The following is a 144,179-nucleotide window of genomic DNA, read 5'->3' on the forward strand; positions in this document are numbered from 1 at the left end:
CTGAAAACTCAATTCTTCCATGATGCCACAAGAAATTAGTCAACGTTCACTGTCATATTTTTTTCCTCACTTTTTTTCTGTGTTAAAGTGCAAAAAAGAAGAAACAGAACCACCACACTATGCTTATGACTTATATCGAGTTAATACGTGATTTTTACAAGGGTTGCCCTGGTCCTTCCTTGCCCTGTTACCATCAATAAGGACCCAATCCAGTGCCTCTTAAAATCAGTGGAAAACTTCACTTGTGCACTCATTGTGCATTTATTTTATTCGTTTTTATTTAAGGCACAAAGCCAGAGCTTTGGGCACCTCCCAAAACTTAAAAATCACAGCTGGAAAGCCCATACCTTTTTAGTACAATACTTATTCAATTTTCCAAATTCTCCAGTTAATAGACTCCCCAATAGAGGAAACTAAGGGCACTCTACCATATTGTTGTAGCAGAAGGAAGGGAACAGTCACGCAGTAGCTCCGGACAGCGGTAACTGGAGGAACATGTTTATTCAGGTTCTACTTACTGAGGCGGTGACTCACTGCTGGCTCATGATGTCCCATAATGGACACCTTGTACTTTCATAAGCCTGGAGAAAGGCACACAGTAAGGTCACAGACGGATCAGGTTCTAAAAGAGGCAAACACTACAGACAATACACATAACAGACTAATTCGTACTACATCTACAGTAGCACAAGATGTTTAGAATATAAGGCTCTGGTCCTGCTTCCATTTAAGTCTAGGGCAAAACTCTTGCATTGACTTCAAAGGTGCAGAATCAAGAACTAGGGAGTTTGTGGCAGAGACTGTGGGCATGATCCTGCCTTGCCCTGCACCTTGTGTAATCCTTTACACTGCTTCAATGCGGGTGTCGAATGCTACCAAATTAGGATGATCACATTTTACATCCACTTCCCACCCATTTTGCGTTGGTGTGAAATGGGTACAGGGCAAAGAAAAACCTGGAACAGCATCTTCCCATGTCTTTTGTGAAAGCATCTAAGGCTGTGTCTGTATGGGAGAGTTTTACTGTTTATACCAATAGAGCTATTCAGATGTAATCATACATATACGATCCATCCCCATCCATGTGAACAGACTTACACGGGAACAAGCGTGTCTACATGGGTTGTGTTTGATATACTGGTATGACTATATTGGTTTAAATTTGCCTTCAGTTATACCAAACAAACTTCTTGGGTAGACAAGGCCTGACATACTTTGGGAACTATACATTAATAAATAATTATGATCTAAAATGGCATAGTGTCCTTTAATTCTCCAAAACCTAGTTATTCCTGTATGAAGCCACACCAGATAGCTACCTTTTGAAAAGCCTACTGGGAAAATCCTTTTGAGATCGGATTAGTTGAATAATGCAGTTAGCTATAGCCTGCAAATTGTTAGCAGGATTCCAAAAAAATAAAAAAAGAGACGGGATGTTTATAGGGCTGACAAGAACACCTAGGATTATAGTAGCAGGGATTAAAAATGAAAACATATAAACTAAAACAGAGGGCTGATTTACACACACTGAGGATCTGACCCCAGTTGTTTTGGAAGTGATATGAACTCTTATGCCTCAGGGCATAAATTAACCTCTAACTGATGGGTGCTAAATGGATGCTTTTCCTATAGGCAGAATGTTTCAGAACCGTCAACTGTAGGTTTTCTTGCTCCTTCCTCTGAAGCATCTGTACTGGGCAGGCAGTATTGGAAACAGGACACAGGAGTAGATGGACCACTGGTCTGTTCCAGTACGGCAATTCCTGCGTTCCTATCCTGGAACCCATCACTGCAGGCATAATTGTGTTTAGAAGTCGTAGACACCTTGCATTCTAAATATAGTTTGGCTGTTTTCCAAACAATTGTAGGGCTGCAGCTCATTCTGATTCACCACTGTACGCTCAATCATTTGACATTCTAGTAAACAAGACACTCTAGGATTCAATCAGTGGCGTCTTAAAACAAATCACTGCAGGATTCCATACTTACACTGTTAATTATTCAAGTCTTGACAAAAAAAAAATGTTTAGAAGGAGGAGGCAGTTGGTGAGAATTTCATTAAATATTCCACTTCTGTTTTGAAACTCTCCAGCTTGAAACTGTTTAAATGTTCCCTTCAGTCTGAGGCAACTATACATCTCAATCTTACTATGATTTATGGACGGTGCTGTGGCTCAAATATTAGTTGATGGTTAATGCATAGGTTTCAATTGAGTGGAATTTATAGTCCAAGCTGCTTTGAACACATTACCAAAAGATGCATCATTATGTTTATGAAAGGAAATGGGCAAGGCAGGAATTTCACAATTTTCACAAATTGCTCTGGCTACTAAGTGTGTAGAAAATGAAAGGGAAAGAATGAGATATAATGTTACATTGTTTGTGTGGTACATGTCTTTATCTGGATGACAAATGCTGGCAGGATTCCATGGTTAGAGAGGTTTTCGGAGCCACAGCTCTAGCCTGCTGCTTTATCTCGGTGCCCATGGTAACGCCCAGATGGAAAGCAGTGCATACCAAAGAGAGAGGGTAGAGGAGGAGGGAAAGAGGGAAGAATCTTGATAACAAAGTCTAGGGGCTGTAAATGTTAAAATCTTATGGTGCTGTATTTTTAAAGCCCCCAAGAAATTCAATCCTTTTGGAGAATGATTTTTATATAAAAGAAGCATGTCTGTGTGCCTCTCTGAGAGTCCGATCCTGCAAAACCTACTCATAAGGGCAGCTTTACTCATGACTCATTGCATTGGCTGAGGAGCAAACAGGCCAGCTGGGGGAAAGGGTGCAAAGGTGGCATTAAGCCACTTCCATGTGTTGCCACAGAGCTCTGATGGAAGCTGGCCATAGCCAGGCTGTAGGGGTGCGCTGGTCACGGTGCTTGTGCCAGCAGTCTAGGACCTGTACGACTGGCTGTATGTCATCAAGGATTCCCTCGCACTGGGTTGGTGCTCCCATAGCCAGCTATGTTGGGAGACTCTAGGCCACTGAGTGAAGTTGCTAAGATGTGACAATATTGATTTTCAGGACTTGGCACTTAGCCCATAGCATGGGGACTGTGAAGACCAGTCAAGAGCCTGGGATTTAAATGTGAAACTAGTTCTTTTATTTAAATGTCTACTACTAAGAAAGGGTGAATTACTCACCAATCTAACTTCAGGTATCAGGGTACAGCAACTATTTCTCCTACAGATGCCTTTACAGGAAAATTGTTTCTCATGCGCACTGGCCCTTTAAGGCCTGGCCTGAACTGGAATAAGTACTGAATGTGCTACAGACCACTTTTAGAGCAAGAGAGAGGGGGAAGTGGATCCTTTATTTTGAATCCCTATGCAGACCCAAATTGCACAGCTGGATTCTATGGGCCAGCCTGGCTCTGAGAGGCAGGATCATATCCCTTCCTCAGAATGTCCACAGAAGCAGTGCAGTGCCAATGAGGGGATGGGGATTCACATCAGAGGAAGGAAGCTTTAACTTTTGTCTGATGCTTCATAGGACATCAGCCTTGGAAGTTGCACAGTCGAGGCATCAATCAGCCCATTGCAAGGCTGGCCAGGCTCACCTCATTTTAGAGTTGTGCTGGGTTGCTCTCCACCTCCACTTAGTTTCAGCCAATCAGCCCCTTTCTCTTTACCATGATCTTTCTTTCTTTCTTTCCTTTCTAAAACCCCATTTAAAAACAACATGCCTACATAACCCCCCTCCTGACAACAAAAAGGAAGGGGACACCAGAAACCTGGCCCAATGAAGATGGAAGAGAAGAATAACCTACAACAAACAAAAGCCAATCAAAACCAAAACAAAAATATCTCAAGGGAAATGATATTTTTTAAAACATAGAGAAAACACCAGTGGGTAAAGTGTGGTTTCCCCTTCCTTTTAATGGGAGACTGCATATCTGTCCCTAAGTGCTGCTGTATGAGGCTACAAACAGCATGCATGCTTTGCTTCACTCACATGATTAATATGGCACCACCCATGCAGTAAGCAGACTCTGGGGTGCCCTCAGATCCTAAAGGGATTTAGAAGATTGGTTCATGCATCCTTTTTAGGAGATAGTTTACCTGACATAAGAGAGTGGCCTGACATATTTCTCTAGTGCAGTAGTCAGTAGCCTCTTTAATCTATTCCAACCCTGCCCCCAGGATTTTCATATTCGATTTCAAGGAAGAGGTCTGATACCAGTGGGTCCTCTTCTGGATTAATCCATTCCATGTTTCCTCTGCCCCGTTAATCCGTCCCTTCCTCAGGAGTGGATTGCTGTGTCACCATGTGCTTAGAATGGAACAGGAAGTTATTTTGTTACTGTTTTCCCATTTGGGCATCTTGTCTACTTGCTGTCAGTTCATTGGGGTGAGAGAATATGGGTCATTTTTCAGTTAGGTTGACTGCATTTCAAAGGTGGAAAACTGAGGTATCTGTGGTGGTAAGGGGAGGAGTATGTGGGCAAAGATTTTGGTGGCAATCAGGAAGGTGTATGTGGAAAAGGGGGATATGGGGAAAGACAGATGCCCCTCCTTCTCAGTCCACCATGCATCCTCATTCCCCTTTGTAACTACTTTCCCTTTTTTTCAGAATGAAAAATCAGGGCACATTACAGTAATAGGTAGATTTGTATATTTAGCATACTGTATATTTAGCATATTTATCTTGCATGGTTGATCTGAACTTCGAAATAAAGTCCAATTACGGAGAGCCCCTTGAGCTTTTATTGAGCCACAATGGACATACCTGTGACTGTTTAGTTTAAGCATCCTGAAAAAAGGATCAAATGTTTCTGAGCTTCTTAAGGCTACAAATCTTGCAAGATCAAGCTTTCTTGTGATATTCACAGTTCTTCCAGTTTCTCTGGTTTTGTCAAAAATAAACTAATCTAATGGTCTATCAGTACTTTTGGTTCCCTATGAAAGGAAAAGTTGAGGCCTGCGAACATTTAAAATAACAACAAGAAAGCTAATCAAACATTTATGAACCTCAAAAAAGGTTTGGGTTAAGTTTGGGGAAAAGATTTGTCTCTTCTTAAAATCCTGATTGGTTCAATTGTCTCTATTCTTAAACTCAACCTTTTTAAAAAAAATAAAATAAAATAAAGTCAACCAAAAACCACAGCCTTCTTTAGCCCATGGTAAGGGCTTTCCAAATCAGATTAAGGCATCTCTCTTGATAGAGTGGGCCTGATTCTCCACTACCTTGGACCTTATGCAGTCATTCATAACAGCACAAAGTAAGTGCAACAATCACTCAACATGCAGTGGTGTAAATGTCTCCACTAAAGCCAGGTAGATTAAACAATTACACAACATGTTTTGTTTTACGGAATATTGTTTTATCTTAAAAGTGTTAAAGCAAGTGCCTCAATATCTTTTGTTCTCTCTTCGTTTTTGTCTTCTAAATCCTGAAGAGGAGTATTTGTGACACTAATAAAAAGAGAGATGGTGTAACAGGGACTAGCCAATCTGTCCTGATGAGTACAATCTTTTCCTGCTGCAATCAATCATATTGTCTCATTTCTCTTCTCTCCTTTCTATGGCTCATTCTCTAATTTATTTCAAGGAAAGTCAATAGGAACAGAGGATTCCGTTATGCAGTGAACATCAAGAGGAGAAATCTCTAAACAGACCAAAGAAGGGGATTGCCTGGGTTGTAATCAGTTTCTTTCTTTCTGGGTTTCAAGAAAAATCAAAATTTTGTATGGATTTTCTGAGACTTTTTTCCTCTGCGAAATCAAAACAAATCTGCTTGGGGGCTAGGGTGAGAGAAGCCTGTCTTGCTACAAAATGGCGACATTCCATCCTGAGGCAAATAAGGAAAAGTCACAACTTTTTCCTGTGGCGGTGTGAAAAGTTGTCGCAGTTGCACCAACAGCTGTATTTGCTGCTGTATAATGCTACAGTGATGGCTTCGTGACAATCTCAGACTTCTCACATGAAAACTGGTAACTTCACATAGCTGTGCTCTCACTCCCAGCCTTTCACTTGCTTATTGCTTCCATTTTTCCTTTCATCTTTGGGATACGCTCATAGTCCAACATATAAAAATGATCTCTGAGATCAAGTTGCAGTTTCCCATAACCATATACAAACGTGTGGAAACTAAAGAGAGTCATAGATCATAGGTCTGTGGAGTAAGAAAAAGACCTTAAGACAGTCCCTGTTCAGACAATAACACACTTTAAATACCTGGACCTTTGGAGATACTCTTTGTACACTAGATTTTCCTCCTCCCTACATCTGGTGACTAGCGGTAGGACATGGAAGCCGAGCACTCAAACTGGGCAAATATATCGGGGAGGGTCACATCCACATTCCTGCCACACACACTCTGATGTCTTTGATGGCTCTTGCTGTGACTGAAGGGAGTGGAGAGAACACGTGGTAGGGTGTAAAAAAACCAAAACACACACAGCCGGAGAGCAGGTTAACCCAAGCTAAGGGACACCAAGGGGTTAATAGAGGCCAGGAGGAAACAGGGGGTGGCATGCCTCTGTTATGATACACTATGGCTTTCAGAGAGCACTCACTCAAAGTGGAGAGATGAAAGAGCCTTCTGAGAGTGCTGGGGAAGAAGGTTTAAGGCTACCAAGCTGAAGGACTTTGCAAGGGCTGAGGTAGGAGTGGCTGGCTTACTTTGTTTCTTTGGAGGATGACTGGCTGGAGTAAGCCACCATTTCTGTTCCTTTTTTAAATCTTTTTCGGGACTGTGCTGCTGGAGACACCAAGATACTCTCCTTTCACCCTCGGGCACACCTCAGGATCGGAGAACTCTTTTCAGTTTTGTCAGAGGGTCAAACAAACCTATTTGTGAAATGGAACCGCAGCACAGTCAGAGGGAAAATGGGGCAGCAACCTCTCCTAACCTAAAGAGGCGAGGCACTTGTCTTCAGGGGACCATTGATATCTCCTGGCATGTTTGCCAGTTGATGCAGAACAATGGGGAAAGGCAGGTGCTTGAGTCCTGCCCAGGTGGGAATGACTATGGAAAAACAAGCATGATTGATGACATCTTTGGAGCTGTGACACTCCTGTGGCTTGCTTGCCATTATAAATATCTTGAGGCCTTCCCTGCTAGCCCTGGGTTAGTATGAGAACTGCAATGGCCTTGGGGATTGCAGAGGGGGGGGGGGTCAAAAACAAACAAAACCCAAAAAATTCTCACATTTAACTACCTCTCAGTTTAAATGGAAATCAGGCCTATACTTTTTAAAACCTCACATCGACACATGTTTCAGTGCAAGGTCAGTACCTTCTTTTTTCTTTTTGAGCTTGAATTTATTGGTTAGATTGTGTTTTCTGTGTTACTAGAGGCACGATGGGCTTTTTCCCCTCTTGGATTTATTTGATCAAATTGCTGTAGTAATTGAATCCCTTTTATTTCAGTGCTGATGTAGTAAGTAGTCTTTAAAATTCTGTTAATTTAAGTGCAGGTGTAATAAAATTATGGAAAAGAAATTGCAGTGCATGCAGAGTGGTAAAATTACTCTTCTCTCCTGCTCATTTTGGGATTTATATCAGTAAGTTGCCCTAGATATGTTAATTTTTGAGCACCTAAAAGCATAATTATCACACGATTACCACAAGCAAGTAAAATCTCTAATTCACAGGTGGACTATTTCCCATCTGCTGTAGTTCTGGGTGATTCTAGTCAAACTTGCACATTTAAAGTTTTGTACAATGCTTAGATTTCAAATAGGGGTCATGCCTGGGATTTAAACAAAAAGCGTATTAGGCAGCATATTGAAGAGGGAGGAGTAAAGGGTATAAAGCAGGGTGATACAGCAGCACAAACAGAGGTGGCTAAGAGATTCTTAGAAGATTTCATAGTTCTCACAACCACGTTGAAAGGAATACAGTAGCTAATAACCCTATATTAAGTTTCACGAGGCGATAGTTATTGAATTCCCTTCATTTTATTGCTGATGTGAGCCCCTTTATTTCAATGCAAGTTAAACAACAACAACTTGATCTTACAATGAGCTCCTCATGGACACAGGGATCTGTGTGCATGGTGCTTGTCACAGGATCAGGGCATTAACTGGTGGGGACAAATGTACACTAGCTGGTTTTCTAATACTAATGTAATTTATATTGGGAAAGATTGGATTAAAAGAACAGGTTATGCATGTGATTTTTTTTTTTTTTTTAAAAACCTCCTGTACGTAACAATCTTCTAAAACAGTATTTTACCAATTTACTTCCTACTATTTATTCTGTTTTACTTTTTACAGTTCATCCTGGACAAAGAAAATAAGTTAGTAATTTTCATGTTTGTGGATACAGGTAGTCAGTAATCTTCTAGCATTTTACTTTTATGCTCTAACGTACCATCACAATGCTTAGTTTTTAGACAAGAGAAGGTCTTTATTTTAAAATGTTTCCATTGGGATTCACACACACTAATCATGGAAATATTTCTATTGGCCTTAAGATTTAAAAATGTATTTTGCAAAACCTAAAGTTGATTTATGGTGACCCTCCTGTCAGTTACGTAGGTTTCAAATTGATGTAAATCCATTAGGAGGAGTTACCTCTCTCATATAGTGGTGTGAGATCAAAACTATGCCCTGTGTGTTTGATCCTGCATTTCTTACTATTGACTGTGGGAAGTGCAAACCTGGTACTGGTAAGTACCTTGTGCATATACTTAGAGCATTAAAACTACATTTGCTAGTTTTTAATCCAGAACCAAGTATGTTCTGGAATAGTTACTGAAAATTAAATTATAAATTGTTTTTTCCTAAGAGTTAACAGCATTCCAAAACTTTTGCCATTAATAACATTTAATATTTGCATTGTACTTAATGAGTGGGAAAAACTGCTCAAATTATAATCACTGCACTAATTAAAACAAATGTTTTGCATCTCCTTTTCCTCCTGTCAGTAAAACAACCACCACAGTTACATTAAATAGCCCTAAAAGACATAACTGTCTTGCTTCAGGCTGTAAACCAAAATTAACTACCTGAGGCTAGGAAGAAATCTCCTGTCTTTTTCCATAATTGTCTGTCTATCTTTCATGTTCTTCTGAAGTATCTGATACTGGGGAGTGCTGGTGACAGCAGAATATTGAAGTAGATTAACCATTGATCTAATATAGTATGCCAGTTATGTTTCTATGTTGTGTGTGGCTCTTCTCTTCTATACCCATTGTTAAAGTGCACAGATATTTGTGGCAACCATTCCTTCCAGATAGTCAACTAGAACTCTTCTAGTGATTCCTGACAATGGTTGACACCGCTGCCATTTATCTAAGAAGCTTTGTCACTTGTAACATCTTTGCAGAGCGCAAATGGCATCTATGAGATCTGGCTCCAGAAGGAAATGATGGACATTCTGAGACATCTAATACTTATGGACTTTGGTTGTTAGACAGTAGTGGAAACATAAGCAAATATGTTTTTTTTTAACTGAATGGTTCTGTAAGAGGGAAGACATATGTCGTCTATTTTTGCTGCCTCTTCTGAGCCAATTAAAGCGTGATATTGTTTCCCAGTTAATGAGGCAGACACTCTCTCACTTTGCTCAGCTGCGGAAGTGTTCTTGTTGCTATACAGGTTTCTTTACAGTGAGAACAGTAGCTGCTGCAGCATTATTGATAGAAGAAACTGTGTTAACAGCAACGATGACACAGTCTGACTGATATGCCATGCCAAACAAAGAAGGCTTTCTAAACTCAGCACCGTCTTGCTGAAGAAGAGATCTATTGTCACTTGATTGGCATTTCAGTCGTGACTGTCTGATTCTCTGCATTTAGATGACCCCAGAAAAGAGGGCTATAGGGCCCCCATTCAGCAAACCCCTTCAGCCTTATTGAAGTCAATGGTGCTTAGCATGCTCTTGAAGCTTTACTGAGCAGGGATGGATTTAATCATATGTTTAAATGCTTTCCTGAATGGGGGCCATAGCGAGAAGCATTGATAAGCAGCAGTGCATTGGGCTCCACAGCAAAGATATTGATGGCGTCAGGATGGAAGGAGAGACACAACAAATGAAATTGCTACAGAGAGAGGAGAGCCCCTGCCTCCAGCTTAAAAACCTCTTGCACACTCCAGTGTCACAGAGCTGAGGGAGAAGAGGAGCATGGTAAAGATGAGGGTGTCACTCAACTGTCCACTTAGGCAGATGCTAGCGGGCATATATGCTCGCTTTAAGGATTGCAGTTTAGACACCCAAGGTTTGAGAGAGAGAAGGGTTCACTTCATTACAATGACCTTCTGTAATAATCCAAACACTTTATGTAAGGGGACTTCTCTTTCCCAGTTCTTAATCTTAGGCCATCTGAACGGTCCCAAAACTATAATAGTCATAGAATTTCAATGCATCACAGAAAACTGCTTCGCCGTGCCTTTATTCAAGAGAGGTAGTGAAGTCAAGTTGATAAGGCACTACACAGAGTCTTTTGGGGGGAGAGGAACCTGGGTTTTATTCCTAGTTCTTCCACTGACCAACTATGTAACCTTGGGCAAGTTCACTTCTGTGTCCCAATTTTCCTGTCTGTGACAGAGGTGTAATACTTAAATCCTTTGTAAAGCACTTTGAGATTCAAACATGAAGAATACTATATAAAAGGTAGATGGTTAGTCTGAGTTCAGTATTTCCCCAGTTCCATTCACCAAATACTCTGTGTTTCTATTTTTACACCCACCCAGTAGGGAGTTAACACCCTGATAGCGAGGTTGTAGAGTCAATGGCTGCTGGCCATCACACTGCTGCTTTTAACCCTCTAATTTGCCTACATTATTATGTACTCCATATAAAAGGTCCCAGTCCTGTCCCACAATGGCAGCTTTGCGCAATTCCCTATCTTATTGTTTTACTTGGGTTTAATTCATTCCCTTTATTTTATCCTAGTTTATTTTTCAATTTTAAACAATACATTGGTTTAATTGGCTATTGCATCAGTTGTGCAGTGCAGTGCTGTTCCACTCGCTTGCTGTTTCTAATGCTTTTTTTTTATCATTTTCATTCATTAAAAATACTGTTTGAAATGGAGTCTATCTCATCCATTTTTATCCTTCTGTCCACTAGATTAGAGAATGGTTTGGCTGCTGTGAGTAACCGGGAAGAGCAGGTTATCATACTTGTACAGAAATAGCATCTTTGAGCCAAATTTCGAAGCACTGTATCAAATGTTAATTAATTAACCTTCTCAGTAATGCTGAAGTAGAGAATATTGATCTGTAAAATGGGCATAATAAGAAAAGTGAGGCATGGTGAGGTTAAGAAACTCTGTCCAAGGTCACATTGTGAATTTGAGGCAGGGCCCTGAGGACTGTAAATCCTTGGCTGCTGCTCTAACTACTAGACACATGGCCTCCCATTAGATAATTGAGAAGAAGAGCTCGTAGCCAGTCTTTGCAAAGAACCTGGCTGGCACCTTTGCCAATGTTCTACTACTGTAAGTAGCAAGGGCCATCCTACGCTATTGTCTGAATTTTCTTTAGGGATTGTGAGATTCATCTTTCTTTACTAGTCTATATTCAGATAATGCATTCTATTTTTGTGCTTAATGAGATAATGTTAGTCATGGTTTCTAATAAGGACAAGTATGGGAGAGGAAAAAAAGATGATGAATGTTTCTAACTTTAGGTTATCTCTGTGTTCATTGAGAGATCTCTCGATTTCTTGCAGAGCCAACAGCTGCATTGCCGCTGCTCCTGATCTGCAGACATGCTTGTTGTTGTATTATAGGGCTTCTATTGTTTTTACAGTAGAGAATCTTGACGCGGACTGGCTGATGTCCTCCAAAAACGCACCATAGAAGTATAGGATTGCTTCCTCCTGGCAAGAACCTGTTCATTTGACTGTAGCATCAGATTCAAGTGTTCCCTTTAGCTGAATTAAATTATCTAGACTTGTGTGTGCCACTCAGGATGGGTGCGGGGGGGAAGAGGAGGGTGGCAATAACAGATCCATACTCGGCATATGGCATCAAAGGTGCTGGAACAATTGGTATAGTGGGGGGTGCTGAGAGCCATTGAACCAAACTGTAAACCCTGAATATCATGAGAACCATTTCAAGCCAGGGGGTGTGACAGCACCGCCATCAGCCCTAATTCCAGCAACTGTGTATGGCATGGCAATTTATGGGAGGCAGACACTTGATCTGTATAATCTCTTCTCTTCCTGAGCAATTCCACTGCCCTCTAGTACAACAACATATTTTATGGGGTTTGGTTTTGTTGCACTGGGTGAATATTCCTTAAGAATGTGAAAAGGCCACCGATCATTTTTTTGGCTGGGTCAGGTCTTCCACCAATTTCTCTCTCTCTCTTTCTGTGTGTGTTTAAATGAACATTTCTGGCGGACTCATGTCAGATATCTCTTTTTGTATTCCATTTCAGCTCAACTCCTATTGTGCCCCATACCACTACAGACAAATCCTGTTACTGTGCCTTTTAATGTAGGGGATACTCTTATGGTTCTAAGAGGGGTTTGACTGCTTCATTTGAAGAACAGTGGCTTTTTGCCATGTTTCTTTCTTCACTATCCAAGGGGCTTAAGTCTCAGTCTTGGATCCTTAACCTCCAAAACTGCTCCCTGTGCCCCTTCCAAAAGTCCTTCTTTCCCAAACACTCCATCTCTATAACGACCATCTCCTGAAACTTCATAATATTCTTTCCCAGCTATTCCAGGAGCATTTTTTCTTTCTATCTTCCTCCATCTTCCCTAGGCAGCTGAAAATCAGGCACTTGGTCTTTCATTATTTTGTCATTCCCCTTCAGGTTATTAGTTTTGGACACAGAGGATTAGAGGATCCTTTCTTAGCCTGTCTCTTCTTTAAGGGGGTGTCTACATCAGTCTTTTCTCTGAACCTTTTCCTGGTGGTGCCAACACTGATGCAACTTTATAGGTGGAGGGAACAGTCAGAGTGCAACATAGTTAGGGCTCCAGGCAGTTGCAAGGATGCTAATCACTGTGTCATCTAAACCTTTTCAGAGCAGCTCGACAGAACATATGGCTGCCCACTCCTTGTCTATCCTTATGCTTTCCACCACGGTTCTCACTGGTGAAACAGCACAAAGCCTAGAATAGACAAGATCTTGCTCTACTTGGCCTCACTCTGCTTGTCAATCACTTTTTAGCTCTGCAGATCTGACATCTCCCAGGATCCAGTACTTTTTCCCTTGAATAAAACTTGCATAGTAAGGGTATGAGGCAATGAGCTGTTAGGCTTTTCATGAATTGGGCCCTGTGCCAGAGTAAGAGCATTAGAGCAATCCCAATGGAGGAAGATGTAGGAACTCTTTCGCTAATCTTTTACAAATGCTAGCTTTGATTACAAGCTTTAGTTACACCATCCTGCAAAATGTTCCACAAAACCATACTGGTTCCCTGTTCCATATTCTCAGCAGGCAGAAATTGCTACTACTTTTAATTTTATGGGTCTGGTGGCTCTGCGTTTTAGGGTTTGTCTACACTTGAAAGTTAATCTGTAATAGCTAGGGTCTGAATTTAAAATGGATTAACTATTTACTAGTTTGAGTCCACTTTCCAAGTGGTTTAAGCTAATTTGGGTCTTGTCTCCATGAACATTTAGTTTGTGGCAAGATGGGTCATGAATCTACCTGGCACTAACCTGTGGTGGTTTAACTGTCTGTGTGGACCAGAGTGATGCACATTAACAGTTTGTTAATTAACTTTCATCTAGTCCTGTTTCAAAGAGGACTAGATCAAAGTACATTAATGAACTGTTAGTGTGTGTCAACAGGGTCCACATGGACAGCTGATCTGCAGCAGGCTATGGCAGGGAAGGTACACAACTTGGTTTGATGCAAACTAAGGGTTTGTGTAGACAAATCTTTGACATAAGGTACTACCAATAAAGATATTAGATTAAAAACATACAATACTCCTGCTTGAAGGTTGCAGCATAACACTACTTTTATTCTTAGAAACCAGAACGATAACACACAGTAACCAGAAACAGAGGGAGACAAAGCAAGTTAGCCCCTTAGGCAATGAGGCATAACTCACCCCGACTTGCTCTAAGCTGACTTTTTCCAGGCTGACTCTGATCTCAGGCTTTCCTACAGAACCACCTAACTAGTAAGCAGGGCCAGGACTTTCCTTTTCCCCTACCTTCTCTTAAAATGAAAGCTTGCAATTCCAGTACAGTGCTCAATACAACACCGTGTCTATACATGGAGTTAATGAGGAATAGCTATTCCAGAATAAATTCCCATTTAGATGAGCCCTTATTCATGTGAGTAGTTCACAGACTCAGTGGGACTGCTCACATGAGTAAAGGCTGCAGAATCAAGACACTTATCTAGTTTTAAGAGGTCTCTTTCACTCCAACTGATGTGCAGTTTAGCCTGCTTACATCAAATAAATGGCTTATAATTGATGGAATCAGTTATCTCTCTTGCTGCAAGAAAAAGAAAGATTCCTCCAAAGATGTCCTCCCATCCACCCCTGGAGAATAGGATTGTCAAATTGAATACAGACTCATAAATTAGTGAAAAACACAGTTAATTGGGAAGATTTATAGGCTTCTTAGTAGGAATGTTTTTTAATTTGAAATGTCAATGTATTCCCTGAAGGGCAACATTACTTCTGTTGAAGCCATAATTGGAGTGGGCTAACGTTTAGTGATAGGAGGAATAAAAACAATCTTCACTCTTGACCAAGAAGAAAGCCAGAAGAGAGTTAAACTTCATGGACCATAAAAATGTCAGGTCCATCACATATTTTTAAGACTCTCTGTAGAGACTACAAAAGAGCCCGAAAGATGATTGGGAGCTATGGGCAGAGGTCAGAAAAGAGGTTTTCTATGTCTAATTCTGGTGCTAAGTAAGATACTTCATCTGGACCATTTCACAAACTTAATTTTCCTTTAGGTTTAGAAAGTGATGCTAGCAAACTAATATGGTTTAGTCTGAGTTTGCTTGAAACATTGTGTGGTTGAGTGTTACTTCAACATGGAAGGTGAGCAACATATATTACCTGTGGACTAGGTATGACAGAAATATCATATCAGACATGGAATTAAATTTGTGTGTCAAAGATGATTAACTAGTATGTGTTAAGTTGGCTTGGTCTCTAGATTTTGAAACAACACAAGAGAAGGAATGTCTGTAAATAGGTTGGAAATAGAACATGGAATGAGGGTAGTTTGTGGTTTTTTATTTTTCTCTTGTTTTCTCCCTTAATTTCTAAACATCATCCTGAGCCCTCATTTCTAGCTGGCTTCTGAGGAAGGTGTAATATTTTCCCTACACACAGGACCACTATATAATTTCAGAATAAATAGCTCGTAATGTAGATTAAGGAATGCAACATAAAGAGGAGGGTAAAACAAATGCCCATTATGGAAACAGTTATGCATGTGCATAACTTTATGTATTCGGGTAGTCCCAATGAAGTGTGAGGGGCTTCAACAGCCAGCTGAGGATTTCCCTGACATGGAATCAACCCTGAATGTCGGAGCCAGCTCTGCACCACCTGTTGTTGGCCTCCCCGTGGATGGGGTGCTCTACACTCGGATCATCCTGGTCAGACAGAATGGTTCTTAGAAAGCTATTACTGCCTCTGTAAATTGGAGCAGCCCTTTAGAATTCCTACTCTTTGGAAGGGTTGGTGGGTGGAGGAGAAAATGGGAGGATGGCAGAAAACCACCAATGTCACCACCTCCCTCCCTCAGGTGTGCTGAATGCTGATGGAGCACCCGAATATCTGCCCCTCTATTTGTCTGAGGTTTTTACCTGGAACTGAAAAATCTGAAGTCCTCTAGAGCAGCGGTTCCCAACTTTTTTGAGTGTGTGGACCCCTTTTCAACCACCAAACATTTCGTGGACCACCACATGCTACCAGTTTTATTTGAAATTGTACATTTCCTTGGTGAGGATGTTAGTAATATTTTTCTTTTCCGCGGGCCCCCTGTAGTAGCCTCGTGGACCACAGCTCTAGAGCAGCGGTTCCCAACCTATCTGAACATGCCTTGTTATGATGTATGCCAGACGGTGGTGTGTTATGATGAACAAACTTTAAGTAGTAAGACCCAGATCCACAAAGGTACTTGGGTGTGTAAGTCCCACTTCTAGGCATCATTCCAATCCACAAAATACCTGCTCAGCTATCCTCTAATCTCATAAGTGCCTGAATTCACTTTAGCATCTGCATTTTGGCTGTAAAAGTTGGCTGTAAAAAACTGTAAAAGTTCTCTACGTGCCTAAGTTTCTGTCTCTGGACATGCACACTGCTGCTTCATTTTAGGCATCTGGATGTCTGTCTCCTGCTGATGCTCCAGAATGATCCACAAACCAGGGGAAGACAGACACTCCCCTGCCTTGGACCCCTATTCAAATCCGATGTCTCAAAACCTATGGGATATTATAACCACTGATCTATGGCATAGTCTGATATGGGGCTCCTTCAGTCTCTCCCATTGAAGCTGTTCCACTTTGGATAAAAACTTAAATAGTCACTGGAGCAGGAGGACTAGATACTGGATCTCCCACTTCCCAAGCAGGTTCTCTGGACTTCAGACTACGAAGTTATTTCTCTCTCTCTCGCCCAATGACATTATACACAATGGAACAGATCCAACACTAGAGATTGAGGGAGTGCCTAGGTCAGGCTTTGTGGATCGTATTGTTCCTGTGATTTTTCTTGGGCACCTAAAAGTTACATGTTGTAATGCTCAGTGTCACAACACCCAAGTCCTTTTGTGGACCTGGGCCTAAGTTCAGATAAACACTCAGTAGTTCAGCTCCTCTTCAAAATGTATCCAACATCCTCTGGTTTTCAAATTGGTTGGCAATTTGAAGAGTTCTGGGACTTCCTGCTTTGACTTGGTATATTTCCAGTCATTCCCATGATTCTTCAGTATTTACATTTCCTTCCATCTTGTTCCATAACAAACAGTGTTAGTTACTGGCTTATGTTTGGTGCCTCTATTTAATACTAATTAAGCAATAAGACATGACCACCAGCAGAATATTTCTAAGGCCAGTGCACCCTGTATGTGTCGGGGAGCAGTGAGGTCTTCAGCCAAGTGCAACAAGTCTTAAAAACTCACTGCTTAGAGTGTCCTGCAGTTACCATTGCATGACATAGGATTATGTGGGAATATGGTCTGGTAACTGTATGGCATCAACAACTCAAGTGTGGAAATATCTACTCCGGCCTCAGTTTGTAAACTTATTCCTTAAACTTGCTCCTTTACTCTGCTGTATTTTCCGAGTAACTTCAGATTATTGTTGTTCTTTTTGATTGACACCATTGTAACTGAAAATAGAATTTGGTTCCAGATATGTACCAAGAGTAAGAACAGAAATTCTTTGGCGTAACATGGACGTTGTCTTTGGACAAAGAGGCGGAGGGAAATTGCTGTTTGGATACAACCAAGGACAAAATGATTTTACATTTCATGGAGACTTTCTTCATGTACAAAGTTGCTTTGTTCTGAGTACATAAAAGGGCTATTATAAAAGAGTGGCATTTTGTAAAGGCACATGAACCCTGTCTAGAATATTTTGTACCTCATTTTACTGAACAGCTTTAATGTGCCCTTTAAAAATTGCCGGGAGAGTTTAATTTCACCTGCATAACACTTCTGACAAACTCTTGTTCCTGAAAGCATAATAATACGTAACATCTAGGGTTTAATATACAAATACTGCCATATCTGGTAAAAATACTTTCTGAAGCAATAAATCAAATCCTCCATATCAAATTGCCTCTCATCCCCTGATCCCACCTCCATAAATTATAGTTTGAGAGCAAAATGGTGGTAGCATTTTAAATCAAATGTATTTTTTAATTAAAATCGCTCAAAAATTCGCAGACTTACACATGACTTGGAGCAAGATTTATTGCTTAAAAATCCTAGATGTCAGTTTGGTGATCCAAGATGATTCTTGATGGTTGATATAGCCTCACTATGTTTCTAACTCAGGCTAGAAAAATCGCTGCAAAGTGATCCTGACAGTGAAAGCTGTCAAAGTGTGTATTTCAATAAACACCTTACATAAAAAATGTTAGGGGGAAGAAGGAAAAAATCCCAGCCAGCACTAAGATTCAGCACTAAGACTTCTGCACTAAGTTGCATTGCCTCTGACAGAGTTTTTTCATGTCAAACAATTTTGTTAAGCTTCTTGCAGTGTGTCCTAAGTAGTGTCTATTAGCATCATCCTGTCAGTTTCCCTGGCAACCGAGCCAGTCAATTCAGTCACAGTTTAAAAGCTGTGGAAAAGCACCTGCATCTAGAGTGATGGACAAAATTACAAAGAGCAGGCAGGCTATATCCACTTCTCTTTGGAACAACTGTGGTTTTTTTTCTATGGCCCATTCTGTTTTAATTAAATTCTAAGCTCTTTAAAACCAGGAGTATTATTAAGCATGAACCTGTCCTATGCTCATTTCTTGACTTTGTCCCTAGAGATGGGGCCCAAGCCCAAAGTCCCAGATTCAGCCTCTCCTAAACTGTGGGGAGTAAAACTTTACAGTCTGGGTCCATTTCTAGTTTCCTCTCTCAATTTTGGTGGATTACTTGCACTCTTTCAAATTAATAATTAGAAACCAGAAGGCAGCAGCAAGGTGACTTCTTGGCTGTTGTTGCTAGAGAAATGTGGTGGACAGATATGTTCATACGTGCTTGCTGTGTTTCCTGGAGATAATCGGTTTTATCCATTGGGGTTTGCCAATGCAAGGGGACAGAATCCAGTCTGTGGGTCCCTTGTAGCAAAACCTCTGCCTGGAGAGGAGGCTGCAGAGACATTATTTGTGACCACCAGCCAATTAGTGGCCTACAGTTAGTCTGAGTAGCTCCAAAAGTGGGAGATGTTGAGTTGGCTTGGAGATGCATTGGTGTGTGTCTCCTATGGAGCCCCAGTCAAAACTTAAAGCTGATTTCTCAGGTGGAATATCTTCAGGAGAAGTTGAAGTAATTGGTGTCTCCTTCACCCTGGGAATAAATGCTGCCTTCCATGCTGCTGGTTTCCTTTACCCCAGATGTGAAGAGGTGTGACTTGCAGCATTTTTGTATCTCTTGGGGTTAATCTAGATCACTGCATTTTAGTAAGTAATGTCTTGAACACTCATAGACACCTTTCATTTTTATGTGTTTTTATGTCATTCTCTCTGATCAGTTTGATCTGTTGTTTTGACCTAATAGCTAAAGACCATCACATTCCTTCTACAAAGTAATAGGAAGGAATCAATACCTCTTGGTCTGTAAACACTTGCTTTTTTTGTTTTACTGTATAGCTAAGATCTTCTCTGGGTGCCAGTGAGTGGTACAGTATCAACGGCTTTGGAAAATGAAGACCTCTCTGTATCCCTGGAATACAGTAATGCATATAATTGAATGCAGTAATTGAAGCTTCTTTTTGCTATGTGGAAAGCTCTCCTATTAGAGTGACAATCCTTGGTCTATCTTACTGCTGAGATGCCTAATGGTTCCAATTAATTCTGCTTGTAATGGTAGCTATTATATGTGGATGACTATACACTGAACAGCCATCAGATTGTCAGTGACTTAAGAGATGATGTGCCAGTATGTGTTTGTCATTATTGACTGGTAATTTTTCTTTCAGAAAGTTGTTTGTTTTTTCAACTATTTTGCTGTAGTTTCAGATCCAGTCATCATTTCCATCCCTCCCTCTAAATGAAGGCAGATGTATGCCTAAAAACTTCATCTACTTCAAGATACCTTTTCTTTACCCTAGCATCTCATAATCACCTGTTTTACAAAAGTGTGAATGAAGCGAGGTTCTGCACTGTTTCTATCTCTTGTTCTTCCATGGTTTCCAGGTAGTAATAATTTTTAAGGAGTAACATGAACGAACCTAAGACTTTGGTGCTTTTTAGCTGATTAACCGCCTTAAGCCTTGGCTCCCATTTATTTCCTCTTGCCATGATGAAAATCATCTTCTGAACATCATTTATGGGTATCATTGCATTTATGAATTCATTTAATGTTGCTGCAAATGGGATATCATCTTATTGTCCTCTTCTGTGTTTATAATTAATTGGTTTGAGCGTTTTTTTTCCTCCTTGTTTTCCTCAAGGATTACTTATCTTGTCTTTTGTGTGCTTGTTTTCTTTCTCAAAGACTTTCTCCAATCACATCTCAATATTCTTATGATCTATCAAGTTTTCCTGAGCATATTTGTATGGTATGTGTTGCTTTTGTTCTGATTCACGGTTTTTAATCCATCAATGAACCTCATGTACAGTAAAATTCTGACAGTGAGATGGAAATAGATTTGCTATAATTAGCTGAGCAGAGAAATGTAACATTTAACCCACAGAAAATTTGTCAAATTATTTATTTTCTTGCCACAGAGGGCAGGATAAGAGGCAATGGGTTCAAACTACAGCATAGCACCTTTAGATTAAATCTCAGGAAAAAATTCCACAGTGTCAGAACAGTAGGACAATGAAACAGACTGCCTAGGGAGGTTGTGGAAGCACCTTCACTGGAGGTTTCAAAAGGAGGCTAGATAGCAGATACAACAAATCCTGCATCTTGTCAGGGAGTTAGACTAGATGACCCTTTTGGTCCCTTCTCACCCTATGATTCTATGATTTTACTGGTTTTAGCAGGGGCTTGAAAAAAGCAAGGAATGCACCTATAACAGAATCCAAATCATTGAAATGAATAACTTATTTGACTTTTTTTTTTTTTCTTTTGTGGTTTAATGTAAAGAATTCAGAGTCAGATCTTAGAAGGTGCTGAACACTTTCCATTGGAGTCAAGTAGAATAAAATGAAAATGCAACTGGTGTTGATTGAAAGTAATATTATTTTCAACCACCATCTGCAGCCATGTTTGTTACCTGGGAGAGAGAAACTCTCCCATCCATTGCTTTCTCTCTCCCCAAGACAGGGGAACTCTATGCTAATGATAAGGGAATTCTTTAAGATGACCAGGAAAGTCATTGTGACTCATTCAACAAGGGGGAGGGAGGGAGGGAGTGCAATTTCTCATGGTAACCGAACTTAAATAGAACAGAAACGTCCTCTCTAAATGCCCAACCTTCTTTTTGGATGATGAAATAGGATGCTACCTCCAGAGAATCCATTCCAGTTTTCTACCACTTGGAGAAACTTTTGAGGGCTTGATTCTTCATTGCTTTCCACCTTGTGTAGTCACGCACACCCGTGTAAAGTGGTATAAATACTGTCTTTCTGGTAGTATTTTGTAATTGCTTTGCGTGGGAACAAATGGCTACAAAAATAGATTTAGTGGTTGCTTTGTGTGCACTCGTATAGTACAGACCTGCTTAGTAAAGCTCAAAGGTTATGTACCCAATTGAGTACCCATGTGTTGATTTAAAGAGCTCCTCATTACACTTCTGTTATCTCTCACTCATCTTGTGTCAGTCATAGAAAGCCCTCCAATTAAAGTAGGAGTAAAATCTGACACTCCCATCAGCACTGGACTTGGGCTTCAATGTCAACTGTGATATGTTTGCAATGTACTGTGTGTGTATATAAAACATGATGGGCTGGAGGGGTATTGACATGAGTGTGGGATGGCTGCATTACTCGTGGGTGGTAAAGTATTAGTTTCTGTGTTGCACAGGTATGAGTAAATGAAGCCCTTTGCATCCATTTAAATTCAAATGATAAGATGCACACATTCAAGACTGTCTTACTTTTGGTCTCTTAATTTGTTCTGAAATGTTAGTATTAATACTACTTTCTGAAGATTTTTCATGGGATGGGTGCTTATACTGCTTAGATTTTGTATTTATGAAGAGGTTTTTTTTTCTTCTCAGTCTGTAACATTTTTGGTGCGTTCTCTGTAAATCTTCATGTAGCAGTAGCTGCATTTCCTTCAAATGTGGCTGCCATGAAAAAAGGTAGCTTCATTTATAAGCCAGGAAGCACAGAGCAGAGAAAGAACTGCCATTTAGACATGAGTATTTGCTTAGATCTTTAAAGATTGTTCAATATAGGCCTGATCCAAACCTACTAAGCCAGTGAAAAAGGTCTCATTGATTTCAGTGGACACTGGATCCAGTCAGCCAAACAATGCAGAAAGCTAGAGAACGATAAAACAATGCAGAAGATGCCTCTAATTTTATAAAGACAAAAATGTTGCAAAATTTCAATAGGTTTCTGCTAGCCTTAAAAGCCTCTCAGCCAATGAACAGTGCAAATATAAGCAACAAAAATTACATTGTTTTTGAGCTTAGTGAGTTGACAAATTCAGGTTGACAAGTCAGACTTGTTCACTACCCATGAATGTCAATAGCAGTAGTTGAATTCCCAGAAATAGCAAGACATTATGGAATGAGTCACATAGGCTTTTTTAAGGACTTCTCTTTCCTCTGGAAACTTCATGATTCAGTTCATATCACTGCATTGAAATAACTGTGAAAGAAGCGCAGAATGATCACCATGTTAATGGTCAAAATTGATTAAAGTCAAGTGCTTATTTAGACATAAGAATATCTTCCATGTTAGAGTAATTGAAATATTAGATCCTTGTTGAGTAGCTGTCCAGCCTAGTTACTTAAATTCTAGTGGGACTCCAATGCAGATTCCTCTTCCAGCTTGCTTATGACACAAGCGAAAGAATCTTTAATTTTTTAAATAAAAACTTGTGTTTGACCATTTAAGGAGACTTGTGAATGAGTTCTTCTACAAATACCTCTCCTGAATTTATATTTTCCAACAGTATTTTTTTATTTTATTACTGACATGCAGTATATTTATTCTACTGTTCCATTTTCTTTGCCCATTTTGTGTGTTCATGTGCAAAATAGTTTACCACATAGATAAACTGAATATACATCAGCAAGAATACAAACAAGCCCAATTCATGTTCCTCTGTAAATGTCTTTTCTTTTTATTTTTTTCATCCCCCTTCTGAAGATACTGACAAAACCCAGCACAACGGTTTAAAGTAGCCTCTTCTTATAGGGAATAAACCACACAAACATTCCTCACTCAATCATTACTGAGTTAACAGTTAGAAGTATTTGAACATAGACTCATAGAAGATAAGGGTTGGAAGGGACCTCAGGAGGTCATCTGGTCTAATCCCCTGCTCAAAGCAAGACTAACCCCAACTAACTCATTCCAGCCAGGGCTTCGTTAAGCCGAGCCTTAAAAACCTCTAAGGATGGAGATGCCCCCACTTTCCTCGGTAACCCATTCCAGTGCTTCACCACCCTCCCAGTAAAAATGTTTTTCCTAATATCCAACCTAGACCTCCCCTACTGTAACTTGAGACCATTGTTTCTTGTTCTGTCATCTGCCACCACTGAGAATAGCCTAGCTCTATCTTCTTTGGAACCCCCTTCAGGTAGTTGAAGGCCCCCTAATCGACCCCCCTTCTTTTCTGCAGACTAAATAAGCCCAGTTCCTTTAGCCTCTCCTAATAAGTCATATACTCCAGCCCCCTAATAATTTTCATTGCCCTTTGCTGGACTGTCTCCAATTTGTCCACATCCTTTCTGTAGTCGGGGGCCCAAAACTGGACACAATGCTCCAAATGAGGCCTCACTAGTGCTGAACAGAGGGGAATAATCACTTCCCTCAATCTGCTGGCAATGCTCCTACTAATGCAGCCCAATATGTTGGTAGCCTTCTTGGCAATAAGGGTACATTGTTGACTCTTATTCAGTTTCTTTTCCACTGTAACTCCCAGGTCCTTTTCTGAAGAACTGCTGCTTAGCCAGTTGGTCCCCAGTCTGTAGCGGTGCATGGGATTCTTCTGTCCTAAGTGCAGGACTCTGCACTTGTCCTTGTTGAACTTAATCAGATTTCTTTTGGCTCTATCCTTCAATTTGTCTAGGTCACTCTGTATCCTATCTCTACCCTCCAGCATATCTACCACTCCCCCCCAGCTTAGTGTCATCCGCAAACTTGCTGAGGGTGCAATCTACCCCATCCTCCAGATCATTCATGAAGATGTTGAACAAAACTGGCCACAGCACTGACCCGTAGGGCGCTTCACTTGTTACCGGTTGCCAGCTAGACATCAAGCCATTGATCACTACCCCTTGAGCCTGATGATTTAGCCAGCTTTCTATCCACCTTATAGTCCATTCATCCAACTCCTACTTCTTTAACTTTCTGATAAGAATACTGTGGGAGACCATATCAAAAGCTTTGCTAAAGTCAAGGTATATCACGTCCACTGCTTTCCCCACATCTCCAGAGCCAATCACATTGATCAGGCATGACTTGCCCTTGGTGAATCCATGCTAACTGTTCCTGATCACCTTTCTCTTCTCAAAGTGCTTCAAAACGGATTCCTTGAGTACCTTCTCCATGATTTTTTCAGGGACTGAGGTGAGGCTGACTGTTCTGTAGTTCCCTGGATCCTTCTCCTTCCCTTTTTTAAAGATGGGCACTATATTTGGCTTTTTCCAATCATCTGGGATTTCCCCCGATTGCCACAAGTTTTCAAAAATAATGGCCAATGGCTCTGCAATCACACCAACCAACTCCCTCAGCATTGATGCACTGCATCCGGCCCCGTGGACTTGTGCATATCCAGCTTTTTAAAATAGTCCTGAACCTGTTCTTTCAGTACTGAGGGCTACTCACCACCTCCCCATTCTGTGCCGCCCAGTGCAGTAGTCTGGGAGCTGACAGAGGCAAAAAAGGCATTGAGTACTTCAGCTTTTTCCACATCAACTGTCACGAAGTTGCCTCTCCCATTCAGTAAGAGGCCCATGCTTTCCCTGATCACCTTCTTGTTGCTAACATACCTGTGGAAATCCTTCTTGTTACCCTACACTTCCTTTCCTAGCTGCAACTCCAATTGTGCTTTGGCCTTCCTGATTTCAGCCCTCCATGCTTGAGCAATATTTTTATACTTTTCCCTAGTCATCCATCCAAGCTTCCACTTCTTGTAACCTTCCTTTTTGTGTTTTAAGCTCACTGAATAATTCTCTGTTAAACCAACCTGCCATATCTGCTATTCTTTCTGCACATCAGGATGGTTTGTTCCTGCACCTTCAATCAGGTTTCTTTTAAAATACAGCCAGCCCTCCTGGACTCCTTTACCCCTCATATTAGCCTCCCAGGTGATCCTGCCCATCAGTTCCCTGAGGGAGTCAAAGCCTGCTTTTCTGAAGTCCAGGGTCTGTATTCTGCTGCTCCTCTTTTTTCCTTTTGTCAGGATCCTTTACTCGACCATCTCATGATCACTGCTTCCCAGGTTGCCATTCACTTCTACTTCTCCAGCAATTCTTCCCTGTTTTTGAGCAGCAGGTCTAGAGGAGCTCAGCCGCTAGTTGGTTGCTCCAGCACTTGCACCAGGAAATTGTCCCCAACAATCTCCAAAAACTTCCTGCATTGTCTGTGCTCTGCTGTATTGCTCTCCCAGTAGATGTCACGGTGACTGAAGTCACCTGTGAGAACCAGGGCCTGTGATCTGGAAACTTCCAATAGTTGTCTGAAGAAAGTGTCATGTGCCTCATCCTCCTGGTCTGGTCTATAGCAGATGCCCACCATGACATCACCCTTGTTGCTGTTGCCTTTAAATGTAACCCGGAGACTCTCAACAGACTTTTTTCTCCAGTTTCATACTGGAGTTCTGAGCAGTCCTATTGCTCTCTTACATACAGTACAACTCCTCCACCTTTTCTCCCCTGCCTGTCCTTCCTCAACAGTTTATACCCATCCATGACAGTGCTCTGCTCGTGTGAGTTACCCCACCAAGTCTCTGTTTATTCCAATCACATCATAGTTCCTTTACTGTGCCAGGACTTTCAATTCTTCCTGCTTGTTTCCCAGGCTTCTTGCGTTCATGTACAGGCATCTAAGATAATTAGCCAAGTGCTCTACTTTCTCAGTATGAATCAGGAGGCCTCACCTGTTGCACCCTGCTCCTTGGGCTTCCTCCTGGTATCCCACTTCCCCACTTACCTCCGGACTTAGGTCTCCATCCCCTTAAAGCCCTCCTCACTAGGTTAGCAAGCCTGTCTGCGAAGATGCTCTTCCCACTCTAAATTAGGTGGTTCCCGTCTCTTCCTAGAAATCCTTTTTGGAACAACATCCCATGATCAAAGAATCCAAAGCCCTCTCTCCAACACCACCTGCGAAACCATGCATTTACTTCCACAGTTCGATGGTCCCTACCCTGGTCTTTTCCTTCAATAGGGAGGATGGATGAAAACACCACTTGCACCTCAAACTCCTTTATCCTTCCCAGTCTGCAGTGATATGCTCAAGTTCATTCTTGGCAGTGTCATTGGTGCTCATGTGGAGAAGTAGGAAGGGGTAGTGGTCCAAGGGCTTGTTGAGTCTTGGCAGACTCTCTGTCACATCCTGAATTCTAGCTCTGGGAAAGCAGCACACTTCTCAAGTTTTCCTGTCTGGACGGTAGATGGATGACTCTGTCCCTCTTAGGAGGGAGTCCCCAACCACTACCACCCATCTCCTTCTTTTGGGAGTGGTGGTTGTGGAACCCCCGTCCCTAGGATGATGCCTTTTTACATAGAGATCCAATGTTTGCTTTTAGGCGCTGTGACTGTGTGGTTAAATATAGTGCAAATAAACTATACTGAAGTGCATAAGTACAGGCATCTGTCTCCTAAGCGTTGTGCATAGAATTAGGCATTAGGGAGCCAAAGAGTTCAGGGTACGTTTTCTGGGATGGCCATTAGAATTTCTCTCAACCCCCTCCCCTCGCCCAATATTTCATTTACTGGTAAACCGAACACATTTGATGCGGAAATCCTTGAGTGACAAACATGTATCCCTACGAGGCCATTTTTAGTTCCCTTTTCAGAACAGAACCACGTTGTAGGCATCTGAAGCATTGGTTACTTAGTTGAACTAAACTCAACTTTTGATCCTTTTAAACCTTTGGATATTTCCCATCATAAAATAATCTATCTTAAAAGATAGGGGGAAAACGTCAGAACCAAATAACTGTTTTGAGATGAAAGCAATTTCCTTCAAGTGGGTAGAGCAAAGTACTGTAGCAGGTGTTTCCATCAACATCATCTCTGATTTTCACACCCCTCCCCTTCTTACATGGCCATAGGGAATCTCTGTGAAATTTATAGTACTTATTGACACAATAAGATAGTATTGACCAAAGCAATCTGGATATCTGAATGTATATTTCCACTTGGTACACACAGGTATCTTTTTCAAGGTTTACAGTTCAATAACGGTCACTAACGAATAACTACACATGAGCTACGATTGTTCTTGAAATCAAATACAATCCATACCCCCACATTTCCACTTACATTTTTAATAGTGTGCGTTGCTATGTGCTTCTGACTTTAACAAGTAGCGGGTGAAAACATGAATAGCATAATAACAAATGGTTGATTTTAAATCTACAAAGAAATATGGAGCAGGACTAATAACATAAAATAAATGACATGGAAGGATAAACAAGTACACAGACGAGTATAGTTAACTCATTTTTTGACATTATGAAAAATGTAGCTAATGAATAAAGCTTCTGAAATACACATTTTGTTTCTTAATTATATTACACCCAGTGAGGTACTTAAAGAACAAATATGCACGTTATATAAGTTCTGCTGCATTTGGTTACTTGCAGGGCTATTTAAGTAATGAACTGCAAAAAGGATCAATGGATCCACAAGGCAGTAAGCCTGGTGGGCTGTTATAGTTTGTTGGACATGGGATTTTTCAGACGTGGCTACATGAATTTAAGTACAGGTCTCATTGAAAGTCAATGGGTCTTGGATTTAAAAGTAATTTAGGTACTCTTGAAAAATCTAACTCTTTGATTGCTGGTGAAATAAGATGCTACGTGGCATGGGGAAAGGTGATAGAAACTAGCCTTAATCTTATTTCATAGAGGATTCAAATTTTATGACCCTCAGGCACAATGTGCTTCTAGGAAATGAAAGTAGAATGCTCCTTTTTATTCCAGAATGTTTGTTTGTTTTCTAGAGAAATGTGTGTTTTTAATAATGTTTTCTATCCAATTTTCATCTTTTAAAATATACTGAATCTATCAAGTGAATTGGTACGTGGTGGGTTTTTTGTCTTTCTTTCTGGGAGCTAATCTCAGCTGGATTCATTTGCAAAGGAATGAAAATGAGCTAGCAGTGTCACTAGATTAAAAAATGGGTAGAAAACATCAATAGTATTTAGGTAGCAGTTGAACTGAAATTGAAAGTCTGCTGATCTAGCACATGAAACTGTTCTACTGGGAATTAGCCTATAAAAAGTGATTATATGTTCCATAAATAAAATGCAGTGTGCGAGCATCATTTTTTCTGGGAAATGAAGAGACATAATTGGAATTTTCAGCTATAAAAAAGTGTTGATATAAGGTTTGATGTTTTTGTTCCACACCACTAATCTTTATAAACCATTCTCTTCCTAGGAACCACATTAAATTTCAAGCAGTGTATAACACTACTTGTGTCAGCCATCTCGCTATAGATACTGTGTTAAGACACCATTGCCCTAAGTGCTTTGAGCAATCATCCTTAACACGAATGGCTATGTTAATCATACTGTGAAATGAGCTTGTTGGAAAAGAGCAGCCTGGAATGGGAGGTGACTTAGTTCTTGCCATCAGATACAGTTCTGAGGTGCATTCAGATTGAATTCTATTCCATGAAATGTGGTAGAAACCTACAGCTCACATGTTTAAATAGCCCTGCTGGAGGAGTGCTGCCATTAGCAGAGCAATGATCCTGCAAACAGCTTTTCTCTTCTAAGCAACCTCCCATGCTGTTTTCTGAAATACCGTAAAAAGGGGAAATTAGCAGGGAGAAGAGAAACTCTTTTTCCCCTTTTGAGAAGTTATTCCCTTGTAAAATTGAATTATTGGATTTTGCTTTTAAAGAGCCTTAAAAGTGCTTCACTGCTGGGTGAAAAGCTGTCCCCACATAACAGCACATAAATCTTGTCTTGTTTTTGTACTCTGTGAGCATCTCCATGACTGTCTATTTACTGGCATATTTTAGTTTTGACTTTCTTCCTTCCCTCACCACCTATTGGTACAAGAATTTAAAGCCTCGCTGTAATGTATGTTCCCCATCATGGCACAGCACTTCACCAGAATCTGTTCTGGTGATATCTTGTGGGTGCAAACAAAACAAAACTACAAAAAAGGTGCAGGAACCTGATTCTCCACCATCTTGCCCTGTGTGTAGTCACTTAACTATGAAAAGTGATTGTAAAATCAGAACGGCAGAGATGTGTAAATGACTCATGTGATGTGCAAAGCCAGGGGGGATCAGGCCTGTGCTGTGTGGGTTCCTGTCTTTACTCCGTAACCCTGCAACCACCAGAGACCTTTAATGGAAGGTTTTATCACTGACTGCTTTACAAGGCATACAGGATTGCATAGGTTTTTTTTTTTTTAGCTCAAATTCCCTTTGAGGCTAGTGGAACAGTATTCAAATAAAATCCCTCTGCACTGTTTTATTGCTACATTCTACTGCTTTCAACTGCTTTTCAGGAAGAAATGCCTCTCCCCAAGTTTCATTAGGTTAGCACTGGTATAGTACTACCTTTTAGGTACCCACCTATTGAAATATCTCTAACAGCTCCACAATGAATTTGGTGGAAAGCTATTTGTGCCCCTAGTAGGACTAATCAGAGTAGGAAGTGCAGATAAGAGATGTTAGGTTGGACATTAGAAAAGACTTCCTAACTGTCAGGGTAGTTAACCATTGGAATAAATTGTCTAAGGGAGTGGTGGAATCTCAGAGTAGGTTAGACAAGCACCTGTCAGGGATAGTCTAGATAATGCTTGGTTCTGTCTTGAGTGCAGGGGATTGGACTGGACAACCTCTCGAGGTCCCTTCCAGTCCTACGATTCTATGTTGGTGGGCCTGGCAATTGCCTCTCACCCTGTAGGCATGATCAGGCTTCTACCATATAGGTATTCTGAAACCTTGCAGCTGCTGTGGAATGGGCATCTATGCTTATAATGTGAAGTTGAGCAAAGATGTGTGTTTGTGGGCTTGACTTCCCTGGAAGTGTGCCTTCATAATCCAGGGCTGAATGAACCAGATTCTGCTCTCAAAAAGTGCATGCATCCCCCACTCCTGAAAGACCAGTTAATGACATTAACATAAGACAATTACCGGAGGAGTGTTCATTTGACTAGTCAGTGAATCTCTGAAGTCTGTGCATTTATTGCCTTGTCCTTAAGTTTTCCTGGGGGACTAATCCTGTGGTTTTTGGCTAATCTCATGGAAACTACTTTCACGGGGTCAACTAATTGTGTCATTAGAGGCTCCATTATTCATACACTCCATTTTTCATTTCCAGTTTGAAGAGGGTCACTGGCATTGACGGCCACAAATTACCTTTCCATAAGTGAAATAGAAGAGATGAGATTGGACGATGGCTTACGCACTGTCTACTGGATAGTCTTCCAGGGAAGAGAAGTGTGTGGCAATATTTTACATTAATAACTCAACACTTAAAATCCCATTTGTCAGATTCCATAGAGAAATTACATGGATCCCTAATTTGTACTGTGCTCATTAGTGCAGAGTTGATATTCAAAGCATCTCTGGTAGGCAGAAACTTCACATGGAGGCTCTCTTTATGTAATGTTTGCAAAACAAGGTTATAATTGATGAAGCATTCAGGGTGCTAATCTACCACTTAATCACTGCAAGGTTCAGCATTTTTTTGGTTTTATTTCTGAGGCAATGGCTTTCCTATGTGCAGTGCTAAATTTAGCATTCAGCTCACCAACTGATTTTCTAGTCCCCTTCAGATCCTGCTGAAATAACATTGCCTTTCCACTCTTTTGTTTTAAGAAATAGAAGCTGCAGCAGAACCAGTTCTGAGGTCAAATATTTCAGTTCTGGCTCACTCCTAAATTTTATTATACACAAATACCTTACGTTCATTAGAAGGTCTGACAGCAGCTGGGTTTTTTTCTATCCACAAAAACTTTTTTTTTTTTTTTTATAAACAAGTTTACCTCTGCCATGTAGTTTCGCAGGAAGGCTCCACTCACTTGCAGAATATGGGTTTCGGGTAGGTCCTGCTTTGTACTCATCTTTACCAGCATGCTTGACAGATGTAAAGAGATGTAACTAGGTCAGAGGCGCAACCAGGTTTTAGAATTTTGTAGTACTATAAAGCTGGTTAGCTTTGGACTATAGATGGCTACCGAACATTGTCCTTACTAGTGTTGTGTTAAGGCCCACCTGTATTTGTGATGATCAGTAGTATGGTTGGCTGAACATAAGAATTAAAATGGTATCTTCCCCCTGGCAGTGTGTGCTACTTGTATAATTTAAAGTGAATGAAATGGCTAATGGCTGTGTATGGAATTACAAACAGCATGAGTTCAGAATCAGGTTCAGTATAGCTTGATACCATCAAGATGCCTGCTTTACTGTTAATATTTATGTTGTTTGCTAGCAGTACATGATATATTGTTATCCATCTATCTTTAGTGTTTAAAAAAGCTGCAACACTGCATGATCAATTCCTCCCTCTTCCTCCCCCCCCCCCCCCCCCCACATCCCCTCACCCAAATAAAAGCCTGTATTTGTTTGAGCAGTTGTGACTGGTGACTAACTCACGTTATGTATCGAATGTAAACAGAAATCTGTGGTGCTTATACTTGAAAATCTCCTGTAAGAGCATCACACACTTGCTTATATAGGCAAGAACTCTTGTCAGACCAAACGCCTCAGCAGTCATCCTGACTATTGCTTTTTATAGCATCTAATCCATTCTCTAGCCAACATTAAAGCTCCTTTTTCAAGAGCACTCAACCTTGTAATGTTGTTGTAAGCAATGGTACAAATGCCTCCCTTGAATGATTACAACATTTTGTTTATACGTGGGCTGTGTCTGTAGGGACGCTGTGGCAAAGGTGACTGGTATAGGACACATTCTCTCTCTCTCTATTTTTATATTTCTATTTTATATATATACATACTGCATATGTGGGACCGTGATACACTGACAGGCTTATGTGCAGTTCCTCAAGGTATGGGGAATTGGCGCGAATCCTCAGGCCTAACCATAAGGAATAAAGAGAATACCACTGGAGCAGTCTCTTTCTGCACACTTTTTGTCACACCCCCTCATAGGATTTGTGGATTATTATATTGTCCACTGGAATGTCAAGTCAGACAGCCTCTGCATCAGCACAGCAAAAATTATTCCAAATCCGCTCAAAAGCTCAGGTGTGACTGTGCTGGGTAAATGTCAACTCTTTTTAATGGCATTCACTGTAAGCTGAATCTCGGTTTATTTTGCACCAGGTTACAGCTGTGCTAGTTCAATGAAGAAACAGAACTCATAATGGTTTATAAAAGGAATAGGACAACCTGGCATTGGTTTGAGTTTCACAAAACTTTATCAAGTTGCACTGAATACTTTTCTTCTTTGGTTACCCACACTTTGTTTTTCCAAGGAAACTGCACACATTCCAGGTAGTTAGTACTAAGAAAAGAACACAGATAGGAGCCAAAGTATTTCAATGCAGCTGTGCTAATTTACACCAGCAGAGAACTTTGTGCACCTGCACCTAGGGAAATACCACAGGATCAGTTTCCAAAACTTTACTTTCTAGCTCTCTGTGTTTTTTTTTTTGAAAATATTGTGAATTGACTAATTGGAGGTAGTTGGTCATAGTGAGTAGAACACAAGACTGCAACTGCCATTTGGGATTTCTGGCTCTGCCATTGACATGCTGTGTGACCTTGGGCAACTCACTTCACCTCTGTTCTTCAGTTTCCCTGTATATAAAATGGGGATAATAGTACAGGTCTCCTTTGTAGAGTGCTTAGAGATCTACGGATGGAAAACAGATAAGGGCTAGGTATTATATGAAATATGATGATACAAAAGTTATGGGTCATATTCTGCCTTAAAATGGCTTCCTTTATATCTCTGAGTACATATGTCCATGTATTAGGAGTATATTGAATGAAATGGAAATGCCAGGTCATCAACTATATAAAATTATCTGAAATTTTCTTCTCAAGAAAGGGGGAAAAACTTGTAGGAAAAGGCTCCAGGCCCAGCTGAATGAATAACCCCACAAAAAGGTTGTTGTTAGTAAGTGGTGAGCCTAGAAGGAATGGAAAAACAGATTGATCAGCAAAGAAAACTACATCATGGAGGTTGGAAAATGTAGGACTAAAATAAGAATTGCTAAGTCAAGATGAAGTTCTTGTCAAAGAAATTAAAATAAGCAATAAGAAGCTTTTTAGTTATATATAAAAAGAATAAGCAGGGATGAGGTTGGGCCACTGTGCAATATCGATGGGAAGAAGTTTATTGATGATATGGCCCCAAAACTAAATGAATATTTTTGCCTTGGTTTTCAGTAATGATAACATGGAACTTGTGCATGAAGGCAGCATGGCTGATGGAAGTGATTGTCTAGAGATAGCAATTACCACATCTAAAGTGGGGGGGAGGGGGGAGAAATCTTAGAGTGTAGTGCACTCAAATTGGGTGGACCAGATTGTTTCCATTCCAGTATGCTGAAAGAACTGGCATGTGAGATTGCTAGTCCAGTAGCAAGGATTTTTACTGAATATATTTGGGGGTAGTACCCTATGACTGGAGAGTAGCTACTGGTGTATCTCTGTTTTAAGAAAGGGCTGGAGCAGGGGAAGAAGTCATCTGGGCAGTTACAGACCTGTTAGTCTGACCTCAATAGTGTGTAATGTTTTAGAGCAAATTGTGAAGGAAAGAATAATACGAGATAGAGAGAAACTATAAAGGGGATTGTAGCCGGGAGGGCTGGTCCCCCTCTGAGGAGGACCCAGAGAGGGAGCCAGACCCACCCTGGCTGACAGAGGCCTGCCCCAGGGAAGCACCTGACCGGAAGCAAGGGGGCGGGTCCGGGCCTTTAAAGGCCCCAGTGGTCCCACCTGACCGGAAGCAGGGGGTGGAGCTAGGCCTTTAAGAACCAGGCCGGGGAGCTCAGTTAGTGGGAGGCGGCTGAAGGGGAAGGATGTACCTCCTCCGAAGCTCCTAGCCAAGGCCGGGCCGGGGAGCCAGGCTGAGAGGGAGTGGCTGGCCTTAAACCCAGCCCGGGGATCGACCGAGGCCTTCCCCAGGTACCCTACAGCCTGGGAGTCGGAGGGACCATCGGAGACCCCCACGGTCTGGGAACCAGAAGAGGGCCCGTCAGGGCTCCCCGAGGACTACGGGCCTGAAGAGCACCCCCCGGAAACGCCCGGAGCCTGGGAGCCGGAGGCAGATCTGCCCGAGCCGTGCCGAGCCTGGGACCCCGAGGACCTACCGGCCCTGCCTGAGGCCTGGGGACCGCAGGACCTGGAGGAGCTACCCTTCGAGGATGAGCCCATGGAGCTCCCGGAGCTGCCACCCGTGGACGAGGAGGGCCTAGCCGGTCTACTGAACCCCAGCAACCCAGAGGAGGCAGGTACCGGGGGTTTCGGGGAGGAAGAAGCCCAGGGATAGCCGCACGTTGGTGGCTGAGTCAGAGGCAACCCGGGCGGCGTGTTGCGGCCGGATCCCCGCCGACCCGGTGGCAAACACTGTTGCCACTGCCAGGGCCCTGGGCTGGGATGCAGTGGAGACGGGCGGGCCTGCGTCCCCCTCCCCCCTTCCCTATCCTCCGTGAGGAAGCCTCCCCCGCCGTGCCGTTCCCAAGAGCGGCTTGCTCACTTGCCAGCCCTGCCTGAGGGCCTGGCCTTTAGACTGCGTACCTTAAGAAAGGCGCAAGACGGCTCCCAGTGAGAGGTAGCCGGGAGGGCTGGTCACCCTCTGAGGAGGACCCAGAGGGCGAGCCAGACCCGGACGCTGCTCCCCGGTTCCAGGGGCACGTCCACAGGGATGTAACGTTATATGGAGTTTATCAAAGGTAGATAATGACAGATGAACCTGATTTCCTTCTTTTGAAAAAATAACTGATTCTTTTTAAAATTTTTTTTAGATAAGGGAAGTGCAATAGACCTGATATCCTTGGACTTCAGTAAAGCATTTCACATAGTACCACATGGGAAATTAGTTAAATTATGGAAGATGGGCTTAGTAGAAGCACTGGAAGGTGAATAAGGAATTGGCTAAAGGGGAGAAGACAGGGGGTTGTGCTGGGTGAATTATCGGACTGGAGGGAGGCTTCTAGTGGAGTTTCGCAGGGATCAGTCTTGAGGCCAATCTTATTCAATATTTTTATTTATGAACCTGGCACAAAAAGCAGGCCTGTGCTAAAGAAATTTGCTGATGACACAAATCTGGGAGACCTTGTCAATACAGAGGAAGATGGGAACATTATATAGAAGAAAATGGGAAGAGGGATGACTTTGAAGACTGGAGTGACAGAAATGGGATGAAATTCAATAGTACAATGTGCACTTAAGGTCTAATAATAATAATTTCTGCAACAAGCTGGGGGTTCACTAGTTCGAAAGGACAGAGTTGGGGAGAGATCAGGGCATGTGGATCGATCCCTGGATGACTATGAGCCACCAATGTGATGCAGCTGCAAAAAAGGCAAATGCAATCCTAGGATGTATCAGGCAAGGAAAGTATTAATGCCATTGTACAAAGGTATTGGTCAAACCTCATTTGGAATACTGTGCACAGCTGTGGTCACCCATGTTCAAGAAAGATAAATTTAAATGGGAACAGGTGCAAAGAAAAGCTACTAGGATTATTAGTACTAGGAGACTAGAAGAGCATGGCTTGTTCAGCCTATCAGAAAGAAGGCTGAGAAGGGGTTATGATTGCGCTCTATAAATACATCAGGGGCTAAATACCAGAGGTGGATGAAGAGCTATTTAAGCTGAAGGACAATGTTGTCACAAGAACAAATGGATATAAATTGGCCATGAATGAATTTAGGCTGGAAATTAGAGGTAGGTTTCTGACCATCAAAGGGGTGAGGTTCTGGAACAGCCTCCCAGTAGGAGTTGAGGGGGCAAACAACTTAACTAGCTTTAAGAGAGTGTAGGGCAGATTTATGAATGCAGTTGTATGATGGGGTTGCTTGTTACAGTAGGGGGCATGGCTCACCAGCCCTGGGGCTCACTTCCAGTTTGTCTTATGTTCCTACAAACTCACGTTTCAGTGTTTCAGATGGCCACCATCAAGGGATTGGGAAGGGATTTTCCTCCCCAACCCATGTATTCTGGGAGGGTCTTTATCTCCTTTATCTGAAGCATCAGAGATGGGACATTGGGTAGAGAGAGTCCAGGTTCTGAAATTGTACTGAGTGCTCTCTCTGGTGCTTGGCTGGCTGATTCTTACTCATATACCCAGGGTTTAATTGATTGCCATATGTGGAGTTGGTAAAGAATTTTCCCCCAAGTCAGATTGGCAGTGACCTTGGAGGTCTTTTGCCTTCCTCTGCAGTGAGAGGGTGTAGGTTATCTGGGTATATCTCACTTAATCATTCCTCTGCCATTGTGGGGGCCTCAAGCATTGATGCATTTTGGTCCCTCCTATTCTGTCTGTGGTGCATAATAGTCTGGTCTCCTGTGGGCTGTAATTCTTTCATTTTGTTTTGGTTGTTGGATTTAGTATGCAGGAGCTGGGTGGTGTTGGTGGCCTGTGATAGACAGGAGGTCATACTAGATGATCTAGTGGTCTCTTCTGTCTTTAATCTCTGACTCCATTAATCTATCTCTGCATATTTGCATAATTAACTTACACTACTCATTTCTTTTTTTAATTTGTACATTTTTTCAATTAATTCAAACTGCTAGTAAACCCATGTATTGTATTGTTAATCAAATCCTTGAGTTCTTGGAAGTCTTGACATACCAAATAAAGATACTAAAAGTTTTTATTTGAAAAGGGAGTTGGGCGGGGGAGAGAATTGTGCCCTTTATTACTCTTTTATGATGGATAAAAATGGCCTCAAATGGCCTTCAGACTTAAGTCAAGACCTGTTATTTCTAAAAAAACTTCTTTGTGGTGGTTTTCCTTCCTTTCTTCACAAAGGACTGGAGTGATGCTGTAGGGGAGTGACTTCAGAATAGACAGGAATTGGAATTTCAGGGTTTGTCTATGCCGGAAATTTACCTTGGTATAGCTACGTCTCTTGGATGTGAAAAATCCACATCCATCAGGCTATGTCTACACTGAAGGTGGCAAAGTCGCCACCATCAGATCGACTTATCTGGATCGTCAGTGAAGACCTGCTCAGTCGATCCAGAAGTCGACATACTAAGACCACCTTCTCAAGTGGCGTAGTGCCACGTTGACGGGATCCCGTCGGCGCAGTGCAGTGAAGATGGCGCGCAGAAGAGAAGCACAGAAGTCAATGGGAGTTATGCAAGTTTTTTGTGTACTTTGCATAACTCCGGTCGACTGCCGCCGAATCGCCAAGGTAAGTGTAGACGTAGCCTGAGAGACATAGTTATGCTGACTTTACTCAGGTGTCGACGCTGCTAGGTTGATGGAAGAATTCTTCTGTCAACCTAGCTACTGCCTCATTGGGGGATAGATTACCTACACCCAGGGGAGAACCCCATGTGCTGCTATTTGTGACAACATAGGCGATTATTGAAGTATGTGTGTGTGTGTGTGAGTTGCTGCAGGAGGGGAACAAGAAATAGATTATGTATAATCCTGCTCCATAATATTACAAGTTCTCCAGATGTCCTTCAAATTATGATCCTCTCAGATCTGTAGAGCTTTTCTACTTGATGATGTGTGCCATTATATTTATCCAGAGTTCTATACTTTCCCAGATTTGCATTCTCTCCCGTAATTGTGTTGTGTTCTAGTGCTGTTTTATAGGCTGAGATGGTACTGAAAATGTTGTGTAAATTGTCTCGGCCACATTTTGGCAGTGACATGCACAGCGAAGTGGGAACATGCCATCACTGCACATTTTTTTTGGGAGGAAGAGGGCGTTAATGACAGGATCATGTCAAACAAGATCGACAGCTTGTTTTTCTCTTATGCATTTGTTTTCCATAAGCAGCTTGGTTTCTTGTAGTAGTGCTATGTCCACTCTTCCTTGTGTAGATAATGCAAGACCTTTCAGTATAACCATTAATCTATTCACCATACAAGAGCTGACTTGTAAATAACATTCTCCAATCCTTGAGATTTTTTCTTTTGTAATTGAATTCAGTGTTGTTGCTTGTAGGCGGGCCATAATGAGATGTATATAGTAGTTATAAGAAAGAAAGCCTCTGATAAATTATAGATTCAGAGCCTCCTCAGTTAACATTTGAAATCACCATAGGAACTGGTCTTTAATCAGGCTATGGGTGACAAAAGCTTTGCCATCTGAAAGATCGCTAAACATAAAATTGATGCAAAGCATTGCAAGGAGAATTCCAATATACTGCAATATCAACAGGGTCAGTGAAAATACAAACTCTGCATGTCATCATTTTAGCTCCCCTCATTCAGAAAATTCTCTTACCAATTTAGAATATTTCATTGTATCCTTCCCCCCCACCCCCCTTTGCATTATTGCTTAAGGCTTCTTTGACATTTCTTGGTCAGCATAGGATTCCTCTTCTCTTGCTTCCTGCCCAAGGTGGTAATATTGCAGAAATTTCAGATAGCTTCATTACAGCATAACAGTCCAAAGTCATCTGTCTATGATGGACATGAAATGCTACTAAGTATAATTGATTCTTCTGCTATCTTCTGCCATCAGCAGCACTGCCTGTGAAACTTTACCAGATAGTCCTAGCAGTTTGGCTCCTTCAATAGCACATTTAGCACCGAAGAGCCATCCGGGCACAAGGAAAAGCTATGTGGAAGATGGAATCTAACTTTTTTAAATGCAGTATTTTTCCCAGGGCAGCACCTAATTGCTTCTTAAATTATCCCAATTTTTGTCTCCTTAGCCTTGCTTGGTTGCCAGCTACAGCTGTTTATTTTTATCCTGTACTTTATGTCCCTGCTGGAATGTAAAATTGCTGTTTTCATTGGTTATAAACTGGAGGAATCATTTTTCATATTCCCTTCATTCATAAAGAGCTTAAGTTTTTTTGAAGGTATTATTGTCTTTCCCACAGAGACAAAATGAGCCAGTGTGGAAGGGACTGGGTGTCCAGACACTTCCTTCCTGTTTCACAGGGCTCATGTTGTTTTCTTCTCTGAACTTAATACAGGATGACTACCAAATGAGGCGAGTGAGGAAATAAGTCTGTGAACATCCAATTTCTATTGTATTGACTATTTATAACGTTCTGCACTTTAGTTGGGATCAGTAACCTTCATGACTCTTGTCTCTTCACTTCCTCATAATTCTTTTTACACATTAATAGTCTGAGGTGTTGATGTTCCTCTGCTGAAATGTCTTCCTGCTGTACTGCTGAAATGTCCAAATACTTAGTATTCACAAGTACACCTTAGGGGAAAAAAGCCATTATAGTTTCAGAACTGTGAACATGACTCAGCCAGTCATATTTTCACCATCACACATGGTACAACAGCAGTGGATTGCTGGAAATGCATGTTGACCCCCTCCTGCCCCAGTTTCAAAGCATTATGCTTTTTTCCCTCTCCCCAGTCTTTGCCAAATATTACTTTTTTATTCTTGGCAGAATGTCTGTGTTGGGGCAGTGGCATGCCCCAATTCCATTTCAAATGTGAAATACCGGAATGAAGAAAGATATGATTTGAGAAATGGATATATATTCTTCTGATAATGTAAAAACAAATGTTCTCCACGTTAACATGTTTATGATACATTGTAACCCAGTGTGCATTCATCAAACCTCCTTCCAGTACAGGTAAGACATGGGAGATTTTAAAGGATGTTAAACACAAAATATTCAGAGTAGATCAGCATAATAATATTTAACATGTCAAAAGCATGCCCCTTTTAGGAGAATTCAGTTTTTTACCCTGAATTTGTATCCTCCTATCCCTGTAATGCTCTAGTCAGTATATTAGGCTGTAATATAAAACATTCTGGTTAACTCAAGACTTCATTGTTACACTGTTCTGTGGTTAAATATTTTTGTAACTGTAGAGAAAATGATATGCTTATAACTGATGGTCCTTTATATGTGTCATAGTGTAGGCATCACAGATCAAGTGAAAGTATGATTGCAAGTATAACTGCAGTTCTGTCTCATAGTAAATTTATTTCCTGTATGCCATGGCACATCTGAAATATCTCTTGCATATTACGTACTTGTCACATTTGTGGCTCTTCACATAAGATCTTTTTAGAACAAGTGAAATAACTAGGAATGTAGGAGGCATAAGAATGAATTAAATTTATTAAAGATTACCAAGTCTTTCTGCATCGGATGTTCACTACTTAACTTTCATTCATTCTGACTTTCATGAGTAAAATGTGCAAATAGCTAAAACAGACATGTTCTTTCTTTGGTACCAGGAGGGTTGTGGTTATTATATAACTTGCAGGTAACTTTCAGCAATACCAATGTGTACTAATGCAGATATATTTAGTCTTTTATTCCATCTCTAATCATCTAACATTTTCCTTCTTCAAAAAAGAAGAATAAAGATAACTGGTAACTCCTCGCCGCTTCTCCAACACCTTCATGCCAAGTGAAAGAGCGGAGTGGCATAAAGGGATTCTAAAACTTCCAGGTTCAGCTGGGGGAGGATTCTCCCAGCATAGGTATTGTTGAAGATGCTGGAAGGCTGCCTTCCAAGGAACCTCTTCACAAGCCCTGGTGTAGGGGGCTGGGGCTGAGGTGGGAGTAGCATACTGAGCCCATGTCTCAGCATTGTGGATGTTCCTGGTAGTTCAGTGGCAGTTCAGTGGCCTCAGGGCAGTCTGAGGATGTTGCTGTAAATCAAACAGGCTCCCAAGAATTGCTGCTTAACTAAACTAAACAATTTGTGGAAATGATATTCTCTCTACTTAGTGGTTGTGCTATTCACCTTTGGGTATTATACCTCTTACTGACTGAGCTTCAAAATCCAAATCTGAATTTTAAACTCTTCTCTCAGATAGGCTGTTCTAGTGCTTCTTTTAATGCTTATTTTCAACATATTAGTATAATCTAGTTTATTGCCACAAACATTCATGACAAATTAATTAATTTTGAGTTACATGGGCAAATATTTGGTAGAATTGCTCATGCACTTATTCAGTCAAAGAACACAAAGAAAGATCTGATTTAGAAGGATAATTCCATCTAATCACCACTGGATATTGAATACTTGCAGAGAAATATTTGTGATCCGGCTATAGACCTAAATTGCAATAACAAATTTTTGTTACTTCAAATGATGAATACAGTTAATGTGAGGAAATCATGATCCTGCTTGTTGATATTTTTGCAACCAGAAAAAGGCTAAATTATTCGTGAATTACTCATCCCCAGCACTAGTCACCATATGCAGTATCATAGATGAGTTCTAAGCGCTGATACATTGACACTCCCTATGTTTTTTTTTTTATAGTCCATTTAATGTATATACTCCAGCATTCTGACCTCAGTCATTGCAACTGTGCCCTTATTAGTGATTTATTGGGTATCTGGCCAAAATTCAGGTACTATCAGACCACTTAAAAGTGGAAATATTTTCTGCCACTGGCCCAACACGTCTGATAGGATATTGTCACTCATCTCTAAGAGCACACCTCTAAAGACTGCTGCTTCAGTCAATGACATTGTGGTAAGTCCTCCTATACTCATCATATTATTTGACATTCATTTACTTATTTGCATTTTCTGTCTTCTAGGCCCACCTACAGTGTATAATGATTCAAATCCTTTGTCAGGTGGCTTTTTAATGTTTACTGAGCACATGTTATCTGTAAATTTAATGTCATCTGTAAATCATCCTTTTAGTAGCTCTCATTTGTACGCATAAATAAAATGTGAGGTTCCTTCCAACATTTATTCCTGCTGTATGTCCTATTTGTAATCTCTTTTCACTTGGTTAACATTTTTCTACATTTTGAAGATGTCAGTCAAGCTCAGATTCTGCTACTTACTCAAAAATATAAAAATGAAAAATCTATTTGGCTTTCTCTGAATTCCAATAATTAATTACTTTCACTGTTAAAAAGTTATGCCTTATTTCCAGTCTGAATGTATCTGGTTTTAACTTCCAGCCATTGGCTTGTGTTATACCTTTGTCTGCTAGATTGAAGATATGTAGATATTTACAGTCTATAATCAAGTTACCGCTTGCTCTTTTCTTTAAGCGAAATAATCTGACTCAAGGAGCTCCATAACTATAAAAAACTTGTTTTCTAATCCTGTTATCATTCTTGTGGCTCTTCACTGAACTGTCTCTGAATTTTCAACATCCTTCTCGAACTGCAGACATCAGAACCAGACACAATATTCCAGCAGCGGTTGCACCCATACCAATTACAGAGGTTAAATAACCTCTCTACTCCTATTTGAGATTCCTCTGTTTATGCATCGAAGGATCACATTAGCTCTTTTGGTCACAAATGGGAGCATGTGTTCAACTGATTATCTAGCATGACCATCAATATTTTTCAGAGTCACTGCTTCCCAGGAATGAGTCCCCCATCTTCTAAGTATGGCTTACATTCTTTGTTCCTAGGTGTATACATTTACATTTATCCGTATTAAAATGCATATTGCATGCTTGTGCCCAGCTTACCAAGTGACCCGATTGACTTTGTATCAGTGATCTATCCTCTTCATTATTTACTACTCCGCCAATCCTTGTGACATCTGCAAACCTTATCAGTATTGATTTTTATTCTCTTCCAGGTCATTGCTCAGTTAAATAGTGCAGGGTCAACAACTGAACCCTATGGAATCCCACCAGAAATTCATCTGCTCTGATGATGATTCCCTGTTTAAGATTACATTATGAGACCCATCAGTTAGTCAGCTTTCAATCCATTAAATATGTGCCATGTTAATTTTATATCATTCTAGTTTTCTAATCAAAATGTCCTGTGATACCAAGTTAAATGCCTAAGTATATTACATCAACACTTATCTTTATCAACCAAATTTGTAATCATATCAAAAGAGATATCAAGTTAATTTGACAAGATCTATTTTCCATGAACCCATGTTGACTAGCACTAATTATAATACCCTCCTTTAATTCTTTATTAATTAAGTCCCAGATCAGCCACTCTGTTCCTTGCTCAGGATCAATGTCAGACTGACAGGCCTATAATTACTTATATCATCCTGTTTTCCCTTTTTAAATATTGGCACAACATTAGGTTTCTTCCAGTCTTTTGGAACTTCCCAAGTGTTCCAAGACTTACAGAATATCAACATTTAATGGTTCAGGGAATTCCTCATCCATCTCTTTAAAAACTCTTGGACACAAGTTATCTGTACCTGCTAATTTAAAAATGTGTAACTTTAGTAACTGCTGTTTTAAAATCCTTCTGAGATACTAGCGGAATGGAAAGAGTATTATCAACATATGGTAGCACATTACCTGTTTTTTTTTTTTACCCCCAAATATAAAACAGAAATATTTGCTGATCACTTCTGCTTCTTCTGCATTATTATTAATCCTGCCATTTCCATCTAGTAATGGACTAATACCCATTGGTAGGATTCTTTTTGTTCTTTAAAACATCCTTTTTATTGTCCTTCACTCTGCTCGCCATAGTGTTCTCCTTGTCCCTTTGCTTTCCTCTTCAATTTTCTACAATTCTTACCTTCTGATTTTATATTAACTTCCCTTTTCTTCCATTTGTTTATATATAAAGTTTTATTTTATAGCTGTGTTCACTTCCCTTCTAAATGAGGTTGATACTTTTAACCAATATGGCCTTCCTCGGTTGTGTGACTGTGGCTTCTTGGGCATATAGTAAAGAACTTGGGAATTGTTCAAGAATAATCTTCACATTTTTCTGATTAAATTTTTCCTCCCAGCTGACTTGGTTTATAATTCTTTTCAGCTTTGTGAAAATTAGCCCTTTTAAAGCTCGAAGTATATATATATTACTGCTCTGGACTTTTATTCAGTTTGCACATTATAAATGAAATCAAGTCATGATCACTTGTATCTAAGCTACCATTAATTTTTAGTTCTGTTATCAGTTCCTCTTTATCTGTCAAGATGAGGTGGATGCAACACTTTTGGGATTAGGAAATTGTCATATATATATATAATATTTAGAAATTCCAAGAATGAGTTAGTACTGGCAGCATGAGATGTTCAGCATATGTCACTCAACTTGAAGTTTCTCATGATCTCTCAGCTTCCCCCCTCCCTCTACATATTATTATTATTATTATTATTATTTATTATTAGTATAAGAAGTCAGTCATCCTATTCTAAACTGAGATTTGGAGGTCTGTATCAGACCCCCACTAATACCCCATCTTATGTTCTAGCTTCTAGGACATTGTCAACTGCTTTTTTTTTTTTTTTTTTTTTTTAATGGAAAATGCCTTTGACAAAATTACAATTTTTCATGATATAATTGATAAAATTGTTGATTTTCACTGAAATTTTTATTCCCCCACTCCCCACTCCAAATTTCTTTTAGTTTTGGTGGGGACTGCTTTGTTTCTTTTTCCTTCCACTGGAAAAAGAGGGAAAATGTATTTTGTGTGATGGTGGTAGTTGTGTTTTTTGTTTTGTGTTTTGTCCTTCCATAAACCTTTTTTTCCATCAGATTGAAAAAGTTCAAATGAAATGAGAAATCTTCATGTTCTCAAACTTGTTTTGTGGAATATACTTACTAGGTTTTTTTGACCAGCTCTAATTTCAAGCTTTTTTGGGAAGGGGAGGGGGCAGGGTGAATTATGACATAGAAAAGCCTAATTAGGTGTTTATTTGGTTATTGGGCTTTGTGCACTGGATCCTTTTTTTCCCCTAAGTGTTTTTCACTCTTTGCAGTGTTTTGGGGTTTTAGTGACTATTGAAGTCATCAGGTATCTTTCCATTGATTTCAGTAGGCTTTCGGTTAGCCCCTAAATTCCCTTTGAGCCCAATCCTACTTCCATTGAAGCTGCCAATGACACTAATTGGAACAGAACGTGATCACCACTACCTCAGAAGAGAAGATGATGAGCAACAGTCAACAGGGATTTGTCAAGAACAAATCCTGTCAAACCAACCTAATGTTTTCTGACAGGGTAACGAGCTGTGTGAGAAGGGGGAAAGAAGCAGATGTCCTATCTCTACTTTAGTAAGGCTTGTGTTAATGTCTCACCATGACCTTTTTATTAACGAATGAGGAAAATCTAGCCTAGCCCTAGATGAACCTACTGAAAGACCTCTGCGTAACCCCAGGAATGCGCATACTCCTGGTTGAGAACCACTATAAATTTGCATATGATACCAAGCTGGGAGGGGTTGCAAGTGCTTTGGAGGAGAGGATTAGAAATCAAAATGATTTTGACAAAATGGTCTGAAATAAACAGGATGAAATTCAATAAGAAAAACTGCAAAGTGCTACAATTGGGACGGAATAACCACCTGCACAAATACAAAATGGGAAATGACTGCTTTCAAAGAGGTACTGCAGAAAAGGATATGGGAGCTAAAGTGGATCACAAGTGAAATGAGTCAATATAATACTGTTGCAAAAAACAACAACAAACAATCCCCCCTCCTACATTATTCTGGGATCTATTAGCAAGAGTTGTAAGCAAGACACAAGAAGTAATTCTTTTACTATACCAATCGCTGATGAGGCCTCAACTGGAATACTGTGTCCAGTACGGGGCACCCCACTTCAGGAAAGATATTGGAAGAACAAAAATGAGTAAAGGTCTAGAAAACATGACCTACGAGGAAAGATTGGGAAGAGAAGACTGAGTAGAGACAAGCTAACAGTCTTCAAGTACATAAATTGTGATAAAGATGAGTATGATTAAGGAGAATAATTCATCATTGAGGACAGGACAAGAAGTAATGGGCTTAAATTGCAGCAAGGGAGATTGAAGTTAGATATTAGGAAAAGTTTCCTAACTGTTAGGGTAGTTAAGCACTGGAACAAATTAGCTAGGGAGGTTGTGGAATCTCTGTCATTGGAGGTTTTAAGAACAGGTTAGAAAAATACCTGTCGATGGTCTAGATAATACTTAGTCCTGCTTCAGTGCAGGGGATTAGACATGATGATCTATCGAGCTCCCTTCCAGTCCTAGCTTTCTATGATTCCCACTCCCACAACTTTGTATGAGTTTTATCTCACAGCCAATCTGGGAATGGAACTCATTGAGTTGCTCAGACATTGAGGGCCATACGGGTACTTAGAGAATGGAAGTTCTACGTGTGGAATAACTAGGATCCTAATCTTACAAGCAATCAAGTATATGAATAGCTCCATTAACGCCACAGGGCTACTCACTTAACTAAAGTTATTCTTATACTTGTATTTGCAGGATCAGGCCCTTTGTGATTGGGCCCTACAAATAATGAGACGCTTCTAAATGGTAGAGCCAGTCTCTTTCAAAGGGATGTAACAATTGCATTTAACATCAAGCATTTAGAACTGAAGGTTCTCTCTACCTCTTCATAGCTAACAACTTTTATACAGTCGTGTGAGAAGAGCACAGATTCAATACCAAGCCAGGGAATTAAAAGTCATGCGACTACATTCAGCAGCATCTTTGTCATTCTCAGTGTGGCACTCCGAGGGAGAAGATGATCATAATGAAAAGTGAACGTAAGACATGGGAAAGTGGAGATGGTGAGACTCCAGGTGGCTGCCATTCTAGGAATGGATACTGTAGGTGGTTGATAGAATAGTTCTGTTCAGTGCATGGTACTTGCATCCATGTGACTTTTATTCTGTAAGTTGTCAGTTCAATGACCTAACTGAGCAAATACTTTGTTCGGTGTCATCTTAGGTCAGGTCTACACTAGAAAAAGTTTGATGGTTTGCTATAACATCAAACCCTGCTATTATAATCCTAGTTTATATTGGCATGAAAGTGTTTTTGCCAGTATAGCTTATATCAGTTCCCCAAAGGAAAGAAGGACTGGCAAAAGGACTTCTTTTTTTGTCTGTAGAACTATGTTTACATAAGGGCTTTTGCCAGGATAAAAAACTCACCAAAAATCACATCCCTAAGCAGTCTGAATATATCAGTAAAAGTTTCTAGTTTAGACCAGGCCCCAGCTATCTGTGAATAGGAATCAGCTCACTTTCATGCTAAATACTACTGTGCATTTTAAAAAAAAAAAAAAAAAAAAAAAGTCCTATACAACTGGAAGAACCTTACAGAGGTGACGTAATGGCTGGGTTTTCTTTGGTAGGAGGAGAGCAAAACTCGGTTCATTCTTGCTGCCCTATTGTCGGTGCCTCCATCTCTCATTGTTTACAGCATGGGATGAAGCCATGTATGTAGCAGGTTTTTTTTGTTTTTTTTTTCTTTTTCATCCTTCATGTCACACAAATGAAGAAATCTGGCTTCATTTGTTGGGCTGTGTCATTCTGGCACATTCCTGCAGGTACTTGCTGGTGCATAAGAGGGGCGCATATCCAACCCTCACCTAGAGGAAATCTCTTTTTGGAGTGGTGTGCATTAGAGACCGTGGTGTTGGCAGCAGAGCCTTTCCACATTAAGCCACTGGAGTGCAGGTGGCAGTAATTTGGTTGCCTCTGTTATAGGATTGGGAAAGGGGACTCTGGCAATTCTGGTTATCAGCTCTGCCTTTTCCCTCTCCTTCCCAATGCCCCTATTCAGAGGCTGCTGCAACATATTGTCTCAGAGAAGGAACTTCTTATAGACTTAGCAACAGCTCACTTCAAGAATTCATCTTTGTTTCATCCTCCAAAAAATGGAGCAAGTCAATAAAGACTCCAACCTCTGGAGAAGCTGGGGATTTCTAGCCATTTGTGCCATCTGAGATCATGATGCTGTTCTACTAGTCCATAGGAAATCGTAAAATGACTCAGTTGGCTCAGATTATAATATCATCAGTCATTCATTTCAGCTTCCATTGACTGTCTGCCTGTAGAAATGACTGACTGATGTTGGGTGAATGTGTGGAAATGCAGTGCTTTGCTGCACTTGCAAAAGCTTCAATATTCAAATTTTGATTGTTAACAAAAAAACATTTTCCCCCCCCAGAACAACTGAAAGCTGGACATTTCATCTTGTATTCTGTGCTCATTCTCTCTCTGGAGGCTGACTACCTGCCCAACTAGCCATGGACACTATCACAGCTGAGATGACCTTAGTTCACCGTAATTTTTTTTTTTTTTTTTTTGCTGTAGATGTTGTTTGGCTTCTTTAACTCTTCTACTACTATTACATGATATAATATTAATGGGTTGTAATTCAGTAGTTTTCTATTAATGTGTAGTTTTGCTTTCACTCCTGAGAAAGGACCTTTCCTTCATTTCTGCAATTAAAAATGTAGTGTGAGATTAAGATGAAGAGAATAGATGCTTTGTCCTGTCCTCCTTGCTGGGTATTATTATTCGCAATCATGTTTTAAAGGTGTGATAGAATTGTTTGTACAAACAAAAATAAATAAAACACCTATGCTTTTTTAGTCACCTGAAGGCTAATGTCAATAAAAGGGATTTTGTTTTCATTAATCCTCAGAGACACATCAATGCCTAAGAGAAACTTTCTGTAGCATTCTAGGTCAGTCTACTCCAAAGAAAAGCAAGCCCACATAGCATCTTTGATTTGGGGATCTGTAAATATGGAATGGATGTATTGTTTTGAGCCCTTTTGAGAGGTCTTTAGCCCCATTTTAGATGACCAAACTGAGGCATATGAAGATTCTGTTCAAGATCATGTACTCAATATGTGGCAGAGCTGGGATTTGTACTTAAATATCCTGAGACCCAGCCCAGTGTTTTAGCCACAAGATTGTCTTTCTGCATTACTCCTCACATGCCTGCTAAATACCTTATTCCGTCTGTCAACAATGTTTGTGACAGATTCTACAAAGATGAAGTATAGTTACCAGCCTCAGTTGCTCATGTTAGTCCACTGGCCAGGTGGCTCAGACACGAGGGAGGGAGCAGGGATGCACCAATGCTCCTGGAGGATGATTGTAGAACCAAACCTAAAGTCCTCCTCTTTTTGCTCCCTTTTTATAGGGGTAAGCTCTTATGCCACTCTATGGTTCTGCTTCTTCATGCTGCATCTGCATCCTGGTGTGATTATTAATCACCCATGTTTTGCAAACATGACCATTGTTTTTGTTTTTATAGTTTTTGTTTTTTGAGGTCAGGGTGGGCAGTCTTTGGCCATCTGGGTAAAAGTTGTTGTTTTTACTCCCTTGAACATCTGAGGCTGGTGCCTTTTCCCGTCACTTTCTGGTCTTACATACACACATTACTCATTCATTTATTTACACTTCAATTTCTTAATATTTACTTAAAACTTGTAACTGGAAGACACAAGTGTCTTTTTAGAAACAATAACCTTTCTTTTTATGTAAAAAATTTACTATTCTTACAAAACATTTTTATTTAACACTGAATTATTTTGTTTTAGAACATTTGCTGACGTTACTTTAAGCAGTGATCTTAAAACATATGTACTTCAACAATAGCAACAGTTTCACAGAATGATCTTCAGTAACTTTACAAACAGAATAATCAATGACCAAATGTTCGTTTCGGACAAATAGATGGTGGTTTCAAAACAACCCCATCAATAGTGAACAGATCACCCTACGTGCCCAAAAGGTAAAGCCTCTGAGGCTTCTGTGGTGGTTTGTCATGTACTAAAAGAAATAAGGGATTTTACATAGAATCAATATAACAGAATCAAGCTTTGGACCTACAACTGCCTGAGCAGTACCACTCTGTAGTGGATGTCAGGGGAACCAAGGCCTGCCCTCTGCACTGGCTTCCAGTCCAGGGTCCTATAGTGAGTAGTTAAGGTCTGGGTCCTCACCAACCTTACTGCTGTCTTCCCTGGACTACCTGTCTCTTAGGCCTACTAGGTAAACCCTGCCTCATGGGTTCCTATCCCCCCTTATTTCTCCCTTACCTTAGGAAGAGAGAGACTGCAGGCTTCTTCCCTGCCACACTGCTTCCAGCCTCCTGGCTTTATAGAAGTCCTGCCTTTTCCTTAAAGGTGAGCTTCCTTCTTATCTTCCTCCACACAGCCTAAATCTCACTGGTTTGCAGCTCAACTGGCTGATTGGGTTCACCTGGCCTAATTCAACTCTTTCATGGCTGGTGTGAGAAGCACACCCCATTAGAGATGTGTAGGAAAAAGGACACATAGTGGACTTTGTAGTTTCCTGAGAGCCACAGAGATGTGTGTGAATGGACCTGAAGCGGTAGAACATGCTCAATGATTCTGGAAATGTGCCAATTCTTGAACCCCAGCTTCCTGATGGACTGTGCCTGCAGGCTTCACAATTACTCCACACCCTGTCTACATATTGGGAATAAGGTTTAATTCCCCTCCAACAGTTTCTCCTTTTTATTAAGTTTTGTGCAGAGAACCAGGATTTCACCTTGGGGAAGTTAGGATTGTATTATGCTAATTAACAAATTATGAGACAACATGAGCACAGGGTTATAGAATTAAGGTTGAGCTTTCAACCGTAACACTGCATTTCTAGACTTTAATGTGCTGGACTTCCCAAACTTAATGTTGGATTAATGCTAGAAGGCTGTTTTTGCATGGAATAAATCTTACTTATTGTCTGTTTCAGTTATTTTATTCAGGGGAACTAAATGCAACTTAGGTTTTGAAGAAGTTGCAAATCATCATCAAAACCAAACCAAAAATTTTCCCAAAACAAATATCATGGCTTTGGAGAATTAGCATGATATTATTACTGAAGAAGGAGAGATGTATTCAGTGACTAAAGCTCATCAAAATGAAATATTTCAAATGAATCATCAAATGCCATGAAATGCCTGAGCAAAAAATTGCTCACAGGACAGTTATTTAAACATTCTGCATACTGATTTGTATGGCTATTTGGATAAAAATATAGGAACAATAAGAAGTGGAAGACAACTTGAGGGTTCATTCCTTTAAATCCACCAAGATAAATAGAAGAGTATATTGAGAGTTAGAATTATATGTGTGTGGAGGATTCACTTTACACTGATCTCATTGTGGGGAGAATTTGGCTATGAATATTTTTGCATTGGTACAGACTTGGTACAATGACTGCTGTGTCATCACACATGCTCAAAGGAGGGAGAAGAAGACTGATGTTGAAAAGGATTGCCTATTAAGAATAGGACACTAATGTATGTAATCTTAACTTTTTTAATATAAGTTGCTATCATCATTTGCTCCAACAACTCTGATGTCATAACGTGAGTGGTTAAAGGTTCTATCCAACTCTTCTCAAAGCCTATCTGAGTTTATCCTATTTGATATAGGATCTTTACACTCAGTCATGGTGCTTAGTGCACTCCTGGAACGTACTCTAGCGATAAACTAACGTCTGTTATAGGCCACATGTCTTCCCGTTGATTTGAGCTCTAAAGTAATATTTGGCTTCTTTCCTCACATGGAATATCCAAAAAACCCTTGATGAAAAGAAGCTGGTTCCCCAGTGTGGCCCACATGGGAATTACCTAGCTTCCTAATTCCTAATAGCTCAAGGTGAAAAATATAAAATTGTGCAGAATGTCTTCTTTTTTCTCCAAAACATACTTTGTGTGTTTAACCCACTCCCCCCAAAATAACCCCCCAACAAAAATCCTTCACAAAGCTTGCATATTCCACTTTCCTACTACTTTAAAGTGCCCCAATATCTCATCCGAGGACACCCTTGGGTGGACATGTGGGAAAGATACACCCAAGATACTATGTGCATGATAGCCCTTGTCAGTAGTAGAGCATCAAATGCTTTTGAAGTGCAGATAAATGATGGACACTGATCTTCATTGAATAAATTCATAATTACTGTTCCCATAAATACTTTGTAACTTTTTTTTTAAACTGATGTTTTCCATATCTTCCTGGCAGATATTCAGATGGGCCTATGTAGTTCGCTTGATCCTCTTTTTTCCATTCCTCTGAAAAATCTAAATTTCGCTAGTAACCCTCTGGTTCCTGGTTATCAACTCCTTCCTCCCTTCCTGTGCTATCAAAAAGCTTTTCCAAAGGGTTTCCTTTTCTTTGGCGACTCGGCTTCCTTCTGAATCCTGAGATGTAATGCTCCTGAGTCCAGTTCTTTGTCATATTGAATAGTTTTGAATCCCCTTATTTGTCTCAATACACTGGTAAATCCTTTTCAATCGTTCACTAGGCCCTGAAGAAAATTGCATCTCAGTACGGGATACTACCTTCTGTTTCATTTTGAATTCTGGGACAAAATGGAAGGTCATTTAGGCTTTCAGTGTGCTGAATATTTTCTGTCACTAATTTTGCGTTTGTTTGTTTGTTTTTTGTTTCTCATAGATCCTGTTGTTAGCTTGTTACTTATGTATTTAATTCTTTATCGTTACTTTTAGCTGTTTTTTTCACTTGCTACTTTAATCTTCAATTCTTTTCTTCACTTCTTGTCTCCCTTTCCTGACATTTCACAGGACTGGTATTTGTTTAACTGTACCCTAATGTGCTCATAATGGGACCAAATCCTTTGAGCTTCAAAAGTAGTCTAACTAGGCTTTGTCTACACTTACGTGGTGTGTAGAGTACAGACACTGCATGCCCAGCTAGCATGCGTATAATTATTGGTGTAGATATTGAAGCCCAGCTTAGGTGAATAGAATAGAGTGTCCTGGATGCCTGAACCCACAGAGCATATGCCTTCCTTTGCTCTCTACACACGGAACCAGTGTCTCCCATGTCTACACTGCTATTTTTAGCAATGTAGTGTCCCGGTGCTTCCCCCTGCCAGAGCCTTTCACTGTGGTGTGTAGCTACATGTGTAGGGCCTATACTCTACATACCACTACAAGTATAGACATAGCCTGAGTGCATGTAAGTTAAGATAGGTCCCTGAATCCTTTATTCTTGGATTGGTAATTGTCTTTAAAGGCATTCATACTTTAATATATTTTCTAGTCTCATTTTTATTAACATATTTTTAGTTTTGTAAGTCTGAACAGAACTAGGGTTAAACATGAACACAGAAATTGTCCTATGAGATCAGGTTAATGGTCCATCTAGCCCAGTATCCTGTTTCTGACAATGGCCAATAGCAGATGCTTTAGCGAATGGAACAAAAGACCATATAGTGTACAATCATGGAATAATCAGGCCATCTTCTTGACCCTTTCCAGAAGTTGTTTTATGCCCTGAAGTGTGAGGGTTTATATCCTGTCTATTTTTTCCTATCTAACATATCTGTATATACTCTCATGAACCACAAGAACATCTAATCCTGTTTTGGAAACCTATTAAGCTCTTGACCTCAACAATATCATGTGCTAATGTGAGTTCCATAAGTAAATTATCCACTTCACAAGAGAGCATTTCCTTCTTTCAGCTTTAAATTTGCTGCCCTTCAGTGTCATTGAATATCCCTTTTGGTTTTCATATTATGAGAAAAGGTAACCAAGTGCCTGATCTACTTTTCACCCTTCATTGTTTTTATCTATTCCTATCTTGTCTTTTATTTGGGCCTGGTCCAGTGTCTGGTAATATTAATGGAAAGACTCTATTGACTTGGGCATTGGATCAAGCTCTCTGTTCTTCTTCTCCAACTGGTTCATACATTGTGAGCTTGTCTGGAAAAAGTTCTATGGTTTTTATTTTTTTTTATTTATTTTTTTATTCCTAAATCTGTACAGTAGTGATATCTTATTCTCCCCTTTCTACTCAATCACTGCAAATGACAAACCTTTTTAAAAACTTAGTATGTATTCTACAACTGGCATACATGGAAATACTTGCTTTACTATTTTTCACTCTTTACCTTGTGGCTTTATTGCTAATGGTGCGAGGGTTAGATAAAACAACTAATGTCAGAAGGAATGCAGTACCGCTATATACTTGTACATATCTTGTACATATCAGTATAGATATAATCCTTAAATACTTCAGTGACTCTCTCTTCAAATGGGAGTAAATCTCAGTGTGTATTTTGTTTACCAATATCAAATGGAATAAAGAAGCTCTTTCAATTTAATTTGAAGATCAGGATGGAGACCTGTGACTTTGTGTGGTATTTTTTTTTAATCTGTTGTCTATAAAGGGAACAAAAATGAATAAATGAAGGTGGGAGTCCTAATATCAGCTCTTTAGAGGAACTTATTTTCTTCTTCCTGCCAAACAGAAATAACTCCTGTTAACGTAAGTGGGGTTACATGTAGCAATGTGTATTTACAGGGCACACATCATTGTAGTATTTGAGTGCACTAATTATCCTAGCTGAAAATTTGGCCTAGTCACTCCCTTTTAGAAAAGGAGCGGATAGATGAGTATTTTTATACCATTTTATGTTGTGTTTGCATAGGTATAACATGTAGATAGTCACTTTCTACCTCCAAAAGATTATTTAGAGACACCCAACTATTTTGGCAATATACTCAGCATCTAGAAAGAACTACACCACAGCTAACAATAGCATTTCTCCCCAGACCTGACTGTCTATACTCTCTGCCTTCAATTAAACTTACAGAAATAGATGTAACAGTGTCAACTGAAAACTCTATAATAGTGTATCTTTTCATAAAATAAAACTAAGAAAATGTACCAAACTTAAGATAGACCAGACATTTGCCAAATAATAAATATTTAAGACAATCAGAAACCTTTGCAGTTTGCTCCAACCAAGTATTTCAGAACACTGATGATTAACCTCAAATTACAATATTCAGATATAAACTTCCTAGCAAATGTTTATAGAGAGTTTCTTAGATTGTTTTGTAACATGATGGCCATCCAGGGTAACATAATGATCGTCAATGTCTTTCAATTTCTGTGATTCTGAATGGTATTACAACCTACATTATTCTGTAGCTTGAAAGACTGAATGGGGAGTCTTGCCTAGTTGGCTAACTTCCTAGGATTTCACATTCATTAAAAAGTCCCTGAAAAGACTCAGCTTGGATCTGTTCCTAAATGTGACATAAGTCAAGCTTAGATATAGCTCTTGTGGGAGCAGTTCTAGAGCTATGGTCTTTCCCTGAAGCTTGTATTTAGTGCTGATGAGCTCTAGCCTAGAGGCAATTACAGTTGCGTGAAGGTTGTAGTATGCATTGGAGTTGGAGGGCCAGTCTTGTAGGTCAATGGTTCTCAACCAGGGATATGTGTACCCTTAGGTGCACAGAGGTCTTCCAGGGGGTACATCAACTCATCAAGATATTTTCCTAGTTCAGTGTTTCTTAGCCATCGTGGGATGTGTTTAAGGGGTCACAATTGCAGAGCTGTTGTTGGGGGTGGCAATTAGGACAATTGTCTGGGGCTCCATGCCACATGGGACCTCACGAACCTAAGTTACATGCTTTAGCCTGAGGCAGCGGAGCTCGGGCTTTGGGTGCACTGAAATATAAATACAATGTTTATATTCAAATTGATTTTATTTGAGAATTATATGGTAAAAATGAGGAAGTCAGCAATTTTCAGTAACTGTGCTCGGACACTTGTATTTTTATGTCTGATTTTGTAAACAAGTAGTTTTTAACTGAGATTAAACTTGGGGGTACGCAAGACAAATCAGACTCCTGAAAGGGGTACAGTAGTCTGGAAAGGTTGAGAACCATTGTTGTAGGTAACTTAAGCCCAGGCTTTTTAGGGCTTTGTAAACCATGATGAGCACATTGAATTTCAGCCGGATATCTATTGTCAGTCAGTGGAGCATAGGTCTGTTTTTTGTTTTTCTTCCCACAGCACATGTACATTGGGGGGAAAAAATACCCATCGCAATTATTCAGGTTTTTTAACCATACTCACTACATTGGTTGATATTAGCACCAAATGAGAGTTACATATGTGCAGCTAATGGCAGAATCTGGCCAATTAGTTTGTTTAGATTAGCTAAGGCCCCTTTAAAAAGCCTTTGGATTATAACAAACATGTCAGCCCACAATAACATGATTCTAAAGTGGATCAAAATATTTTAAAGGGGGAGATTAGTGAATAACCCAATTTTCTCCAGGTGCCTAAATGAATGTGTAAGCAGCCCTACTTTTGCCAACTCCTAGTAGCATAACATGTTTCTATTATCCCATGGTAAGAGGTTGTTGAAATAGTTGAATTTCAAATACCCTTTCACTCTTTCACTAATATCTCTATCCCTCCAATATTGCCCTTTATGATGAACAAAGTGGCATAGAGGGAGTCAGGCATAGGGAGAAGAGTGCGAGGGAGGGGTGCAACAGGGAAGAAACAAAAATGATGACAACTGAACCATTAAGCATTAGTGATTATCTTTGAAAAGTCATGGAAGATGGAAGAAATTCCAGAGGACTGGAAAAGGGCAAATATAGTGTCCATCTATAAAAAGGAAAATAAGGACAACCTGGGGAATTACAGACCACTCAGTTTAACTTCAGTACCCGGAAAGATAATGGAGCAAATAATTAAGCTATCCATTTGCAAACACCTAAAAGATAACAAGGTGAAAAGTAACAGTGAGAATGAATTTGTCAAGAACAAATCATGTCAAAGTAACCTAATAACTTTCTTTGACAGAGTAACAAGCCTTGTGGATGGCGGAAGTGGTAGATGCGGTATATCTTGACTTTTTGTAAGGCTTTTGATACTGTCTTGCATGACTTTCTCAAACAAACTAGGGAAATACACCCTAAGATGGAGCTACTATAAAGTGGGTGCATAACTAATTGGAAAACTGTTCCCAGAGAGTAGTTATCAGTGGTTCACAGTCAAGTTGGAAGGGCATATTGAGTGGGGTCCTACAGTGATCACTTCTGGGTCTAGTTCTGTTCAATATCTTCATCAATGATTTAGATAATGGCATAGAATACACTTAGTTTGCAGATGATACCAAGATTGGAGGGGTTGCAAGTGCTTTGGAGAATTGAATTAAAATTAAAAATGATCTGAACAAACTAGACAGATGATCTGAAGTAAATGGGATGAAATTCAATAAGCACAAATGCATTGTCCAGTTAGGAAGGAACAAGTAGTTGCACACATAGAAAATAGGAAATGACTGCCTAGGAAGGAGTACTAAGGAAAAACATGGTTACTTACCAGTAACTGTTGTTCTTCGAGATGTGTTACTCATATGCATTCCAATATAGGTGTGCGCGCCACTACATCAAGCGCCTCGGCACCGGTTGCTTCGGAGCCGGCCGCTTCGGCTCCGCCACCAGCTCCAGCACTGATCGCCTCGGCACCGCCGGCGCCGGCACCGAGGAGTCGATCACGCTCCGAGTCAACATCATGGAGACATAGGCGATGCTGCTCCCACTCCCGAGGTGGGAAACATCACCGAAAGAGCTTGAGGCGCAGGAGGAGGTCATCCAGCTGCTCCAGCAGTCTGTCCCCTCGGCGATACCGGAGACGTTGGCACCGCCGCTCGTCGTCTTCATCGTCTTGGGGCTGTTCACCACCCTGGAGCAACAAATGTCGCTCCAGCGGCTCTGGGTCCCAGACTCGCCAACCAGGTGTGGCACAGCAGGTGCAGATGCCGGCACCGGCATGGCCCCAGGGCCCCTGGCAGTGGCCATACTGGGGGCCCTGGGGTGCCCAAATGGGCCAAGGGACCACCTCTGTTCATTCCTCGGTGGCCCAGCCAGTGCCCACACCACCGAGCCACCCGGAACAGGGCCACCCCTCAGATGAGGGGTCAGACCCTGAGGAAGGCCCCTCCACAGGGCCCCTTCCACAGTCCTCCTCCTTGTCTCCTGATGAGGTGACTGCCCAGGACTGCACGGCCCCCCTCTTTGATTTCCGGGCCCACCAGGACCTACTAATGAGGGTGGCAGGAAATTTAAACCTGGAACTTAAAGAGACGTCTGAGAAGGAGGACCCCCTCTTTGGGGTATCCGGGTCGGCAGGTCCCTCTCGCGTTGCCCTGCCTGTTCATGAGCGGGTGATGAAGATTGCCAGGACCCTCTGGCAGACCCCGTCTTTGGTGGCCCCCACCTCCAAGGGTGCTGAACGTAAATATTACGTTCCCAAGGAGGGGTTTGACTTTCTTTATAACCACCCCGCCCCGGGGACACTTGTGGTGGAGGCCGCTAATCAGCGAGACCACCAAGGCGGCCAGGGTAACACCCATAAAGACAAGGACAGCAAGAAGCTGGACTTGTTTGGCCGCAAAATGTACTCCACCATGGCCCTGCAGCTGAGGGTTGCAAACCATCAAGCCCTCCTCAGGAGATACAACTTAAATTTGTGGTCCTCGCTGCAGGGGTTCCAGTCGGGGATGCCCCCGGACCAGGCCGCGGACTTCGCCACTGTGTCCCAGGAAGGCGTGGCGGTAGTCAATGCGGCCTTGCAATCTGTCAGCGATGCAGTGGATACCGCCAGCAGGGCAATGGCTTTGGCCATCGTCATGCGCCGCTGCTCCTGTCTCCAAGCTTCAGGCTTGTCCCAGGAGGCCCAACAGGCTATACAGGACCTCCCCTTTGACGGCACTGGCCTCTTCTTGGAGAGGACGATTGAGAAGCTGCATGCCCTGAAGGACTCTCAAGCCACCCTAAGGTCCCTCGCACTCTACACCCCGCAGGCCTCGAGGCGCCAGTCTCAGCCTCAGGCCCAGAGGCAGCCGCAGCCTCCACCTAGGCTGCCCCCGAGACCCGCCCAGCCCAGGAGGGGTCAGGACCGTTACAGGGCCCCCAACCGCCATGACCGCCAGGGGTCCTGGGTGGGGCCTCAGCAAGGCCCAAGCAAGGGCAATAACACCAATAAAAGGTTTTGACGGTGTGCACGAGGGTGGCACTCCCCCTTTCCTCCTGGATCTCTCCCGGCCCTTTGCCCACAGGCTCCGGCCATACTACGTATGCTGCCCTCGACCTCGAGGATGTATATTTCCACATCACTATCCTCCCCGGTCACAGAAGGTTCCTCAGGTTTGTGGTAGCTGGCTGCCACTACCAATTTGCAGCCCTGCCCTTTGGCCTCTCGTCCGCCCCCAGGGTCTTCACGAAATGCATGGCAGTGGTAGCGGCCCATCTGCGCCGCAGAGGGGTCCAGATATTTCCATACCTGGATGATTGGCTGATCCGGGGCAGGTCCTGGGCCTATGTGAGGAACAGCCTGACTCTCACCTGCGCCACATGCACCAGACTGGGGCTGCTCATCAACGAGCAGAAGTCCACGCTTACCCCGGTGCAGCGCATAGAGTTTATAGGGGCCTCCCTAGATGCCACCCAGGCCAGGGCCTTCCTCCCATGGCCTTGGTTCAAGACGATGGCCGCCATAATCGGCGATTTGCACAGGTCCCCCACGACGACAACCAGGCACTGCCTTCAGCTGTTGGGACATATGGCGGCATGTACATATGTGGTGAGGCTGGCTCGCCTCAAGCTCAGGCCTCTCCAAGGTTGGCTGGCCTAGGTATATATACCTGCCAGACACTCGCTAAACAGGGTGGTCACGGTTCCCACCCAGGTACTGTCCTCCCTGGACTGGTGGCGGAACCCAAGGGAGGTTCTGAAGGGGGTTCCCTTCAGAGACCTGGCTCCTTCAGTGACTCTAATAATGGACGCCTCAGACATGGAGTGGGGGGCCCACATCAGCAAGGACCTGAGCACCCAGGGGCTCTGGTCGCCAGACAAAAGGGCTCTCCATATCAATGTCAGGGAGCTCAGAGCGGTCCGTCTGGCCTGCAAGGTCTTTCTCAGGTTCCTGAAAGGCAGGATGGTTCAGGTCCTCATGGACAACACGGCGGCCATGTTCTATGTGAACAGGCGGGGCGGGGGGCGCTCCTCGGCTCTGTGCCAGGAGGCCATTCGACTATGGGACTTAGCAGTGAAGCACAACTTTCATTTATCTGCCTCTCACCTCCCGGGGATCAGGAACAACGAGGCGGACCGCCTCAGCAGGTCATTCTTACCCCGCCATGACTGGTCACTGCACCCCGAAGTGGTGTCTTTAATTTTCCAAAAGTGGGGGGCTCCCCAACTGGACTTGTTCGCGTCGTCCTGGAACAGGAAGTGCCCGAGGTTCTGCTTGCTCCAGGGTCGCGAGCCGGGCTCCCTCTGCGACGCGTTCCTGCTAGACTGGACGGGGACCCTCATGTATGCTTTCCCCCCATTCCTCTGCTGCCCAAAGTCCTTTTGAAGATCAAGAGGGACAGAGCGGACATCATACTGATTGTGCCAGCTTGGCTGAGGCAGCACTGGTACAGTATGCTGGTCGACCTGTCCATCGACACGCCGCTCCCGCTCCCGAGGCGCTACGACCTGCTCTCCCAGGACCAGGGCCGCCTGTTGCACCCGGACCTGGAATCCCTCCACCTGACAGCATGGAGACTCTCTGGCTGACAGAAGGTGAGAGAGCCTGCTCTATACAGGTCCAGCAGGTTCTGCTCGGTAGCAGAAAACCTTCCACTCAGGTGGTGTACCGGGTCAAGTGGAAGCATTTTACCTGTTGGGCGGAGTCCCGGGCTATCCCACCGAGCTGTTCGCCTATACAGGCAATTTTGGAGTACCTGCTCCATCTGAAGCTCCAGGGCCTGGCAATGGCTTCCCTCAGGGGACGCCTGGTGGCCATCTCGGCCTTCCACCAGCCAATGGAAGGCCGATCCCTGTTCTCCCACCCCATGCCAGTCAGGTTCCTCAAGGGGGTGGAGAGGCTGTATCCACAGGTCCGTGACCTGGTGCCTCCCTGGGATTTGAACCTGGTCTAGAAAACATGACCTATGAGGGAAGATTTTAAAAAATGGGTTTGTTTAGTCTGAAGAAGAGAAGAAAGAGGGAGGACATAATAGTTTCCAAGTACATAAAAGGTTGTTACAAGGAGGTGGGAGAAAAGTTGTTCTTTTTAACATTATAGGATAGGACAAAAAGCAATGGGTTTAAATTGCAGCAAGAGTGGTTTAGGTTGGACATTAGGAAAAACTTCCTAACTGTCAGGGTAGTTAAGCACTGGAATAAATTGCCTAGGAAGGTTGTGGAATCTCCATCATTGGAGATTTTTAAGAGCGAGCTAGATGAACACCTGTCAGGGATGGTCTAAATCAGTGTTTCTCAACCTTTCATGATGTCAGGAATCGGTTTACTCCAGCTTACTGCCTTCCTAAATTGTCAGGGAGGTCTCAGGGACTGGCGCCGGTCCATGGATTGGTCGTTGAGAAACACTGGTCTAAATAATACTTGATCCTGCTTTGAGTGCAGGGGACTGGACTAGAAATCCTCTTGAGGTCCTTTCCAGTCCTACAATTCTATGGTTCTATGATAGAAATAGCAAAAGACCCCAGCTATTCAAGAAGCCCGCCTTCTTGTTAGCTTTCTTTTTCCTGCTTTAAAGCAGGATAAAAATGTAATGGCTATTTGGAGTTAGGCTGTAAATGGCCTTAACTGATTTGTATTGCCTCCTCTGAAGACTTGAAAAGAGGATTTATTTGCTTGCACAAACCTGTTTTAAATCTTCTAAGCTAAAAATGGGCCCCCAAAAATCTGTCCTCTTATTGTATGGCTGAAGAGCTGTGGCTTGTATTAATCTGAGACACTGGGGTCTAATCTGGCTGCTTTGTTAACCTCTACTGTCAAGTTTGAGTGGAAATAAAGGAGTCTGACAGTTCCAATACAATAAATATATATGTGGTGTGTTTCTCTGTGACAAACTGCTTCTCACAAGCACCTTTATGCTATACTATTTCCATATAAATGTGACGTTTGACTTTCTTCTGAGATCACTGACAAAACCACTCCATTAAAATTTTGAGAGAACAGTGAAAATCTTTCCATAAAGGCATATCTCCAAATATCATTGGCTCTTCCTTTCTATGTGTTTGTGTTTGGCCTTTACTTTTCATTCCTTTCAAATAGACAAAAAGCTGTTACTTTATATAACTGCTTGCCCTGAAAGGCCAATATTTTCCAAATTTCTTGTGACTTAAGGGGGCCCTACATTTTGAGTACTGATGCTCAGCATTTTCTGAAAATTGGGCCTTTAAGATATCTCATATTGGGGTGCCTCAAAACAGAGGCATCCAAATTATTGAGCCGTTTTGGAATTCTTGGCCAAAATCCTCTAGCCATTCAGATCTGTGGGGGGGGTTAATTGAAATTGTAGTCTGGTGTATTAATATATATGTATTATCCCAATATACATTAATAACATACATAATTGTCTTAGGCTATGTCTACCCTGCTGGCGGCACCGCCGGCAGTGCAGGATCGATTTTGCGTGTTCGATTGAGTGGCAGTGAAGGCTCACTCAATCAAACCCGGAAGTTGACTCTTTTAATCCACCCTGGCAAGAAGTGTAGCGCTGCTTTGACGGGGGGGCATTTCCTGTCAGTTCAGTAGAGACGCCATGGTAAGTAGACGTTAGGAAGTCAACGGGAGATATGCAAGTTACTGTACGTAGCTTCCGTATCTCCTGTGAACTGCCACCGAAATTTGTGGCCAGTGTAGATCAGGCCTTAGTAGATGGACATGAATGGCACCCTGTATCCCACTGAAATTTGGAGGTTGGTTCAGATTCATCTCCCCTATTGTATTAGTTCTCTGTTTCTGTCAAAACAAGAAAGAGTCCAGTTTCAGATCATTTGTATGCAGCTCATGATGGTGTAACTATTGCAACAACAGATCTCATGAGATTTTTTCCCATTCAAGAAGATAGAAATGTAATGAGATCTCATAAATTCTCTGCCATTTTGTGCTAAAATCCTGGGAAAAAAGTTTGTAAGATTCTGGCTCTTTTGAACTATATCTCTGTTCTGGTTTGGTCTTTAAGTGGTTAAAGTAGATTGAAGCAGGATGGGAAGCTCTTACAGAACTAGTTAAGGAGATGCGTTGCTCACCTCAAGTTAGGAAGAGGTGTAGGAGCTCCTTTCTGTTTAGCTACTTGAACCCTACTTTAATCATACGATGGACCTCCTCAGTTCCCCTCTGTGCATGTATTCTAATGGGGATAAATACTTAAGTTCTTAAATGAGTAAAATTACCACTGAAGTAAATGAGAACTTTACCTGACTAAAGACCTCCAGGATATGTGCCATGGAGAAGTCAATATCAGTTATAATAATCATATGAAATATCTTTAAATAGGTGATACGAATGAAAATGTAGCTATCTATATTTTTATTCTATTTAAATGACTAGATGGCTAATTCTTTAAGAAAAATAACTTTATCAAATATTACAAGTAGCAACAGGTGTAGAGAATTCCAGTTCTGCTTGCAGATTCACTGAGGATTTTACTATATTACCCACTAAATACAAAATGCCAGGAGGGATGTGTTAGTTTGATTTGGATCAGATGGATTCAAATCAATGTTTGTAACAACTGCAACTAGAAGCTTTAAATTTAAAACATAAGTATTGATCCCCTCCACTACTGCCTCCACCAGCAGCTGTAAAGCATAAAATTCTTTAACTCCTAATTTAAAAAAAACACAACAAAACATTGTCCTTTGTTGTGGCTCCAGCTTTGAGGTACATATTATGTTCTTCTCTTCTCTGGGAATAATATATGGGATTGCAAGGGTAATTGTGGCATAGCGGCAATTTCTTAATAAATGCTATAGAATCAATAGTTGTTGTTAAGGCAACAGTGCAATATTTTGATTTGGTTGGTGCTGTACAGTAATTTCCAGGTATCTCTTGATCTCTGATCTTCATTAGCATTTTGTCTGAGGGGTGTACTAGGTTTACTCCAACAGAGGTTCTGTTAGAGGTGTATTATGTAACCTAAAAGGTGAACAAATTCAGTGGGTTTAATTAAAAATCAAGCATAACAGCCCCTGAATTTAAAGATGATAGAAGATTTGGTCTAGTGCTTAAGAAACTAGACTGATTCATTGGAAATTTGGGTTCAATTTCTGACTCTGCCACCAACTTCCTGTGGGACTTTGGACAAATCATGTAGTCTGTCCATGTGCCACTCCCAGTCTGTAAAATACTTCCTTTGTATTTGTTGCTTATTGAGATTGTAAGATCTTCAGGGCAGAGACTGGTGTCTGTGTATTTTTAGCATCTATCACAGTGTGACTTCAATCTCAGCGGAGTCCTTTATGCACTATTATCATCCAAATAAGAGTAGGAAGAAAAACCAGACCTTTCATATGTTAATTTAGCTTTTTTATGTTTCCTTGCTGTTTTGCTTGATGTACCGTGTTATTTCCTCTCAAAATGGATGTAGGAACAGGGTTTGTTTTCCCTTGCTAGCTATTTTAGATACAGAATTACCTAGCCTACAGATGAGCATACGTATACTTTAATATGGTAACTGCTTCCTTCTGATTTGTATGCCACAATAAGAGGAGAAACTCAGAATATTTTTCCCTGAAATTATCCAATTTCCTTTCTGAGGAAATAATTAATTCAGGAAATTTCCTGAATTTATCCAGCACTTTTTTCAGTGTCAGTGACAATGCCACTGATGGCACTAATTGATCCATTTTACACAGATGCTGGATGGCATGAGATTTGGGGTAGCATTAATTTTAGCCAGAGCTGGCCACATTGACATAACTGCAGTCTCTTCTCTAGTCTAGCTGTTTACTGGAATAGTAGTGCTATTCCAAGGGAGAACTGCTTGTGTGTATAAAGCTTACATGGGGCCATCCTGCGGTAACACCTATCCTAATCCAGTATCTGTTACCTATCACTAATAACAAATTCATTCACAGATTAAAAAAACCAGAACCTTTACAGATTTTTTGCGGTGCAACCAAAGAGATGTTATGTATTAGACATTAAAGTTAGTTTCAGAAGAAGCCACTTTGTATCCCAGCACATAGTCAGCGTGGTGAATTGCTAACCACAGTAAATATTTAAGTTCAATGAACAATGGGACAAATCATGCTGTCCTTTAATTAAGCAAAAATGCCATAGATATCAATGGATGGTTTCGCTTGAGAAAGAACAAAAGAATGTACTGTACTGTACGTAAAAATGTTATGTACCCATCTTTTAAAGCCACCTTAGGGAACAAACCAAAGTTGCTTAGGGCAAGATTTTTTTCAAGGAAGGATTAAAAAAGTTTGTGCTATTTGTGGCCACTTGGAGAAACTAAACACATGAATGCCCTCTTGCATGCGAAGTTAATTGTGTTGCTCACACAAATGCCTGTTTTTTGTGGGCACACTTATTACATCCTCCTTTGAAAACCTACTCCTTATTTTACTCAGTTTGTGTGTTTAAGATTAGATGACTGCACAGTTCTGAACCAGCAATTCCCCTCTGCTGATTCTTTTTTCATGAGCTAATTGAGAGAAGCTTTGTGAATGACAATATAGCGATCTTAAATCACTTTTGACATACAACTAGGTTCTAAAGCAACTAATTTTAAAAAGATGTCAGTTCCAGTGGAAATCCCGTTGGCCTGACTACATATATTGTTGACAGTCTTGAATTAAAATCTGTTTTATTGAAATTAAATGGTTGGGATGTTCATTCTTGTTTGAAGTCAGAATATATTAGATTCATGGAGCCTGGCTTGGTTTCATTAACCTGAATGTACTTAAAATTGTCTTGAGTAATAAAAAGGGAATTTAAGATACTTGCCCGAATTGACGTGTGGAGGTTGATATTTAAAAAAAAACAAAAAACAAAAAAAAACCATTCAAATCTCTGTTAAGATGTACCTTTCAATGATGTACTTAAAATTTCTTTTGTCCTGGTCATCTTTGTTCTGAGATGACCTTGTGGCTGAAATGGGGGCTTATGCAGAGAAATCAGAAGCAGGTACTCATTAACACCCAGAGTGTATGGTCTGACCTTATCTTTTTATTGAAACAATCCCATTTTCATCCAGCCTTGTGCTTTGAAGATGATTGCCCTTTAAAATGTCCTGTAGTACCAGTTTACTGAAACTTGGCTCTCTGATGCCATGGGGTACATCTGTTCACCATGTAATGCTAGGACTTTACTTATTTTGGAAAATGTGTGTGTGGGAGAGGAGAATGAAATCCGCCCCCCAAATAGCCAATTCTGCCATCACTGCAAATTAGTCCCCAACCACTAACTAGAGATTAAAATTTAAAAGACCAAGGATAGTAGATTCCCTCCCAAGAAAGTGCATATACCAGTACTCACTTGTGCCTCTCTTCAAATTCTTTATAGAAGTACCCTTTGGCTAGAACTAATAAATTGCAATAAATAGACTACAGTAAGGAAAGTTTGAATGTTGGCAATTTCCAGGGGGGAGAGAGAACAAGAAATAAGGACCGCTGCCCAATTTTTCCAAAGAAATGGGACTAAAAGTAATTGTTAAAGACCTGTCATTTATTTCTGGTGTGATTTTTGTGACACTGGTGAGTAGGGTGACCAGATAATAAGTGTGAAAAATCGGGATGGGGTGGAGGGGTGTTATAGGCACTTATATAAGACAAAGCCCCAAATAACGGGATTGCCCCTATAAAATCAGGACATCTGGTCACCCTACTGGTCGGAGGGAGATGACATGTGAGTAAAGAAACTTTGACAAAAGCCAGCAAATCTGCAGGGCAAGAGCCCACATTTATGTGACCGCTACATTAAGAAACAAGATTAATTGAGCAGGGGAAAGAACTTCAGGAGGCTTCTCACTCCCCACCCTTATTTAAACATAGATGAACCAATGAGAAAAACGGCCACTGAATTTCTGGCACTTTTTAGCTGATCACTTTTTCATGGCTTCAAAAACTAAGTCCAGAGAGAACCCTTATAGTCATCTAGTCTGATCTCCTCTGATCCAGGCCATAGAATTTTGCCTAGCAATTCCTGTATTGGAGTGGAAGCTCAGGGAGTTTCTCTCACTTGAAGAGTTTCAGTCAAGTGTGCATGTCTTTTGAAAAAGAGACTTTTATTGCTTGCCCTCAAACAGGAAGCTACATGTCTTCCAGCAGATCTTGAAAAATGTGCCACTAACTTCAATGTTCTGAGTTCACAAAGTGCCTGCAAAAAAGTGGTCTGTTTTACTCTTTTACAGTCCAAACAACCACAAATAGGCTTTGGAAAAGAACAGCATTAAGATTCTGAAGAAAAGGGACATGCCTATTTAGTCATTCTAATTCTTCCTGCAGCATCAGACGCATAAGACAGAAGTCAAACAGCGCCCCTCGTCCCTATCCTGGGCTTGTTTTTCCAGGTCTCCTATATTAAGATGTAATATAATGCCACTTCAGTCATCTGTCTATGGAGTGAGCCTCTCTGTCTCTTGACCTCAGATTGCCAAATAAATTCTTGTTTAGGCAGCTTATTATCAGGCATTCTTAAGATGTCCCAAATATGTCCATCTCTTCCGCTGTACAATTTGTATTGCCATAGGCAGTTGTGCCCATTCTAGGACCTCTTCATTATTTGTTCTATCAGTCCATTTTACTTAGAATATTCTGTGCAGCCCTCTGCAGTGAAAGCTGTTCAGTTTGCTTTGGATGGACTTTTTATTATTTTTTCAGGACTCTGCTCCATATAGGAGGACACTTAAGATGTTGTTTCTAAAGATCTTAAGTTTGGAATGTTGGCTAATCTTATTGGTTTTTCATGCTGTATTAAGTTTTTGAAGCACAGAACTTGCTTTACCTATTCTAGACTTTACATCAAACATACAATCACCAGTATTGTGAGTGATGATACCCAGGTCAGTATGTTTATTCATGGTTTTCTAGGCTTCACTCCCCAAGTAGATAAAATCATCAGGAGGTACATTTGATAGACAAATTAAATGGTTAGTCTAGTAGCCATCTGTTGTCTTTCTAGTTTGTAGAATTCTGATTTCCACTGGACCACCTAACTGTGACCCTTCAGTTTTTCATCCCACGCCTGACTGTCCAACAGACGTGTCCCCCAGGACTGTTCCCAGGGAACAGCACAGTGCTGCTCCTGCAGCCGGAGGGGGAGACCAGCAAAGCTGACTTGAAGCAATTGAGGCTAGTAGGCCTCATCATAGTACTGGGCATTGGCTGCCCTTCCAGAAGGCAGCAGCTGCCATAAAGAAACAAATGGCGTCATGTACAGGAAGAATGGAGGGACAAAGGATGACCCAGCTGTTAGGGGGCTAGCCTGGGACTTGGGAGACCCAAGTGCAATTCCCTGCTTTGCCACAGACTTCCTTTGTGACCTCGGGTAAATCATTTAATCTCTTTGTGCCTCAATTCCCTATCTGGGGTGGGGTGAGGCTACCTGCATTAGGGATTGTGAGGCACTCGAACTTTGCAGTAATGGAGATCACATAAGTATGTCAGCGGGTCAACCTTTGTCCTATTCCTTGCCCTACCCAGCTCTTTATGTACTGCAACTGATCAGATAAGAAGGAAAAGCTTGCAAACACTTTTTTGCCAAGATTTTTCTTCCAATTTTGAAAATTCCAAGTCGTGCTGTTGTTGGTCAAAAAGGGTGGAGAATGTTGGCCAAAATGTCATTGAAATTTTTCCTTAACAAATAAAATAAAATCCCAAATTCAGAAAGGTTCAATGAGCTGTACAGTGTCCACGATGCCCTCATTACACAAATGGTCTGGCTTCTTGCTTTTGTCCACAGACGGTATACTATTAAGGAACACATTTGGCGTCCTCACCATGAGAAGGCAATTAATTCCAGTAATGGTTCAGTAATGGTCCCTCTTTCACTGCTCACCTGCAAAATGATTAGCAATTGGTTGTCCTGGACAGCTGTTGGTTGGGGACCGCTTGGATGCTGGCTTTGCACTGAGCTCACTCCTGGCCATATTCCTCAGCAGTGTGGCGCATGACCAAACTTACACTGAGCTCCACTTGGAGTATGCAGCAGGGAGCTTAGACCCTTGCCAGCTTTTCAGAATATGAGCAGTAGGCACTGCCCACACTTGGGCTAGAGCAGAGCAGCTTAGAACTCCTTGCTGTGAGCCATAGACGACTGGCAGGATCAAAGGCCAAAATATCCCCCAAATCTGAAATTTTATTTCAGCCGCAGGTGCAGCTAGAATTGAGACCGTGTCTAGACTTAAGAACACGAGCAGTTAGCTGGGTTTTGTTCCCCATGTGACTCTATTGCTGGGTTGCTTACCCATGCTGGTTTAGTTTAGATTCAAGCTGTAAGCATTTCTGTTAAACTGAGCTGCCTTTTAAAAAAAAAAAAAAACATTTTGTCTGACACATCTTCCCGTAAGCGGAGGTTCACTAACATGTGGCAGGGACACCTTAGTCGGTCAGAAATGACCTTCACACTATTCTCTCTGCGATAAATGATTAATGTAGCCTGTAAAGTAAAGCCAGGAGTAGTGCAGAGAAAAGTAGCTGAAGCAGGTACGGCCGTACCTGTCTGAGGGAAGGAGCTGAGATACACCTGAGGCTAGCCCTCCTTCCTGCACACCTGGACCCAGAATTCTCCAAGGGAGACCCCTCCTGCTCTGGGAGAACAAGTGTCTACATGGCCTCTAATCCTCCCCCACCATGTGTGCTTGGGGACAAAAACTGTTGGGAGTAGCCAGCCATCAAGCGCAGCCGTAGCATAACTTCAGACAGTGCTATCATCATCATTACCCCCGTGTGTGTGTGTGTGTGTGTGTATACACACACAACATTTATTTATTTATTATGGGCATTCTTTCCCTTCTTCTGACTGCTTGCTTCAGCTCCCTCCTGCCCCCACCTCAGTCTCTTCACTTCAGCCACTCTCCACTTTCCCTTCAGTGTACTCTCCCAACACCCCCCCCCAAAAGTGGTACTAATGATGTTTTCAGACCATCACATAGTTTCCTCTTCTTGAACACTCTATCCCTTCCACCTAACCCTGTGTCTGTCTTGTCTTGATTGTAAGTTTTTCAGGGCAGAGACGGTCTCTTATTCTGCTTGCCCTGTGCTTAGTACAGTGGTGTCCTGATATCTGTTACAGTCTCTAGGTGCGTCTATAATGCAAACAAACAATAATAAAGCTGTCCAGTGGTCTCGAGCACCTGTTGTAGTAATTTGATGATCATTTAGCACTGAGACTATACAGGGGGATGTGAAAATCACCATGATGCCCCACTTTTGAGGTGGAAAAGCAGACACAGATTTTGAAGGTCTCCAGCTGTGCCTCAACCAGGCTGTAACGGGGCTTCCACCCTTTTAAGGGACAGCAGGCCTGGGAACAGTCAGCCTTGTTCCATTGACCCCTCTCTGCTACACCTGCAGTGAGGGTTCGATTTTTTTTTAGAAGGAGAATTCTCTGGGGAAGGCTGCTAGGAGAGAGGAGACAGGCTAGACCAGCTAAGGAAAAGAGCCATGGGAGTCTCCTCACATTGGAGCAGCTGTGAGGCAAGAAGCTGGGCTTATGCTATGAACTCGTGGAGGGCTATGGCCTGCCAGAGGCCCTTGATAAGAGGTGGAGACCTGTCCTGAAGGACTGGGTTGATTGGAGCCTAAAAAGAGCTGGTGGTTAGACAGTGAGACACAGTGTTGCCACTGAGAGCCTGACTGTAAGGAAGGTGGCTGGTGGCTGAGCCCAGCAGGGACTGAAAACTTCTTTTTGTTGTTGATGATGTTTTTGGACTTGGACTAAAGGAGTCTGTTACCCCAAAAATGGTCGAATGCTTCTAAGTGGCTTGGTAGGAGGGCCAAGCTACCTCTACGATGTGTTGGGTTGACAATACCCTCGTGTTATGTTCCCTGTTCCTTATGGGTAAAATCCTCAGTGTGGGAATTATTATGTTAATTAAATGAAATGTTTAAGCTGATCGCCATTTTGAAATGGCGAAAGAACAACTAGGACTCCATCTTGGAGGTCTTCTTCCCCAGTGTTTCCCGCCCTTTCTGGGAAAAAGGCAGGAAAGGTAAGGTGGAAAGGAGTGTGATTTGCCCAGCAACAGGACTCTATATAAATTGTAGCGAGCCAGTCAGCTTGGGGCTGTCTGTCCTTGGGGTAGCAAGGTGTCGTCACGCGCAGGAGTCGCTGAGAGAAGAAGAGAAGCCTCTAGGAAGAACATCATGGATAGCCCCCACACAAGAAGATCAGCATACCTACCTGCAGCGGTTCCTGAGTCCATTATCAGATCCTGAGTTTCTGGCTCATCATCCTGGGAGTCGTGAACAATGCCCCAGAAGGGTGAAGAAAGACCTTGAGTAGTTCTTATTAACTTTGGGCCTGGGTAGGTTAGATTTAAGCTTGGAAAGAATCTGGAGTTAAGCTCCACCTTGATAAATCCCCCAGTGACCCCTCATTTGTTGTTTCCCCCTGAATAAATTGTTCCTTGTTTAGCTTTATTCTGAATTTTGGTATTTACCCACCTGACTACTCCGAAGATAGATCCAGAAGGGGGACCTAGATACTTACTTTTTAAATTGTTGGTGGGAGGGTTAGGTGTCTCCCATAGAATCCCATTTATTTTCTCCAACAGATGGAAGTAGGCCAAAAATGGTTGTGAGAAAATTGAGGCAGAAGTGCCGGAGGGCTGGGTTTCTCCTGTAAGGGGGTGCTCTGAGATGGTGAGTCTTGTAATATAAGCCTCTGCTGTGGGGTTTGCAACATGAAAAGCGAAAAAACTGGGAGGTGCCATTTAGCATCCAGAGATATCTAAAGTAGTATGATGTGAATAACATTTTTCAGTTTGATAATTGTGAAAACTTGTTTTTTGGGGGGGAGAAGAGGGATTTTTTTGGTTGAACTAAATTGTAAATTGTAAATTTTCAGTGAATTGAAAAGTTTGGAAACAATTTGTTTCAGGTCAAATTAAAACATTTTGATTTCAAATGTTTTTGAACATTGTTAAATTTTTAAATTTAAATTTGAAGAAAATTGCTAAACTAATAATTGTTTAGGACCAAAAAATCTAAATATTTCATTTAAAAATGTTAAAATGAATTATTTAGACTCTTTGGAGTATTTTTTTTGTTTTTTGACATGAGCAATTCAGTGAAACTGATGCAAATTCATGAAATGTTTGTGTCACTGAATCTGCGTTTTTCACCAAAAAAGTTCCAGCCAAAAAATTTCATCCAGCTCCACTTGCAAGTGTAGTCAGTTGTTATTTAAGTGGGCTTCAATTTGAACTTCGAAAAATTATGAAGGCAAACTTCTGCCTTCAAGATGCAGGTGCAAAAATGAAGGCAGGTTTTGAAAAATCTGGCTCTCTATGTAGCAGCATCTTTTGTGGCTGAATAAATGAGCTTTGTATCCAGAGCATTGTTGCAGCTGATTACCCAGAGTTATAGGATTTCTGAAAGTGCTTGCATAATAAATACATTATCTTTGAATTATTGTGGTTCACCTGCAGTTCATCCAGATGCCAGCATTCTAGACATGCTAGGTAAACAGGGAAGCTTGCAATGCAGAATGGATATCTGCACTGAGCCACCATCTAAAGAAGAAATTGAAAGAACAGTGAAGCAGTTAAAAATGGGAGAGCTGCAGGAATAGACAATGTAACAGTTGAGCTGCTAAAAGCTGGTGGGACAAGTGCTCTCAAAGCATTAGGAAAAAATATTTAAGAAGGTGTGGGAGCAGGAAAAGGTACCAGATGACTGGCTAAAAGCAATAATTGTACCAGTCTTGAAGAAAGAAGATCCTGCTTACCTGAATAATTCAAGAGGTATAAACTTATTTTCAGCACTTGGAAGAATCATGATGAAAGTAATTGTCAACAGATTCAGACCATTTTTAGAAGTAGTAGGTGAGGAATAGTGAGGCTGGAGACCAGGCTGAAATTGCACTGATCAGATAACAAGTGAGAATGGGGATTAAAGTTGTTTGTAGTTTTTATAGACTTTATGAAGGCTTTTGGTTTGGAGGTATGGAAAGTAGTAAGCTATGGAGTTCCAGCTAGGATAATAGCCTTTATAAAAGCTGTGTATGAAGACTCGTGCAGTGCTATAAAAATTGGTAGAAATTTAAGCAACCAGTTCAAGTCAAACTTTTATGTAAGACAAGGAGGCATGGCATCACCGTTGCTCTTCGTCACATATAAATTGGACATTAAGTTTATTTAAGTGAGTTGGAGGAGTGAAATTGGGTGATCTAGAGTTAAGCTCCTTCGCTTATGCAGATGACATTGTACAACTACCAGGCACATTTTAATTAATGATGACACTCTTCGCTACCTTGGAAAACAGGTGTAGTCAACCTATACTTACATCCACTTTGTTGTCTCGGCATTTATTGTCTCTTGGAAGAGAGACCATAAATAGTACTGAAATGCAGCAGTAGCGAAATCACAGAACAAGTAAAATCTTATGTGCACCTAGACAGCTTGCTCAGTGCGGACAGATCCACCAAGGATGAGGTTATGGCCTGTTACAGGACTGGGTGGGTGAGATTCTGTGGCCTGCAATGTGCAGATGGTCAGACTAGATGATCATGATGGTCCCTTCTGGCCTTTAAAGTTTGAAGTTAAAAGGAAATGTGCCTTAGCAACAAGTGCTGCACAGAAACTATGAACTGATAAAAACATTGTTTTTGTTGGTTTCAAAGTGAAAATGTCTGAAACCAGTTTATTACTGTATGGTCTGAAAACAGCCACCTTAAATGAAACCAACATCAGAAGCCTGGAGGCAATAGAAATACGAGGTCTTCGAAAGATGGCAGGTGTAAAGTAGAATGATTTTCAGATACCTGAATAAATTAGGAGATTAGGATGTAAAATCAGGATACGGGATTGGCTCCAGTCAAAAAGATTATGTTGGTGGAGAAACTGTAGATGACAGAATGCCAAAGAAAATAATGCAAACACAACCAAGATCAGACTGACCAAAGATTAGATGGTGGGACATCATCTATGGGTTATGACCAGCTGGCTTAATGGAGGAACCAGCTATAGACAGGAATGAATGGTGAAACTATACTGCTCTCTGTGTCTGCAGATATGCTCTGCGATGAAAGAGAGAGAGTGCGGTTCAAAACTTCCTTGAACTGTCCCAGAGATCAAAAATATGTTTCTGAGCTCTGACTGTGCCCATGATATTCTTGATTAAATTTTAAATGATGGGCAAAGGTTTTTTTTTTTTATGGACATGTGCTCTCGGAGGTGCCACCTACTCCAATTTTGCATTATGTGAAAATAGCTTTTGATTGAAACTCAAATCAAAAGTATAAATTTTAGATTCAGTTGTGAAGAAAATAGTCCTAAGGGGTTAGGATTGTAGCACATTTTAAAAATGCATATTCTATTGCATGAATTACAAATATGTGCCCCCCAAATAAGTTTAATAAATGTAGATATAATTTAGAAAAGGAAGTGAACACATCAAATAACACTCTCATTTATTTTGATCTGTGCCTCATTATGCCATTCTTACTCATACTGAGTAGTATTCTACTATGGAAATGGTCCCACAGAAGTTAAATGTGACTAGTCACAAAATAAAGTACCTACTGAACTTTATGTTCAGTAAAGGGTGAATGCTGCAAAATCAGGCTTTCCTTAACTGGCAGAGCAAGGGGAAAAAAAATCTGATGTCAGACTTATCAGAGTCAAGATCTGTTGGATATTTTACTTTCCTTAGATGTCTAAAAGGCTTAAGTGGTATAGAGGGTCTTATATGGGCCTCATGCTTTGGAGTGAATTTCATCTTACCTCAAAAGATGCTCTGGTGGAAGAGCAGCATGTTTGAAGGTGACATGTGCACTGCAGATCTGAGAACAGAACTTTGACACAAATCTCAAGGCAAGTCAGGAATATGAGTTTGCTTTTTTTTGCATTTTATAATATGATTGGAGACTATTATATATGAATTTATTTGTGTTAAATACACATAGATTAATTGAAATAGAGAGTGCAATAGAATGTTACATGCCGGTTGTGGTCATTCTCTTATCAATCACATTACACACATGCAACAATTAGTTCTTTCTTTTTCAGCCTGATGAACACCTTCTCAGATTGCATTACTGTGAATCAACGTTAATTCCTCCCCTCTGCCCTCACTGAAAATTAGATGCAGAAAGTTGTTGGCAGCATAAATTTTGTGTTTACATTAAAAATGATGAATGGCTTGTGAAAGGAGATGGATTTGATCATCTTTGTCACGCGCCTCTGGAGCTTTTCAGTTTTTCTACATCCTTTCTGCACATTGGTGACTAAAACTGGACACAGTACTCTAGATGAGGCCTAACCAGTGCTGAGTAGAGTGGTACTATCACCTCCCATAACTTGCATGCTATGCCTCTGTGAATGCAACCCATTTGGGGTTTTGCAACAGTATCACATTGATGACTCTTGTTGAGTGCTTAATTTGTAATTAAAGAGGTGCCGGGGCTCAAGCAATTTTTTACTTTCATAACTGATGTGGCAAGCCCAGAGGTGCTGGGGCTATGAACTGCCAAGCCTAGAGGTGCTGTGGCTCAGCCTTGGCAAGTACCGACATAAACTAAGAACTGGATCCACCACCACTTCCAGATCCTTCTCCAAGTCAGTTTTCCCCCATTCTGCATTTGTGCATTTGGTTTTTCTTCCCTAAGTGTAGCACCTGACATTTGTCTTTGCTGTCATAAAAAAAAAGGAGAAAAATTGTTCTATCTTGCCACAGAAGGCAGGACAAGAGGCAATGGGTTCAAACTACAGCATAGCAGATTTAGATTGAATCTTGGGAAAAAGTTCCTAACTGTTCCATTGTCCTATTGTTCTTACAGACTGCCTAGGGAGGTTGTGGAAGCTCCTTCACTGAAGGTTTTCAAAAGGAGGCTGGGTAGCCATCTGATTTGGATGGTTTAGGCATAACAAATCCTGCATCTTGGTAGGAGATTAGATTAGATGACCCATGAGGTCCTTTCTAACCTATGATTTTATGACTGAAGATATATGGACATCTGCTTTTGATTATTTTCCTGGGTTATTTGCACAAAAGCCCTTCTTGCACAAACACACTGAGTCAGTTCTCTCATATGGTTCGGCAAATAAAACTCAAGTCTCCTTTTGATTGACCACAGATGAGTGTGGAAGACTCATTTTGTCCCTGCAATCATTCACTCGGCACATTTGTGAGTCATCTGCCTGCTTTTATTAAGCTATTCTGAATGCGTGGCAACGTGGGAGGGAGCTGTGTCTGTCAGATGCATTTGCCTTGTGATTTCCCACAGAACCATCTGGTCAGTGATCACAGTGACGCTTTTCAATAAAGTAGCAGCTCTTTTGCATTCACTTATCTCCCCCTAAATATTTAATAAAAGGATAATAGTGGCAATTTCAGATTGTTTTTGCTAATCTCCTAAAGTATCACCAACCTATGTCCAGTAAATCAAGTTTGGTATATATTTATGTGCCCAGTGAAATATGGGTTAAAGCACGTATGGGATGACTTGATATAATGCACTTTTGAAAACAAAACAAAGTGCATATTTGACTTGCATACCTGTTATGTTTTTGGTCTTTTTAAAAAACAAACAAACAAAACACCTTATTAAAATGGTTTCAGACCAGTTCCTGGGCTTGTGTGTGTGTGTGTGTGTGTGTGTGTTTTGAGGTGAGGTAGAGGAGTTTTGAAATCCATATACAGGGTAATCAGCAGCAATATCTGACTGTAATTATAGGTGGGAAAATTCTGAAGATATTCTTCTGCTTTCCCTTTGAATTCATTGCATCAAGAGACATTCAAGACCGCTCAAGTGCTAATACCTTGAGACAATCTTAGTTGCAAGTATACAATTGCCCAATAGCCATAGACACACAAATGATTGGTATACATATTCAGAGCCACTTCCAGCACGTCCCCTAAGTGGACCACTTGCTCTTTTAATGTCTGAGATTGACAGATATCTAAGCCCATTAATTACACTGATGCAGCACACATACTTTCATTGTCTGATGTCTTTGGTTCAAAGTTAGTTCTGAAGCAGGGACTCTAAAAACTTGTTGCATAGAAGGATTTGCTCCATTCTGCAGAATTCAATTGGAAAAACAAGATTTAACACTCATTTGTAAGAGACATGTATCCTCCCCTTATAGACATACTGATCTGTTCTGTAAGGGAATGTTGCTAATTACCCTTTCCCTGTGAAAATGCTATTTAAATGATTCCTCTTAATGAATTAACATAGGCTCATGCCTTTGTGTGTCCTTATGAAGGACCAGGGATGCTTCCATACATAGGCCCATTAGGGCTGAGAGATGGCTGCTGTAATAGCTTGAACTCAGACTGGCTGCCTTTCAGGGTTTATAAGACTGGCTGCTTTCCTGTAATATGAGGACGTGGTTCTATTTAAATGTAAAAAATCAGAAGAAACTCCCATACGTAACGTGGAAATGCCACACTTTTCAGTGCAAAGAAGTGTAGTTTTCTAATTATCGATACTTCTTAGACTTACTTGAGCTTCATTTTTGAAAGTTATAGAAATTGAGCAGGTACTAATTACCTGCCATGATTGGTTTGACTTATTGTGCATATTTTAGCAAATTAGTGACAGTGGGTGGCTAGAACTGTCTCATTTCTAATAATTAACATAACAACTCTTTTTAAAAGCTTATTGGCAAAAGAAGACTACCAATTCATGTTATGCCAGTGGAGCATTGTTAATTCTAATAGAACAGTTAGATTGGTGATTGGTGTCCAGTAACAATGATGACACACAATTCGTTGGCATTCTTTTTCAGAGCCTTTGTATGTCTGTCATATGGATACTTGAGGAACATAAAGAGTGAATGTATGACTTAACTGAAATGATCACTTGATGTAACTCTTGCCTAACAAAGATACTTCCTGAACTCTAGATCAGAAAGCTTTGTGGACTATTCAAATTTTGCAACTGCTCAGTAACGTTCTCAGTACCCATGTTTTCCACCTTAAGAACGCTTTCTCTATATAATGTGTCTGTGTGTATGCATGCAGAGATTGTGTGTGTTGATGGTGTGATGTAACGGTTTTATTGTAGGAATTTAGGATGACTGCATTACTCACAACTATATCAAGGCCTTGAGTGAGCTTTGAAGCTCACCCCAAAGTGGAGATGACTAAAAGCTATATGAGATAGGTGAGATGGGGGGGCTGGGTGAGGCAACGGGGGCCAGAGGGGATGGATGGGTGTCTGGGGGAGGCAGCAGGGGGCTAGGGGTGATGTAGAGGTGGTTGGGGAGCCCAGGGAGGCAGTGGAAGCCAGGGGAGATGGGGGGAATATAAGTGCAGTTTCCCTGAAACTGTGACAATGATATTTTAATTTTTTTTCCAAAGGCCCTAATCCTGCAGAGTGCTTAAATCCAAGCACTTGAGCAGTTCCATTGATTTCAGTGGGACTACTCACATACTTATAATTGAGCATATGCATAAATTTGCTGGATGGGGGCCTTAATGTTGGGATACAGTATAATAAATAATAATAAAGAACTGGAAGTGGCACTATTGAACTTTGTAATGTTAATAGCAAAAGGGGGTCAGTTGTGAAGCTTCGAGCCAAATTCAAGTTCCTAAACTTCAGATCCAAACCCAAGCCACTTCACAAGAGTTCTGAACTGGCCCATCATAAAAATGAACCTGAGCTGTGAAGTTGAAATCTGGAGCTAGATCTGATCTTCATGTTTGAGTGGTTTGGATTCTGTGTCCAAGTTCTGGGTCTGTCTCTTGTTAAAAGGAACTATAAAGAGAAAATTCAGAAATGTGACTTGAATGTCCCTGCTAACTGGGCTGGGCACAGGAGATTTTAATTTACTTTCCAAAAATTCTTTCAAACCACTGTCCTCCTGCCATGAACTCTGTTTTTACAGGTTTACTCATGATGACTCATATTCATTATTCTGTGAAATTATAGATACCAGAAGAGACATCATAGCTACCAGGAGGGTTAGCAAGAAATTTCTGGTTCTTGTGATGAGCCAATATTTAGAGGGAAAATAACTTTATAAGGTTAAATTAGAAGTGATTTCTGACATAATTATTGGGTGTTGGTATTCTCGCAAAAGCTCTAAAAGATCATATCAAAGGATTGCTCTGCAAATATCTCTGTTCTTCAAACTGATATAATACACCAGTGTAATCCAGAGCTGGTTCACGTGCAGCTTTCGTTTAGAACAGTCTCATCTGCTATTACATAGTATCTCAAACCATGACATCAGAAGTAGCTCTGGAAATCAAAACTCCTTTGTTTCTTGAGTACCTGCCCTGCATATTGTGCCAGAACCTTTAAATTGTGCCCACCCCCACAGTCAGCAGTCACCCTGGACTATATTACTCTCAAGTATCTAGAAACTCTGAGTGAGTTTTGAAGCTCATCATAAAGTAGTGATGACTGAAGACTATATGCCACGCTACACCATTTTCTCTGTGCCCCACATTTAAAAAGGAGAGCTCTTGTGAAAAGTCAGTTTTACCCATTTTTATGGGTGGTGTTATGCAGCTCTGTCCACCCATAAAACTAGGCTGGACAAATTGGAACGAGTCCAGTGGAGGGCAACAAAAATGAGTAGGGGGCTAGGGCACATGACTTATGAAGAGAGGCTGAGGGAACTAGGCTTGTTTAGTCTGCAGAAGAGAAGAATGCGGGGGATTTGTTAGCAGCCTTTAACTACCTGAAAGGGGGTTCCAGGGAGGATAGAACTAGGCTGTTTTCAGTGGTAGTAGATGACAGAACCAGGAGCAATGGTCTCAAATTTCAGTGGGGGAGGTCTTGGTTGGACATTAGGAAAAACTTTTTCACTAGGAGGGTGGTGAAACCCTGGAATGTGTTACCTAGGGAGGTGGTGGAATCTCCATCCTTAGAGGTTTTTAAGGCCCAGCTTCACAAAGCCATGGCTGGGATGATTTAGTTGAGGTTGGTCCTTCTTTGAGCAGGGGGTTGGACTAGATGACTTCCTGAGGTCCCTTCCGACCCTTATCTTCTATGATTCCTTTGTCTCTGAGTGTGAGCCTCAGAGACCGGAAAATAAAAATGAGAATGATTTTAGAAAAATCTAAAAGTTGTCTAAAACATCTTCTAGACATATTATTGTGATTTTTCTGATATCTTGGTGGCTTCCGAGGCTGGAAACACTGGCTGTGTGTCCGCTGGGAAATGTCTCTTTTCCAGTGATGTAAAGGTCTCATTTCTAGCCTGGAGGGGTCATGAGGTCTTGGACTTGAATTTTGCCACAGGTACAGAATTGATCTATTTTGTCCTAGGACTCAAGTGAGAGTGAGTTTAGGGGAGAAATTCTGCTTAGGATATCTCCTCCCACCATCCTTTCTTTGATTTAAAAGAAATCAAAGCTGCTATTTTAAGGTGCTCAGAGGTTGCATAGAGAGACAGACTAGTGAGCAATCAAAGATGAATGACACGCTGGATTTATCACATGGCTATTATAATTCATAACATCAAAACTGCTACCAGATGTGGTGTTTCTGGATATACAGTGTAAAACTGTGGGACCTATTGATACACTTGAAAAATCAGTGATTTCAATGAAGAGTGCAGAGGCATAAATCGGGACAGAATTTGGCCCATAGTTTTACTGGCACTGGTTAGCAGCTATGAAGCCCTACAAAGCTCCATTTTTTTGTTATACAAGCCCTGATCCAATAAAGTACTTTAAACATAGGCTTAGTGTTACTCAGATGCTTAGAGTTAAGCACATGCTTAAGTGCCTTGCTTGGCTGAGGCATCTCCAGTTGTTCTTGTAATGCGCAGTAACTGCCACTCTGAAATCAAAGTGAAGGGGAATAGTCGGGTGGAAACGGGAGGGTCAGGGTGCCATTGTGGAAATGTGAGGGTGAAGGAGACTCACAAGCTCACTGTAATTTGGCTGGGGGATGAGAGTAGTTGAAAGCAGCCTGACAAGCTGTGGAGGTGCATCCTCCTGTCTAATATCTATTGATAACAGAGCCCTTTAGTGTGCTACAGAGAGAGACCTAGTCTTCATGAGGGGATAGAGTGCTCACAAGTTGGCCAGTTATAGTGAGAATTTAAATTAAACAAGTAACTGAACTATTTTAGTATCATGTCAGTTCATGTATGATCTGATCACATCAGAAATATTCAGATGTGCAGTAGTTGTATTCCCTGGGGGAAGGAGTGCTACTGTTTCATAAAATCTGGCAGGACAAATAAGTACAGTTTTATAAAAGTGTCACTTCATATAATGGATGGACTCTTGTTTAATCATATTTTATTTATAGTTAAACTACTATATTTTTTTCTCACTAGCAGAGAACACCACCACCCATCCAAAAATATAACTTTCTCCACACAATTGTTTTGAACGTGGCTTCACAGTGGAGATTTCTTTTGTTCTAATGAAGCTCCTGCTATCAAGACAGGAGCCTTTGGCAAGGTGTTTTTGTGTTTTGATTAATTATCAAGCAGGGCAAAAGTCACGCTTCTCCAGAACCTCTAATCATAAATCACCATTCCTTTTTCACAGTCAAATCATTGCAAAGCCATTATTATAGGCAGTGGATCAGTAGCATCCTGGAAAATTGGTTCTCTCCTCCCAAAACCCCAGCAACCCCATTATTCTGCTAACTTTAAAATGAATATTCTACAATATTCAGTTCTTTTGCAGTTCTCTAGTGCATTCAATCTGAAGATTGCAAACAACTTCACAAATTCTAATGAACTAAATTTCCCAAGACCAGGAGACATAGCTGATTATTACCTTATATAGATGAGGAAACTGAGGCAGAGAGGGGTTACGTCATTTAAGACAGTGTGTCACAGTAGACAGTCTCTCACAGGACGTCTATGGTGCAGATGGGAATAGCCGCAGTCTTCTCACAGTTCTGTGACTGAAGAATCCAAATATGGTTCAATCGGCAGCACACACAAAAGACTGTACCCTGAACATTTAATATATACAGTTTGGTCGCTGGAGAACTTTTTTTCATCTTTATAAATAGTCAGTTGGTACTAGAAGCATAGTCTGGGATGTGTGCACATTGGCTATATTACTTGGGAAATAAACTTGGATGGAGCCACTAGCTCATATAGTTTAAATATCAATTGACAGTTAAGCAGGTGCTGAGACGACAGTAGTGAATTAAGTTGTCAGACAAGAGGAGATGCAGGCTCCGAAACATCTTTGCTGTTTCCACTTCCTGAGCCTGTGGGAGAGACACTGTTATTTAACTGGCTGACTCTCTTTTGTTTTTTCTCTCCTTTCTTCTCCCCACCCTCCTCTAGATTTAAAGAAACCCAAATATATATTAACCACCAGTTCCTCTGAACTCTAAATGGCAGTAACTCTGGGAATGTCAAATTGTTATTGGATGCCACTATGATGCCACCTTCTGGTGTTAGTATAAAACGTTCCAATCTTCTGGTGCCGACTGTACCATTGGATAGGATGGGCTGTAAGTAGGAACAGTGGGTTGGGTGATGTCTGTCCATCTGCTACCGGAGCTAATTATTTTTTTGGCAAATAGTAAATTTGCACCAAAACTATTCATAAATTTGAGTAAAAATTGACAAATAGTTTCAGCTGAATAAAAAAATGGATTTTTTTTTTTGACAATCTAACTGGTTTGTTTCTGCAATTTATTTGAAATTTAGCTATGTTTTATAAAATAGCTGAAACCAAAATGAAATGAAAAACCTAATTGTGGGTTTTTTTGGATGTTTTTAATCTGAAACTATTTTTTTCCTGGTTTTCATTTCAGCAAGAAAAGCCAAAAAAAACCAAACCAAACCAAAAAAACAACCATCACCACCACCAACAACAACAACAACAAAAACCCCATCAGTTTTGGCTCAAAACAATCCTTTTTTTTTTTTTTTTTTTTTTTTTTGGCAGTTTGGCCCCTGAACTGAAAAATCATTTATTTGCTCAGTTCTAGTGCCCAGTGTATTTTGCTTGGTTCACCATATTTTGCACTATTTTAACTGAAATTTATTTTTATCAGGAGTCAAAAGTGGAATCTGGGTGGGATTGTGCCAGTGGGAGGAAGACCATAAGAAAAGTCACTTTGGATTAAAACAAAACAAAAACACAACATCTTTTAATCGGCAGGTGTCCAGATCTGGAGTTTGACATGGTAGATTCAAAGAGGGTAGTGGGCATAATTTACAGTAATAGCAAATAACGTTATTAAAGTCTCTCATTCAGCCTATAAAGTTGTAGCAAAACAACTTTTTTTTTTTTTCCTTTAAAGCTCTCCATGGTTTTTGAAGATTTCACAGCTCTTGACTATCGTAGAATCATACTGGGAAAGGTAGGTCTGAATGCCGGTATTGCATTAATGGATTTTAATACAATGTGACCTTGTTTCTGTAAATATACATCAAAATAATGTTTCTGAATTCATGACTACCCCACCCCCTCTTTTCCTCAGAGTCACTTAAGTATACTTGAATGCCTTTGTTAAGGAGCAGGATTCTCAAATGCATCCTTGATGCCAACAAAGGAAGTTTCAAGGGAGAATTCTGGAATGGCAGCATAACTAATTTTCTGTTGAATAAAGCATAATGGATCATAAAAAATACCCAGGATGGCATGTGTATTTTTATACGTCTCATTGTTCCAGTTAAGGCATTAGGCTGATAAAATATATAAGGTTGCAAAGAGCAATTGACTACGCTGGGTAAATGTACACAGTTCTATAACTTCCTGGCCCATGTTTGCTCTATTTATCAATGCAAACATGTTTGTTTATAGTCACTTCCAATATTTTATCTGAGCATGCTAAGTTTTCTCTAAAAGAGATAATATTTCTACTCGCATGTGAATCATGGAAATGTAGGTGGCAGTGGCCTTGAGAAATCATCTAGTCCATCCCTGTTGAATATCAAAGCCGGCCTACTACATGAATGCAATTCCTGAGTCCTGTCATATTGGTATTGACCATTTTAAATGCTGAAGTTGTGCAAGAGAAAAGAAATGAAATATCATGAACAAAGTGTGGACAAGATTTCTGTACTACTTGAAAATATTATCTAGAGAATTGGCTGAAATACTTGTGTCTGGTTTTTGGACAACAAAATGGCTTTTTGACCAACACAAAACTTCTTGCAAATTTTTTTGGGGGAGGTTTTAAAGGTTTTTGGTTTTGTTCCCCTTCAACTCTCTTCTCCAGTGGAAAGTGAGTGTGCATGCTGGGTAGGGGGAGACCCATAATATCCGGGTTTCAATCAAAAACAGTGTTATTCAGTTGCATTAGACCAGTGGCTTTTTAAAGTTTTTAGGCGGTGTACCCCTTTCCAAATAAAGTAGTCTACCGCATACTGTCATCTGAGATAGACCATAATAAACCTATTAACACGTTTTATTTAGTAAGACTTGGCAAAGTAATGTCTGTCATTACAGGATTTTTCTCGTCTATCCCCTAGCAAGAGCTTGCATACCCCAGTTTGAAAACCACTGTCCAAACGCTTTACAAATGTGAGTCTTGTGGGGAATACTTAAAACAGAAGCCAAACCAGTTCCCCCATGTTTAGTGAAGATAAAGCCTACATATGAATAGACGTGACAGCCCATTATATTTGAACATGCTGTTAGGCCCAGTCCTGCACATATATGCCAACATGAGAATAGGGGTGGGGAAACCTCTTTTATCATCACTTTGTCCCATGCAGTGATGCGCTACCAAAAATTTAGCAAGAGGATTAATCAAAAATGTTCTTCAGTTGGTGATACACATCCATCTTCTTCCCTCTACACTCCTGCCAAAAGAAGTTGCATTTCAACTCTTTTTAGTCCAAACCTTCCCTTAGAGCTGGTTGAAAAATTTCAAAATCGTTTGGTTAGGAAAAAGGGGTGAAAATTTCAAAAAGTGCCTCTTTTCCATCCAGCTGCACTCCCGTGACTGGTGTACAGGTGGGGCAGAGGTTCTCCCCTGATAGTGGGGAAGACACGGTGGCCTTAAGGTGGGGAAGTAAAGGTGGCTCCCCTTACTGATGGGGCAGGGTGGAGGAGTGGATTTTCCTTGCTAGAGGAGGAGCTGATCTCCCTTGGCTGCTTTGGAAGGGTGAGGTGGAGTGGATTTCCTTGGGTTGGTGGTGAGGTGTCTGGGTTGGGAAAAGATTGTTTTTTTCAAGAACCAGAAAACTATTTACAGGGTAAAACTGCTCTTGATAAAACTATCCACTTTATTCCTCAAAATTCTGATGAAAGAAATATTGTGAGAAAGGTATTTTATTATTTTACCAGGGTTAAATATATAGGATGGTCATTGCCAGCACAGCTCTTCCGTTAATTTTTTTTAAAGATAAGTATCATTGCCTTTAATCTAGTTTTCCAATGCCTTTCTACTTCTCTATGACTTTTCAGAAACAACTTAGTGATTTAACATATTTAATTCATTCCATTAACATCTTAGGATGAGTGCCATCCATGCTGCTGATTTGTACGCTGTATAATTTTCCAAATATTGCCTGCTTCATCAATGGTTTATTTTATTGAGTATTCTTGTTTGTTTGCATCCCCTTTTTCACCCTACAGGCTTTTAACCTTTGAACACATGTTAACCTGTATTAAGCATGTGAGCACACAGAATCTTTTGGGTCCCTCAGGAAGCCGTGTTAGCTGTTTCTTGTTCTGTGCAGGCTTAATTTTTCAGGAGGAGTGTAGGCTATTCCACTTCACCTATTGTTAATTGTCAGACTGAACAGCTCTCTCCCGCATACACAAATGTTGCTACTTTCTGCTATTCACCCATCTCAACAGATTTTTATTCCCCAATATTTGCTTACCTGAGCCTAATATCCCTTTGTATTGCTTCATTCTGTGAACCTGCTTCTTACTGTGGTTCCAAGACTCCCTATGTTCTCTATTAGCTCTTTCCTATTAATAATAATTGGATCCAGGATGGGTTTTCCTCTAGTTGTGGTCTGTATTTTCTGGATCATTTGTCTTCATTATAACATAGGGAACTTTCCTCATTGGGTAATAAATTCATTCAAATATGCGTCATATATATCTGGTTAGTTAACATCCTTAATGACACATTGTGGCTCCCACTTCAGGATTCAGTCTGGCAATCCTTCATTTGCTTATCTCCAGCACTGATGATCAATAGGTATCAACAGGAGATGTTCAGTTTCTTTGTTTTTCATTCCATTGAAATTAATACTACAGGCCCTTTTGATCTCTCCTTTCGTTTGAATTCAGCACATTACTGGGGGGAAAAACATTCAAAGTACTCCTAAGTAAATCAAACAGTTGTCCTTAGCTAAACGTTGTGGTGGAAACAGTATTACTTGAACACAGTGTCTCAAATCACCCAGGAAATTTTTCTCTGGCTGGGTCTTAGGGATAAAATTGGTATATCCAAAGGCTCACCCTTCTTTTGCTCAAAATACGGGAAGGAAGAAAGGGATTAGCATTGGATGCCAACCTGTCAAAAGATAAATATTCTCTAAATAATTACAGACGTGTGAATTTTCTGTCAGCTGAGGGCTAAACTAGCTAAGGCCAAGTCTCAAGCTCAGTTAGATAATAAACAAGTTGCTCGACTGCACCACTTGAGTTATTTGCAGTATACTGAAGATATCAGTTACCTGAATATACCTGTTGAATAATAGGACTGACAAGATTAGAATTCTGTAGTGCCTATGTGAGACAATTCTCAGAGTAGATGCACAATCACCCAATATCACCGGTTTGGTTTACATTGCTGGTGGATTTCGGCAGCAGTCAATGGGAGATATGAAGCTACATGAAGTACTTGCGTATCTCCTGCCAACTTCCTAACTTCAACTTACTGCAGCATCTCCACTGCACTGCACTGACTGGAAATGCTCTCCGGTCAATGCAGTGTTACTCTTTTTGCAGGGGTGGATTAATGTTGTCGACTTCCAGTTTGATTGAGCAGGTCTCCATTCCTGCTCAATCGAACCCGCAGAATCGATCCTGCACTGCCGACAATGCCGCCAGCAGTGTAGATATACCCACTGTCCCTCAGAAAAGCAGAAAGTCCAGCAAATACATCCTCCCCTGCAGACTTGACAAAAAATACTTCACAATTGATGTACTCATGGCAGATGACAAGTCTAAAAGCATTGTCATGGACCCTGGCTCTTCATCTATTGATAAGAGGTTATCATAGATATAGGCAACTAGTATAATGCCTGTACCATACCTAGACCTGTGTCCAGGAAAACTGAGGACTCCGGATGTTATTAGAGTTGCCTCACACTAACTTTAACAACCATCTTCCCCCTAAAAAAAGATGTATGCAGGACTTGTAATACAAAAACCAAAGATCTGGGGCAGGGCAAAGAGCCTGTCAGCTTTCACTGTCACCTTCTTCATAAACTACAACATTTTGTTATTTATACCATGACACAAATCAAGTGCCTTAGTCTGAAATACCTGTTTGTCTTGCAATTTAGATAACTTTCCATTGGCATAGAGATGTGGTTTTCAACCTTCAACCCTGGGATTCCGCAGACTATGTCTAACAGGTCCACAAAAGGTTGTCATTACCAGATATATAAACCAAGATAAAAATGATATCAATAGATTACAAAATAAAATAAATATGCACAATTTGGGGGGCCAAGAATCTCTGAATTGGATGATTGGAACAGATTTTGTCTGTGAGAGACTGAAAACTGATGGCTCACCTATTAAAGTTCTATGAAGTCTAGAATTCAGATTAAGCTGTTTGGGGCAAAGAATTTGTCTTTTATGTCTATAGTGTGCCAAGGACATTTATTGCCCTGCATAAATAATAAATACTTTAGAGTTATGATTCTGAAGTCTTGACTATATAATTCATAGAGAGGAAGTTAAAGAGAGAGAGAGCCATGACTGAATTCTTTAGAGCAAAGGATATTAAGCATATAGAATGGGTCTCCAGCTCTTTTGGGTTCTAATATTACATATATAGTCACTTTTAATTCCTCATGATCAGCAGTATTTTTAGACAGTATGCCTGATATATATTCAAATGTACCAAAGGGACAATGATTAATTGGTAACCTTGGAAACACTGAGATAATATGAAAAAATGTTGCTGAAATGCCTTGTTGAAAGTAGACCAAAACATTATCTTTCAGAGTAAAAATTAATAACCTTTCCAAATGAAACCATGTTCCATGATTTGGTATATAACTTGATATATAACTTTTTGTTAGTTTGCCAGAGGTACAATAGAATATTTTGTCATTTTAGGCAGTAAATAACAGTCTTACAAAACAGTACAGGTGACTTAAGAACAGTTCCATAACAGCACATCTTGTTGCTGCTTTCCTGGAGGACTTTTTGACTTTGAGGTGGGAGTGTTGTTTGGGGAAGAGGGAAGTATACAGAACATTTCTTCTAATTAGCCATGTAACACTAGCTTTACTGCTTTATTTTTCATTTTAATTGTACTACACCAACGGGTGGCCTCAGGCATTTGAACATGGACTCTTTTTGGCTTGCCATCCTACTAAGGGAATCAATATTTTTCAGGAAAGGTTTCATCATAATGTAGTTTGCTGATGGTTTTGTAGAGGATTCTGCGTCCTTGAGTGTTCCAAAAGTTTGAAAACAACTTAATGCAGCTTTCTAATGTTTGAAGTGCTATGGAAGTCTGTAAAACACATAACCTTGTGCAGAAAATGTTATTTCACGAAAATGTTATTTCACCAGTCTTATATTCCTTTATTGGATATTTGAAGGGGCTTTAAGAGATTTTTCTTTACATGGGGACATGGAGGATGCATTTTTAAAGTGTCTGTCCTTTAACAGATTCTCTATTAAGTGACTTTAATTGAATGTTATATGTGTAATTCTTGGAATTCTTTTCAGTATGATGGAAAGGTGGCTAAGGATTTCTTTTACTCCCTATCCCTGCATGTGAAGTATATCAGCCTTCTCCATAGGCGGTGTGCTTGTTTTTCAGCTGAAGTTGGTAGATGCAAGTCACAACTCTCAACCTCTTCATTCTGGAATGCCGTTTCCTTCATATGTGAGCGTACAGCAGAGATTGATGCCAAAATAATCAAATAAGTTAAAAAAACAAGAAAGCTTGTGTATTATAAAAAATATCCTCGACAAATGGAATTGAATTGTGTGTATGTTTTAAGTTTCCGTTGCTCAGCGTCCACACAGGGGGCCAGACTTGGAAAAGGCTCAGTATCCAGTAGTACCTTTTGTGTCACTTATGACCAGATTTTCAAAATGGTTCAGCACTCAACAGGCCAAGCTCTTGAATATCTGGCTGCTTACTTTGGTGTCTAAATGGGAGCTGAGCTCTTTACCTAACACTATAGGCTAGATTTTCAAACATAAAAAATTTGAGAGATTCAGATTTTGTTCTAGTGCTTACCTAAACTTTTCAAGGCTGCTTGGCATTGGTGATTCCACTCACCTATTCTGTAATTGTCCTCCTGCTTTTCATTCCCTCTCCATTGTAATCAGTCTCCCTGCTTTCCCCTGCCTCTAACCCTTCATTATTTGTGTCTGAGTTGTATATGTTTACCATATTTATCTTAGGCTGCAGCGGCGTTTACACAATATATACAAACAATTTCAATAAAATATTGGGGACCTGTAGTGTATGGAAAACACCCCCACCCCAAACTGCACCTCCCCCAATCCCTTTAATCGGTCTACCAGACACTTGCCAGGATAAACTCTCTTCCAGGCAAAAGCATAGGCAAACAGTTGACTCTTGCTGTATGTACTGGAAGTCACTAAATCTGGGTTGTGACAAACCAGGGAGGGAAGCAAGTTCCAGAGTCATGGACCTCTCACTGAAAATGCTGTGCCCCTCTCCCATTTAAACCTGGTGGGAGCTGCAAATTTAAATCCCCCATTGACCTCAACTGCATTAGTAATACCTGGGGAGGCCATCTCTCCAGTAGCTGGGACTAAAATCATTTAGGGATTTGAAGCTAAAAACCAACACCTATTAGACTTCACACAGAAGTCTATCAGTAGCCAATGCAGCTGACGAAGCAGAGGCATAATGTGCTCTCTACACAACACAAGACCACTTATCAAGCAGCTTTCTACTGCATTCTGTATGTAAGCCAGGTCTGAGTGTCTCAGTGGCACTCTCCCTGCTCAGCAGCTGAAAGGGGGGCACTTTATTTGCATGGGCTTTGTATGTGCATGAGTACAATTAAGTATTTAGCATAACTTACCTAGGTGCTGAGCATAATGGGAAATGGTTAGCAGGGCTGGTTTTGGGCTACAAACCACTTTTGTGTTAACTACTGGGATAATGAAATGTTGTCCTTCAGTTGTATGAACAGATTTCAGCAAAACTGTGCTTAGTCTGTTATGATGGAATCTGCACCCTAAACTAAACAGAGCTCCACAAGGGTGGCAGACAGATGTTTTCCCCTGGAAACATGCGGGAGGTGGAGCAGTCTCCCATTGGGATTGAACTGGCCCTGGTAAAGGGCTGCCCCCAGGCATGGAGTGATTCTCTCTCCCCATTGTTAAAAGGTAGAATTAATGACCCATCTTGGAGTCTTTTGTTTCTTGAAAGCAGGGACATTGTCTGTATGTCAGCAGAAGGTTTATCCATGAGCTGAAATCACTAAGAGCTGAACCAGTAGAGGATCTGGGAAACCTTGCCTGACAACTAACAGAGCTGAGTGGGCACCAGGAACTCTGGTGAGAGGCTGGGACAGTCGGTGCCAGCCTGGTGCGGTCAGGGTCGGTGGAGAGGCTGGCACAGTCAGTGCCAGCCGGGTCAGTGGTTGGCAGAGGGGCCGGCACAGTCGGTGCCAGCCCGCTGCAGTCAGCGGGAGCCACGTGTGGTCGGAGCCAGCGGTTGGTGGGAAATTGGTGGGAAACAGGCGTGGTCACTGCCAGCGGTTGAGGATTCAGCGAGGCCCGAAGGCGGTAGGAGACAGCAGCAGAGGGGGCCCAGTCAAGCCTGTGTCGGACAGGAGCGGCATAGGGGGTGGAGCCACACCCAAGAGGTGGACATTGCAGCCGACACCGGTCAGTACAGGGGGAAGAAGGAAGGGAGAGGCGAAGGACATGCCCCGTACTCTGGGAGGGGTTTGGTTCATTGAGTTCATGAACTCTGTTTGCACTGTTTACCAAACCAGTGCTGGGTTACCTCTCTTTTGCTATTAAAAGGTTTCTTTCTACACTCAGACTCTGTGCTTGTGAGAGGGGAAGTATTGCCCTTTGGGGGCGCCCAGGGAATAGTGTGTAATTTCCCAGGAGACTGGGTAGGGGCTCGAGCCAGTTTGGTGTTGTATCATTGAGAGGGACCCCTAGATATAGAACCCGGCCCTTGCTGCTGCCGACGCGGTCTGGCAGAAGGGTTACATGTATAAGCCTGTATGCTTTTCCTATAGTCCCCATTATGGTGAAATCAATTTTTGGAACACACAAACTCAACTGAAACAAAAATATTGGGGTCCTGCCATTTGGTGTTGTTACATTAATAAACCAAATAAACACATTGTTTGGTTCCTGCTGTCTGTTCGAGTATCGTGTAGTTATTCGTTGGATTTTTCTTAAGAAAACACTTATACCTCCTTTAACACAAATAAATAGAGCTGTGGAAAACTAGTGGTATTTTTTTCTATGAAAACTGGGGGGAGGAAGGGAAAGTAGTTTCCAGTCTCTTTTGGGTGGCTTTACGCCTCTGCTATTAAGCTTAGCCATGACACTTGAGTACACTGAATATATAGAGATCTATTTAATTCAGATGCAAACACACAGAGCCACTTTTGCATGACATTTCACACTTGCATGAAACTAAGGTGAAAAGGAAGTAGTGTATCATTCATCGTATTCAAATGAAGTTTCATTTGAGAGGAGGAGAGAAATGAAGACTATTTTTCAGGAGGAGCTGGTACTAACCACTATGTTTAGGTGTTTAACACTTTCTGATGAAGAACTAGGAGGGGTTTTGCTGGGTTATAGCCCAATCCCCTGCTCTCGTAGGCAGCTCCATCATATAATTTATTTCCATTATAAACAATTCTTGCAACCTTTTTTTGAGCAGCACCTCCATTGTTTGTAGCAGGCCTGGCAGGGAGAATGTTTTCAGGCTGGAGAAGGGCCTTTTCTTTGTCCCATGAAATTCTGGTTGGGTGGGGCTGAGACATAAACTTTCTTTTCAAAATTGCTACTTTCCTTCTGTTGTTTACATTGTCAAAGTCTGATAGGATGCCAAATAACTGAATGTGAACATTTTTATCTGCGGCTGAGTCCACACTGCTGCAGCCGCACACATCACTGGAAGTCCTGGCACCAGACTGCTCCCTGGGAAAAGATGGGGAGAGCCCAGGTGGATTCTTCTCCCTGAAGCCACCTGTACCCACCACATAGCAACCTGTTTCCCTCCCCCACCACCTCAGAGCCAAATAATAGTTGTCTCCTACTCCCATCAAATACAATTAGTCTTGTAGTTGAAGCTGTGCTGAAATGCCGAGGGATCAGGGTCCAGATCCTACTTAGGTATGATTGAAAGTAGTTTAAAAAACATTAGGGAACTTATAGTGAGCAGCAGCAGCAGGGTCCATGAGAACCAAGGGTGTGCACAAGGGGGGGGAGTAAGCAGGGGCATGGACCCCCCAAAAATCCTCAAGGGCACAGAACTTCTCTAGCCCCAAGATGTCGGGAGGGATGGGAGGAAAGAGCGAGTGTCTGCTGGTGGGGAGAAGGGAGGAGCAAGCTCCAGCGGGACCCTGGGGCGGGGAGAGTGAACTCCTCCCAGGGCTGCAGTGGGTGGGAGGAGGGGTGAATAAATTCTTCCTGGAGTGGAGTGTGGGCACAGAACATGCCCCTCCATAAAGGGTCAAAGTTAAATTTCTGGGCATGCCTCAAGGATGACGTTTAATGCCTGGCTGGCTAGTGTAGAGTAGATTTACTCCCCAACTCACTGCTAACTAAGGCTATGTCTTCAATGACAGTGGCAAATTCGCCGCCGTGAGATCGACTTCTCTGGATCGACTGAGCGGTCAGTGAAGACTCACTCAGTCGATCCAGAAATCGACGTATTAAGACCACCTCCTCAAGTGGCATAGCACTGCATCGATGGGAACGTGGTTCCCGTCGACAGAGTGCAGTGAAGACAGCACGCAGAACAGAAGCAGAGAAGTCGACGGGAGTTACGCAAGTTTTTTGCGTAGCTTGCGTACCTCCAATCGACTGCCCTCCGAATCTCAGAGGTAAGTGAAGACAAGCCATAAGTGTTCATAGACAAGCCCTTAAAAAGTTATTTAGGCTGTAAAAGTTAGAAAACACAAGTGCAGCCTTCATTCTGTGCCCTTGTGCAAACAAATACTGATAGATAATTACGTGATGACTATGTTTTCTATAGGACTCCTGCCTTATTCAGTGCACAGGATGGCTCAGAGAGGGGGTTGCGTTTGTACTAGGTTTGATGAGTAATAGTGATTGCAATGTATGTTGAAAGGATAGAATGTGATTGGTCACATATAGCAAACATACAGATGTTGGATTTGTGTTGAGCAACCATGAGGAAATCTAAAACAAAAAAACCCTTTGTCTTAAAAACTTCTTCACATAGCTAAGTGATACATGTACTTTCCTCTAGCATATCATTTACAAAACACAAGCCCTTAAAAGCAAGGTAATGAGCAGTTAATGATGTGATAAATCTTACACTGCCTACATAAAAAAAACCCCACATGATTCTTCCCTTACCAAATGTAAAGAAAGTGACATTTCTTCACAACTTTAACTTTGTCTCAAAGCAAATACTTTTCTTAAGAAATCTCCAAATATAAACATAACTCAAAACTAGAACTGATAGAACTGTCATTTCTTACAATGTTTTCCTATAGGAAAATGTTGTTTAATCAAAATTGATGTTTTGCGGGAACATGTTGATTTGACTAAATTTCATTTTTGGAAAAAGAACTGAATGGAGTGTTCCAATAAGGCAGAAAGGTCCACTCTGATTTTATTCTGAATGAAATGTTTTAATTTGCCACTTTGAAATGACTGCATTTCAACTTCCTGGTGCACTCATGTCTGGCTGATTTTGATTGCTTGCCCCCACCCCACTTTTTACAGTCTTTCCAGTGCTACTGCAGTGAACGTATGTCTAACCTTAATTTTTTTAATTTAAAATAGCCAAAATCAGAACAAAACATTTCCGTTTTATCAGAATAAATTTTTTTCCTGGATTATTATTATTTTTTTTTTTTGAAATTGCAGAACTGTACTCAAAACCCTTCTGAAAAAGATGCATATGTTGTATTTATACAGATTAATGACATGTACAGCTCAGCCTTAAAAGCAAACCCACATGCAGAGAAATTTACCATCAATCAGTGTTATAGATGTCGCCTTAATTTCATGTTTCCTATATATTAATCATACATCTATTTATATAAAACATCAATTTACCAAAATCATTGTCGGTTAATATATTTATTTTATATTATATTTATATATGACATTTCCCATTTCACCATATCTTTGAAAACAGCATTTAAAAATCAAATGATTAAAAATAACACAATAATATCTCACAATCAGTGGTTCATAGTTAAAGTGGCTGTGTTGTAGTGGTTTATGCATGCCTTTCTACTTGATAAAAATAATAAATGTGTTTACTAGGTGGAAAAGATTTACGATGTCTTTAGGTGTACTCTTCCTTGTTTCTGAGTGCTTAGCTTTTGTAAAGATGATAGTGTGAGAGAATGGGATATGTTTGTACCAAACAGTGAACTTCATTTTGTACTGTAACCGCTCTTTGGGTATCAGGGCTTCCATTTTGTGCTATGTGCTGAACCATGAGTACTGGAGATGGGGGAGTGGGAGTGGAGGAGGACTTTTGACACACTCTTCTTCCGCCGGTTCCTGACCACTGCTGGATGGTGTAATGGTGGAGCCCTTTCCCTGCTGGCAAGATGGAATTGCAATTCCATGTTTGAATGGCACTGTGACCCCAGGTTGCAAGAGCACCAAATTTGGCTCAGCCACCCTTCTATCATGGTGGGGAGCTGGTTGGGCCAAATTTGAATGAGTGGTGTAGTGATCTGGTGCAGGGAATTACACAATGCCACTCAAAATTAGGTCCGTTTTGGATGCTTAAATCCTTCCCACTTTTTGCATTCCTTCCAGTGCCATGGTGGTGAATGCATAACTAACCTTGTCTAACGCAAGCCTATGATACATTTCAGCCAGATTACTCTATCCTGGAACAGTGCTTGATACCTAGTTGAAGGGATATCACTGGGAAGCCATCACAGAGCAATCAACTTTGATTTTCTTAACTGCTGACCCAGTCCCATGGAAAATGGACTTTCTACAGGGGGTGACTGCATAGGTGGTAGATTGCAGCCTCTCAGCTGATGCACAAGGAAAAGGGAAAGAGACTGTATTTAAGGGGGTGTGCTTCTCTCAGCAAGGAGGGGCTGACCATTACTACAAGTAGGCAGGAATGGCTGAAGAAGAAGAGAGAAATGGCAGAAGGCAGTCTGCTTAGCCTGAAATGCAGACAATCTTCATGCTAGGGGAGAAGTAGGAAATGTTGTTGTTTTGTGAAGTTCTGTAACTTCCTAGTGCTTTTAAAGACTAAAGTGAACGTGGATACGAAATTCCTTTGCTAAGCCTGTGTTGTTTGACTTGGGACTCAGGATACACACAGCTAGGTGGACCATTGAAGGAGTGTGTGTAAACCATTAGGGAGCTCAGGGGATCTGAGGCACTGGTTTCAGGCACTAAGGCAGACGGACTGTTGGGTCCTGTGTCCTCAGGAAGGATTCAGACAAAAGCTTTGAGCAGAGCATAAATCACAGAGTTTGAAGGAGTGACTAGATTCTATCCACACCCAACTGGTTTAGAAGCATATGGGATCCACTTACGACAGACTGGTGTCTGTACAGAAGAGCACTGGGTCAGGGCATCTGCATTTGCTTTGATTCTAAGCTTTTTTGGCCAAGTGTCATCTTTGTTATGTATTTGCGCACTGGGTCTTCTATGCATTGCTGCAGCACAATGAGCAATTGAATGCAACTGTTGTTCTGGCTCCAGGGCAGATGATGGTGGTGGTTCATTATTGTGACAGCACTCAAAGGTGCCCCAATCAGGAATATGGCCCCATTGTGCAAGGTGCTGTACAAACACAAAGGCAAGCATAATCCCTGGACCAAAGAGATTACAATCTAATATCAAATTAAATTGAACAAGTGAATAGGGATATGAGGAGGAGGAGAGAGGAGGATGGTAACAATAAGATCACATAATTACATAGGCTACCAACATGTGCAGCTTGCTGGCAGGGATAGATGAGAGCATTTTTAAAACAAATGTTCCAGTCCTGTGACTGCTCTCAAAGGTGCAGGAGCAAGATAAGCATGGAGGGCCTTCAAAGCCACCTACTAAAGTGGGAAATGCCCCTGCAGTGAAGGGAAAGATGAGAAAATATGGCTGTCTTTCCCTGTCTGTTGTTCCTCTCCACTTCCTTCCCCACCCACTTTGCTGCTATTTCTCTCTGGTCCACTGTTGCTCCCTGGTCCATATTTGCGCAACTGTGAAAGTGAAACTGATCTGTCAGATTTGTTCTTTCTGCTTCTTAAATGTAGAATAAGTTTTGGGGAGAACGGAGTAACAGACCCTGCAAGCACTTCATGGCCAAGAGGAAAACATTCCACCTATTTTGTGCCTATCGAATTCCTGTGATGCCACCACCAGCACCATTTCCTGTTTTATTTGGGCTAGAAGTGGCGTATAGGGGCTAAGGCTAACTCAGAACCATTGGGGAAGTTTAACATGGATTTACAATCTCCTGAGCTAGGCAGAAGCTTTCAAAGTCATTGACTTCAGTAGGTTGTGTGGGTGGCTCTTGCAGTGCAGCCATCTACACTGCAAACTACTAGAAGAATCGGGTGGCAAATTGGTAGATGTTTGTCTTCCTTCAACAATATTTTTTTGGTTTCAGGTGCTTTGGGGCTGGCGAAGAAAGAAAATGCAATGGATACTAATGCTGTTATTGGTGCCTTGGGAGCTCTTGCCTGGGTTTGGTTGATGTCCGTACTGCCAAGGGATATGCTCAGTTTGCCTCTAGTGCTTCTGCTGTTTCCTTACCTGCTCCTACTGTTTATGCACCTGCATCTTGCGTTCTCATTGGAAACCGAATAACATTTTTGGGGGGGAGTGAAGGGGAGGCATGCAATGACAGCATTTTGGAGCTGATTGAAAGGAAATTAGGGCAGTAGCCTTCTCCCCTTGTCTTGTCTTTTAATGTGTTCTCCTCTGGTTGTTTTTGTTGTCATTAGACACTCACAATCCCCAGCCAGTTTCCCATTCTTCCTCCAGACACAATAACACAACTGAGAAAAGCTTTCTCATTATTTCTTTTTTTCCACCTCAAGCCATTTCTGAACAAAATAAAATGAAAATGAAAAGCAATGTACAACACTACTACTGCTGGTGCTAATTTAACTCTTTTAAAATGTGATGTTTCTGTCTCGCCTCTCTATCCCACTGTATCTTTTTTAATTTCTTCCCTGAGTTCCAAGACTCCTCCTTCAGTCCTTCCCTTCTTCAGTTCTCCTTGTCACGGTCAACTTTGTGAATTCATTGCTACCAGAATACATTGAGTCAAGTAATGTGGTTGGATTTTTAGAAGAGCTGGCTAATTTTATGAGCAGTGATATTTGTAGTTATGTATTGTAGTAACAAACAATTAGGGATCAGAGCAATCAATTTTCTAGCTTCATGGTGTAAACTGGCTACCATAGGGGTTAGGAAAGAATTCCCTTGTGTGCAGCCTTGAAAACTGACTAGGACCCTGATTCAAGGAGATATTTAAGCACGTAAATGCTTGAGTAGTCCCGTTGACTTCATTGCGGCTGCTCGTGTGCTTAAGTACCTTGCTGAGTCAGACCATACATGCATTATAGAATTTCATCTTTGTTTGAAGCATCAGATATTGGCCACTGCCGGAAGCAGGATTCTGCATCTGAGGAGACAGTAACCTGATGAGATGTTCATAAAGATAAGACATATCCAAGGGTCGGGAAAATATCACCGCAACTGGAAACGCCTCTGTGATGCACAAGTTCATTTTTTCACTAATGGCAAAACAGTTTTTTCAGGGACCCATGATTTTATGTTTATGGCTAAAGAGGGGTTCAAACCAGACAGTTCACACCCAGAACCAAACTTTCCCAAAGTTCAAGGGGTGACTAGATCCATAGCTTTGGTTCAACCTGTTGAATAAACAGGGGCCAGCCATGGATTTAGGATCTGGATCTGAACTTCCACAAAGCTTGAGATGTTCAGGGCCAGGATTTTTGTTTGGGCTGCTTTCTGTTTATGGAAAAAAACAAAACAGCTCAGTGCAATTTTTCCGTTAAAAGGTAATTTGTGTGTGATTACATAGAAATGAAGAAAACTACTCTGTTTTAAATCTGTATGAATATGTCACACAGTTCTAATGTCACCCTTTGCTTTGTATGTGATAGTTTGCTAAATTATCTGTAAATTAAAATCTGCTTGTAAACAAGCTGAGGGAACTTTCTCCACCCTACCTCCCTCCACTGCAAAAATTCTTCATATAATGTCTGAAGATTCCAGTTTAAGCCAAGAGGACTGGAGAAAAAGAGTGAAAGCACATAAATTATTTGTTGAGGATTTCGGTTTGTGTATATCTGGTTGATTAAACCCTGGCCTCAGCCCCCACTTGTGGAAAAATGAGCTATAAGAAAGAGCAGGGTGAGAACTCCGTTTTATTAACATATTATTCAGTTTGAAGGAAGGGGTTTCATGCTTTTTGTTTTGGCTTTGCTATGCTGATGGTCACCTATGTTGGTATGATTGGTTGGTATCAATGCAGCCGGAGATGAGGAACTCTGGAGATGCTGCACAGAATGAATCTTGCCCAGCTAAGTTTTGACGTCTGCTCTTTAAGATCGTATAGCTGATCCACTCTTGCATTCTGAGATTTGTGTTTTTCAGCAACTCTCTTCTGCTTGTTGATCAATTTCTTGCTGATGTAGGAATGTGATTTCTTAGTTTCCCTGGGCATTGAGTTTTGTGGAAGTTTTCTCAGGCTGGTGGTGGGCAGTGAGGCTGGTGGGTTGTGATGCACTATATATTTACAGAATTCCTGAACGGTTGTAAGCATCCATGGAATTACTTTGGATTTACACCAGTGTATGTGAGATCAGAGACTGACCCATAATGATGATTCTCTCCTCTATATACTATTAAATGTTGAAGAAAGATGTAAGGGACAGTTCCCCTTTTTCCTTTCACATATTCGTCTGCCCAAGTTCTGTTTTTAGCTTTTGTAGTTTTCTGTGTGGGATGTCAAAGGCCTGTGGAATAAGGATTGCTATCTGATTAGCAAGGGAACAGTGAATGTGGCCTTAAATTTCTTTTAACAATGCTGCTCTTCAATTGATGAGTATTTATGCAGCTACTGTGTCTAGCGGGTAAGCTAAAACATCAATCCTCAGCTTTCCTGTAACATTTGCGATGTACAAGCAGTGTCACACCGTTAGCAGCTGGAAATCTGTTACTATGGATACTGCCTATAAAAAGGTCACCTTCAGGAAATTCCTTCTGCTGCAGAATAATACTGGGATAATTAAACTTCCTGTAGGAGGGGATAAAGAACAGATTTCATTAACAGGGCTATAATTATCTAGGTGGGTTTTGAGGTCTGTTTATTGTAATTAGCACCTCATATGTCTACATTTACAGCTACATCATTTAGACGTTATCTGGGGTAGGAGGAGGTTGTATAACAGTAATAATGCCTTGAGTAATAATGTCAATGTAGTATTTATTTCTCCCATGGTGAGTTTCTTTTTTTTAAATTGTAAATTCACTTGTCTGATTTTACTCATTAAATAAGAGGCATTTGAATAAATGGTTGATTAGTGGAATAGCATTCTTTTTCATTTACTAAATGATGCTGCAGTTACATATGGGAAATTCCCAACTGAAAATGTATAAGTTCTTTTTCTCTCTTCTTTCTTTAGCAAGGCTGCTGCCAACCCTGTCTAAAACATGAGAGCACTTTAGTTCCCTAGATACTTACAAGTGGGATACATCTCAGCTGCTACTTCTGTGCTATCCGTGTCTGTCAAGACCACCGTTATTTTCACACTTCTCATGTGTTGTATGATGAGAGAAGTAGAATAAGATTAATTTCTGTCTGGATTTTGTTTGTTTGTGTGTGTTTGATGTGCAACATATGGATTTGTGTCCTCTTTAATGTGTCTCATGGTAGCCTCATAAAGTCTGTTCCATCTGCCCTTCCACTGTTTGAGGAACAATGTTTTTAAGCAAACAGAAAAAAAATTATCTTATTGAAATGTGGTTATTTTTGCCCTTATTTGGTGTCTTTTCAGTTTTTTGTCCAGATATCCCTGTAGAATCATCTTTCATTCATTGTCTTCAGACCAGCATTAACCATGGCATTAACTGGGAGGCAAAATCACACATGCTGTTGCTTCTGATAGCATAGCAGGAATTCTTGATTCTCTGGCAGCTGGCAAGTATGTGTGGGTGGGTGGACTGGGGACCTTATACTCTTCTCTTCCTCCCATACACAGAATGCTCTGCTGGTGTAGTATTTCAGGGTCCACAGAACGGTGTGTCTTGGAGTTAACACTCCATAGAGCTGGATAGGGCAAGGTCACACCTCGTAGCTATTGTTCTCTTCAGGTTTCGGAATATATCATTGTCTGTTATCTTGGGATACGGTTTCAAGCTTTGCTTTAGAGCCACAGGACCACACACTCCTACTCCTTCAAAGTGAAATTTTCATGCGATCATATAAGGGCCCCAGCCTGGGTTTATGGTGCCCATACCTTAATCTGGCCCTGCCAACACAAGGCCTCTGAACCTGTGACCCAGACACCCTTCAATTCACTTTTCTTCTGTGGTCCTTTTGGCATTTCTCCTAGAGTTACTCACTGTTGCCTTTTGCAATACACCTCACTGGGGGTGGACAATTTTGCCAATGCTCTCTGAGACTGAACAGGTGGCTTCTGTCTAACAACTTTATTTCTTACCCAACAATATCTGGCAACAAGTATAAAAAAGTGAAGAAACAAAGAGCTAGCTCATAAGTCCAGTTTCTGATCTCAGTTAACACTTGTTTTAAAATGGACTTTATTAGTGTTTAACTGAGAATCTGGCCCTCAGAACTGTTCAAAAATATTGCAGCAGCAATTGGAATTAGAGCTATGTGCTCGTCAGGAAAAGAACAATTTCAATATGAAGCAGTAAAAGGAGAAAAGAATTAAATATATTTAAAACTCAGAGTTAAAAAAGGGATTTTGAGTCCGAGGTTATCCATGGAATCCAATGAAGAATGAAATATTACTGTGCATTTTACAATGTGCTGATGAGATAGTGTTTACTGTCAAAGAGAAATCATCTTTGGAAACTACCTAAAATGGGCATGAATCATGATCAAGAAAAGGGGAATCTCTTAATGACAGTCCTTTGGAATAAATATATTTGGTGCTGTCAGCTAAGTATGTGTAATTTTTTAAATAGCTTCTCTGAAAACCTTTGTTCTAATATTTTAGTTAGGCAAAAAATGTGCAAATTTGCTAGGATGTGGAATACTGTCTGCAGCTACATGACAAGAGACTATCAGTAAAAGTTCTCTCATCCTAATCCGTGGGTGGTGATGAGGTGAACAAAGCAATTGTTCCACAGAAAGAGGACTGAATAAGGCATTAATGGAAAATAGAACCTATAGCAGACACTCATAATGTTCCATACTGATCACAAGTATGGTTCATAAGCAGCTAAAAAGATTTTAGAAATGGAAACAATGGGCCAAAGTCAGCCCTGATGTAAGTGGGTTCAATTCCAAAGGAAAAATTCAGTGGTGATATAAAACAGGTGTGTAATTTACACATGAAATTTAAATGGTATCACATAGGTAATGGTGCACCATTAGGAGTTCTGCCACTAGCTTCAGTGAGAGTGGGATCAGGACCAAGGAATGTAACTCTTTCAGATTTGATTTTCAATAGCTGTGCAAAATGAATGCAACTTATATGCAAATGTGGTGGAATTGAAGTATAGAAAGAAAAGTAACTAACAGGAGGGTTTAAGATAATATGTGTGTCCTGCTTTATATTTAGAGCTGGGCAATTTTTTTGCACGAAATGTTTTCCTGATGTGTTTTGTGAATCAGTGTCAATTTCATTTAAATGTATCTGTCCAAAAAAAACAAAACAAAAAAAAACCCTAAAAAAATTTGACAAAGTCAGAATGTTTTGTTTTGACATTTTTTAAATGAAACGCTTTGATTTTTCAGTCTGACATGTTGATCCTGACCTGATCTTGGAGGATCTATAGTTTTGGGTAAAATATTTGGGTAAAATACGGTAATAATATTAAAGCTGTAACAGCAAACAGGAGAACCAAAATATATGGACTAAAAATATGCTTGGCTATAAATCTTAAGCATTAACTGTTAAGGGCTTAGAGTGGAGCCCAGTAGATGTTAGCATAAGTTAGCATGAGTATTACATGGTTGACCGAAGATTATGAAATGATACATGCTTGACCTTAGGTTATAAAATTTAGAAATCTGTATCTTGTGATAGTTTAGCAACGCATTGCCTAAAGAGATAGGTAAACCACAAGTGAACATATGGTAGTATCTTAGGGGTGTTTTTGTTGCTATTGCAATAAGGGCTAACCACATTGACATATCAAAACTATTAGGAAAGAGACTGATGCAAATAGTTTATCTGTTGGAAATGTAATGGCAATTGTCAATGGCAATACCATGTATGGATAGCTGGAACGCTAAAATTGGTCTTCCAGAACACCACATATGATTAGGGACTTAGACTTAATTAGATATGATCCCACATATATGTGGGTTGAATGGAAAAGATGTATAAAAGGTTGCCAAACCCATCCCTAGTTTGGGGAGCTCTTCTGACTGTTTCTTTGTTTCTAGTGGTCTCCATAGGGTTGTAAGTATGAACTATACAGGAAAACACTCCACTGTACTCATTGTATTCTTTTACTTAAGTATATGCAGCAAATAACCTAGATGACTTCACAAGAGGTGGTTGGGTCCAGGTAATAGTGAAGCTGAACACAAGCCCAACTCATGGAGCAAGTCTGTGATGGAGCCTGGGAAAGAAACCAGCAGAGGACACTAGCTCAGCTAAGAAACTGCCCTCCTCACTCCCTTTCGGCAAGTTTCAGTGCAGGGGATTGGACTAGATGACTTACCGAGGTCCCTTCCAGTCCTATGCTTCTATATTGATTTTCCTATTTCAGTTATATTTGTCTGTATTAACTAAAGCTCATAAAGTTTCTCTGTGTGTTTCATCAATCTCATCTTTTTAATTAACTCTACATAGCTGCCTGAATAAGAAGAATCTGTTGTTTGTGACAGGTGCATTTTGCACCCTAAATGAATCCCAGGCTATTGACAGGACTGTCTTTCAAATTTTCTTTTTAATTTAATATTTTTTTTAAATAAACCAGTTAAATGGTCAAAATAAACATGAAATTTTGTTGAAATGTTTTATTCAACCTCAAACTGTTTTTTTAATTATATTTTGGAGTTGCAGTGAACAGAAAAATCCATTATTCACCTAGCTCAATTTATTTTACATCTTCCTAATAGTTGTGAATTTTACTTGTTTTAAACACCCACTTAATGATGACAAACTGGTGCATGTTATATTACTCTACTACTTACAACTACTAACATGTGTCTCTGAGTAATTTACTCCCTTGAGCAAAATTTTCACTGAAGTCTGAATTAAGTTGAAGCATTATTTGTTCTGGAACTTATGGTTGAGTGAGTGACTTATGAGTTTGGGAAGAATAGCTTTTTCTGTGCCCGCTACTCTAAAAATATAAATATCTCTGTTTGTATAGCTGTAAATCTCCAGGCAGGGTCATATATACCAGATTGCTGAGACAGATTAAAAAGAAGAATTGAGTGATGTAAGGAGAAAAAGAGATGAGATTAAAAATTGTAAGAACATTCTAACTGGGAGAAGCAGCAAAGGAAAGTGCTCCTACAGTAACAGTAGTCATATTGAAAGAAAGGACAGAGATGAAGAGGGAAAGCTAGATGAACAGGAAAAAATGATAGAATGATGCTAGACTCACAAATCCATGCAATGTTTTAAAAAAATAAAAGAACAATTTTGGACTGTATCCTGAAACAAGTAGGGAGCCAGTGGTGGCATCTGAGAATGGAGCTGATATGGTTATGCTTATCTGTAAATATAAAAATGTAAACTGATTTAGCTGTATTTATATTAATTTTATTACTTACGATTATTAGCTTCATGCAGAATACCGTAGCTACCTTGAGCATTGTTGTGCAGATTGAAACTTATCTGTACCTCTGTTAAAAAAGTAAAAAGTCAATTTGGAGCAACAGGAAGGTAAACATCGAATGAGTTTCCAGTATATTAATGTTCTGTGAAAATTTACCCACATTAGTGATTATTATAATTATTACTTTTCAATTCTACTGAACCTTCTATTTAATGACTCTGAAAGCACTTTACATTGAACGATTTAAGCCCCACAACAGACTGAGTGGTAGATATATTTGACTGAGAAACAGTATTCCTGATGGGAAAAATAGATTGTTAACTTTTAGGATGGATGTATTATTCATGAGTGGTGTAGCATGAGCAAGGTATGCAGGTGTGATCGAATATACCTGTGTTCACACCCTACACTGTTGTAACAATTTTTGTACAAGGTGTGTCTTGTGAGACATCGTTTAAAAACTCATAAATTGCTGATCAATAATGTCATGGCAAAATGCACATGGCAGTGTTATATGTGAAGTTATAAACATAAGCTGAGATCATGACTAAAAGTGTGGTTTCCAGAGATGAATGGAATGGTGGAATGGAATGGTGAATGGCTAAATAGGGTCCTCCAAAACATAGGGTAGAATGGTAGATGATGCCTCAGCCAGATGTAAACAAGGCTGATAGATCATTTTATGCTAAGTGGTCATTTTTTGGCAGGAAAGGGGTAGGGTTAAAAAAAAATCTACATTTTAGCAAAGAAACAGCATAGAGTTCTCTTCCACAAGACTGCCTGTTGCCTTGCTCCCCTTGGAAATGCTTCTCAAAGGCAGGACAGGACTATAAAAAGAGGGGGCAGACACCCTAAGTCATTCCTCTCTCTCTCTCTCTCTCTCTCTCTCTGATCTTTCAGTGCACCTAAAGGGACAAAGGAAGCAACACTGGACTGAGGGACGAGTAAGTCAGTAAGACTTCTGAAAGTATGTGGTGAGAAAACTTTCCTTTTGAATTTAACATAGTTTTAAGTTAGGCACTAGTAAGCATTTTATCTTTATTTTTCTTGTGACCATTTCTGACTGATTTCTCGGGTGACCATATGTCCTGTTTTGGCCAGGAATGTCCCCTTTTTAAGCTCTGTCCCAGATGTTATAACATTTTTTGGCAAACCTGGGCATTTGTCCCATTTGCTCTTGCCCTAAGAGGGGTGCAAAGCAATGTCTGGGCAAGAGCAAAATGAAAAAATCATGACGTCTCCTCGGGTGAGCGGTGATGCCAGATGGCTAGGGCGGTCAGCCCCCTGCCCCTCCCCCTCCCCTGTGGCAGTGGGGCTCGGGCAGTCTTCGAGCAATGTTAATTTGTCCTCACCCCTCAGTTTGGATACTGCTGAAACCTGAGAAGCTGCTTTGACCATCTCTCCATCTCACTCCAGTTCTTTAGAGCCCTTCAGCCAAAATGAGGAAGTTAGGAGAACTTCAGAGAAAACTGGTTGTAGTAAGGGGCAGAACTTGGATTAGAACTGAATCCAGGTCTCTTGCTAATGTTTTTCACAGTATGTAACTTCTTATTTAAAAGGACTATACTTCAGGAATAAATTGGAAAAAAAATGTTGTTGGGGAAATCTAAGGCCAATGCTGTTCAAAGTGGTTTTTTGGGGGGGGAAAAATCACCAAAATACATTCTGCCCGCCAGCCTCATTTTAAATATACCTCCTATTGTTTAACCATGTTTTAAAACAGTATATAATTCCTACACTAAAGGCTGTTTTCTTTCAACTATGTTCTGTGACATTTAATTTAAAAACAATTTGAGTATAATTATTTTAGATGTTTAAATGTACTCATTGTAAAGCTGAGAACAGATACAAGAAGATTAAGTTAAGTGCTGCTATTATATTTTCCATTTGGTTCCATTTTTATTGTGTGCATTAGTCCTGTGGGAGCACAATAAATGGAATGGAATTGTCATTTAGTTTGGTGTGATAGACAGCTGGTTCTTTAGGTGCTTTTTTGTCTACTGTGTATTTAGTTACATCACTTAAAGCTATTGTATTGCTGGAAATTAATAGTGCTTTTTTCCAGTGTAGTTATATATTGAAATTGAATATGCTACTGGTCAAAAGGTTCATTGGTCAAGAGATTTTCATCTTCCCAAAACTCCTTACCAAGAGCAAAGCTTTCTTCACATGGGACCTTAAACAAAGGCTCAATGTTTGAGTCATAGCACTTGCAAGATTTCTGCAGTCTGCCTGGGTTCTGCAAAGACCACTCCAGTCAGTTGGGAAAGAGACTTTAATGGGTCATAAAAAATGAAGAACGGCAAGAGGAACTGGATAGATCAGAGTGCTGGCTATGTAAAAGTAGAGCATTTATATCTCTAGGTCATCAGTTTAAGTATAGATCCATTGATTGTAGAGAAACATTGCCATCTGATCATTGCTTGCCTACTGATATATGTAATGAGTTGATGATGGTTTTAGTTGAGTTTTTAATTGACAGCCATCCACGTTGCTGAAACAGCCATTATCTATGGCAGCTTTGGCAGAAAGAATGAGTCTTGAATGAGCATGGAAAATGTATTGCCCTCTCATCCTGTAGAAATGAGAATTGAGTCTAACTGGTGGGGCAATATGGGAAAGCTTGCAGTGTTGCTGCATGTACTTTTCTAGTTCAGGATTTAGTGGATGTCAGTGTCCCAGGGTGGGTAATCTAGCATCTTTCACGAGTGCTATGTTTTCAAAGTGAGGAGCTGGAAGCAAAAATGGTTCCATCTTCTCTCCACATCCTCCTTTTGCTCTCAAGGTTGGCAAGAATTTGTCCTGACAGATATGTGCTCTTTATTCTCCCTCCACCGGACAACAGGCCATGAAATTTTGGTTAGCAGTTGCCCTTTGTAAAAATGGTAGAGGTGCCTTGAACTCTCCTCCCATGGCTCCATGCATCTGTGCAAGCACTACTACCCTAAATATTTTAGGAGCCCCGAATCCAATTGCTTAACCATGTAATGTATCTTTAATGTATTATAAAATCTTCCCCAAAGTAAGATTTTGTGGAAGGGTCTGGGGGAGGAGGGTTATGGGGGAAAAAGAGAGCTTTGTGAAGTGGAAGTTGAGGTGTCTGTAGTCCTCTGCAGTAACTGAAGTGTTAACACACACTCATTTAACTATTTCAGCTTCCAATTTCTAAAGTGTGGTGTGTGGTTTTTTGGTTGTTTTTTGTCATAAAATGTCATAAAATGGTTAAACTGAGTGGGATTTAAAAGGAAAAAACTGAGGAACCAAGTGAGGGACCAAATTGAAACCCCCAGGTCTGAACCACCTTCCAGTTTGAGGCAGATAAGCTCAAGGCAGAGACTCATCTGGCCCTGAACTCTCTAGTATGCACTAAACCAGGGCCCTGGATCCAAACACCCTTTATTCTGGGGGAAGTTCAGATGAGATCTGGGTCTTTGTAGCTAGGGCTCATCTCTGCAACCAAGTGATTCGGTTAACTGCTGTGTTTGTCAGCTGGGAAAAATGATGGCTCATATGTTTGCATTGATCCTAAAATATTCTATCTGCTAACAAGAACGGGGGGCGGGGGGAGTGAAGAGAGAGTCTGGGCATTAGCAGATTTCAGAAGAAGAAAAATAAGGATGGAAATGTTAGATTCTTGATAATTTTCAAAGATGGTGCTTCACACGCTCCTGGCAGCTAAATCTTGATAATGAGTGCCATTTAACATGCTTTTGGCAAGGCTTGCTTGCAAGGATTATCACTGTGTCAGCTGCTCAGCACCATTAAGTATTTCCGAGAACTCTGGAGCACATATCTATAAGTATATGTTGATGTACATATTGCTTGTGGTATTCGGGGGAGGGGGAGGTGGGAGAGGTGAGGAACAGGGAAGAATCATGCAAGTAATGACATCATAGTTTCATATAAGGGCTCTAGACAATTCAGCAGGGTCTGGATTAAAACTAAAGAGGGAAAATTGCCAGTTCTTTGGAAGCAAAATAACGTTTCAAAGAGACAGACTATCTGCTCCTGGGTTACAGTTTGACATGAATAAATTGCAGGCTGTGATAAATTTGCCAAGAGCTAACAACAAGAGAGATGTACAATGTGTACCAGGTATGATTAACTAGAGAGTAGGGTAACCAGATAGCAAATGTAAAAAATCAGGACACGTTTTTGGGGGAGGGAGGTGGGTTAGCGTTGCGTATCTAAGACAAAGCCCTGAATATCAGGATGGTCCTATTATAGTGGCAAACTTGTGCCAATCCTGGTAGTAAACACTGCAGCACTGAGAACAGTCTGCTCTGTTGTAAATTGGGGTGTTTATGGGAAGTGAACCATGCTTGACTGGTACTTAGTCCGCGTATACATTAAAATAGTTACGGTTTCCCTGCAGATGAATGCAGGAATGGCACTAGAGCAGGACTGCCTCATGGGTTTCTAACATTTACAGTTTGTTGTGATACTGATAGGAAAACCGTGCCTAGGTTGGAAACAAAGAATGGCTATACCCATCCTACCTATGTGAATCTTTAGAGTGTATTTATTAGTGTAAATGGTGGATTGTCTATAACATGAAGTCTTTAAATGATAATGGGAGGACTTCAGTAAGTGAGCCAGAGGTTATAGGTCTATTACTGGAGAGGGTGGGCGAGGTTCTGTAGCCACAATGTCAGACTAGATGGATCATGATGATGCTGTCTGTCCTTACAGTCTATGAATCTATTCGGTATCCCATTGTTGACACACAAACAGACCATCACCCTTTTAATTGTAATTATTATAATTGAATATGAAATCCTGGAAAATCCCTGGATTAGCCGAAGTAGAGTTATGAGTAACTGTACACGGTGGTGTCAAGAAAACAAACTTCTGCAATAAAGAGCTATCCCGTCCCATAAAATTAAGGGCTACAATACTCATTTATTCCATCGCAATTGGTATTCCAGCTGGCAAAAGTTACAGAAGCAATGCTTCAGGACCCAGAAAGGGTGCAGTGGGGAAGAGACTCATTTGTTCATGCAGGAAATCCTAATGATTGCCCACCCTGGAATGAATTTGTGCTGGCCGAAGGGACACAACAAAAGGCAGAGACAGTTATTACAGTTATTATTGTGAAGCTGAAAATAGCTTTCTTTGGGCAGAAAGGAAATGAAACAATTTACTACATACACTGAGACTGAATAGACCATGAGCAATTGCAGCACTTGTCTTAAATATAATTATAAGCAAAGGAGGCAATACTATTGGAAACAGTGCTTTCATATATGTGTTGGTGGGGTGAGGTTGAATTAATTCTGTTATGGAAACAAAACCTTCTATTGTTTAACTTCACATTCAAACCATCTAGATATTATGCATTAAACAGGAATTTCAGTTGCTATCAAAAATTAAATGAAGTCCATGTTCTTTGAATAGAATCCCAGCAACTATGATGATGGACAACAGGGTAAATCCTGGCATCTAGGAAAAGATCAAAGACATTAGAATCTTCCTTGAAGTTCAAACACTGTAGGCTAGCAGTCCCATATCTCTAAAAAAATGGAAAAGGGGAAAAGTGGGGATAAGGATTGCCAAAATGCTACTCAGAGCATTAGACAGAAATTCAGAGATTTAGTCAAATTTATCTAGCAATTTGATTCGGTCTATGAACCAATTGGCACAGTTTTGAAATCAATATGGTTACTTAGGTAGGGCTTTGGGGACAGAATTTCCCTTTACTGCATAGGATAGTGTAACTACAGGATAACTGAAACAAAAACAGTATATGTTAATTGGGAAGACATGTTGATTTTGTTGTTACCTCAGATAATTCAGAGTAAAAATTGCCAAACAAAATTTCTTCAGCCTTGAATAAATGGGAAAACAAATTGACCAGAGATGATCACCCAAACATGAGGAGTTGAGAGAGATCTCTTCTGTGCTAGAGGAGTTTGTCATGGTAAAAATGAGTGTTTAATTATTCTGCAAGTAGAATGCAGCCATGCTTCCATGGATTTTCAGGGAGGCTGTAGTTGGTGCAAGTTACTCTTTGACTTTGTAGGGCTAGCCCCCATTTGAGGGACTAATCATTGCAAGCTAAACTGTTTTAAAAGTCAATTTAGATGCATCTCATTGACACAAATGGAAAGATGTAATTTGTCAGCTATCGGAGCTGACTGAAGCCTCAGCTGCTTCCCCCATGTTATTCCTCTCCCCATTAAATGTCCAATATCTCCGCTAATGCCCTTCCCATATTGCTCACTGGCTGAGATCAGCATAGCAGGAAAAGATGGAGATTATATAATACTCTCTCTTGGCCATGTCTTCCCTTCCTCACTGGCTGCAATCCCTGCTCTGACAAGCTAGAGGGAGTTCGTCAGAGCAAGGCTTTCAGCTGGTGAAATACTGGGCTTCACTGATTGTGTCTGCAGCAGGGAGGAATGGAGCTGGCAGCTGTGCTCCTCCTCACCCCTCAAGAAGCAGCTCCCCTCCTCCACTAGGTTTGGATCGAGTGTTTAAAAAAAACAAAACAAGGGCAAGCCCTGTTCATTTTGAACTTTTCTGAATGAATAAAGATCAAGCCCTATTACAGTGCTATCTGTTACTCCATATGGCTAACCTGAGTCATTCTGATAATCTTTTGAGTTTGCAGGTGCTATTGTAGCCTGTTTAATATTGTTGTTCTGAAATAAGGACCACCATACCTTTTCTTCTTTCTTTTCTGTAACATTCATAAACGTGGGACATTTTCCAAAGCATACTGTGCCTGATAAAAACATAGCAAAGCTGGCTGTGAAGATGGTAATATCTGGCTCTTGAGAGGACTCTGTTGATATTCTTAAGCAAAGAAATTAGAAATGCAATATGTCTACTGCAGATGAGTTTGTTTTACCCACTGGAAATTTCAGTGCTGAACTGTGGCTTCTCCTCTCTATAGGACAACTTTATAGCTAGCAGAGTTAACTATAAATAACTTATTGGGAGATTAGTACACATACATCTGAGATCCATACATCCAAGGCGGCAAATTTACCATTGTGGAACCAAAAGTACAGCTGTTTTTCTCTAAAAGATTGCATCTCAAATTTCCAAGAGCCTGGATTTAATACAGTGGGCCAGTGTAGTGGATGTTCAGTATCAGAGAAATCATGCCTGCTACAAACACGTGGTGGGAGAATTTGCAGGGGAGGGAGAGAGGGTTCCTATTTTATTTTCTCCTTCAAGCACACCAGCCAAGAAGATAGCAGGCTTCAAATCCTATTAGCTTTACTGGTCATCTGCTATATTTAGACCTATAATTAACATTCTCCAAGTCCTGCACCAGCTGTTGTTGAGTCTTCTAAAACCTGGGGTGGACTATTTTAGGTCAACCTTTTCTTTCAGGTTTTCCAAAGTCCTCAACAGAAACACTGCATAATAGGGGGTAAGGGGATTTGCCCTTTCCAGCATCTTACATTGCACAATGAATAGAGTTATTGGAGTGGGGCCTAGGAGATGAGGACTGTTTTAAAACTATGTGGTAGAGAAGACATTAAAAATGGCCTATGGGTTGTTCATAATTGTTTTTCACTTGCTATGATTATTCACTACTTACTGTTTGGGGTGGATGGCTGCTCATCTAAATCCTATGCCTGTTATTGTTCCCTGATGGGACAACTGGAATTCTTAAACCAGGAGAACACCAAATAGCGCACAGCAAGTAATGCATATCCTTGTTCAAATGCCCTATAGAGGTATTTGTGTGAATGAGTTCCCCAAACAATTTTTAATATAAAAACTTGTTTGTGTGAACGCCCATGAATAGTTAATGAAAGGGCGCATGAGCACAGTCAAAATCAATAACTCTATGGAACTTCAAACCAATGCCTCTGAACGCTGTTTTGGAATATTCCCTGCACTCCTCTGGAAATATTTGTATTTTGCAGAAGAAAAATGTTGACTGCTCCATAAAAAGAGACCTACATTTCTGCAGTTCAATCTTTTCACAATATGGATATAGCCCCAGTATAGTCACAGTCCAGTTTCCCAAGATCTTCCAATCTTGTTTGATTTCTGAATGCATCTACTCACTTACCTAAATACCCCACTGTTAGCTAAAACCTTACCATTTAATCTTTAAATTAGTCCACTTAGACCAAAGCATCTTGTGATTTCAAATTCTGTAATGAATTTGTGGAACTCTTTGTAAAGATCCAAATGTTAATTTCAAGACTAAGGCCAAGACTTTCAAACGTGACTAGTGATATGGATAGCTATTTTATTCAAATATAACTGATTTATATGAGACTAGGTCATGTCTTCTGAAAAATCTAAGTAAATCTTTCCAGGTAATTATACAGAGGAAACCAAGGGGTTATAAACTGCTGATTGAAAGAGGCATCTTTTCCAAAGTAAGAATATATCAGATCATTCAAAAACTTCAGCCCCAGTTGGCAGCATGTTTGTTCTCTAGTGATATTTTTTGCAGCAAGGACTGATGCATGTGGCTGCTCGTGACTTTGTTAAATTTCCATTAGTGGTATTTTTGAGACACTACCAAATAGAGAAGTTTCTGGAGTGAATAGAACTTTAGATGACGTTGTTAACCTCTTAAAAAAAAAAGATTATTTCACACTTTCATGTGATTCCTGCTTCTGGTTGGAAGCAGAAGTACTCAAATACCATGAGAGCCTGTTTAGTTTGTAGTATGGAAGTGGCTGGTATAAGTGGTTTTGGGTATTTATCTAAACCAAACAAACTGCAAAAGTTTTCAGGTTTGCCCATCACTAGGTTGTATTTTCATAATTGGGTATGTATCTATGGCTGAGTGCAAAATGGCGGATGCTTTGCGTGCATAGTCCTGAGGCCACCAACATTGAGACAATAAGTTTGTAAAGTCATATTTTGACGCTGAAAGATGTTACATAAAAACCAAATCCTATTAACATGGATTTCTAACATTACTGTCTGTCCCCGCCATCAGAAGGTAATGTATGTACAGTTAGCATTCTTTGTTAATAGAATAATTGCAGATTTCAAAGTGATGACGATTCCCAGATAGGATAACATTGCCATATTAGAGCAATGTGTTTGAATCAACAGTTGTTTTCCATAGTTATTTTTACAAAGGATTTTGGTAAATAACAAAAACTTATTATGCAGCTTGTTTCAAATGGAGCAGATAAATGAATATTACTTTTGACAAAGCACATGTAATAAATGATGGATAGTTTGGGATTGGTTTTGACTGGAATATTTCATAGTAATTAGGGCTACCCAAAGAAATAATTTAACAAAGCTTATTAATGGGAATTTGGAAACTTAATTTGACTAATCTATTAAGCAATATTGACAGACGTTGATTCTGAGATTCTGCTTTGAGTAGTTTGTCTAAGTATCTCTGATTAAATTGTGCAGTAATGGGCTTAATGACAACCACTGAGAGATATGACCCCAATAATAACAGGCCAGACTCAGTAAGCAGGGTGGTTAATGGTAAAGCTTCTTGGCTCTTATAAAATTAAGGATGGCTCACTTGTCCTTTATATTACTGCTAGTTACATAAAAACTAAGGGGGAAAAAAGGGTTTCTTGTGGAATTTGAATCAGACATTTGCTTGACCTCCATTTCGTTTTAATGGCTTTGGATGAGGTTTAAGAGATTCTTAACTTCTCTCCTTCAGTTAATCCTTTGTTCTTACAAAACGTGCTATTCTGATATACCTGGAAAACATAAAGCCTTGTTTAGCCACTGAACACGTACATCAGAAACCAAGGCAGCTCAAGATTCCCCCAAATGTTCCACCAATGTGGCCAATTGCTCACATGGAAGGAAAACCCATACGGTTGGAAAGATAGCGGTCTCAGAAGAGAAAATTGAATAATCACAAAGAATAGGCTAATCGGGGTCAGTGTTGTGATGGTCCCGTTGATTTTTTTTAATGGGACCATGTAAGTGAGGGTTTGTGGGATCAGATCTTTAATCCTTAGCCATAGTTGCTGAAACTAGGAGTGCTGTCACCCCTACACCGGCTTGAAGTGGTTTCCATCATATACAGGGTTTATATTTGGGTTCAATGGCTTTCAGCGCCCCCACTATACAAACTGTTCCGGCACCCCTGCCCTTAGGTGCTGGCTATAGGCATTTACAAAATTATTTTATATAGCTGTGGAGCTGCTGGCTTCAAAGGCTTAATATTTCAATCCAGTAAAGTGACCCTTAAATGAGCTGGCTGAGGTAATGGTGATGTGCTGTGCTTGAGATCAGAAGTGGCCTTGAAATTCTTGATCGCCATGCAGTCAGGAGAATGAGTATGCTCTGAATGTGAAGCACGTAGTCTAGCTGCATGACCCTTGGCATTTTCTTTGCTTCATTCAAAATGGTTTAATTTTATGGTGCCTGAGTGCAAATTTCAACTGGCTTCAATCACTTACCTATCTACATTTGCTTTTAGTCATCTGGTTAACATTCACCACACATTACAGTAGCTCTTCCTTTTTCTGAGTTGTATTTGGAAATTGTGATATGTCCTATACCATCATATGGTAACTGAGTAAATAAAGATTAGGTTTTTAAAGTCCATCAATCATCTGTAACTTACAAAAATTGTGCTTAATTGAAAATAGAGAAAACAAAATGGTAGAACTAAAAATAAAGTGTAAATGAAGTTTTTCCTTCTGGAAAATTACTATCAATCAAATCTTTTGAATTATTTTAGAAATACATGGTGGTCCACAATCACCCTTCATACCGCAAAGAGTGGTCATTGCAGTGCACATCATTCACTACTGTTACCAAAGTGGTATCCGAGATGTGGCACTTTATTTCCCTTTTTCTAAGTATATAGAGATACTGTGAAATGACAGGTATGAATATGGTAACTAGTGGCAAATGCTGCCTTTTTAATGGTGAGAACAAAGCATTTCTGAACTTCCAGTACCACAAAAACTCAACTTCAGTATTTTTTGATATTCCTTAATATACCTTGAAAACTTTAGCTCCCAGTAGGGCAAATAATGTACACAGATTTTTGGAGCCCAATCCTGCATTCTTATTCAGGCAGATACTCCTCCCCCTTTGGTCTACCTACTTGGTTCTGCTCCATCTCACCCCATGCCTCTCTCAACCTTTTAGTGCAGGTTCAAGCCATGGACAACTATTTCTGAAGGTTTCAGAGGGATAGCTGTACTCTCGTTGTTGTTTCTGAAGGGTTTTTTTTGTTTGTTTGTTTCTGTTCCAAGTATTTATAGAACAACAGATCTTCCGTGGTGGGATTTTCAAGGGAGCCTAAGTGAGAGAGGCTCCCAAATCCCATTGCAACTGAAGGGCAGTTGGCTGTCTAACTCCCTTATCAAACCCCAGCCTTAGTCAAATGCAGAACAAATACTAGAATTGATGTGGGGCTATACTCTGGGATGGTCCTTTGAGATCTAATTTGTCCTGCTGATGTCTAATTACATCTTTTTGGCTAGCAGCTCAAACCTCACAAATCTTAGTGCTACTTAGGGAAGGTCTGCCCTGGAGCTAGAGGTGTAGTTTCCAGCTCAAGTGGATATACCTGTATAAGCTCTGATCAAGCAAGAAGGGCTACCTAGGCTTTCAGAGAAGATTGTACTCAGGGCAGCCAGCCCATCCCGCCTCTTGTATGCCATGGCTATGCTTCTAATTTTAGTATGCTGGGTCGATCAAAGCTTGCACAGATATTTCTACCTGAGCTAGAGTGTAGACAGACACTTAGCTCCAGTGTAGACATACACTTAGGTTAAAAATATTGTGTCCATTGGGCCAAGGAGAAATTTCACTCTCTCCTTTAAAAATAAAATCATTAGAAAGAGGTTGTACATATAGGGAAAATCTGACACTGATCCAAACAGTGTATGTCTTTTATTATCATCATTTTGTACTGTGCCTAGAATAAATCTGATTGGGGCCTTGGGATGCTCCTGTAATAAAAATGAGGATGCTGCTGCTGAAAGTTTGGAAATGAAATCATGGTACTGAAGCAGGTTTGTTTTGCTTATTTTGGTAAATATGTATCTTGAAAGAGTTTGGTCTGAGTCCGGAAAGCTGAAATTCATGTACCTATGGCCTAGAATATCTTTCTGGAATCACTTCCTCCTTACTCTTGTGGCTGCAATGTTTGGGCTCTATATCATAGGAACCAGGGAATGTTCTTCTTCGTCTCCATGCAAGTGTGTGTGTTTATGGGAAAACCAATTAACTCCCAAAGTTATGTACATTCCACATAAACTTAGGGTCCTCTACCTGTTATTGCTGAAAATTTAAGGTGGTGATAATCGTGACACTGAGCTAGTTAGACAGAAAGAAACAAAGTTAGTTACACTGGAAGAACAAATCCCACAGCACTTGTGTTCTACATTTTATATATATAAAAAATATAAAACTCTGTCATTTTGGGTCTTTGTCACACATTGCCTCCCCTAGACAACCTGGAGGCAAATGGTGGTGAATGCAAATAGATTTACTATTTCTAAAACAAAAGATTTGTTTTATTCTGGCCATCACTACTCTTTATTTCTGTCAGAAATACTGCATTCAGAAAAACTGTAAAATTGTGGTGGTGTTTGTTAACATGAAATGGAAAACCATATGGAAACCTATTAAAGGACTGAGGTATTTTTAATGTTTCGGCAGATCTGATAATTCATAGGTATGGTTACAAAATGCATGACCTGTAGATGGTTCCTTCATAGAATAAGAAGCTATATAGGATGCAAGCTGGATGATGTAGATGTGGTATATTATATGGCTTGTTCATGATGTGTGACATCATACAGCAACTTGCATCTAAGTAATCTTTGTTGAAGGTTAGTGAGAAATCATAGTCTGTGGAGTACAAGTTCTTAGGTGGAAATCTTCCTAATGTCCCTTATGCTGACAACAACCTATTTTCCCATACCTGTTTAGAGAGAAACTGAAATTGCAAGACCTGCTAATTTCCAAATTGCCACTACCAGTCTATAATGGGGTGGCTGCCTCCTTTTAATGGAAGTCAGGGACCCAGTCTATATGTGACAAGCTTCTTTAAGGAGAATGAGCCCATCTCAGCCCACCTGTAAGTAATTAACTGCCTAGGAGGCTAGTTGTCAGTTAATTGGCTATGAGCACCTGGACTGGACCTGATCTCAAAACTGAGTTGGAGGGGGCTGCTTCTAGAGAGAAGGCTCCTAAGGAGAGGAGTTCTCAAGGAACAGAGCAGGAGAGCTCCCAGGGAAAGGGACTCAGGCAGGAACCTCCCAGATAGCTGTGCCCATCCTGAAAAGAGCTGTGTGCTGCTGGGAGAAGAACTGGGGTCAGCAGGAAGGCCCTACAAAAGCCCCTAGCTCCTGGAAAGGAATTGAGCCTGAGTGTGCCTGGATTTGGGTCTGCAAGACCCAAGTGGGACTGGAGTCTGCCTTCCTGATAAGAGACCTTAGTGAACATCTGATGGGGTTCCCAGAACTGTGAGCCACTGTGTTACCTCTCTTTCAGCCTCAGCAAGTGAGAGCTTTGCTGCTGCTAAGCTACATGTCAGCTCCATGACACACCAGCTTATCTGCCTTGCCAGCAAACTCTTCAGGACTCTGTTATCTGCAAGGCAAAGTTTGGACTGACAATTAGTGAACCCAAATTCCTCAGAGATGTCTCTCTGCAGTGCTCAGTCCCTCTTATTGTGGCACCCACAAAACCGTATCAAGTTTGTTGTGGCTTTAAAGAGATAGGACATAGCAGCTTTTTAACTTTACCAAGTTTAACAAACGCTCCACTTCAATCAAAGCACTGAGTTGGTTTATGGTAAAAGTAAAACAAGTTTAGTAACAAAAGGACATAGGTTAAGTGATACCAGGTATACGCAGTAAAGGATAGAAATAGTTACAAACAAACACAAATAAAAATACCCTTCAAAGTCTAAAACTTAACAAACTAGGGTCTTTTGGTCAAAGAAGTTTTTTCTCACCATAGTCTTTCTTTCAGCATAGCTGACCAGTTTTTTGCCAGGACCCAGCAAATAGAGCTCAAAGTGTTTAGTTGTTTTGATTCATCAGGCGAAGGATAATGTAGGGGTTCCACCCCCTTCTTTTTACAGTCCAATAAACCTTTGAAAAATAAGCCCAGACAAAGTTTCTCTCCCCTGGTGGGAGATAGATGCCATGCTGTCTTCTGCTCCACCGGATAGCTTTGTTTATCTTATATGTAAATATACCGTCATTTTTTCTGCCTGATCTGACCTGGGCTGGTCGGATAAGCACATACACATTGCTTTGTCTAGGGCAGACTGGGCTAATGCATTGCTTGCCAAACACATTTTAAGAACTTAATTCCAGCATATATTTATAACTCTTTGTACACTCCCCACACAATGATTTTTGGGACCAGTGGATTACTAGTTTGTATATGATACCTTACATGTGAGATCTTTTAGATACATATCATGACAACAGTGTGTGAGGTGTGGTGAGCTAGTCAAGCCTGCTGAGTTTTATTATTACATACCAGGGAGTCCCTTGAACTTTTCATTAATCAATTACAGTCTTTGGTAGGCAAGAGCCTGGAGTCCTGGAGAGGCAGCTCGCTCGTTCTCTGAGGGAGTCCTGCTTATTTTCTGCCCCTAACTTAAACTATTATGGGTCTGCCCCCCCCCGGTTCACACACCTCTCACATTACAATGTGTGTGAAATATTTTTTAAATTGTATTGGGAAGCTCCTTACCACTGCTGGGGATTACACTGTGCACACCTACCTCAATGCTAACAGAAGGACCACTGACTATCCCTCATGGAATAGTGTCTGCCTTGGAGACTTGCAGTACTCCAGCAAACGTTCTAGCAAAAAACAACGTGACTGCCTGTTGCTACACAGTCTCTTAAGTTATATTTAGTTTAATGCACTGCTGCGTTACACAGGTGCCCTTAAAAACTTTCCAGTTTTGCCATAGCTAAACCACAGCCAACATTACTCCAGGTACTTGAATACCATGATGTAGGAAGGACCAAATAAAAGTCTAGATAGATTTGAAGACTCCCTGTGCTTTGCTATAGCATCCTGAAAATATAGATAATTTAATAGCTAGGGCAACTGACAAGTTTCCATGGGTCACTGCTGGGATGATAAAAATCCATCTCCTTTAAGAAAACAAAACAAAAAAAGAGTCGGGTGGGGAAGATGTATCTTTCCCATAGTGGGCAAGGAATTAATGTATCACTGAGTTCTGTTCCCTGCTTTGCCACTGGCATTCTGTGTCATCTTGGGAGATTTAAACTTTTATTGCCTCAGTTTCCCTATCTGTCAAATGGTTGCAATGATAACACACACTTCATGTGTGAGACTTAATGTTTAAGTTTTTCAAGGTGCTTATTAAAAAGTACTGTATACAGAGCTTGCACTTACATTTTCCATGGTGAGTGAATTTACCTGGTTATGTGTGATTTTTTTCCCCCTAGGTAGAAAGAATGTCCATCTGGTGAATAATGAGGTAATGTTTGGAGTTGAAACTTTTGAAATAGTTAATATGATGGGTTTCTGCTCAAAGCCGTGTCCCATTTACACTGCTCTGATAGTACAAAAGGCCTGTAGAGCGGCCCTAAATGGGCAGATGAGGGTTTCCTCAGTAAGGGGGAATCTCTTCCCAGCTGGCACATTTGGCCCTACCTGGATGTATCTGGAGCACACTGCAATCCAGCAACCCTCAGCCAGTGTAACAGCCTCAGGACTGAAGGACCACAAAGCAGTATATGGCCACCTTGGCCTCTCACCTCTCTGGCTGTGGTGAGCAGAGAACTGACACAGCTGAGGATCTAGGCTGTTAACTCTGAGCTTCACGAGGAGACGAAAAATAACACATAGTAAAACTGTTTAGTGCTGCTGGGTGCCATTAGACAGCTGCTGTGTTCCACCCCAGAAGTGGTCACCACGGTGAGTGAAGGGATTCCAATATGAAAATATGAACATGTATACTTTCATCCAATATATTTTTCAGACTTGGATTTCTGGGCCAAAACAAAATAGGAGAGCCTGTCATTCCTACCGAAGTCTGAGGGCTATAATCACCCCTATGTACATGCATGGCTTCAGTGGGAATTGCAGGCACACTTCTCGGTCAGAATTTATTTTCGAAAGCTTAAGTGGAAACCAACATCTGGCCAGTTATCAAACAGAGCTATCCCTGTTCTGAACTTATAATTTTTGATAAATTATTAATTAGAAATTAGAAAGTTAGGTGACTTTTTTGGCTGAAACTTTTTTCCACTGAAAATTGCAGATTCAGGTCCGCTGAAACATTTTTGTGAATTTGTGGTGATTTTTAGTAGATTATTTTGATCAAAACAGAAAAAAAGGAATAAATGTCTAAAAAATCCTTTTGATGTAATCAATACATTTGCTTGGGGGTGGGGGGAAAGCTAGTTTCAGCTGGGGATTTAGGCACCTTTCACAAAAACAAGGAGGAGGTGGTAAATGAAAACTGTAGTAAAAATATTTTTTTCTAGCTTTTTCTAATAACTTCAATGTCCCTGGAAAAATCTTTGATCACCTTTCTTTGGATTCTGGGCACTGAGGAATTTCAACAAAGTTCTGAGACAATAGACTGCTGATATTTAAAGAAATCTAACTGAACTTTCCCCCAATTAATGATCACAGACCTTGTAGAATTCACTCTTTCCTCTTACACTTTTTACTTATCTACGGGTTTTGTTTCAGGAAGTGTTCCACAAAATTAAATTTGATGGAACTAGAAAAATCATGATGTTAAAACCAGGGTTTTTTCAAAACTATGTATATTACTGACAGCAGACATATTTATCTATAATGATCTGTGAAATTTTTTGAGGAATGGCTGAGAAAAGTAGAGTCATTTTTCTTTGTTGTGAGAAAATCTTAGAAAACCGTAAACAGGATGTCAGCAGTTCTTTAAACTCCAGTTACTATATCCCCTTTGCTGCCCCTTCGTGGGCTAGATCAGGATACAAGATTCTCTTCTTGGGAGACTGAAAGCTACCCAATTACTATTCAGAATTCCACTGGAGGGCAGCCTTTTCCCAAGCAACTCTGCAGAGCAGAGGAGGGATTCATTACAGAAAAATCAGTTACAAAAACAAGTAAAGGAGACGAGACATAACCATGCTGGTTGCTGCCACTTGGAAGACTGAATAGAATCCTTGAGAGTAACGTCAGCATTACACCTGAAAATCCTCCCATCAATGATCGCCTCCTTTAAAGTATCTGGTTGATAGGCTATATAAAGTGAAATACAGAACTCAATGAGATGGGATGAAAATGCAAACAGTTTTTTTGAAAGTTTTTCTAATTAGGGGAGCTTTTCTGAATTTGGCATATGGGTTGATTCAAGTTTTTTAGAAGGTGAAGAGAGTTCCTGGTTGGTTCCATACTTTCATTTATTTGCCATAAAAGCTGGACCACACAAATTCTAGGCATATCAAAGATACTTAGGACACAGTCTGTAGATGGTGTCTTTATGGTGGGGGTTGATTTAACAGCCCTTGTTCTATGTGTGTACAGCATAAAAGTTCTAGTTGTGTATAGCTCAATGGAATTTCTAGTTGGTGCTGGTTGTTGGCAGCTGCTGCTTAAGCTGAATTGTTTATTTCCTAGGAACAGACACTAGGTGTGTGCCAAGCATTTGGTTGCAGAGTTTCCTATGGTTTTTGGGGAGGCTCCTACTCTTTCAGTGGCCTTCCCATAACATATCTATTGGCCTCTTTGCCTGGTGGTTTGCTGTAATCCTTCTATGCACACACTTCGAAAGACAGAGACCAAACCCTTCTCCTGAGACGAGAACCCATGTTTCAAACCACAGTAGTTGCCAAAACCCATTTCAGCCTTCCTTCTTCCTAGTGACTAGCACTCAGATTCCTACTTTCCTGCTGTGGCAGTTACCCCTAATTCCTCCTGACAGCAAGCACCTCCAATCCATCCAGCTTCCACCATCCCCGCCCGTATCAGCTGCACAGGTTACCAAAGTTTACTTAGGAACCTGTATGTGTGGCCTATGTGAAATGAATTTTTGGTATCAGTTCACTTCCTTGTGGACCAGAGCCCACATTACAGAATCATAGAAGTTTAGGTTTGGAAGGGACCTCAGGAGGTCATCTAGTCCAACCCCGTGCTCAAAGAAGGACCAACCCCAACTAAACATCCTAGCCAGGGTTTTGTCAAGCCGCACCTTAAAAACCTCTAAGGATGGAGATTCCACCACCTCCCTAGGTAACGCATTCCAGTGCTTCACCACCCCCTAGTGAAAAACTTTTTCCTAATATCCAACCTAGACCTCCCCCACTGCAACTTGAGACCATTGCTCCTAGTTCCGTCATCTACTACCACTGAGAACAGCCTAGCTCCATCCTCCCTGGAACCCCCTTTCAGGTAGTTAAAGACTGCTATCAAATCCCTTCTCATTCTTCTCTTCTGCAGACTAAACAAGCCTAGTTCCCTCAGCTTCTCCTCATAAATCATGTGCTCCAGCCCCCTAACCATTTTCATTGCCCTCCACTAGACTTTCTCTAGTTTGTCCACATCCTTTCTGTAGTGGGGGGCCCAAAACTGGACACAATACTCCAAATGAGGCTTCACTAGTGCTGAATAGAGGGGAATACTCACTTCCCTCGATCTGCTGGCAATGCTCCTACTAATGCAGCCCAATATGCTGTTATCCTTCTTGGCAATAAGGGCACACTGTTGACTCGTATCCAGCTTCTTGTCCACTGTAACCCCCAGGTCCTTTTCTGCTAAACTGCTGCCTAGCCAGTCGGTACCCAGTCTGTACCAGTGCATGGGATTCTTTTGTCCTAAGTGCAGGACTCTGCACTTGTCCTTGTTGAACCTCATCAGATTTCTTTTGGCCCAATCCTCTAATTTGTCTAGGTCACTCTGTATCTTATCCCTGCCTTCCAGCACATCTACTACTCCCTGCAGCTCAGTGTCATCTGCAAACCTGCTGAGGGTGCTATCCACCCCATCTTCCAGATCATTAATGAAGATGTTGACCAAAACTGGCCCCAGCACCGACCCCTGGAGCACTCCGCTTGCTACTGGCTGTCAACTAGACATTGAGCCGTTGATCACTACCCATTAAGCCCACTGATCTAGCCAGCTTTCTATCCACCTTAAAGTCCATTCATCCAACTCATACTTCTTTAACTTGCTGATGAGAATACTGTGAGAGACCGTATAAAAAACTATGCTAAAGTCAAGTCCATGGCTTTCCCCACTTCTACAAAGCCAGTCACCTCATAGAAAGCAATCAGATTGGTCAGATATGACTTGCCCTTGGTGAATCCATGCTGACTGTTCCTGATCACCTTCCTCTCTTCTAAGTGCCTCAAAATGGATTTCTTAAGAACCTGCTCCATGATTTTTCTGGGGACTGAGGTGAGGCTAACAGGTCTGTAGTTCCCTGAATCCTCCTCCTTCACTTTTTTTGAAGATGGGCACTATATTTGCCTTTCTCCAATCATCTGGGACCTCCCCTATTCACCACGAGTTTTCAAAGATAATGGCCAATGGCTCTGCAATCACATCGGCCAACTCCCTCAGTGCCCTCGGATGCATTGCATTCGGCCCTATGGACTTGTGCATGTCCAGCCTTTCTAAATAGTCCTGAACCTGTTTTTTCAGCACTGAGGGCTGCTCACCTTCTCCCCATTCTGTGCTGTCCAGTGCTGCAGTAGTCTGGGAGCTGACGTTTTCTGTGAAAAGAGAGGCAAAAAAAGAATTGAGTACTTCAGCTTTTTCCACATCATCTGTCACTAGGTTGCCTCCCCTACTCTGAAAGGGGCCCAGGCTTTCCCTGACCTTCTTCTTGTAACTAACATACTTGCAAAACCCTTCTTGTTACCCTTTACATCTCTTGCTAGCTGCAACTCCAATTGTGATTTGGGCTTCCTGATTTCACTCCTGCATGCTCGAGCAGTATTTTTATACTCCTCCCTAGTGATCTGACTAAGCTTCCACTTCTTGTAAACTTCCTTTTGGTGTTTAAGCTCACCGAAGACTTGTTTGTTAAGCCATGCTGGTTTCCTGCCATATTTGCTATTCTTTCTGAACATCAGGACTACAACCACAATTGGTATCGGCACCTTGCTTGTGGTCACAGCACTGGGGGCAAAGACTTGAACAGGAATGGAAACGGAGCTGATGATACCAAGCTGGGAGAGGTTGCAAGTGCTTTGGAGGATAGGATTAAAATTCAAAATGATCTAGATAAACTGGAGAAATGGTCTGAAGTAAATAGGATAAAATTCAATAAGAACAAATGCAAAGTACTCCACTTAGGAAGGAACAATCAGTTGCACGCATACAAAATGGGAAATGATTGCCTAGGAAGGAGTACTGTGGAAAGGGATCTGGGGGTCATAGTGGACCACAAGCTAAATATTAGTCAACAGTGTAACATTGCTGCAAAAAAAGCAAACATCATTCTCAGATGTATTAGCAGGAGTGTTGTAAGCAAGACACAAGAAGTAATTCTTCTGCTTACTTCATGCTGTTTAGGCCTCAAATGGAGTATTGTGCCACATTTCAGGAAAGATGCAGACAAATTGGAGAAAGTTCAGATCAACAAAAATTACTAAAGGGCTAGAAAACATGATATGAGGGAAGATTGAAAATGTTGGATTTGTTTAGTCTGAAGAAGAGATTAAGGGGAGGGGAGACACACAACATTTCAAGTACATAAAAGGTTGTTAAGAGGAGGAGGCAGAAAAATTGTTCTTCTTAACCTCTGAGGATAGGACTAGAAACAATGGCCTTAAATAGCAGTAATGGGTGGCTTAGGTTGGGCATTAGGAAAAGCTTCCTAACTGTCAGGATAGTTAAGCACTGGAATAAATTGCCTTAGGAGGTTGTGGAATCTCGGTCATTGGAGATTTTTAAGAGCAGGTTAGACAAATACCTGTCAGGGATGGTCTAGATAATGCTTGGTCCTGCCATAAGTGCAGGGGACTGGACTAGATGACCTCTCGAGGCCCCTTCCAGTCCTATGAGTCTATGATCCTTACCTTTCTAGAAGGGATCCTAGCAGAAAACAGGTTGAGGTGCCTATGCAGGAAGGTGATTTCTTTTAAAAAAAAAAAAAAAAAAAGGCTTGGGAGAAATTAGTTTGAGGGTACCCACAGACCAAGAAAGGAAATGAGGAAAAGAGATCCAAGTGTAGCCAGAAGGAGTGTAATGAAAGGTGAACAAAATCAATATGTAGTAAATTCAATAGTGTGTAATATTTTACAGAATTTCCTGCCAGAATGTTGTGTGGCCGAAACTCTATGAACGTACATAGGTGATTATATATAAATACTCATATAGACATGAGCTCTCAAGCTATAGGCTAGATTGTGACTGTGGATATGTCTATGCTGCACTCACAGGGTGTGATTGCAGCTTGTGTAGACATACCCAAGCTAGCTTGAATTTAGTTAGCTTGGGTATCGGAGCATTGATGATGCAGCAGTGCTCACTTCAGGGTGGGCTGTACAAGCCTGCCTGGAACACTAGGTAATTACTCCCGTGGCTAGCCCATGCTGAAATGCTTGCTGTTGCAGTTTTGGTGCTCTGGTAACTGAGCTAGCTAGATCAAAGCTAGGTTTGGAATGTCCTAGATGAGCTGCAGTCGCACTTGTGCTTGCAGTGCAGACATACCTGTAGACCACCACACTGAGCAGGAGGCAAAGGTGTACATCATTTTAGGAGTAGCCCTAAGAAGCAGTGTGCCTCAGAATTTCGGTTCCCTTTCTCCTTCTCTACTCTGGAAGTTGTAATTGGAAGTGGGTGAAAGTTTTTGACCAAATCATTTTTCCAATTCAGTGACACTGAAATGTTTTACAAATTTGTGTTGGTTTCGCTGCATTGTTTCATTGTCAAAAAGAAATTTAGAGCATTTGAATTGTTTTCAAACTTTTTGTTTGTTTCAACATTTTCTAAATTAAACTTTTGATATTTCAGCTTGAAACACCTTTCTGCTTTAAAAAAGAAAAGAAAAGAAAATTAACCAAAAACATTTTAAAATGGTCACAATTGAAATGAAAGGTTTCAATTTTGTTAAAGTTAAATGCTTCGTTTGGCCTGAAACAATTTCTCCCTCCCCCACATTTTTCAATTCGCGTCCGATTTTGAAACATTCTTCTTTCAGTTTGACCAGAAACAAATTTTTTGTAATGTAATGAATTGCCAATGAACTGAAAAATCCATTATTTGCTCAATTGTAGTTGTGATTTGCTGTTGGTATAGATCTGCAGCAAACTGCGACAATGCCACTACCAAAACCTCATCAGCTCAGCTCTGCTGACCAGCACATGGGATGTGGATGGGTGAGTGTGTGGTGGCGACAGTGGCTTTGGCTGACCTGGGGGAGAATACATAGACACATGTAGACCACTTACCATGCATGCCCGGACCCAAAATAACCTGTGCATAGGTGTAAGTGAGATTCTTCTATTCTCTTACTTTCCTTTGCAGGAATGTAGCCCAGGTCACACTCTAGCGCTATGTAAAATACATCTGGAAAGCTACTGAATCTCAAAAGCTGAGTTAGTTTATATTAAAATAAACAGAATTAAGATCACATTAAGACTGAATGAGGGGTTTAATTCCCACAGAGGGGTTTAAGACCCACAGAGGGGTTTAATTCAGTTTAACTAATCCACTTTAAATTCACACCTTTTAGTTAACTTGGATTAATTTTCCTGAGTGTACCCATGTAAACAAACCCTCAGAGAGAACCCCAAATACCTAAGACATGTCTGTCAATAAGGGTGTGTGTCTCACTGTCATCAAAATGAAAAGAGAAATGGCTTAATGTAACGGGATGCCAGCGTGTATATGTATAATATAGCACTGCTTTAAAAGAAAGGACATTGACAATACATTTCAGACTTTTTTTTTAATTCTTTTGATAGGAATGTCACTTTAGAAGAGAAATGCTCTTAAATGATGTCTGCATTTTTGTTCAAGAATTGGATGACACTGTCAGTGGCTATACGTTCTGTCAATACTGCTGGTCAAATGAAGTGTCTTCCAGATGGGTGCTTACTGTGGCATGATGGGTTGTGGTAGGGCAGACACAGACTTGCTTTCTTAGTGAGAGGTGGGTAAAGTAGTTGATTTCTAAAGAGAGAAGAGAAACTGACCAATCTTAAATATTAAGGCAACCCATACTCTTGGCAGCTGTACCCTCTTACGATGCTGGTGAGCTGTGGCAGTGGGGTCATTTAATTTACATTTTGGCATGCCATTTATTAAAGGTTGTTTTGTGGTGAAAATAAAATACCGAAGGAACTGGAGTGTAACTTTAGAGATACCCGCTGCAGTCTAGGCACTAAAAGTCTGGGCAGGGGTTAAAAGATAGGAAAAAAACCTGTTGCAGTAGTCCTGTTTTTAGTAAAATTACTGATGAACTCTTTAATAAGAAAAACAAAGACTAAAACATTAGCTAATTTTTTTTAAAAGGCCCATAATTTGCCTTCCCATATATAAATAGGTAATTATGCATCCAATCGACACACACGCTTCCAAGCCAAGTGTGTGTAAACAGGCACTTGAATGCACAAAATCCCTCTTCCTCCTTCTCTGTGTGCACTTAGCCCTGTATCAGGGACTATGCAGCTCCCTCATGAGAAATGGGTATGTCAGTTTGTTGCATGGGTGGTTAATGTGAACGAAAACCAATTTAAAAATCTCAAAAGTTGCTGTAAACAGAATTGTCATCCTTTGGACAGGTTGTGTTTCCAGCTTTTATCTTTGTGGAGAAAAACTGGAAAATGTGAATCCTGAACCTCAAACACCAGAAGAAAAAGAAAAAAAAATCCCCAGTCTTGTGATTTTTAAAGTAATCATGATTTTCTGAGGCCTGACTCATGACTTTTTGGAGAAACAGTTTGTCAATACTGGGACAGGAAGAAGCCTCTCTTCTGGCATCCCGGTCCGGACAGATCATGATCATTCAGCCCTGTTTCGGGTACTGGAGAGAGTTCTTATTTTTCAGCGATAGTGATCTTCCCTGCCTCCTCCTCACACCATGGCCACCTGGTCCACAGCCCCAGAGTCAGCTGGCTTCTGAGGATCTGTGAGAGCACACTGCATAAGCAACACCTTCTGCTCCCTCTCTTGCTGCACTTCTATTGGCTAGTGCTTTGTGCACTCAGTCCACTCTTTTTCGCCCCTTTGAAAGCCTAGAATGGATCAGGGAACATAAGGACTATGGTTGTGACTGCTCTCTGCACTTGGATGCAAGGGAGGAAAGTTCCTTTCGCTCCGCCACCCGTAGTGCCCCAACACAGCTCTAGGCACAATCTGGGCCCGAGATTAAATTAATAATCACACACATGGTAACAAACAGCTCTTCCTCTATTCCTTTCATTTTCCCTCCTTTTATAGGTCTGACAATAGTGGAACATCGCTCCCCTCTATGGCCAGCCAGAGCCATTGTCCTGCCACCTTCATTGTCCAATTGGGAGGCTAGAACCCATCAGGAGTGGTCCTTTGTGCTCAAGGGGAAGCAGTGGCCAGTCCCGGCACAGAGAGTACAAATCTGGGATTCTCCTTGAACCTAGCCTGCTTGCGCGCAATAGTGCGGAAGGCAGCCACATTGGGGTGGAAGATAACACATTACTGGTGACATTTTTAGGCTTGTTTTAATTCACACGCCCTCAGCATGTGGCAATGACCAGTGACGGATAAATATTTTTTCCAATTATCGTTTTAAAACCACAACAGTGAACATTTATTTTAATACTGCAGGAGGGAAGGGAGAAGGGTTGGGGAGGGGCTGGAGAATGGAATAACAATAGTGTGGGCTTTAGCCCCAAAGGGGTGGTTTGTTTTCTTTAACTATTGTGTTTGCCACTGGACTTGCTCTGCTTTCTTTCTAAGACGAAGTTACCTTTGCAGCCATGGTCTGTTCATGGTCAGGATTAGTGGATTACTGGAATTTGCACACCCTCTAGGAGCATGGCCATATTGTTTTGAGTTTTATTATGATGCAGTACAGTATATCATTTCATTAAATAGCACTCATTATGGTTATTTGCTGTCGTTCCCCAGATCTCTATATAGAGTTTTATCATTCTCAACTGGCAATAAAAATTGCAAAATAAAATGAAATAATGTGTAGATAAATGCAAAGGGTCAGGAAATTCTGTATGCGGACTGCAACAATACATTTATATTCTTTTTGGGGTGTAGGAAGAGAGCAGTTCTTTCACTGCATTTTAATTAACTGTATTTCATTGCATGGTAGTAAAGGTAATAACCATAACATTAGCACAACTGCCACGCTATCAAATGCTTGTCAAAATCTAATATTCTCTAATAATATGACTCCACAATGGAGGCACACACAACAAAAGAGCAGCCTGTTTTATTAATTTACCAGGCCTCTGATTTTTGAAAGACCAGTATGTATTTCTGGGAGACTGATTAAAATAGAAAGAAATGTACATGGTGGAGAATAATATTTTTACTGGTGTCAGAGTCATTTAACAAAAGTGTTCCTTCAGGAAAACAAAATCAAGATGCTAATGTTAGACCTCATTTATTGCCAGCATATTCAGTGACATTTCATAATGTACATCTGTCAGCCAGAGATATAAATGAATGAGGTGAACCATGCAATTTACCCTCAGGAATTTCCATTAGAGCCCCCAAAGTATAATATTTATGAGGTCAGAATCAATTAATCAGAGAGCTGTATTTGCTTTTCAGCTCAGCATGCAAACTGTTGCATTGGGAAAGTCTTTCATATTTGGTAGAAGAATCAGTTTGTATAAAATACAGGAAGGCTGTTTGGTCAATCAATTATTGTTGTAAAACAGGTTATATACCATATTAATTCAAAGCACAAGTGAAGAAAATGCAAAATGAGTTCTTGTCAGAACAAATGTCTGAATAGGAGTCTTAAATATTCTCTGTTAGCTTTAGGAGTTTAGCCCCACACAGATTCACTGAGAATGTGAACAATGAATGAGAAACAAGTGTGTGCATGCCATATACTCCATGCCATATACAGGTACAGTAATTGCAGTAAAATGAGTATCTTCCGGAAAAGGGTGTATAAAACAATAACTGTATTCAGGCTGTATAAAACAATAACCCTTTCCTAGGTTTATTTAAGACCCAATCCTGTAAAGTGTTGAGCATCTACATCCGAATTGAATGCAATCAATCAGTTTAATTTATCTATATTTTTATAATGCCATATGACCTGTCAGGGGAATTCACGGTGGTCAAAAGGTCTTGATTTCTAAGAAATGGAAGATATATTTCCCACAGAGATTTAAAAAAAAAAAAAATTAGTTTGTTAATATACTTCTCAAAATGCCATTAACCAAATGTACATGTGGGGGCAATTTCACTAACTCCAGGGAAATGGCATGAGAGATGAATATGGATCAATATTGTGATTTTTTGTGTGGGGAATTTTTTTTTTTTTTTTTTTTGTAGTAAGTGGATAGAATTCTATTCCGCTATAATGGTGCAACTGATGTCAATGTATTTGTGCTGGCGTAACTGACAGCAAAATTTCACCCACTATATCTAGAAAAAATATTTTTCTGCTCTGTTTAATTTGTATGTAAGGTTTACTTGTTAGGCCTTTGAAAAGGAGCTGAGAGTTAATTAAGATTTTCTATGTATAAAAGTTATTGACCTCTCTTTAAATTTAAACTTCACTTAAAAATATTTCTGATGGGGGAAGCAGAAGTGCACATGTAAAGTTGTTAATGGAATTAGTCCCAAAATGGAAATATAGTCTCTGATCAATGCCTCCACTTTAGCCCTTTGATTAAGACCTTAATATCTGATATGTTCTGTATGGGGAACTATCTTAACCTTGCAAGGAGATGAATATGATATACAGGAATCCATCTTATATTATGCTTCTTTTTACCTTGAACTACCATGGTGAATTTCTATTATTTCTATGAATTATTCTTTGTTCATAATTGTTCATACTCTTCACGTGAACTTTTCAGTCTATCGGTCGCTTTCAAGCTATTCAACTTCAACTTTATCTACTTAGAATTACTTATGGTGTATCATTGGCTAGCTAAGACATGATATTTTTCTGCCTCCATGATTGAATGACCAAACTTTTATATACAGAAGGCAAACACTTCTAGCACATGAGTGAATACCCTTCTTTGCATGTGAATGAGTATTTGTATGGGCACTCATTCCCCAGTGTTAATGTGAACAAAAATGTATGCACATGAATGTAGGTGGAAAAGAGAACAAAAAAGAATGCAAAAATGGCTAAATCATAATGAGATTTTGGATTCATAAAATATTTTCAAATAATTTCCCAGTCTTAGCCCAGATCTTTTCATTAAATAGCTTGACTATGGCTTTGAAAGATCCTAATAAGAATATGATCGATTTGGGGCATCTTGTGATGTGATCAGCAAGCAGGAGGCAAGAAATAGGGGGCCAGCATGTGTAATGGAATGAGGACAAATTCAGTGTAATAGCTTTTCAGTCAGTTCTTTAAAGTAACCTTATGTCATTTCCATTATGGGGAGCAGCAGAATGTTCCAGATCACTGATGGTTTAAGAAAACAGGTGGGGAAAGTGGAGATTGTGAACGTCCCATGGATGGGCAAAATAAGAGAAAGCTTAAAGCAGTTAAAGTGAATGAAGGAAAATGAGATGACTAGTGCAGAAATTTATATCTATTCTAACATAGCTTATTCATAGGTGAGTAGATACTATAAGAAGAGATGGAAGAATCACAGTGTACATTTTCCTGGCAGTGGCCATGAAAGAAATTGGTGAAGCACTAAAGCTAGAGTCCATGGGCAAAATCTTGGGCTCACTGAAGTCAATGGGACCATGATTTCACTCCATTGCTGATGGCAAACTTGAAAAAGAAACATAATGTTAGGGTGAGTTTTAGAGACCGTTTTGCAGTGCTAGGAATACTGGAAATAATCAATCAGGCAGCAGAGAATTTAAATAAAATAGAATATTTTTGTTTTAATGTGAATTGTTGGCACAAACTAAGGAAGAAAATATAAAATAAGGACTGCATCCCTTGGAAACATATCAGCATGGAATCCCTTGGACCCTTGTTAAGGGTGAAGCTAAAAGCTAGAAGAATAAAGTTAGGAGTAGCAAGAGATAGGAAATGTAGGCCTAAATAGAAACAAGAGAACTTCTGCTTAAATTAAAACTGAAAAGTGTGAGCCAATCTTTAACTATTAGAAATCAGGAAGAGACCGTGTAGTAGGAGGCAGATTATCCCACATCCACCTACTTGTGGGTTCTTACACCTTCATCAGAAGCATGTGGTATTGGCCATTATCTGAGTCATAATACTGGACTAATGAACCTTGTGTCTGATTCACTATATTCCTAGGGAGATCATAATCTTTCCAACTACAACAACTAATTTCAAAGAGGGGAAGCCATATGTAGATTTATAGAGTAAAAAAAGCAAACGCAAGAAATAGTTTACAGAAGCTGTCCAGCAAGTACAAAACTTGTCTACAAGTTCAGCAAAGTAAATAAGCACATGCTTAAATGCCGATGAATTCAGTAAGGAATCCACTTCAACTAAGTGGATATATGCCACTCTGAAATAAGCAAGTCTACATGTGTCCACTAAGGAAAATGCATTAGGTAAGTCAGTAAAACTTCTCATGTAGACCAGGCCTTATGAGAGTTAGAATCCCAAGAGTTCAGGAAAAGGCTGGGAATAATAAGAGAATTTATTGACCTTCTTCTAGCTATAGAGAAATTTAATACTGAAACTCATATATATTCTAAACAACTTGGAAAATTTGCCATCACTTGTTAGCAAAGTAAGTGCAATAATGTACTATAATTAAATGAGCTTGTAAAAATTTGATTGGCTCATGAGCACTGTTAGGGAATTTTGATTGGCATTAAGTGCTAAGTCATTTTTTTAGCTAATTTTTGCCAATATTATAGTTTAAGGGAAAATTCTGCTCTGACTTATATTGGGGTAAGTATGGAACGATTTCATTGAAGTCAATGACATTTATCCTGTGTCTATTCTGTAACTATAAAAGCAGAATTTGACTCATACAATAATGGGTCTGAATTTTTGCATTGGTTATCCCCTGGCATAACACCACTGGGTTTTGTTGGGTTACTCTGATTTGTACCATTAAAAATCAGAGTAGAATCAGCACCACCACGTGAATCTATCAAAAAATGGGAAAAACTTTTAGAATCTTAACAAATATTTCTATTAAATAAAATATAGACCTGTTTTTGCAAGATCACATATCCAAATGCAGGGTGAAATATCTCCCTGAGCTAAAATCAGAGCGATATCTGAGCAAACCAGAAAGGGGGAAAAAAGCTGTGTTTTAAAAGAGAAATCAAAATGAGGACATAAGAAAAAATACACAATCTATCTTTTGACAAAAAGATTGAAGCTTTGCCAGAAACTGTATCTTTTCTATGTGTTAGTCTTTCTGAGAATGGTAGACACTTGTACAATACCTTTTCAAGTACAGAACTGAAAATCACTAACTACTTACTTGTTGGTCACTTGGGGCTGTTTTTAATTTGACCCTTTGGGAGATGTCACAGAATAAAGATCTTTTGAGACTTACCACTTTTTCAATTATTTTTATTTACTAGTTTGTTTATTTTTTATTCTTGCCACTTTTCTTTGCACAACTTTTCTCCCTTTTTCATAGGTGGAGTTTGACTGCTTAATTTGGGGGGGAAGGGGTAGGGAGGTTAGATATATATGTCTGGAGCAGATATATAAGCTGGAGAAGGCAGCTTCATTTCTCAGCTGGTTGCTTTCCCAAACTTCCTGCTTCCGGTCACGTGGCTGGAAGCAGGAAGTGACCAGCTGAGAATAAGCTGCCTGACAATTGCCTAAGTAGTTTAAGCAGAGCATTGGAAGCAGCTTATTCTGCTTTCAATGTTCCACTTAAGCTGCTTTGGCAACTGGAGCTGGCAGCTTAATTTCTCGGCCGGTCGCTTTCCTGAACTTCCAGCTTCTGGCCACATGACCGGAAGCTGGAAGTGCTTGTTTTTCCACTAGGCCCACTCGAGTCAACTGCAGGCCCTGCCAAAAGATAAGTCCTAAAAAAAATCATCATAAGTTGGGGGGACCTGTGTCTCCCCATGCCCCCCACCCCAAACTCTGCCCATGCCCTTTTTCCACATTTTCAATCACCATTAAATAAATCTAATAAATGTTTCATTTCTTACCCCTAACCCACCTGCAGTAATTTCCTTTTAAATTACACTTTTAAAATTTGTTCCTTAAATATTATCTCTTTGAGAAATTGTCAGTCCTCTTGAACTCCTTTTCCCTTTGATTTTTTTTTCTTCCCAGGTATGGTGACCAGATGGCCCAATTTTATAGGGACAGTCCTGATATTTGGGGCTTTTTCTTATATAGGCGCCTATCACTCCCCACCCCTTGTCCTGATTTTTCACACTTGCTGTCTGGTCATCCTATAATCCCATGGGACCCTACGAGTTCTCTGAGTTTCTTGAAGTCTGCTTTTTTGAAGTCCACTGTTCTTATTTTGCTGTTGTCACTCCTTTCTTTCCTTAGGGTCATGAAATCTATCATTTCATAATCACTTTCATCCAAATTTCCTTCCACCTTCAGATTCACAACCAATTCCTCCCTGTTAGTCAGAATCAAGTCTAAAATGGCTATCTGTCCCGCCCATCCTCCAGGTACTTCCTCCACTGCTACTCCCCTATTCTCTGCCAGTGGCACATAATAGTTTAGTCTCCTGTATGCTGTAATAGTTTGGTGTAAATCCAGTTGTTGGGTTTACTAGTGTGCAGGTGCTGGGTCGTGTTGGTGACGTGATATATATAGGGCAGACTAGATCATCTGGTTGTCCCTTCTGGCCTTAAGCTCTGTGAATCTAAGAAGTTTGCCCCAACACATTCCAAGAACTTACTGGAGATTTTATATTTGGAGTTGGGTATTATATTGTGTTGATCATTCAAGGTATTGTAGTAGCAAAGAGCAAGAAACTCTTTCCCAAGAGGACAGGAAAAGGAAAGATGCACAATAAAATAACCCCACATTTCTTCATCTTTTCATGATATATGCCCCACAAAAGGTAAATACTGGTCTTACTTACAGGGTTTTTTAAAGGCAGCTATTTCAGATCCCTAATGTTCACTCAGAGCTAGCTCATAATTTTGGATATTCTAATGTGAACCCTAAGAGCCAAAGCTCTCATGACAAGTAGTATCATTTTACTATGAATTTTTTAGAATTTGAATGAGCCGGTATTCAGTAAATTCATTTTTTTCTCAGGTTTATCCCTTTATCAGGGATTCATAAACCTGCAAATGGATTTTGCTTTATTATTTCCTTTGAATCTGATAATTGTATCTCTCTCCTGTGCCTGCACCATATTAATAATCTTCTTTTGCTTTAATCACACTTGGATAGCTCAGCTTGTTTTTTATCAGCTACAGCTAATCCTCCTGGCTTGCTTTCCTTCAATCAGAAATGTAAGCTTCAGTGGCAAGGTAAGAAGGTAAATAATAATAATATGTAATGATACCTTCATTCCCCATTTATCTTTTTTTCCCTTTTTTCCCCATCTCTTTTTTATAGTACTCCACTCTAATGAATATTAATGGAGGATGTTCACACTAAAGCAAACCTCAGTAAAAAGCTCATGTACACAAAAAAGTAATGGCTTTTTTCAGTATTTTGTTGAGCTCCCTTTACTATCATTGAAAAGATAAAGGCTAGATTAATGTTGGACCCTGCATGTTCAAGGGGTCAGTTTAGAAGCATTCATAGATTTTTAAGGCCACAAAAGGGACTGTTATGATCACCCAGTCTGACTCCCTGTATAACACAGATCATGAAATTACTGGATGAAATTCTTGCATCTAGCCCATATCAAGAAGGTGAACTAGAGCATATTTAATATTTTCAGAACCTAGCTTCTTTACTTAACTCCTCCCATTGGCGGGGGGCACCCATAACTGCAGTCAGAATGTTCTCTGCTAGCATCCCCACAGAATAAGATGCTCCAATGGGGTTAGAGAAGGACAGACAAGAAGAGGGGGCCAATCCAGCTTCACCGCCAACACAGATGGTAGATCTGGCTTGTCATAGAAGGAAGCATGTATTGCATCCCTTACGTGCTGGCATCTCAAGAGAAGCACAAAGCCTTCCCCAGTGCAGTGCAACACTACACCGTTCCCAAAAAGGGCCATTCACTTTTCTCCTTTTCAGCCCAACTTCTCCTGACAGTCCATCCTTCTTAAGCACCAAGGTTATGTCTTTTTTTTTTTAATCACTTGTACAGCATTGACATCTCTCTGCACCTTGAGCCATATCTATTGTACCTTGTACGTTGGTGCACGTGTAAAAAGAGCAATCACATTTTCAGTACACTAAAATGACAGCCAAAGGAAGGTAGGAGCATTAAACGACCTACTTATTGTAACAGTGTTTTAGACTTATGTGGCAGCTTCTGGACATGGATCTCAAAGCACTTTACAAGCAGTGAGTTAGCCTTATTCTCTACAGCTCCTGTGGCAGGTTATGTTATTTTCAAGAGCAGGAAACTGGCAGGAAATTATTCTGCTTCCTCTGAAAACTTCACATTTACCAGAAAAAAAAGCTTTAGATCTGCAGAATATCTTGACACAAAACCAGAGCCTGATCTAAAGCCCATTCAATCTTTTAGGAAGTCAAAGCAGCACTATCACTTGTAGGGCTTTTCCTGACTTCATAGGCAATTGTTTGCTTATAATAAGGAAGGAAAGAATAATAAAAAAAACCTCTTTATATATTGCACTCGGAATATCTTGTTGGATCCATTCGTTTATTTTAAAATTTAAACAGTTTAAGCTTACAGTAAAAAATAAATTTAAGGTCAGGTGCAAAGTCTCTATTGAAGTCAATGCAAGGGTTCCCAGTGATTTCTATAGTATTTGAATCAGGCCCTTTGGTCCTGATCACGCACACTGTTGAGCATGTGCATAACTTTGGGTATCTGAGCAGTCTCACTGACTTCAATGGCAGTCCTCATGTTCCTGAAGTTATGTGCATGCTCAACTATTGGCAAGATTGGGACCTAAACTGAGAGGCTGCAGACAGTTCACTTGGCAAGGAGGTGGGCACTGAAACACGTGTCCTAACGAATCTGATGGTATTCAGCAGAAAAGCCTTAGAGCTGAAGGACTTGTTTAAGGACTTCCTGTTTCCCATTCAAGATGGGCTATCTTGGTTGATTTTTAATTGGTTGGGTAAATTTAGGGAATTTTACTTGGGTTGGCACTGGGGAAGCTCAGTACACATTAGTCATTGGTGGAGGGAGGGTGTTATGGTACATTGTATAAGTAATGAGCATATTTCCTGCTACCTTCCAATACAGTTTTTTATCAGGGGAAATTATCCTCCGTGGAAAAACTACGTACATCCATTATATGATAATGCTTTATAATGGCATACATTTGAACTTTGAGATTGTATATGAAATACGAGTTCATATTTTGACTCTAATGAAAATGGCCCCTTTCTTCATCTACATATTTTAAAATGGCATCTGTATAAAGAAAACATTTATCTTTATTAATCAATACTAGTAATAAAATGCTGTAAAATTTCATAAAAATAATATAATACAAATGAAAGAATACAAGGAAGATGGCTTGCGCGTCCTAGTAGATACATGATGGGTGGATTTTCCAATATGAAATAATGAACTATACAAGCCTAGTCTGTATCAAAATGACAAATTAATCTACATAATTTTTAGTAGTTCTTGTGAAAGCAGTTGATTGGCTTAGTCTAGTTCCTGGATAACAAATATGGGCTTAGATGTAATTCATTGCACAGAAAAACTGCCAGGGTTATTGGCTTCCTTAGTGGAAGTGACAGCAAAGGTCCAGGATTGAGTGGACCTTAGAAACTGAATTGATGTCTCATTTAAGGTGGTCTCTCTGAGGGTAAAAAGCAAGTTGAAAGCCACTGCTGTCCTGAGTAAAGAATTCAACCCAAATCTTTCAGGCACACTAAATTCGCTTAAAAATACAATACATAGCCTATAAATAAAATAATAATAAATTATAATAAAGAATAAAATATGTGCTTAAATACCCAGATGTTGGAATAGACCCCTTTTAATTAAAGCATCACATAATACTATAGAATTCAAGCTGGATGACTATTTCCTGCTTTCACAAATCTGGCTTCAATTGGCCAAACATGTAGATCCACAATTACCAGTTGACCAGCAGAATGGTCTATGACTCAGCATTTTAAGTACAGGGATCATTGACCAACTCTAGAATATTTATATTTCTTGTAAATGAATCTGAGAGCGTTTAGGATAGCAGGATTATCAGATTTGAATCTGCATGCTTCTACATACTGTGCTAAAGATAGGAAAGGGAGTAGCTCAATGAAGGTCCTGGTCACTCAATGAAGGCAGTGGACTACAACCATCTATTATTATGTTTTTCAAATCTGGTGTTGCATTGTTTGTAAATGAACTCTTTATTCACTGAGATATACAGAATTGTTTGAGCAAATAAAGCATTTAATTTCTGAGCAATGTGAAAATAGCATTCCATAGTCAGCAATTACATTACAATGTTTAATTATGTCTGTCTAGTAGTTGTCTAGCAAAGTCTCAATTTGTTCTAACTTTGGCAGATATAAAAAGGCATTTTATTTAAGTATAATTCACAGTGTAACAGTAGTACAGAGCTGTAAATGGAGAAGTATGTTAGTTCATTTTGATTTTCTTTGACAGTGCCACAATAGTACAAAGTGAGAAAATTAACACTTAACACTTAACTCTTAACGCTAAAGGAAGTTATATGTGATCATAAAGGAAAGAATATATGCAATTAGCTATATTGTGCCCTTCATTCAATTGCTGCAACTTCACTATGACAAGCAGAACTTGTCATTTAGTTATGTGTAGCCCAGTGTAATGTGGAATTCTCAGATGTAATTCTTCATTCAACTAAATTTTGTCCTGGAAGAAAAAGATAGCATGCTCTGTCTCTCAGTACATTACACTGTGACTTTTTTTTTCCTGATTCATTTTCCTTTGTGTAAATCCTGTGAAAGGGCAGAGGTGGGAATAGGAATGGAATGTTTCTTGTTTCAGTGCCTAACACAGGTGTATGTAGTTACAAAATCCTGCAGGCTTGTAATGTCTGTTTGATTTAATATCCCATGTAACATAATTCCAACCCTGGCAGTCGTCTAGGTCACAGACAAAACACTTGTTTTTTTTAAAATTGATTTGGACCTTGAAGTCTCCTTGGCATTTCTGTGATCTGTCACATTCTTCTATGCACAACTGTCTCTTGTGACTTGGGAGTTTTGTTCATAAGATTGTAAATGTTGTGGAAAACGCAATGTGAACCCCCTACACTCTCCCCACCCCCCTGCACTTTTTAGTCTTACCATGTGGCATGTAGCTCTTTCTTATATGACTTGCATGTGTAAAGCCAGAGTACAATTTTTATCTAGTTTTTTAAATGTTAAAAAAAATCTCCAAAACTTCAGCTATGTACTGCTGTGCTGAAATCTTCCCCTATGCTGAAATCTTAGGTTTTGTTACCCAAGACACAGTTTGATGTTTCTTTCAAAGGGATCCTCCCTGTGTAGCAGAAACATACACACTGATGCATATTCCCTAAAGCTTCTCTAAAATGTTTGTGCTAGTGGCAAAGATCTTGTTTGACATTTTAACATAATGGAGTTAATATAAGAGCTGCAAGCAACTGCAGAAATTCAGCTGAGCTAGTTAGTGAGTGAGGAGAGCGACACAACATATATACTGGAAGATAGTGGGGCTCCTACTTCAAATACAGAGTGGGATTTGGAAATGTGCTCTGTCTTGGTCTGACTCTGCTTCCATTACAATCAATGGTAGAACTTTCCAATTACTTCAGTGGAAGTAGTGCCTTTGAAAATCCCACCCACAATATCAAGTAGAAGTTTAGCTGGACCATGCTGTTTAATTCAGAACTGCCCTCTGTTCAGATCATTTCAATGGGTTCCTCAAAACTGTTCCCCTGCCCCTAACAATATGATCATCACGTAGAACATCTGAGAGTGGGTCAAGGACCACAGGTGAAAATAGAAGCTCTTGCTTAATTTTGTGCAGATTTTGTTATGGAGAAGAACTATAAACTGCACCAGTGTGCAAGGCTTACTCAAAAGCATTCACACTCTCTTAAGGCTTATCTTCATTTGAATTATAGCTCAAGAGTCAGTGCTAACTTGAGCCCCATTCACATGTGAAAACCTTCAACTCAAATAAAACTGAAGTACAATTTGAAAAGAAAAGTCATTTTGAATTGCAAAATAGACAGGTTTCTTTTAGAACATGTTAAAACAAAATGTTTAGGTTTTTTTAATTTTCAGGTGGGGGTTGTCTGAAACAATTCTGAAAATTCAACACACAGTCATAAAATGTTTTAATCAACCCAGATCTGCCTTTTTTTTTTTTTTGGCAAAAATGTTTCTGCAAAAAAATGTCATCCACCTCTATTAGATCTTCACTGTAGTTTTGATGTAGTGTATTGAAAGAAGTCTATTTCTTCAACAAGTATTCATTTAAGCACATCCCACTAGATATGGGTAAACTAGTTTGGACAAATTAAGAACCTTTTTCTCTTTATGAACCTTTCCCCTTGAAATCCTTCCCCAAAATGTGAACTGTAGCTCTTTTGAGGCTTTAAATATTTTGATTAACATCTCTTTTTTTTCTATTGTTTTTCATTTTTGTGCTTCTCTGATTCAGTCAGGACAGGAGGAACGGATATACTGCATGAGGACATGAAATTACCAACCAATTTTTGCAGACTCATGGTTCAAATAGTGCAGATACTTTAATACCTGAAATTTTGGATGCACATCCAAACCCAATCAAACCTCTAAATCATTTGAGGTTAGTTTCTTATTGGAGATCACAAAATAAGAAACCTTTAAGAGTTTGGTCAAATTGACCAGTCAAGCTACGTGAGTACTGCAAAATGTTAATCAGAAATGTTCACTTGACTTTTCAGACAAATTAAATTTGGCCAGTTGTTCATAACTGTTTTGTGCTCAGAAAATTAAAAGCAGGAATATTTGTCCAAGGAACAAATTTTCATTGAATACTGCAGAATATTCTAGAAAAATGAAATTTGTTTTTCTAATCATGCATATTTAACCTGGAAACGCAAGTAAGAGTTGCAAGGATCTCCCCATTTCTCTTTAAAATCACCAGCACTTTAGATCCTTAGCATTTAAATATCCTTCTGATGTATGATCCTAAATTTGCAACCATCACCTATCAGGATTTGTTAGTTCCGCTCCTTAATCTGTGGGAAGTTTGCTGTTGAGTAATTCAATGCATTTATCAAGGCTGTAAGAGACCTCCTTGGAGAAAATTAGATCAACCGAGGTAGGTTGCTCAGAAGTGTGAAAAATCCATACCAGTGAGTGACGTAATTAACGTGACCTAAGTCCCCATGTAGACAGTGCTGGATCAATGGAGGAATTCTTCTGTTGAACTAGCCCTCCTTCTCAGGGAACTGGATTTACTACAGTGATGGGAGAACCCCACCCATCACTATAATGTGTGTCTACACTGAAGTGCTGCAGAAGTCACATCCATTGTCTAGGGCCTGGTCTACTTACCGGCAAATTTGGTGGCAGTCAATGGGAGATAGTAGCTTGCGTAACTTACGTTGACTTCCTAAAGTCCATTCTGTGTGCTGTCTCCACTATGCTGCACCGACGGGAAATGCATTCCCGTTGACGCAGCGTTACTTTTTTTCCGGAAGTGGTTTTATTAAATCGACTTCTGGATCGATTGAGCGGGTCTTCACTTCTGCTAAATTGATCCGGCTAAATCGATCTGACGATGGCGAATTTGCCGCTATCAGTGTAGACATACCCTAGGTGCTGTAGATCACTCACTGTTAAGAGCCCATCATCGATCAGTAGGCAATTTTCAGAGATTACATATTTCTTATAGCAACTTTTGGCTTTTTCAGTTCTATCAGACCTGGAACTTTAACTTAAAGTGGGTATGTCTGTTTAGTGATACATCAAGTATTTATTCAATGTTACGTTTACTAGGCCTTAACTCATCCTGTTTTTCCATTTGGTACTGCATCTCATGTATGGTTTTGTTCATTTTATATTGCATCTAATCAAACTAACACAAGTCTCCCTTATGTAGAAATGTTCCCAGTTTCATTTAACCAAAAGACAACATAAAGTTAGGCTGCGATTTTCAAAGGAACCTAAGAGAGTGAGGCATGCCCTTCCAACTTAAATTCAGTGGGACTTGGGAACTGAACTCTTCTCGGCCCCTTCGAAAGTCTCAGTTCAAAATATTGGCATCATGTCTGAAAAACTTAGCTCTATCTTAAAATTCTTGCATTAGATTATATTTGATGTACAAAATCAGGTGACAATTTTGGGGTTCTGGAAGGATATGTATCAAATCTTCCTTTACCACAAAGAAGGTTAATATGATCTAAAGATTTTAAGGGTGAAGGAGGGAATAATTAGATTCTAAATTCTAGAGGCAACTGTCCTCTCCTTTGTACCAATCATGATATACAGACTCATGGATCTTAAGTGGGAGGTGTTTGTTGAAGAAAACAATTTGAGTTCCAACTTTGTTCTCCTTGTTGATTACTGTGGACAATGCACTACTTGGAATGCGTATACAGCCCACAAACATGTTTAGTGGCTAAATAATATATTGCAAGGAAACTTATGACAGTGACTAGTATATTGTGAATGCAACTGGCCAGTGATAAGTGTGGTGGTGGTCATCCTTGCCCTGCCCCTTCTTTATCACTCCCCACTGACTTTTGGGAAGTTAGTATTGACAACAGCTCTAGATTTGCCTATGTCTTGAACTCACGAGTGTGGAAAAATTGTGCCTAGTCCCTACACCCTTCTTTCTCTCCCCCTTGGATATCCACAGAGGGCTGGGCACAATCTTGCCCTTAGTAATTTCATAATTATGAAAATAAATTTATAGAAATTCATGTGAGAAGCAAGGTAGCACCAGGAGTGCCCAAGACGTCTGGATCAGACTAAAAAGGGCAGCCAGCAGGTGAAGCAGATGGCAGGGAAGAGAGTGGGAGACAATCATATTATTAAAGGTTGCTGCTGATCTCTGAATAAGAAAGGCAGCTGGGTGTGAAGTGGAAGTTCTGAGAATCAAACATTGGCTGATGCTGGGGAGCACCTGAAATGCAGCATCTGATTCTTCTAATTCATTTTGTGCTTCTGGGAAATAGGTAGCTGCAGAGATAAACTATTGACTCCTGCTGCCTTATTTGAGATACATAGGCCATGATGGCTCTAATGATCAGGAAGGCAACAGACAGATCCTGGGCATTTGCAATAGGAACTGTATTTTGTTAAGTCATTCAACCCTTCAGGGGATGTTGACTGTCCCCGTACTGAATGTCTCTTTCCCTTGAGATATTTGTCTTGACTGCTGTGTTTTGTTGCACAGTAATCACCATTAATTCCTTAATTGTCCCCTTGACTTAGCAAAACAAGGCAGCAAATTTGATTGTGAGGGTTATGGCCAGAATCTCTTTTTTTCCTGCCAGTACACGTAGGTTCAGCACAACTAGTTTGTGTCTAGACTCAAGTCACTGAATGTATATCTTAAAGAGCTGTACCACATGAAAAGTGTGGACTGCAGAGCTCCATAGCAAATTTGGCACGATGATTGGCTGCATTTTTTTCTGCTCTAAGTAACTGTTTGTATTTCAGGAAATAAAAAAATAAGTGAGTGTAAATATTGGCATATGCCTGCAAACAGATGATTTAAAGCAGTGCCCTTCATCTTTCGCTGCTTGGTAGGTAAATGGAAGGAGTAGAGCAATAGAGTTTAAAGTTAACTATTAGCTATATTAAATGCTTGCTGATGAATGATGATCTGTGTTTCACTGGGCCGAGAGTCTTATCATGGTTCCAGTGAAGCAGGTGTTTTCAGCCAATCATCAGTGTCTGATAGAGGCCTTAAATAAACTCATATATCAAAAGTATTAAATGTTTGGGCAGCAATTGCCCAGCTGTACTTGGGATTGTGGCAGCCAACATGTCATGGTGTACTAGATGCCAACTTGCACAAATGAGATCAGCACAAAGTTTTAACAGCATTGCTTATTGTTTCATGCAAGTGAACAGATGCCCTGTGACAACTTAGTACAAAAATCATATACCGTATTTACTAGCCTATGAAGTCAGCGTACACTTAAATCACTGGGATACTAAAGTAGAATTAGTGTGTGAGGAAGACTCCAGGTGGTCTTTTGGTGAAGTAGGAGGATGGAGACAAGCATCTGACAGGGTATAAAGACTACACAAATGCTTCACTTCTGCTGAACAAAAACTAAAACAAGATTTAATTAACAAACGACTTAATGAAGAAGCACAGAGAGCTTCTAGTGGGAGGTTCTGAATCTGTGTGTGTGCTTTTTTATCTCCACAGAACAGACGCTTCGTTCATGACAAAGCTCAGGAAATGTTCATGGACTACATTAAAATGGCATCTCTTAAGCCAGGGGTTTTGAAAATAGGGCTTTA

At 40.5% G+C, this 144,179-nt stretch overlaps 1 long non-coding RNA gene across 2 annotated transcripts; it reads left to right on the forward strand.

The window, feature by feature from the left end:
- The first annotated feature begins 7,082 nt into the window (after positions 1 to 7,082).
- LOC137146270 (uncharacterized) lies at positions 7,083 to 96,790 on the forward strand. 2 transcript variants are annotated; one of them, XR_010917888.1, is made up of 3 exons: positions 7,083 to 7,228; positions 82,653 to 82,712; positions 96,321 to 96,790. It is a non-coding gene; the product is annotated as an uncharacterized lncRNA (long non-coding RNA). The 2 variants fall into 2 exon arrangements; XR_010917887.1 differs by lacking the exon at positions 96,321 to 96,790 and adding an exon at positions 88,329 to 88,451.
- Positions 96,791 to 144,179: the final 47,389 nt, after the last annotated feature.

Source organism: Emydura macquarii, unplaced genomic scaffold, assembly GCF_026122565.2.
Source record: "Emydura macquarii macquarii isolate MOO-44397 ecotype Brisbane River unplaced genomic scaffold, CSIRO-AGI_Emac_v2 contig_431, whole genome shotgun sequence".
NCBI lineage: Eukaryota > Metazoa > Chordata > Testudines > Chelidae > Emydura > Emydura macquarii.